This window comes from Pantherophis guttatus, chromosome 2 (genome assembly GCF_059756535.1).
Source record: "Pantherophis guttatus breed Tessera chromosome 2, ASM5975653v1, whole genome shotgun sequence".
Classification (NCBI taxonomy): domain Eukaryota; kingdom Metazoa; phylum Chordata; class Lepidosauria; order Squamata; family Colubridae; genus Pantherophis; species Pantherophis guttatus.
The window spans coordinates 10,667,173-10,792,971 of NC_142064.1; the positions used below are offsets into that span (position 1 = coordinate 10,667,173).

General features: G+C 44.1%; 3 protein-coding genes and 1 long non-coding RNA gene across 11 annotated transcripts; 2 read left to right on the forward strand and 2 right to left on the reverse strand.

The window, feature by feature from the left end:
• The first annotated feature begins 21,511 nt into the window (after positions 1 to 21,511).
• LOC117655976 (elongation factor 2-like) lies at positions 21,512 to 63,017 on the forward strand. The gene is made up of 15 exons (XM_060690761.2): positions 21,512 to 21,914; positions 31,967 to 32,181; positions 36,551 to 36,732; positions 40,762 to 40,973; positions 43,352 to 43,533; positions 44,652 to 44,757; positions 46,333 to 46,446; positions 46,747 to 46,885; positions 49,442 to 49,637; positions 51,345 to 51,603; positions 54,267 to 54,374; positions 57,881 to 58,234; positions 59,183 to 59,365; positions 60,749 to 60,881; positions 62,626 to 63,017. The coding sequence occupies exons 1-15, from the start codon at positions 21,912 to 21,914 to the stop codon at positions 62,817 to 62,819; spliced, it is 2,580 nt and encodes an 859-aa protein (XP_060546744.1). The 5' UTR covers positions 21,512 to 21,911; the 3' UTR covers positions 62,820 to 63,017.
• Positions 62,963 to 121,164, reverse strand: PIAS2 (protein inhibitor of activated STAT 2). 8 transcript variants are annotated; one of them, XM_087885516.1, is made up of 14 exons: positions 121,097 to 121,164; positions 109,833 to 110,307; positions 96,919 to 97,000; positions 94,198 to 94,248; positions 94,000 to 94,090; positions 92,313 to 92,447; positions 91,912 to 92,017; positions 88,691 to 88,764; positions 87,705 to 87,865; positions 82,786 to 82,919; positions 81,471 to 81,654; positions 74,071 to 74,210; positions 70,615 to 70,652; positions 62,963 to 66,257 (listed from the first exon to the last, which is right to left on the reverse strand). In XM_087885516.1, exons 2-14 carry the CDS (start codon positions 110,302 to 110,304, stop codon positions 66,051 to 66,053), a joined length of 1,875 nt encoding a protein of 624 aa, XP_087741642.1. In that variant the 5' UTR covers positions 110,305 to 110,307; positions 121,097 to 121,164; the 3' UTR covers positions 62,963 to 66,050. The 8 variants fall into 8 exon arrangements, with proteins under 8 accessions (XP_087741642.1, XP_087741640.1, XP_060546746.2 ...); XM_087885514.1 differs by having other exon boundaries at positions 62,963 to 66,260; positions 121,097 to 121,158; XM_060690763.2 differs by lacking the exon at positions 121,097 to 121,164 and adding an exon at positions 120,254 to 120,463.
• On the forward strand, positions 66,178 to 70,515 carry LOC148115027 (uncharacterized). The gene is made up of 2 exons (XR_015732041.1): positions 66,178 to 66,283; positions 70,318 to 70,515. It is a non-coding gene; the product is annotated as an uncharacterized LOC148115027 (long non-coding RNA).
• Positions 103,703 to 108,765, reverse strand: LOC148115028 (uncharacterized). Its single transcript, XM_087888193.1, has 3 exons — positions 108,700 to 108,765; positions 106,640 to 107,286; positions 103,703 to 103,739 (listed from the first exon to the last, which is right to left on the reverse strand). Exons 1-3 carry the CDS (start codon positions 108,763 to 108,765, stop codon positions 103,703 to 103,705), a joined length of 750 nt encoding a protein of 249 aa, XP_087744319.1.
• Positions 121,165 to 125,799: the final 4,635 nt, after the last annotated feature.

Genomic DNA, 125,799 nt, shown 5'->3' on the forward strand with positions numbered 1-125,799 from the left:
CAGAGTAGAGTCGATGTCGAGCCTCGGTTGGGTGCAGTGCAGTGCAGTTGGGTGGACTGGCCGAGAGACGAATTGAATCGAATCAGAAGAGAAGAGAAGAGAAGAGAAGAGAAGAGAAGAGAAGAGAAGAGAAGAGAAGAGAAGAGAAGAGAAGAGAATTGGAAGGGACCTTGGAGGTCTTCTAGTCCAACCCCCTGCTTAGGCAGAAAATCCTGCACCACTTCAGACAAATGGTTATCCAATCTCTTCTTAAAAACTTCCAGTGTTGGAGCATTCACAACTTCTGGAGGCAAGTTGTTCCACTGATTAATTGTTCTCACTGTCAGGAAATTTCTCCTTAGTTCTAAGTTGCTTCTCTCCTTGATGAGTTTCCACCCATTGCTTCTTGTCCTGCCCTCAGGTGCTTTGGAGAATAGTTTGATTCCTTCTTCTTTGTGGCAGCCCCTGAGATATAGGAAGACTGCTATCATGTCTCCCCTAGTCCTTCTTTTCATTAAACTAGACATACCCAGTTCCTGCAACCGTTCTTCATATGTTTTAGCCTCCAGTCCCCTCATCATCTTTGTTGCTCTTCTCTGCACTCTTTCCAGAGTCTCCACATCTTTTTTACAAAACTGGATGCAGTATTCCAAGTCTGGCCTTACCAAGGCATTATAAAGTGGTATTAGCACTTCACAGGAACTTGATTTTATCCCTCTGTTTATGCAGCCTAGAAAACGGAGAAATCAGCATGTTGCCTCCCAAAGCTGTGATGGGCACCTCAAATCTTTGATGGCTACCTAACAACCCAGGGGTGAAATCTTGCAGGTTCTGACACGTTCTGCAGAACCGGTAGCAGACATTTTGAGCAGTTCGGAGAACCGGCAAATACCACCTCTGGCTGATTCCAGAGTGGGGTGGGAATGGGGATTTTGCAGTATCCTTCCCCTGCAGTGGGGTGGGAATGGGGATTTTGCAGTATCCTTCCCCTGCCACGCCCACAAAGCCATGCCTACCAAGCCATGCCACGCTCACCAAGCCACGCCACGCCCACCAAGCCACGCCCATAGAACCGGTAGTAAAAAAAATTGGATTTCACCACTGCAACAACCGTAGACAAATTCATGGAAGAGATGACCAACGATGGCTGTAAGCAGAGGTGGCATTCAGCCGGTTCGGACCGGTTCAAGCGAACCAGTAGCGGAAATCGTGGGTGGGCCCGGCCACCTGCCCTGGCTCTATGCTGTCCTACTTAGGCACATTTTTGAGGCCAGGCGCATGCACGGAAGGCGTTCACGTGAGCAAGGTGCATGCGCGGAAGGCCGGGCGCATGCATGGAGGTGGCACGTATGAGCGAAGCGAGCGTGCGCTCTCATTTTCAGTGCTGGGCGAACCGGTAGGTAAATTATGTGAATCCCACTTCTGACTGTAAGCTACCTCCAAGCCACATAAAAATCATGTCTCCCGATCGAGCTTGATTCCTAAGGACCTCAAGGATGTGTTGGAACAATTCATTTTCAATGACGTTACAACAATTAATTTTCAATTAAGTTAGAACCATGAATCAGTGGAACGACTTGACTCCAGAGCAGTGGTGAAATCCAATTTTTTTTACAACCGGTTCTGTGGGCGTGGCTTGGTGGGCATGGCAGGGGAAGGATACTGCAAAATCTCCATTCCCTCCACTCCTGGGGGAAGGATACTGCAAAATCTCCATTCCCACCGCACTCTGGGGGGGAAGCCAGAGGTGGTATTTGCCGGTTCTCTGAACTGCTCAAAATTTCCGCTACCGGTTCGCCAGAACCTGTCAGAACCTGCTGGATTTCACCCCTGCTCCAGAGGTTGTGGGTGCTCGAACGCTGGAGGTTTTTAAGAAGAGACTGGACAACCATTTGTTGAAATGGGATAGGATCTCCTGCTTGAGCAGGGGGGTTGAAGACCTACAAGGGTCTCTCTAACTCTGTTATCCTGTCCATTTTAACTAAACGAATGGTTGTAAATTGAGGACTACCTGTAGTACGTTAAAGGGACATCATATTTGAGGAAGCAGTTTATATATTTTTACATATGCCTTTTCCTACTACAGTTCTTATGGAACTTGTATTATTGTTGCTGCATAAGAGACGGGGAAAAAATCCTTTCTGGGTGACATTAAACCTGGCAGCAGAAGCTGTTAAATAAATGTCAATTACACTCCTATGCTGAGCTGCTTCCAACATCATTTTAAGTATGCAAAGCTTCTAGCAATTTCCTCCATTTGCCATTAAGATGAGATTTCTATAACTCTACTCTGGGCAAGAGTTTAAACCAGAAGTGGGTTTCAACAGATTCTGACCAGTTCTGGAGAACCGGTAGCGGAAATTTTGAGCAGTTCAGAGAAACGGTAGTAAAAATTCTGACTGTTTCCGCCCCCATCTATTCTCTGCCTCCCGAATCCCAACTGATCGGGAAGAAATGGGGATTTTGCAGTATCCTTCCCCTGGAGTGGGGAGGGAATGGGGATTTTGCAGTATCCTTCCCCTGGAGTGGGGAGGGAATGGGGATTTTACAGTATCCTTCCCCTGCCACATCCACCAAGCCACGCCCACAGAACCGGTAGTAAAAAAATTTGAAACCCACCACTTGGTTTAAACACTATTCAGTTCTCCTTATGCTGGGCATATGTGTTGATGACTCTTGTCTCCGTGCCATTCTGCTTAATAGAAATCCAATAATACGTACTTAATAAACAGGAAGACATCAGATTCCAGTGCAATTCAGTTATGCATTTGTTTTCCTTGCAGACTTCAGTAAAGATACCCAATAAACATCAGGAAGATGATTTAGTGGCAATAAGATAATAATCACTGGATGAGTCTTCTCCGATGATCAGGGCCTTGGCGAGACAAAGGGGCTTGTGCGGGGAAATGAAATTGGGGGGGCTGAGTCAGAGTTCCCAAAAGTTCCCTTTCTGGGTTAGTGGCCCAGAGGGGCGGGAAGGAGGGGCAGCAGGGCCTTTAAGCACGCATGCGCTGTCAGGCATAAATGCTCTGCCCGTGCCAGGGATCAGCTATAGCGCAGTAGTGCAGGGGTTAACCCAGACTCCCACCTGGTCAGCTCCTCCCATAGACCCCTCCTTACCTGAATCCCCGCCCACAGGTATAAAAGGTGGGCACACTACTCCATGTTCCAGTTCCTGATGCATTCCAGTGATGATGTGATGAACCTACAAATAAAAGGAGATATATTTTACCTGATGACTCAAGTCTCTTTATTGGGCCTGATCCACCATTCCTTGTAACAAAATGGTAGCAGAGGATGGTTGGTAAGGCCCAAAGATCCCAAGCCACAAGACAAGGACCCATACCTACCTGCACAATGGCGACACCTCCGAAGCAACGGGAAAGCAACCCATCGGACTCGCCAGGGAAGGCAGGAACCTCGACCACCCTCAAAGCCACCGCGACGGAGGAAAGGGGGGAGATCGAAAAAGGAAAAAGGGCCCACCACCACGATCAAGAGGAAGAGAAGCTGCGACTCGACGTCCTACAGCTGCTGAAAGAATGAGCCGGCGACAAGAACCTCCTTGCCGACCTGCGGAGCTTCATAATCGACTGCGAGGTGGCAAGGAGCGAAGAGGGCTCGGACTCCGAACTCGAGGAGCTGGACTCGGTGAGTGGATCGCCCAAAAGGGCACCCCCAACGGCCACCGAGCCCCGAAGCCCCGCTCCAAATTTGAAACGGCGGCCATCTTTGTCCACATGGTCGGACAAGATGGCCGACCCCCAACCAATCAACATACAGAATTCAAAATGGCCGGCGCGCGAAAAATGCCGGACCATAAACAATGATGAAAGTGACCAGGGAGAGGGAACCGAATCCGACTCCGACCCCTGGTACACCCCCAGCGAGCGACAAGTGGATAGGGCCATGAAGACCCTCGCCGCCGCGTAGGGTACCAACCAGTCAGTCAGGCCTACAGACACGGGTCAGGCATTTAGAGGGGGATTTGTCAGGCATAAATGCTCTGCCCGTGCCAGGGATCAGCTATAGCGCAGTAGTGCAGGGGTTAACCCAGACTCCCACCTGGTCAGCTCCTCCCATAGACCCCTCCTTACCTGAATCCCCGCCCACAGGTATAAAAGGTGGGCACACTACTCCATGTTCCAGTTCCTGATGCATTCCAGTGATGATGTGATGAACCTACAAATAAAAGGAGATATATTTTACCTGATGACTCAAGTCTCTTTATTGGGCCTGATCCACCATTCCTTGTAACATGCGCATGTGCAAACGGGGCCCACGTGCACGACTGAGGCCATGAGCACTTATGCGATGCAAACGAGTAGCGTCTGCATGGTGCTTGCAGCAATAGTAGTGCCCGCGCGGCACTCGTGGCGATGGTAGCGCCCTCGCAGTGAATGGGGTGTGTGCACCAGTGGTGGGATCCAAACATTTTTACTACCAGTTCTGTGGGCGTGGCTTGGTGGGCGTGGCTTGGTGGGCATGGCAGGGGAAGGATACTGTAAAATCTCCATTCCCTCCCGACTCCAGGGAAAGGTTACTGCAAAATCCCGCAGCCCACAGGTTGGGGACCCCTGGGCTAAGACATTAGACATGTATATGTCCAGAAGGGTCTCCCAAGGTGAGTAGGCCAAGATGGATACACCAGATTAATACCAATCACATCTGCCAACCCGCATTGGACCAGCATGACAGATTATGGTCTATTCCTTCCCTATGCCAATACAGGTAGTCCTCGACTTACAACAGTTCGGTAACCATACAAAATTACAATGGCACGTATGACAGTTCTTCACACATATACCCCTTGCAGCATCCCCATGATTACATGATAAAAATTCAGATGCTTAGCAACTGGTTCATACTTATGACGGATGCAGTGTCCAGGGGTCATGGGATCCGCTTTCACGACCTTCTGACAAGCAAAGTCAGTGGGGAAGCCAACTTCACTTCACAACTGGGTTACTAGCTTATTAGCTGCAGTGATTCGCTTAACAGCTGTGGCAAGATAGGGCCGGGGCCAAGCACTTCCACGCAGCCACAGGTGGACAGTGATGAGAGTAATGAGTCTTGGCTGGATCCATGCCAGTGTCGCAGAGATAAGCGTGCGCAACAGAAGAAAAGGCGTGCCAGAGATTAGGCTGAGTCATTGGACCACACCCCACAGAGTATAAAAGGGAGCGTGGTGGCCAGTCAAGCCTTGTGACGAACAAAGCTGAAAGCTTCCACGCCATTCTGCATTGCCGGACTTTTGCTATAGGCTTTGCTGGATTATATTTGGACTTGATTTACTCTGTAATTATTGAACATTTTACTTTGATGTACCAGAAGCGGAGAGAAGTTATCTCTTCCCTTTGTGAGTAATAAACTCTTGGCAGGCAACCACTAGGTTGCTGCCAAGTTCCGTTATCATAAGGAAAAGGATTTTGTCAGCTGGTTTGGTTTTTAACTCTTGGACGTCTGTTGGTATGTGTGTGTGGGACGGGGACAGAACAATTCTTTGCAATTAGTTTCCATCCATTGTTTCTTGCCTTGCCTTCTGGTGCTTTGGAAAATAAGTTAACCTCCATTCTTCTTTCTGGCAGACCATCAAATATTGGAACACTACTGCCATATCTCTCCTAGCCCTTCTTTTCACTACCGTGTTTCCAGTGGTGAAATCTAAAATTTGTTACTACCGGTTCCCTGGGCGTGGCTTGTTGGTGGTGGTGCTGGTGGGTGTAATGTGACTGGGTGGGCGTGGCCGAAGAAGTTGTAAAAAAATGCTTTTAAAAGCCTCTGACGATCCCATCTGAGTTGCCTGAGGCTTTTTTAAAAACTCAGCTGGGATCGTCAGAGGCATTTAAAAGAAAAAAAGGTTTTTTTTCTTTTAAAAGCCTTTGACGATCTCAGCTGAGCCGCGCAATTATCAAAGGCTTTTTTTTTTTACTTTTAAAAGCATTTTTTCGGCCAAAGAGGTTGTAGAAAAAATGCTTTTAAAAGTAAAAAAAAAAAAAGCCTCTGATGATTGTGCGGCTCAGCTGGGCATGGTGGGGGGGCTCAGGGATTTTTGCTACCGGTTCTCCGAACCACCCGCCTCCATCGCTACCGGATCGGGAGATCCGGTCTGAACCGGGATCATTTCACCCCTGCGTGTTTCCCAGGGGTGGGTTCTACTTACCTTTACTACCAGTTCGCAACAGGAGCACGTGCTTTGCTCGTTTGTGCGTGTGCACTTCTGCACATACGCAGAAGCTTCTGCGCATCCGCAGATCATACCTTATGACGTCCGGGTGGGTGGGTGGAGCCTCCCATTGCTTTAACTACCAGTTCGCAAGAACCGGACAGAACCGGGAGCAACCCACCACTGGTGTTTCCCCAAAAATACGATCTATCCCAAAAATAAACCCTAGCTTGATTTTAGGGTGCATGTAATATAAGCCCTACCCCCACCCAAAATAAGCCATAGTTAAAACCACGTCCATTCCGTCCCACCGCTTGGTTGTTGAGGTGGAGTGAGGTGCATGTCAGCATTCCAGAACAACCCAACTCCAATCAAAAACTCCGAGACAAGCATCATCTCAAAACTTCCATTTATTAGTGTAGGCATACTGGCACATCTGGGAAAACCTAAATCTGAAAGTTCCAGGTTTCCCCTCAATAAATCAAAACCCCAAATCCATCCCTTGCACCCATCAGTCCATCGCATGGCCCAATCCAACTTGAGCCACCACTGCAACCACTCCTCCTCCAGATGCAGGAACACCATGGCCTTGACCGAAAAGAAGAATGCTATTATGTCTAACTACAATTTCTCTACTACATCCCCCCCCCTTACTTTCCCATGCGTGAGAAGGTGGCAGTGTGGAAGCTTTTGGTGTTAATATAGCTTCCGAAGCTGACCGGGCATGCTTAAAAATCAAGGTAGGACGAGAGGGTGGATGGAGATGCAAATGGCCACAGAAGAAGTCAGACAGCAGCGTGACAGGTGTCAGGGCATAAGAGGCCTGGTGTTCTGCCCCAGCTACGGATCCCAAAGAACCCAGCACACACAAAGTCTGTATAAAACTTAATTTACTAAAATAACTCAGTCTTTTTCAAACAAAGGCTGTTAATAAACTTTCTTCACAATCTACAAGAATCCCAAGATAAAGTAATCACAATCTTACTATGGTTGGCAGAAAGCCCAGAAGCAATTTTGCAGAGAATCCAGATGCGAAACTAAAGTTGTTCCCGACAAATTGCTTCAGTCGGCGTTCCTCCTTAAATAGGCTAAGGGAGTGGCCAATTAGCCCCAAGCCTTACTCTTGCGGAGACCTCCTCCCGAGGAGCCACTCCTGCCTTTGGGCAGTTCTGCTTGCCCGTGCATTGAGAAGAGGCTCCTCCTCTTCGTCCTCTTCACTTAAAGGAGCTTCTGGAAGTTCTGAAGGCCCTGGCTGAATCCCTGCCTCTGGCACCACATCTTCTCCAGCCTCCTCACTGTCCGACTCGAGCGCCAGCTGCACAGGCTGCTGGCGCAGCACCACACCAGCCTCCTCGCTGTTGGAATCAGCGACTAGCTGCACAGGCTGCCGATGAGCCACAACACCTGGCTGCAATGGTCCTAAGGTAAGCGGGTAAGACACCCCCCGAAAATAAGACTGGGTACTTATTTTGGGGCCCAAAAGAAAATAAAACCGGGTCTTATTTTTGGGGAAACATGGTAGACTAAGTTCTTCATATGTTTTCATCTCCAGCTTCCTAATTATGTAGGACCTGTATATCAAGGGGGTTGGACTAGAAGACCTCCAAGGTCCCTTCCAAACCTTGTTATTCTGTATTTGGGAAGTTGCCAGGAGACAAGACAGACTTGAAGGGCCCTGCAGCGTCTCACGATTTTGCTAGTCAGTTATTCTAGCCAGCTACCATATGTTCACTTCAGTTACCAAACTGCCCACCTGCTCCATCACTGTGAAAAGACCTCCATTGTAGCATTTCTGCAGTTGACATGGAAAATTAATCGCTCGGTTCAGAAGAAGTTGCCGTCAAGAACAAACAGACACCCACACTTGTACGCCATGCATTTTTAAAATATCATCAGTAATAAAACTGTAACCTCAAGCCAATCAACCCTTTGCGTCTTCCAGCAAGGCTGATTAACTTGATTCAGATTGAAAACCGAGTTCTGGCCTCAACAATAATGCTTGAATAAGAAACTGAAATGGGACAGGATGAAAAATTGCCATCCCGCATCTCCAGCTGAAAATGCTGTGAAGCAGTAAAACGCTCTTTGATTTATGGGCTCGCAAAACTTCCTCAGCGGAGTTCAAGGTAGCTCGTAAGAATAAAAGACATGAGTGACAATTCTAATTAAAATTTAAAAGCAGAAATAATGCCACAAATAGAATCAAAAGGATAAAAATGAGTGAATCAGTATAGATGGTCCTTGACTTGCCACCACAACTGAGCCCAAAATTTATGTTGCTAACTGAGACAGGTGTTAAATGAGTTCCTTTTTTGCCACAGTGGTGAAGTGAATCATGGCCATTGTTGAGTTAGTAACATGGTTGCAGTGGTGGGATTCAGCCGGATCAGGCCAGTTTGGGCAAACCAGTTGTTAAATTTCTGGCTGGCTCCTCCCCTCCCCTCCCCTCCCCTTCCAGGAGTCCCCTCGCGCCCCATTTTGGCTCCCAGGTAAGTGCAGGGAGGCCTACTAGGCCCAAAATGGGGTGCAGGGGATGTGGCACGGCTCTCCCGCAGCCCGTTTTTGTTCCCAGGAGGCTGCAGGGAGGCCTATTAAGCCCAAAACAGTGTATGGGTGGAGCGGTGTGCCCCCCGTGGCCCGTTGTTGCTACCAGGAGGCTGCAGGGAGGCCTACTAGACCCAAAACAGGGCACTGGGAAAGGCGCATCCCCCCCATGGCCCATTTTTGCTCCCAGGGGGGTGCAGGAAGCTGAGTGCTGCCTGTCACACCCCCTGGCCAAGCCCACCATGGCCACGCCCATCCGGCCGGTCATTAGGACAGAGAACCGGTTGTTAAATTATTTGAATCCCACCACTGCATGGCTTCCCCAATGACTTTGCTTGACCCTATCTAACCATCTCCTCTTCTCCTGTTCCCTTCTCCTTTTGCCTTCCATCTTCCGTAACATCAGGGTCTTCTCCAAGGAGTCCTCTCTTCTCATTAGGTGGCCAAAGTATTTGGGCTGCAGCTTCAGGATCTGTCCTGCCAAAGGACAGTCAGAGTTGATTTCCTTTAGGATCGACTGATTTGAAGTCCAAGGGACTCTCAAAAGTCTTCTCCAGCACCACAATTCGAAAGCATCAACGTTTCGACACTCGGCTTTCTTTATGGTCCAACTCTCACAGCCATACATTACTTTTGGGGAAACCATAGCTTTGACTATATCAAGGGTCGGCAACCTTAAACAGCAAAGAGCCACAAAGGTCCTAACCAGAACCCCCCGTTCAATTCTGAAGCTGACCGGAAGTCCTTTATTCCTCTGCCGACCAGAAGTACAGTTCCCTCCACCATAGAGTCTCCTCCTAGCACGGTGTCCTTTTTCCTCTACCTATCCTAACCGAAAGCCCTATCAATTGTGGAGCCGACTGGCAACAGGAAGCCTCAGTAGAGGGATGAAAGAGCCACATGCGGCTCCAGAGCTGCAGGTTGCTGACTCCTGGACTATATGGATCTTTGCTGGCAAAGTGATATTTCTGCTTTTAAATATGCTGTCTAGATTTGCCATAACTTTCCTCCCAAGGAGCAAGCTTCTTTTAATTTCATGGCTGCAATTGCCCTCTGCAAATGGATGGAAACTGAACAAGGAGAGAAGCAACTTAGAACTAAGGAGAAATTTCACGATAGGAAAATGTGGAGGAACCCCTGGTGCAGAAGCATGCATTTCTGAACCAAAAAGGAAAAAAAAAAAAAAGATTGAACAAGGAGAATATTTTACAAATAGATGCAGTTAAAAAGCTACAACCAGTGCTGGTTACCCTGATGCTTTGGATGTACAGCTGTTTACAGAAAATGAAGTATATTCTTGTGCTGAATGCTAATATAGAGGGGGGAAAAAAGAACAGGACTGCTATTATCTGCTATAAAGAATTCTTTGTGTTGCTTCAATATACAACTGAGCCACAGGAAGGCTAGGAGGAGAGGTAGTAATTAAAGTTCTTTTCTCTGTCTGCCTTGTTTTTTTTTTCCTTGAAGAATCCGCTATTGGAGAGAGGCTTAAAAATAGGCAAATCTGGCTTAAAAATTTGTTTTAAAAAGCTTTCCGTCTCCTGCTCTTATAAAGATATCGTCTTCCCTTCGAGACAGGGGTTCCCCAACCTCGGGGCCACAACCCAGTGGTGGGATTCAGCTGGTTCAGGCAAACCGATTGATAAATTGCTGGCTGGCCCCACCCTCCCCTTCCAGGAGTCCTCACGCGCCGCATTTTGGCTCCCAGGTAAGTGCAGGGAGGCCTACTAGGCCCAAAACAGGGCACAGGGTGCAGCACGGGCCCCCCATGGTCCATTTTTGTTCCCAGGAGGTTGCAGAGAGGCCTACTAGGCCCAAAACAGGGCACGGGGTACAGCACGGGCCCCCCATGGTCCATTTTTGCTCCCAGGAGGTTGCAGAGAGGCCTACTAGGCCCAAAACAGGGCACAGGGTGCAGCACGGGCCCCCCATGGTCCATTTTTGCTCCCAGGAGGCTGCAGAGAAGCCTACTAGGTCCAAAACAGGGCGCAGGGGGGTGGTAGCCCCCCACGGCCCATTTTTGGTCCCAGGGAGGTGCAGAAGGCAGAGTGCTGCCTGTCACAGCTCCTGCCCACGCCCACCATGGCCATGGCCATGCCCACGCCCACGCCCACCCAGGCGGTCATTAGGGCAGAAAACCGGTTGTTTAATTATTTGAATCCCACCACTGCCACAACACACTAGTGGACCATGAGGTGTTTGCAACTGGGCTGCGGAAATGGCGGACAAGCATGCATGTGCACCAGGCATCCCCACTTGCGCGAGCAGCGGGTCGAGCGCACGCACATGCACTCCATTTGCGTGAGTGGCAGCATCACATGCACGGCACTCACAGAAATAGAGTTGCGCGTATGCTTGCCGGCTACTCGCGTGGAAGCATCCCCTCTCATCCTCCCCCACCTGTCTGCAAAGCTGGAAAGGTTGGGGAACTCTGGTCTAAGACAGTGGGCCCCAATCTTTTGGGCACCAGGAACCAGTTCCTTGGAGAGAGGTTTTTCCGTGGACTGGAGGAGCGTGGTTTTGAATGCTGCCTGCATCCCACAGATGGGGTTTCGCTTGTTTGTGAGGACCAATTGCTGGCATGCCATGGACTGGTGCTAGGGGTTGGGGACCTCAGTCTAAGATATAGCCTGGGCAGGGGGAGAGCTGCTGTTTTGCATGTCATCTATATATATAAAAGCCAAATACCACTCAGTCATCAGGAAATCTCCAGAACAGTAAAGCCTACAAACTTGAAATTTGGCACGTATGTTCCTCTTGGCTTCTAGGTGGTCGCTAAGAAAGGATTTTTTGAAATGACAGTATTATATTCACATGCTCTGATGCTAAAGAATTAGACGTTCTACTCCCCCTCCTCACCTGAAAAGAACTCTGTTCCAACTGCCAGTTGCCTTATATTAACATGCTCTGATGCTACCCCCTTCGCTAAACCGGGCATGGGTGTGGCCAACACAATGACTCATCTGGCCTGCAGGCTGGGACATTCTACTCCCCTTCCCCCTCTGTTCCAACTGCCAGTTGCCTTATATTAACACGCTCTGATGCTATGGAGTTACACATTCTACATTAAGTTTCAGGTTGTGTCAATTTATCACGCCCAATCACATAGTTTCACAGCGAAGCACGGGCGTCCAGCTAGTTGAACTATATTTCCTAGGTTGGGCCTTGAATCTTCAATGAAAAATTACGGACATAGTTAGCAAATGGGGAAAGGATTACGGATAGTCCTTGATTTTTGACAATTGAGCCCAAAACTTCCATTGCTACCATAAATAAGACAGTTGTTAAATGAGCTTTGCCCTGTTTTACAACCTGTCTTGCCTCAGTTATTAAGCGAATCACCGCAGTTGTTAAGTTAGTAAGATAGTTGTTAAGCGAATTTGGCTTCCCCCATGACTTTGCTCATCGGAAGATCACAAGAAGTGATCTCCGGACCCCGGAACACCGCATCCGTCATAAACATGAGTCAGTTACCAAGCATCTGAATTTTGATCATGTGACCACAAGGGATGCTGCAATGGTCGTAAATGGGAAAAATGGTCATAAGTCACTGTTTACAATAGAAAAAGTGACTTACAATATATATATGCTGGTATACCAAAAGGAGTGGGAGAGCTGTCCAGAGTCAAAATAGAGTGTGTTTTGCACACCCTCTGCTGGTGTAAAGTTCCCATCTTCAAAAAGCTTTAAGATTTGAACAGTGAGAAAGCAGCAGTTTTAAAAAAGAAACAGGATCAGTGGTCGATTTCAAAAATGTTTACTACCGGTTCCGTGGGCGTGGCTTGGTGGGCATGGTAGGGGAAGGATAACTGTAAAATCTCCATTCCCTCCCCACTCCAGGCAAAATCCCCATTTCTTCCCGATCAGCTGGAACTTGGGAGGCAGAGAATAGATGGGGGCGGGGCTAGTCAAAGGTGGTATTTACCGGTTCTCCGGACTACTCAAAATGTCCGCTACCGGTTCTCCAGAACTGGTCAGAACCTGCTGAAACCCACTTCTGAACTGTATGGATACTGATTTTTATCTCACTGTTCAATGAGCAGTATTTGGCAAGTGATTCTATTTTAATCTTTTTCTGGTGGAAAATGGTTGCAACGTTGCTACAAATATAGAAAAAACTTGGTATTCTTATATCATCCTATATCAGGCAATTGAAAAGTACTGGTATCTGGAAAAAGGCGGTATTCTTCGAATTATCAACAGTAACTGAGTTCAAACTGAGTTTTATTTAAACATGCCTTCATCCCAGTAACTGGGATAATATCGATCATCTGAGAAACAATAAAATAATAACAATAACAATAATAATAAATTATTATTCCACTGGTCATTAGCCCTGTGGGGAGGGCCCAGGGGGAGGGCCTTCTCTGTGGGAGCCCCTGCCCTGTGGAATGAACTGCCCCCGGAAATGCGTAAGATCTCCGACCTCCGTGTATTTCGCTGTGCCCTCAAGACCCTGCTGTTCCGCCCGGCCGGGCTATCAACGTAATGATTTTTAAATTGGGTGTTTTAAATTTTTGGGGTTTTAAATCTGAGCCGAAATTATGTAATAATTTTAATTATTTTTAACTGATGTCTGTCTTTGTGCTTTTAATAGGCTGTACACCGCCCTGAGTCCTTCGGGAGAAGGGCGGTATAGAAATAAAATTATTTATTTGTTTATTTATTTATTATGTAAAAAATACGACTTTCCTGTATCCAAAAAGTCATGGGAACATAAAGTGGAAAAAGTTATAGAAAATGAGAAGGTGAAGATCTTGTGGGACTTTCGAATACAGATGGATCGTCACTTGGAACACAACACGCCAGATATCACAGTTGTCGAAAACTGAAACGTACAATTTATTGACATTGTGGTACCAGGAGATGCCAGAGTCAAAGAAAAAGAACTGGAAAAAAATCATGAAATCTCGCGACCTGGCCATCAAAACTACACGGCTATGGAAGAAACAGTGATACCCATTGTCATCAGGGCACTTGGTACCATGTCCAAGAATTTTATAAGATACATCAACAAATTGCAGCTTCCTGCAATAACACCAGTGGAACTGCAAAAAACTGCGCTACTTGGAACATCGCACATCTTAAGAAGGTACTTGGTTGATACCTAGGACGCTGGCAGCAACCCATATCAACCATTAACACCAGTCAATGGTATTTGTGATGCATTTTTGAATGTTTAGTTGACTGAGTTTCATGTTTAATGAATACAGTAAATAATAAATAAAATAAAATAATAAAAATAATAAGCAAAAAAATGAACAAATGAAAATTCAGAAGGCAAACTGAATAGACACTTGGGTCTTTTTCTGCCATTAGTTTTCGATGTTCCCACGATTATTATTTTTTTGTCATCCTTCAGCAATATTATTAGGGTGGTGTAACCAAAAAAAAAAAAGAAATTAGATCATAACAGGCATCATCGATATAAAACTACAATCAAAGCAGAAGAATATTGCTTGGGACAGGAGAGGGCAAACTTCCAGACGTTCAGAAGAGATAAATTTAAAAAAAGATGGATTTATTAATGTCCCTTTTTGAGCCAAAGATTTCAAAGTTGCCAGGTTAGAAATACGCAATCATATACTATATAATACAGTGGTCCAGTGGTGTGATTCAGGTAATTTAACAACCGGTTCTCTGCCATAATGATTTCTTCCAACAACCAGTGTGCCAAACCGCTCAGAAAGTTAACAACCGGTTCTCCCGAAGTGGTGCAAACTGGCTGAATCCCACGATTGCAGTGGTCCCCAACCTTTCCAGCTTGGTGGCCCGGCCCGAGGGTGTGTGTGTGTATGTGTGAGTGGCAGGTGCACATGCGTGCACAGCTCCCTTCGTGTGAGCGATGTGCATGCATGCCAGGACAGGTTCCAGAGAACCTGTAGCGGAAATTTTGACTAGTTTGGAGAACCGGCAAATACCACTTCTGGCTGGCCCCAGAGTGGGGTGGGAATGGAGATTTTGCAATATCCTTCCCCCAGGAGTAGGGAGGGAATGGAGATTTAGCAGTATCCTTCCCCTGCCATGCCCACCAAGCCACACCACGCCCACCAAGCCACGCCCACAGAACCGGTAGTAAAAAAATCTGGATTCCACCGATGCACGCTTCCACTCGCATTGAATGGGAGCTTTGCGCACGAGAGGAGGGTGCTTACATTCACACGGGAAGCTCCACTCGCACGAGAGGCAGGGCGCTTGCACATGAAACTCTATTCATGGAAGGGGGCTTTGTGTGCGAGCGCATGCACCTTCCGTTCACAAGTGGAGCGTCACGCATGCGTGCTTGACCATCTCTTCCAAGGCCCAGTTTCGAACGGGCTGTTGCTCAATAGTGGGCTGCAGCCTGCGAGTTGGGGACCCCTGATATTCATTGTATAAATGAATAACTAAGGAGTCTGGTGGCGCAGCAGACTAAACTACTGTTAAAAGTAGCACTTAGCTGCCAGCTGCCTGCAATTACTGTGAGTTCAAATCTCACCAGGCTCAAGGTTGACTCAGCCTTCCATCCTTTTGAGGTAGGTAAAATGAGGACCCAGTTTGTGGGGGCAATAAGCTGACTTTGTATAAAATAGAAAACCGTTTATGGGGGGCCAAAAAAGCCCTACTAAGCAGGTATATACAAAAGTATGAAGGCTATTGCTTAACACATTGTAAGCCACCCTGAGTCTCTGGAGAAGGGCGGCATATAAATCAAACTAATAAATAAATAAATAAATAAATAAATAATCAGAATAAGTAAAAAGTGAAATCACCAATGAGAAGAAACAGACAATTTGTGTGTATGTGTGTGTGTAGTCCTTGACTTACAACAATTCATGTAGTGACCGTTTGAACGTACAATGGCACTGAAAACAGTGACTTAGTTTTCCCACTTAACGACTGTTGCAGCATCCCCTTGGTCCTATTGTTAAAATTCAGACGCTAGGCAGCTGACTCGTATTTATGATGGTTGCATTGTCCCGGGGTCATGCGATCCCCTTTTGCGGTTTTCTGATTGAGTAAAAGTCAATGGGGAAGCTGGATTCACTTAACAATTGTCTTACTAAGTTAACAACTGCTGTGATTCACTTAAACAACTGTGGCTAGAAAGGTCGTTAAATGGGTCAAAACTCAACAAATGTCTCGCTTAGCAACAGAAGTTTTGGACTCAGTTGTGGTCATAAGTCGAGGATTACCTATATGTTACCTCTAGTAAAATGTTTTCTCAGTTGCAATGGATGGCTGTGAAAGTTGGACCATAAGGAAGGCTGAGCATCAAAGAATTGAGGCCTTTGAACTCTGGTGCTGGAGAAGACTCCTGCGAGTCCCTTGGACTGCAAGGCGATCCAACCGGTCGGTCCTAGAGGAGATCAATCCTGACTGCTCTTTAGAAGGCCAGATCCTGAAGAGGAAACTCAAATACTTTGGCCACCTAATGAGAAGGAAGGACTCACTGGAGATGAGAAGCCTAATGCTGGGAAAGACTGAGGGCAAAAGAAGAAGGGGACGGCAGAGAATGAGGTGGCTGGATGGAGTCACTGAAGCAGTCGGCGTGAGCTTAAATGGACTCCAGAAGATGGTAGAGGACAGGAAGGCCTGGAGGAACGTTGTCCATGGGGTCGCGATGGGTCAGACACGACTTCGCAACTAACAACAATAACAACAAAGTAAAATGTTTATCTTAAAATGGTTGAAAAACATTGCACTGTCAAAACTAAGGTCTTTTTTCCCCCCTAAATACACAAATATATTCTCTAGTTCACCACTTCAAAGGCTGCTACTCCTTAAATAATCTTGTGCACCATGTCAGAGGACCCACAAAAGTCTCTGGAACACATATAGAGCAGGGTGAACATAAAGCCCATTGTGCTGTGCCTAGAGATTACAGTGTCTGATTATATCCAATTTAAGCAGAACTAAAGAAACCATATTATGCTCAATTCAATCTGTGAACTCAGCTAACTACTGTTTGGTCACTGAAGCATTAAGCAATAACTTAGCCTCCGTATGAATTTAGTGACTCCTTTAGATATCTTTTTCTCTCTATCACACTGTTTATTTGTAAAAATTTATTGACTGTCCATCTTACCACAGGGTTACTCTGGGTGGCTTACACTGTCAAACTAGTTACTAAGTCTGCATTACTATTAATCTTCTCATCGTTCCTATCACCCATCTCCTCCCACTTATGACTGTATGACTGTAACTTTGTTGCTTGTATCCTTAAGATTTATATTGACTGTTTCCCTATGACTATCATTAAGTGTTGTACCTTATGATTCTTGACGAATGTATCTTTTCTTTTATCTACGTATGCACCAAGACAAATTCCTTGTGTGTCCAATCACACTTGGCCAATAAAGAATTCTATTCTATTCTATTCTACAATATTACAATATTAAACTTTGCACTTAAGACTTATATACTGCTTCATAGTGCTTTACAGCCCTCTCTAAGTGATTTACAGATTTATGTATTGCTGTCGCATTTGTGAAATTGCAAACAGGTGCAAATATGTCTACCTCGCTGTAAAATCATTTCTTAGCAAGGTGGCCCAAGAGAATCGAGGCATGGTGGTACCCAATCTTCCCTAGTTGGCTACTGCCCATCCTGACTTGAATATTCCTTCTAAAGTCATTTGTGGCATCTTTGCTTCTGCACATCTCCATATTCTTCTGCTTTGTCAATGTCTATGGAGATTCTCAGCCATCCAAGGTCATGGTTGTCCCAAAAGTGTTTTTTCAAGAGGCAAGTGGACTTTCGGGTTTTCCTTTGAAGATGTTTCGCTTCTCATCCAAGAAGCTTCTTCAGCTCTGACTGGATGGTGGGGAATGGAAGGATTTAATGCAAGGAGCATAACGCACATACTTTTTAAAAACACACTTTTATAAAACTTAACAATTTAACATGTATTCCTCTGCAGGAAGTTAGCACCCACCCCTTTCCTAGAAGAATGAAATATTTTAGGAAATATGAAAAAGGCAGAATATTATGTTTCCCTGGATGAGAAATGGAGAAGCATGTTTTAAAGACGAAGCAGCTCCCAACTTCCTGCCCCCTCCACCCTTTGTCAATGGGCCAGAGGCAGAAACTCAATTCCCTCCCATCTTTGTCAATGGACCATCATCTGCAACACAATAGGACCCATCTAGCAACAGAAACTCACCACATGGCACCTGGGAAGATTACATCAGCCAGCAAGGCCAGCTAAGACCCCCCACCCCCTGGGAGTCTGACAACCAATCAGGATACTCTTTCGGGGCCCCAGGAAGTTCAAAGCCAGAGAGGGCATAAAACCCAGGGACTCACTGCATCTCGGCCCCTTTTTCTGTACAGGAACTCAAACCATGTGATCCTGTCCACCATTAAACCATCTTTCCAAGCAGTCTCCATGTTTCCAGTGTCTTTTTCCCCACTTGGAGCTGAACCCAGAAGGATATTTCTTCAAACACCTCTAAGAACTAGTTTTAAAAAAATTATTTAGATTTTTTTTTTTTTGCTGTCCATCTCACTTTAAGGCAAACCAATCGAATACTGCAAATTAAATACATATAAATAATGTGTTCTTCTGAGAACTATTATTTATTAAGATTAGTTTGCCCCCCCATGTTGCTTTGAGGCAAACAAATCTAATATTGTAAAATAAATACATAAATAAACACAGATTCCTCTAAGAACTATGTATTTCCCCATCAAGCCACCTGCGTTTTGCCTAAACAGTGAGATGGATTTTAACACGAGTAAATTTTATCTTTTCCCCAAACGGGAAATTAACCATGGATCGCAGGTCTTGAGCCCATTTTCTGCCCATCCACATTTTGTGCCTTAGGTACCCAGTGAATTCTCAAAAGCTTGTTTATTACAGTGGTGGGTTCCTCCCGGTTCGGTCCGATTCGGCAGAGCCGGTAGCGGTGACGATATGATGTCACCGAACCGGTTCTCCCCACCCCGCCCTCCCACCCCCCCATCCATGTTATTCTTATCTTTTATTTGGTCCCACCCCCAAGCTATTGCTGCCTCCTGAGTCCCAGCTGATGACTAGAGGGGAAAAAACTGTTTAAACTCTTGCCGCGGGGCTTCAAAGCAAACAAATGAGTCGGGTCGTAAATGCGAGGACTGGTCGTAAGTGCGAGGACCTTCCAGAAATGACTCTGACCAGCTAGCCACGCCCACCTAGTCACATGACCTCCAAGCCACACCCACAGAATAAGCCACACCCACAGAACCGGTAGTAAAAAAATTTAGAACCCACCCCTGGTTTATTACTACGACGCTCGACGTGCCCCTTGATCTTGCAAATACTGATCGTGATCATATGGGTAGTTCTCGATTTACAACCACAATTGAGCCCAACATTTCTGTTGTTAAGTGAGACATTTGTTGCAAAGTTGTTGTTTTTCAAGAGGCAAGTGGATTTTTCTGGTTTTTCTTTTGAAGACGTTTTGCTTCTCATCCAAGAAGCTTCTTCAGCTCTGACTGGATGGTGGGGAATGGAAGGATTTATATTCCTTGCAGACAGCTGGCCATTTGCATCCTTTTAGCAGGGACAATGGTTTGAAAGAGGGGGTTAGAGGCCATCTATGTCAAAATTGAACAGCCCTCTCTCAACAAAGGGGGATGGATACAACATCATTTCTCTCCACTCTACAATACAGTTCTTTCAACAGTTCTAAAAAGGCTCCACACCAATTTGCACCACTCAGGTGACCCTGAGGACACAGATAAACCTCCAGGTGACCTTAATGATCCGCTAAAAGGATGCAAATGACCAGCTGTCTGCAAGGAGTATAAATCCTTCCATTCCCCACCATCCAGTCAGAGCTGAAGAAGCTTCTTGCATGAGAAGCAAAACGTCTTCAAAAGAAAAAAAAAATCAGAAATTCCAATTGCCTCTTGAAAAAAAAAACACCTTTGGGACAAGGTGGCCAGGGGAGCTTTCTATCAGGTTCGTCTGATTCGCCAGTTGCGACCCTTTCTAGATCGGGACTCCTTACGCACAGTCACTCATGCCCTTGTCACTTCTCGACTGGACTACTGTAATGCTCTCTACATGGGGTTCCCCTTGAGGTGCACGTGGAGGCTCCAACTGGTCCAGAATGCAGCTGCGCGGGTGATATTGGGAGCGACATGGCGTTCACATGTAACACCTCTCCTATGCGAGCTGCACTGGCTCCCGGTGGTCTTCCGAGTGCGCTTCAAGGTGTTGGTTCTTACCTTTAAAGTGCTCCATGGCTTAGGACCTGGGCACTTACGAGACCACCTTCTGCAACCAATAACCTCCCACCAACCAGTACGCTCCCACAGGGTGGGCCTCCTCAGGGTACCATCACTAAAGCAATGTCGACTGGTGGTTCCCAGAGAAAGAGCCTTTTCTGTGGGGGCATCTACCCTTTGGAACAGGTTACCCCCAGGGATACGAATGATCCCAGATCTTCGTACTTTCCGTCATGCACTTAAGACCTTCCTCTTTCACCAAGCCGGGCTGGCATAAATCTCTTCTAATTTTTCTAAATCTTTATGCTGAAAATTCTTAACCGATGAACCAAATTGGCTTAATCATCTCATATTCACATTTTATATGTATGTTATTTTAACTGTTCACCGCCCTGAGTCCTTCGGGAAAAGGGCGGTATAGAAATTGAATGAATGAATGAATGAATGAATGAATGAATGAATGAATGAATGAATGAATAAATAAATAAATAAATAAACAAACAAACAAACAAACAAACAAACAAACAAACAAACAAACAAACCATGACCTGGATGGATGACAGAATCTTCACAGACATTAAGCAAGATAAGAGAGATTTGTTCAGTGAGTTTTGCCCCCATTTTACGACTTTTCTTGCCACCGTTAAGGGAATCCCTGCCGTTGATAAATTAGGAACCTGGATGTAAAGCGAATCTGGCTTCCCCGTTGACGTTGCTCATCAGAAGGTCGCATAAAGGGGATTCACAATGATCTTGGGACACAGCCAAGGTCATCAATAGGAACCCGCTGCCAAGCATCTGAATTTTGATCATGTGACCATGGGGAAATCGCCGCAAATGGTCGTAACTGTGGAAAAAACGGTCCCAAGTCACATTTTTTTTTCAGTGCCATTGTAACTCTGAACAGTCACTAAAGGAAGTGTTGTAAGTGTAAATTGAAATGTATATTAGATAACAATTTTAAAAAAAGAGAGAATTAAGTGTAATTGCTAAAGTTTAAGACTTGTTGAAATGGGTCTAGATATTAAGGAATATAGATAAAATTTTTATTTATAAGTTGAAATAAAAATAAGAGTTTACATATGTGGGAATTAAGATTTGTGGTGATAAAATGTGAGGTAAATACTTTGATTAAGAGGTTAGAATATTTTTAAAACTTGTGTTTTTGATTTTTAGGTTAAAAGATGTACGGGAGGGAATTAATCTAGATAGAATTTTGATTGATAAATTGGATATAAAAAAACGAGTAGAGTTTATTTGGAAATTAAGGTTTTGGGTGATACAATAGACTGGTTTAGAATAAGATGTTAGAATTGGTGTTAAAAATTTTGAGTTTTGATTTTTAATTTTAAAAGATGTAAACGGGGAAATTGAGAATAGAGCTTGTTAAAGGGACCTAAGCGATTGGTACCTATCTATGGCTGGCTCAAGACTTCGTTCTTAAAAGATTTATTTTATGTTTATGTTTGGAAAAAAAACAATAAAAAATATTTTTCCCAAAAAAAAAAAAAAAAAAAGGAAGTGTTGTAAGTGGAGGACTGTCTGTACTGATCATTTGCAAAAATAAATAAATAAATAAATAAATAAATAAATAAATAAATAAATAAATGACGTGCGGGGCCGCTCCCTCCCTCCGAAACACCCAGCGCTGCGCCGTGAAGATAACGGCGGAGGGGAGGGGGGGGCTAAGAGGGAGCGTGGGAAAACCGGCGCCGGCGGCACCAACACGAACGCGCTTTCCGGAGGACCGCGCGCCGGCCCCCTCCCTCCCAGAGCCCGAGCTGCAGACCATAGATTGAAATCTGCATACCAGAGGGTCTCCTCCCCCACCACGACCTCCGCCTTTGTTGTGTCCGCTCTAGGATTCCCCGCACCCGTTGGTGGTCTTGGCGTTTTTTTTTTCTCTCTCTCCCCTCCTCCTCCTCCTCCTCTCTTCGGCTCTCTCCGACCTCCGCGGTCTGAGGCGGCGGCGGCGGCGGCGGTTTCTGAGGCGGCGGCGGAGCGGAGCAATCGAGAACCATCCGCCAAAATGGTGAGCGGTACCCCGGGCGAAAAGGCGCGATACCCCGAGGGGAGAAGGCCGGCGACCTCCTGGCAGCCCCATTTGGTGACGCGGGCGCCCTTGGGGTCCGTACCAGCCCTTCTTTCCTGGAGACCCCACCCTGGCCCCGGCCTCTCCGACAGCCATTTTCAGGGCAGTTGGTCGCTCTCTCTCTCTCTCTCTCTATTACCCCCCACCCTCCAGCCGCCGCCGCCGCCATTCCTATTGCAGGACCCATGTCAGGATGATGTCAGTGACATCCTCCCTAGAGGATGTGGGGTATTTGAGGGGGGGGGGCAGGGAGGAATTGCCTGATTAAAAAAGGGTTGCCCACTAAGGGTGGGCTGGATGCTGGAAGATTGTTGGGGGAGTGGGGGGTGGGTTTCCTCCTTGCGCTGCTTGCCAGGGACTACAAAGCCCATCATCCCTTGCGCTGAGGATGAGCCCAACACAGCTGATAAAAAGATCCACTTGGATGCCTCATTCCTTTAAAAAAGCTGGAAGTTAACTCGGGCATCATCATGGCAATATTTTATTATGGTTAAGGTTGGCTGCACAGCCAGCCAGATGTTCAGGGCTGGATTTGGCATTTTGGGCCACCTGTGGAGGTCCCTTCCCAACCACCCAGGATAGGCAGATGAATAATAATAATAATAATAATAACAATAATAATAATAATAATAACAATAATAATAATAACAATAATAATAATTGGAGCCCTTGGAGCAATACCCAAAGGGCTACCCCGCTATTTAGAAATTCTAAATTTACTGGACTTGAACATGTTGACTCTACAAAAAACCACCTTACTCGGAACAGCTTACATCCTCCGACGATACCTTAACAGTTCTTAGGTCCTTGGTTAGGACTCGAGCTGCTGAGCTATTAACCAGCCTCAAAGGCTGTGAATCTCACTAAAGATTAAATAATAATAATGATGATGATGATGGTATCCGTCGCAGGATGTAAATTGTTCCAAGGCGAGAGCGGTCTTTTTTGCAGTTGAGGATTTTTGTCAAAGCCAGTGGTGGTTCAAATAACGCTCCAGATGTTTTGGGATTGCACCTAAGGCACCTTATTGCTATTGATACTTACTATCTCTGCTTCCTTTTGCCACAGTTGCTCTCTACTTCTATTTGCGGCTCTTTGTATTTTGCGATTTTTTACCATTCTTTCTCTTCTAGGCTGCAATGTTCACTTTCCAGACTATTTATCATTATTATAATTATTTACTGAAGCATCTGAGCAGTGCAAGTCCTTTTCCCCCCCTCCAATGTCTCCTCTAATATTTTTTTAAAATCTCACTATGAGTTGGACACTGTTGTATATGATTGTGGCTTTTTTTTTCCTCCTTGATTCAAGGGGATTTTCCTTTGATTGCTAGCATTGTTTACAATATTGGCCTGTTAAAGGGCTATTCTGTAACATTGAAGAAATATTTGGAAGAATATGTCCTGTATGTATTGGCTATCCAGAACCCCAAAGATGATATATTTGCTTTAATTTCCCCCCCAAATCATTTATATTTTAGATATGGACTTCTTTCTTGATATTCTAAATAGCTTCATAAATGCCCTCCTTCCTCTATTATTCATATACTAAAAAATATCATCTGTTTATGCTCATCCTAGTACATGTTCATTGCAGTGACTTTTGTGGGTCCCTTGAAATACTGCACAAGGTTATTTAAGGCACAAACATTTGAGGTGGTGAACTAGAGAACACATTATGTATTTAAAATAAGTAAATTAATTGCTATCTTTTTCTATGTCAATTCTCTGAATTGTCCAGTAAAAAATTAGCTGTGTTTTCTTAGTATCTTTTATACTGCAGTAGGAACTGCAAGAATGTTGGGGGGGGGATAGTTTCCCCACCCCCATCTGCATAGCTTTAAATAGCTGCAGAATGTAGCAAGCGTATTTAAAGAAACACAATCAGAATGTTGCATTTTACCCAAAGACAGAATGAAGGTGGCTTTCAAGGATGAGAATTTATATTTAGAGTATTTAAAGTGTTAACTGTTACATGCTTTCTCAGTAATCCTTACCTATAAAGTAGACTCGTAACATTATCCTTGTTCTGAGAGTCTGTGTGGCTCTAATCTGGTTTATTTAGTATAATATTGGCATATTTTAAGAGAAAGCAGTAATTTCTTAAATTCACGTGTCCTAATCCTTGCTGGGTTTATTCTGAGATGTCTTGAACTGTCTAAAATAGAGCCTGTTTCCAAATAAATGTCTAGACTTTTGCCACAGATATTTGCACAAAATGGCTGAGTTTCAGGTAGCATTTCAATTTGTGTGGATAAACCACATTTGCTGGGTATATGTACTGTCCTATGCGCTCCCTCCCACAATAATCCATGTTATAACTTAAGGTAATGAACATATTCATACAACATATGACAATGGCTGCATTCTGAAAAAGATTCTGAACCACAAACTGTCCAACTCTCTTGTAGTCCAGCATAACATGTGCAAATGTGCATTAAGAATTGAGCCTTATATTATTAACAGAATTGCAAGGGACCTTGGAGGTCTTCTAGTCCAACCCCCTGCTCAAGCAGCAGACCCTATACCATTTCAGACAAATGGCTGTCCAATCTCTTCTTAAAAACCTCCAGTGATGGAGTACCCACAACATCTGGAGGCAAGCTGTTCCACTAAGTTAATTCTAGTAACTATGTGAAGAATTCTCCTTAGTTCTAGGTTGGTCCTCTTGTTGATTCCTTCCCATCCATTGCTTCTTGTCCTGCCCTCAGGTGCTTTGGAGAATGAGTTGAGCCCCTCTTCTTTGTGGCAGCCCCTAAAAAGTTGGAAGACTGCTATCATATCACTTGTAGTCCTCCTTTTCATTAAACTAGACATACCCAATTCCGGCAACCGTTCCTCGTATGTTTTAGCCTTCAGTCCCCTCATCATCTTTTTTGCTCTTCTCTGCACTCTTTCTATATTTCTATTCTATTCTATTCTATTCTATTCTATTCTATTCTATTCTATTCTATTCTATTCTATTCTATTCTATTCTATTCTATTCCACTCCACTCCACTCCACTCCACTCCACTCCACTCCACTCCACTCCAATTCCAATTCCAATTCCAATTCCAATTCTTTTCTATTTAATTTCCAATCCATTCCATTCCATCTCCCCAAATCAGCGTGTCATAAACTAAGAGTCCAAGACAGTCTGCATCAATTTGAAAGTGTGGGCTGGATGGCACCAAGAATGCCATACAAAAGAATCCTACCTGGATTCTTTTAAGGGCTCTACCTTGCTATGAAGAAAGAGTTTTAGGAAGGAGCCTGGTTGCCTCAGAAGAGAGTTTTGTGGCAGGGTTCGTCCACTGAGATACCAGGAAGCTGGAGGAGAAGAAAGAAAAGAGTTAAAAAACAAGGCCAAGGGGAAAAGGAAATATCTGCTGTGCAACTTTGAAAGGGCAGAGAAGCATTGGAGATAGCAGTGGCTCAGTGACAGGTAAGAGGGGTGGGACAAAGAAAGCAGCTGATGATGATGCTGCCAGCAGCAGGAGAGCCCAGAAGTCTCACAAGTTCATCTGATGCAGCTTCAGCATGGACCGATTCAGGAAGAGCTCACCCTAGGAAGTGCACCAGCCATGCTTCAGTGTGGTCATGATGCTGGCAGATCTCACCTGGACACCCAGAGCATTGATAGGAGTGCTTCAGGAATCAGAGTTGAGCACTGCCAGGCTACAGCAGAGAGAGGGAGGGAGGGAGAGGGAGGGAGGGAGGGAGGGAGGGAGGGAGGGAGAGAGAGAGAGAGAGAGAGAGAGAGAGAGAGAGAGAGAGAGAGAGAGAGAGAGAGAGAGAGAGAGAGAGAGAGAGAGACTGAGACTGAGACTTTGGGTCTGGCCTGGCTGGGATTATCGGGTAGAAGTGTACAAAAGGAGCATCAGGACAGATTTAGTTAAAAGTAGAGCTACATTAGCGCTTAGGTTTTGCTAAAAAGATAAGCAAGTATAAAGATGTAAGACCGAAGAGACTTGGAATCTTATTAAGTTAGTGGCTTACAATTATTATCATTATTTAGCATATACAAATAGTCCTCGTCTTACAACAGTTTAAATACTCGTGCGAGCAGTGGGCTGGCGTGTACGGCCATGCATGGGCAGCTCAGCTTGTGCATGTTGAGCTGCATGCACGCCGGCCTGCCGCTCATACGGTCCTGTTGAGAACAGAACAGAACACAACACAACAATACAACACAACAGAATAGAATAAAGAAAAAATGGAATGGAATGGGAAATAGAATTCTTTATTGGTCAAGTGTGGCTGAACACACAAGGAATTTGTCTTTGGTACATATGCTCTTAGTGTACATAAAGATATAAGTGATGAATCATGCTCGTGGTCATCATAAATACATTCATCATGAATCATAAGATACAACACTTAGTGATAGTCATAGGATATTATATAAGCAATCAACATAAATCACACTAGTAAACTAAATAAAACAATATATAAATCGTAAAGATACAAGCAACAAAGTTACAGTCATAAGTAGAAAAGGAAATACCGTAGGTAATAGGAAGGATGAGAGGAATAATAGTAATACTAGTAGTATAGTAAATAGTTTGACTGTTGTGGAAATTAGTTGTTTAACAGAGTGATGGCATGGGGGAAAAACTGTTCTTGTGTCTAGTTGTTCTGGTGTGCAGTGCTCTATAGCATCTTGAGGGTAGAAGTTGAAACAATTTATGTCCAGGATGCGAGGGGTCTGTAAATATTTTCACAGCCCTCTTTTTGACTCGCGCAGTATACAGGTCCTCCATGGAAGGCAGGTTGCTAGCAATTCTTCTGCAGTTCTAATTACCCTCTGAAGTCTGTGTCTGCCTTGTTGGGTTGCAAAGCCAAACCAGACAGTTATGGAGGTGCAGATGACAGAATCAATAGGACGCAGCCCAGTAGTGGGCTACGGCCCAGAGGTTGGGTGACCCCTGATCTAAGGGCTAAGTTAGATGGCTACTTTACCAGATGGTTTTATCTGCTTGGCATAAAACCTCCGTGTATATTTATTAATTTTTTTAAAAAAAGGATTTTGTTCATTGGACCTCCTACCTGACTTTGTTAATCACTGAGCCTGGTGGCGCAGTGGACTAAGTGCTGTTAAAGTAGCACTTAAGTTGCCAGCTGCCTGCAATTAGTGCAAGTTCAAATCTCACCAGGCTCAAGGTTGACTCAGCCTTCCGTTCTTCCGAGGTAGGTAAAATGAGGACCCGGATTGTGGGGGCAATAAGCTGACTTTGTATAAAAAAGAACACCGCTTGGGGGGCCCCGAAAGCCCTACTAAGCAGGTATATACATGAAGGCTATTGCTTAATGCATTGTAAGCTGCCCTGAGTCTCCAGAGAAGGGCGGCATATAAATCTAAATCTAAATAATAATAATAATAATAATAATAATAATAATAATAATAATAATAATAATAATAATAATAATAATAATAATATGAATCACAATCTGCCTATGACAACCATGTAATGAAAGGCACCCATATTTCTTCACTTCTCTCTTTTAGTGCATCTCTTGAGTGCCAAAAACAGCCATGAAGAGGACAAATTCTTTTCTGTGAGAAGACTTGTTTATTAGCTTTAAGCATTATTTTACAAAGTATTGCCTTTTTAGGGGTTACGGATTTTTGTAGCATGTTTGCAGCAAATTCTCATCAGGTGTAGATAAGAAATCTGCTTTTGTATAGATGATACTGGACTGCAACTCTCATAAATTCAATGAGCAGTGATCAGAGATAATGGGATAGCAATATCCAGAGTCTTGTGAAATCGTTGTCAGCTGCTTCCTTAGTCTGCATGAGGAAAAACCAAAAGTAGGAGCAAGTTGAACATCTTGTATGTTTCAATTTCATTGTTTGCATTCTGACCTTCACACTTTGCTTTTGTTTAAACAGGCCCTTAACAACCCCCCCTCCCCCCCAGGACTTTGTGTTTATTCTTCTCCAGACTTTTGTGGTTCTTTCGAATGGGTTTGAAGTATTGATATTATACCCAGCCCAGAGTCTTGATAAAGTTGTGCACCCTTCTAGATTTAATAAATAAGCAAATAACAAATAAGTGTCTCTTCTGTATATAGAAAACCAGGTTCATGCATTTGGCTAAGCCAAAATAATTGCTTTCCAATTCAGTAAACTGTCCCTCCCATTGTCCCAAAGGTGGCAACTGGACTTCCTATGGTTTTGCTTGAAGACGTTTTGCTTCTCATCCAAGAAGCTTCTTCAGTTCTTCAGAACTTCTGCAGCTTCTTCAGTTCTTCAGAACTTCTGCAGCTTCTTCAGAATTGAAGAAGCTTCTTGGATGAGAAGTGAAATGTCTTCAAGCAAAAACAACGAAAGTCCAGTTGCCTTTTGAAAAAGCACCTTTTTGGAACAACCATGACCTGGATGACTGAGAATCTGAATCGATATGTCTCTCCCATTGACAGAAATATCATCGTATTTATTTATTCTTTCTTTCCCCCTGTATAGCAGTAAATAAAAGTGGGAAAGAAACAGAATGGATCCTCAACAATGGCTTTCATTAATAGATCAAATATATAACTCTTAAAAAACTGATGTTTAACAATACTGACATTAAGAGGGTGGTAGAGATACTCTGGGTTATAGGAAGATTACTCTGCTCAGTTACCCAGAAATAAATCCTAGTGCGAGTTTTACACTGTAATGGGACTGAAAACTAATATTATAAAACGTTTTCACAGTAAGAGGTACAGTACAATAAACTTTTATTATCTAAGCTTATCCTGTAAGCTCTTTACACATACAGCTACTAAAAGCTGCGATCGAAAAATAGCTAAGGGCAATTCCTTTTATATACATACATATATACATACATACATAATTTTATTGAAACTCTTAAACAGATAAAGATAAAATCTAATGCAAACCAATTTAAAGTAAAAAAGAAATAAATCAAAGGAAAATTGAAAAAGAAAAAAGAAAAGAAAAAAAGATAAAAAAGTGGGTTCAGATCTGCTTTATAGCAGTTATAAATACAATTATAAATTTACCTCTTTTTCTAAAGTTATCATGATTTTCTTTCTGTAATCTATTCATCCTAATTATCAAAACCATAAATAAATAATTCTTCTGTTTTTAGTCTTTTTGATAGCTTCATCTGTATTGTTAAAGGTCCATTCAAAAATTATCTTTGATTGTCAGTAACCTTCAGTAATCTCTGCTAGCATTCATCCACTTTGTCCAAAGGTATTTCTTGACCTTTGTATCATAGGGAAGAAACACATTTTGCATATTTGCATTATCTGTACTTACAGTATTTCCTTTTTGTAACTTTTAACGTAACATTTCTTTTTTTTAAAATTTTATATGCCAACCATCTCTGGTTTATTTGCAGATTCAAAATGTCTTTGTCTTACAAGTTCATCTTTAATTCCCTCTCTCTCACTGCTAACATAGATAATTGCATCTGTAAAAGCTTAATTTGGTGAATAATAGTTGTCATCCCTGGAGAATTTTAAAGATTTTTTTTTTCAATCTCACTCAGAATCATTAGTATATTTTCTTCCTTTTTCTTTTTAAATCTGCTATTGTGTTGTATAAAATACCCTCTTACAAGAGCTTCACTTATACCCCAAATCTTCTTACTTTTATATTTTTTATTAAGATTGTTCTTTAAAAAATTCTCTATCTTCTTTTTATAATCCTCCACTACCATTTTGCTTTGTAATAAAATCTCATTCCATGCAAAAGATCCACAATTGGACGGCATACATGCTTAATATATCATCCTTAGTGCCATCATCTCCATGGCGACTTAGCAAGTAAAAAATTTGCAGTTACTTTAATCATAACTGACAACTCTTTGTAGAAATGGAGGGACTTCACAGACTTTGGCTGCCCTTGCTGGTTAACTCCACAATTGTAACTGTCAGCCGGTTGCCCTTCTCTCTCTGGCCCAGGGACATGCACACGCTGCTGAATCAAGGCATGGTGAGAGCTTTCACAAATGAACACTTAGGTTCCTGTGCCTTCTAGAGCAGGGCTGTCTAACCTTGGCAACTTTAAGACTTGTGGACTTCAACTCCCAGAACTCCCCAGCCAGCATGGCAACTTTAAGACTTGTGGACTTCAACTCTCAGAATTCCTCAACCAGCATGCAAAGTTGCATGCTGGCTGGGGAATGCTGGGAGTTGAAGTCCACAAGTCTTAAAGTTGCCAAGGTTGGACAGCCCTGCTCTAGAGAAATGGGATTGTCAGAGTGGGGAGTGTATGCTGGTTGAGTCTTATGCTTCAAGCCCCTTCCAGTTGCATTGTCAGTGCCAAGTATCACACATCTCAAGAAGCAGCTGGCTTGGTTTATTTTAGACCATGCTTTAGATGAGTTGGAAGGCCAAAGGCCCAAGAACTTTAGATATACTGTTCCCAGCTTTGGAATGCGGCTGAGGAACTCTGGGACTTGAAGTCCACAGATCTTAACTTTTCCAAGGTCGGATATCGCTGCTTTAACCATTCCTCTCATCAAAACAACAATATCATTAGCATCTCACTAGCATGGCAAGTAAAAAGTTTTCTGCCCAACTTTGAAAGTACAACAAAAACAGGCAAAAATTGTCCAAGTGAATGACTGCATAACAGTCCTAATGATTGAAGAAAAAATTTTACTTGTTCTGCTATAGCAAGATGCTAATGATATCATTGCTTTGATGAGAGGAATGGTTAAAGCAGGAGTATCTGACCTTGGAAAAGTTAAGATCTGTGGACTTTAACTCCCAGAATTCCCCAGCCAGCCACACTGGTTGGGGAATTCTAGAAGTTGAAGTCCACAAATCGTAACCTTTTCAAGGTTGGACGCCCCTGGGTTAAAGTCTGATTTTTAACTACAAAACCCAACAAATGCCAAAATAATTCAGCAGTGTGATGATAGTCAATTACAGAAGATACTATGGATTGATAATACGGTTGCTATAACTTGTTTTGGTTATTTAAAAGGTAGAATTTGAGATCACCATAGCGTGTTCTGCTCATATGGGAATAGTACACTAGATAATTAGCTATCTGTGAAATAATTATGATCCTGTATTCCACAAAGCAAGAATATTGATGGCTGACAGCTTAATTTGATAGTTTTATGATATCAGTTTTTTTTTTAATTGAAAAGCCAGGAGTGAGCCTAGCAGCACAGAAAGCTTCTGACACTGAATTAACTATGCATACCTGAGCAACAATTAACGTTAAAATTCATTGTTTTAATTCTGTTAAAAAGTAACAGTTTGCAATGCTAGGCTATGATTAGGATCCCAAGATAAAGTTGAAAAGGAAAATTGCAAAATTCATTTCAGCTGGACTACAGTACAATATTATTCCAGTAAAGGCATTTAAAAAAAACAAAACAAAAAAACACCTGATCGATATTACAGAGGCCTAATATTATATCTTAATGCAGGGGTCTGCAACCTTGGCAACTTTACGACTTGTGGACTTCAACTCACAGAATTCTGGGAGTTGAAGTCTATAAGTTGTAAAGTGGCCAAGGTTGGAGACCCCTGTCTTAATGCATTATGTGAAGACTTAGCTCTCTAGAGAAGGCTCTGATGATGGGAAAGATGGAATGAACGAGGAGGAGGAGATGAAGGCCAGCAGCAAGGATAGAGTCAGTTACAGCAGTCTGCAGCCTGGTAGCGGTCCGTAGCCCTTTAGGAACTGGGTCATGCAAGAATGTGTGTACGCACAAAGCTGCATTTGTGCAAGCGGCACACACACACACACAAAACCATCCCCTCTCCCATTGCTGCCACCGGTTCTCAGAGCCAGAAGGGTTAGGGACCACTGAGTCACAGCAAAGATAGGTACACCGTTGGAAGAACTGAAGAATCAGGTAAGAGATAGGGAGAAATTCTGTGTGGTTGCTTAGAGCCAGCATCACCTTTGAAAGCACATAAATAAATGCCACAAAAGCTTTCTGTTTTAGTTTCTATGAAATATTTATGGAATAAAACCTTCCCCAGTTATGTTCCCTGTCTCTTTATATTTACTTTCTGTTCTTCACTTTCAGGTGAATTTTACAGTAGACCAGATCCGAGCGATCATGGACAAAAAGTCCAACATCAGAAACATGTCGGTGATTGCCCATGTTGATCATGGCAAGTCCACGCTTACAGATTCCTTAGTGTGTAAAGCGGGTATCATCGCTTCTGCCAGGGCTGGTGAAACACGATTTACTGACACACGGAAAGACGAGCAGGAAAGGTGTATCACAATCAAATCTACGTGAGTGTTGTTCACTTTTATCTGCAGTCCTTTTTGACTATCAAAACAAAAATTAAACACCAGTTACAAATGGAGGGTTCTGAAGACAGCAGACTTCCAATTGATTTATGCTAGGTTTTTTTGAAAAATTCACTCTTGACTGATTTTATAGGTTAGAGCAGGTGTCTGCAACCTGCGGCTCCAGAGCCGCATGTGGCTCTTTGGGACCTCTGTTGTGGCTCTCTGTTGGATGATTCCACCACTGGCTGGCCCCACCCCTCGCCCTCCCCTCCCAGTCACTCCTCGCCTGGCCTGAGAAGATAAAGGCGATGGCAGGGGATGGAGAAGCAGCCGGGGCAGAGACAGAGAGATACAGAGAGGGGGGAAGAGAGAGAGAGATGTCAAAAGGGTTTTTTTTTTTTTTTTAACAACCGGTTCTCTGCCCTAATGACCAGCTGGGTAGGCATGGCTAGGAAGTCATGTGACTGGTGAAAGTGAGTGATGTCGAGTTGGCCACGCCCACCGAGGTTTTGTGACTCCCGGTGTTTTGTTTTCTGTGGGAAATGGGTCCAAATGGCTCTTTGAGTGTTTAAGGTTGCAGACCCCTGGGTTAGAGTATCTGACTCTTGTAACTTAGACTTGCCAAGTTGTTTCTTGTTCATAGTAGCACCCAGTAAAATGCTCTGCCAAGGATCCGACTAACAAACTCAAGCAAATCAGGACTCTGAGACTGAGCTCCTTCTCAAAGGTCGTCTTTAATGAGGACATCATATCAGCACAGCTTCAATGGAAAACCAAATCTAAACCTTTCCCGTGGTTTCAGTATAATTAAACTAGGAAATAACCCCATCTCCAAGTGTCACAGGTCACGTTGGCCAGTTGTGTTAATTGGCAGAACCTTATCTGTTACCAGACACTAGAGATTACTTTGGTTCTCAGGAGAAAGCTCTTTGTTGTGTCTAGAATGCATTCCAACCCCCTTCCCCCTCTGTGTGGCAACTGAGGAACAGAAGGATGGCTGCGGCCAGGTTCAGTTCGAAGTTGACATGCTCTTTAAAACAGGGGTCCTCAACCCCCAGGGCTGAGGCCCAGTACCAGGCCGTGGCCCAGGGATGAAATGCTCCTGGTTCGGACCGGATCGCCTGATCCAGTAGCGATGGCAACGGGTGATTCGGAGAACCGGTAGCAAAAATCTCTGTCACCCACCCACCCACCGATTTTTTCTTTGGCCGAAAAAATGCTTTTAAAAGTAAAAAAAAAAAAGCCTCTGATGATTGCACGGCTCAGCTGGGATCACTAGAGGCTTTTAAAAGCATTTTTTCTACAACCTCTTTGGCCCACCCAGTCACATTACCCCCCAAGCCACGCCCACAGAACCGGTAGTAACAAATTTTACATTTCACCACTGCCGTGGCCTGTTCAGAACTGGGCTACGCAAGAGGCGGGCAATGCGTGCGAAGGTCAATTTGTGTGAACATCAGGTGCTCGTGCTTGCGTGTGAAGCTCTATTTGTGCGAGTGGCGGGCATGCGTGCCCACCACTTGTTCAAATGGAGCTGTGTGCACTTGTGCACGCACCTGCCACTCACATGAAACCATCCGCTCTCCCCCACTCCTGCCAGTCTGCCAAGCTGGAGTTGTTGGAGACCGCTGCTTTAAAATATTGCAACTGTCATAACGATGAGTTAGTTGCCAAATGCCCGAATTTTGATCACGTGACCATGGGGGGTGCTGCAACGGTGGTAGGTGTGAAAACCGGTCATAAGTCACTTTTTTCAGTGTTGTTGTTACTTCAGTCACTAAACGAATGGTTGTAAGTCGAGCACTACCAGCATTAACATCACATGAAACAAACATGGCATCGGCTTATCAAACATGGTTAGGATGAAGGCCACACTATTTTTCCCAAGTAATTTTTCCCAAATAATTTCTGCATTATTTGTACGAGCAGCATACAAAATAAAGAAATGCCATGATATACTTTACATCAGTGTTTCTCAACCTTAGCAACATTAAGATGTGTGGACTTCAACTCCCAGAATCCCCCAGCCAGCCATGCTGGCTGGGGAATTCTGGGAATTGAAGTCCACACATCTTCATAATGACTAGACTAGACTAGACTAGACTAGACTAGACTAGAATAGAATAGAATAGAATAGAATAGAATAGAATAGAATAGAATAGAATAGAATAGAATAATAACTTGATTGTCACTTACCACTCTCTGTATGGACTTTCTGTCTGAGGCATTGCTGCCACCAAACCAAACAGGGATGCAATTTGTTAAAATGTTGCCAAGATTGAGAAACACGGCTTTACATCTTTACAAAAGACATTGAAGCAAATCAGATAAAGACTTGTGGATGAATGAATGTGTACAACACACTAAACTTAATTACTACTTTACCTCACCGAGAGTTTTTGTGATTTATTGAATTGGTTGATTTATGGTTCAGTATATCGTGAAAATGGCGAACATGAATGAATTCGGCAGCAAGTTAAATGTGCTGTATGGAGATGGTCAGCTTATTTCATTTAACTCAACAGTTTAATTCAAATTCAATCATCTAAAACATATGAAGAATAATTGCAGGAATTTATTTATTTATTTGTTTCCATTTCTATACTGCCCTTCTCCAAATAGGACTCAGGGCGGTGAACAGCCAAAGTAAAAAACAGAACATACAAAATTTAAAAAACAGTTTAAAATGATTAAATATTTTGTTCGTAAATTAAAACAACCCAATTTAAAATCAATTTAAAATTTAACTCAAGCCAGCCCAGCTAGTTGAAATAAATAGGTTTTCAGGGCCCGACGAAAAATCTGGAGGTCTGTTATTGTACGTAACTCTGGGGGGAGGTTGTTCCAGAGGGTGGGCGCCGCCACAGAGAAGGCTCTCCCCCTGGGGGTCGCCAGCTGACATTGTCTGGCGGACGGCACCCTGAGGAGGCCCACTCTGTGCGAGCGTACTGGCTGGTGGGAGGCTATTGGTGGCAGAAGGCGGTCTCGTAAGTACCCCGGCCCTAAGCCATGGAGCGCTTTAAAGGTGGTCACCAACACCTTGAAGCGCACCCGGAAGACCACCGGGAGCCAGTGCAGCTCGCGCAGGAGAGGTGTCACATGGGAGCGCCTCGTCGCCCCCATAATCCCCCGCGCGGCTGCGTTCTGGACCAGCTGGAGCCTCCGGGTGCACCCCAGGGGGAGCCCCATGTAGAAAGCGTTAGCGTAGTCCAGGCGGGAAGTGACGAGTGCCTGAGTGACTCTGCGTAGAGAGTCCCGATCTAGAAAGGGGCGCAACTGGCGTATCAGGCGAACCTGATAAAAAGCCCCCCTGGCCACGGCCGTCAAATGATCTTCTAAAGACAGCCGTGCGTCCAGGAGGACGCCCAAGTTACGAGCCCTCTCCGTGGGGGCGAGTGATTCGCCCCCAATAGCCAGCGATGGCGTCAGCTGGCTATATCGGGATGCTGGAAGCCACAGCCGCTCGGTCTTGGAGGGGTTGAGTCGGAGCCTGTTTCTCCCCATCCAGGCCCGCACGGCCTGCAGGCACTGGGACATCACTTCAAGGGCATCGTTGGGGTGGCCTAGGGTGGAGATGTACAAGGATGTCTAATTAATTGGGGATGTCTAATGAAAAGAAGGTTTAGGGGTGATAGGATAGCAGTGTTCCAATATTTGAGGAGCTGCCACAGAGGAGGGCATCAGTCGATTCTCCAAAGCACCTGAGGGCAGGACAAGAAGCAACGGATGGAAACTGAGCAAGGAGAGAACCTAGAACTAAGGAGAAATTTCCTGACAGAACAATCAGTGGAACAATTTGCTTCCAGAAGTTGTGAATTCTCCAACACTGGAAATTTTTAAGAAGAGATTGGACAACTCTTTGTCTCAAATGGTGCAGGGTTTTTTGCTAGAGCAAGGGGTTGGACTAAGAAGATCAACCATTTCATGTTATCACTCTTGTTATCCTGTTATTTCTGTATTCCTCATCAACATTTCTTGTTTAAATTGTCCTTTTTAATTTTAGTGTTTGTATATGTTAAAAAAAAAATCCATAAAGCTAAAATCTCAATGGCCATGCCAGCAAAACTTTCCTAAAATGCAGAGGCTTGTTTATACGTAGCTGGAAACTCAGAAGTTACGACTTTCTAGAGGGGAGTTGGGAATGACAGAGAAAGTGAGAACTCAATGTCTGGTTTCCAAGATTTGCACTTTGATAAACTAAAGAGTCTTACTCAGTGGTGCCTTAGTTTACTTTAGTGCCCACCCAGCCCTGGTGCCTGAGGATTATGGGAGTTGTGGTTCCAGCACACCCAGAGGGCACAGCATTATATGCAAATATTTTACGTGAATTTAAATGTGCTTTAGGAAAATCATTTGCCTTCTTTTCTAGGGCCATTTCTCTCTACTATGAGCTCTCAGAACACGATTTGGCCTTTATCAAGCAATCCAAAGATGGCTCCGGTTTCCTCATTAATTTAATCGACTCCCCTGGGCACGTGGATTTCTCCTCCGAAGTCACAGCAGCCCTTCGCGTCACTGATGGAGCTCTTGTTGTCGTTGACTGTGTTTCAGGTGAATGTACTTAAAATTAAGATGCTTTAATTGCGCAGGAACATTGTGCTTTCCAGAGAAAGCCAGTAAGAACTGGTTGACTCTGAAGGAGAATACAGGTAGTCCTCGACTTACGACCACGATTGGGCCCAGAATTTCTGTTGTTACACGACACGGTTGCGAAGTGAATTTGGCCTCATTTTACGACCTTTCTTGCCACGGTTGTGAAGTGAATCACTGCAGTAATTGAGTTAGGAGCACGGTTGTTAATGGCTTCCCCTCATTGACTTTGCTTGTCAGAAAGTCACAAAAGGTGAATTGCATGACATCACGGGATACTGCAGCCGTCACAAATATGAGTCAGTTGCCAAGTGTCTGAATTTTGATCATGTGACCAGGGAGGTGCTGTAACTGTCATAAGCGTGAAAAACAATCATGAGTCTTTTTTTCATTGCCGTCATAACTTCGAATGCTACTGTTGTAAGTCAAGGACTACCTGTATCTTAGCATCTGATTCTGAAGGAATCCACAATTTTCCTTCACTGTAATCTATATATATAGAAAAGTGAAAACTACTCACGCATTAATCATGAAATCTCCAGAACCGTAAAGCCTACAAACTTGAAATTTGCCACCTATGTTCCTCTTGGCTTCCAGGTGCTCACTAAGAAAGGATTTTTTGAAATGACCATCAGAGTGTTAGTATTTCCTATATTATTATAACACGCTCTGATGCTAATTAGTTAGACGTTCTACTCTCCCTCCCACCTTGAAAATAACTGGAGAGAATGGGATAGCATAGGACAGGCTTCTGTGGGGCAAGCCTCATGGAGAGAAGGGGCTAGAAAGTCTGAGGGAGAGAAGGGGAGAGGAGAGGATCTATGGGGCCAGCTTCAGGGAGAGAAGGGGAGAGGAGAGGATCTATGGGGCCAGCCTGAGAGAGAGAAGGGGATAGAGAGGAGAGGCTTCTGTGGGGCCAGCCTGAGGGAGAGAAGGAGAGAGGAGAGGATCTATGGGGCCAGCCTGAGGGAGAGAAGGGGATAGAGAGAAGCTTCTGTGGGGCTAGCCTGAGGGAGAGAAGGGGAGAAAAGACGCTTCTGTGGGGCCAGCCTGAGGAAGAGAAGGGGAGAGGAGAGGATCTATGGGGCCAGCCTGAGGGAGAGAAGGGGAGAGGATCTATGGGGCCAGCTTGAGGGAGAGAAGGGGAGAGGAGAGGATCTATGGGGCCAGCCTGAGAGAGAGGAGAGGCTTCTGTGGGGCCAGCCTGAGGGAGAGAAGGAGAGAGGAGAGGTTCTATGGGGCCAGCCTGAGGGAGAGAAGGGGATAGAGAGAAGCTTCTGTGGGGCTAGCCTGAGGGAGAGAAGGGGAGAAGAGAGGCTTCTGTGGGGCCAGCCTGAGGAAGAGAAGGGGAGAGGAGAGGATCTATGGGGCTAGCCTGAGGGAGAGAAGGGGAGAGGAGAGGATCTATGGGGCCAGCCTGAGGGAGAGAAGAGGGATAGAGAGGAGAGGCTTCTGTGGGGCCAGCCTGAGGGAGAGAAGGGGAGAGGAGAGGATCTATGGGGCCAGCCTGAGGGAGAGAAGGGGATAGAGAGGAGAGGCTTCTGTGGGGCCAGCCTGAGGGAGAGAAGGGGAGAGGAGAGGATCTATGGGGCCAGCCTGAGGGAGAGAAGGGGAGAGAAGAGGATCTATGGGGCCAGCCTGAGGGAGAGAAGAGGGATAGAGAGGAGAGGCTTCTGTGGGGCCAGCCTGAGGGAGAGAAGGGGAGAGGAGAGGATCTATGGGGCCAGCCTGAGAGAGAGAAGGGGATAGAGAGGAGAGGCTTCTGTGGGGCCAGCCTGAGGGAGAGAAGGGGAGAAGAGAGGCTTCTGTGGGGCCAGCCTGAGGAAGAGAAGGGGAGAGGAGAGGATCTATGGGGCCAGCCTGAGGGAGAGAAGGGGATAGAGAGAAGCTTCTGTGGGGCTAGCCTGAGGGAGAGAAGGGGAGAAGAGAGGCTTCTGTGGGGCCAGCCTGAGGAAGAGAAGGGGAGAGGAGAGGATCTATGGGGCTAGCCTGAGGGAGAGAAGGGGAGAGGAGAGGATCTATGGGGCCAGCTTGAGGGAGAGAAGGGGAGAGGAGAGGATCTATGGGGCCAGCCTGAGAGAGAGAAGGGGATAGAGAGGAGAGGCTTCTGTGGGGCCAGCCTGAGGGAGAGAAAGAGAGAGGAGAGGATCTATGGGGCCAGCCTGAGGGAGAGAATGGGATAGAGAGAAGCTTCTGTGGGGCTAGCCTGAGGGAGAGAAGGGGAGAAGAGAGGCTTCTGTGGGGCCAGCCTGAGGAAGAGAAGGGGAGAGGAGAGGATCTATGGGGCCAGCCTGAGGGAGAGAAGGGGATAGAGAGGAGAGGCTTCTGTGGGGCCAGCCTGAGGGAGAGAAGAGGGATAGAGAGGAGAGGCTTCTGTGGGGCCAGCCTGAGGGAGAGAAGGGGAGAGGAGAGGATCTATGGGGCCAGCTTCAGGGAGAGAAGGGGAGAGGAGAGGATCTATGGGGCTAGCCTGAGGGAGAGAAGGGGAGAGGAGAGGATCTATGGGGCCAGCTTGAGGGAGAGAAGGGGAGAGGAGAGGATCTATGGGGCCAGCCTGAGAGAGAGAAGGGGATAGAGAGGAGAGGCTTCTGTGGGGCCAGCCTGAGGGAGAGAAAGAGAGAGGAGAGGATCTATGGGGCCAGCCTGAGGGAGAGAATGGGATAGAGAGAAGCTTCTGTGGGGCTAGCCTGAGGGAGAGAAGGGGAGAAGAGAGGCTTCTGTGGGGCCAGCCTGAGGAAGAGAAGGGGAGAGGAGAGGATCTATGGGGCCAGCCTGAGGGAGAGAAGGGGATAGAGAGGAGAGGCTTCTGTGGGGCCAGCCTGAGGGAGAGAAGAGGGATAGAGAGGAGAGGCTTCTGTGGGGCCAGCCTGAGGGAGAGAAGGGGAGAGGAGAGGATCTATGGGGCCAGCTTCAGGGAGAGAAGGGGAGAGGAGAGGATCTATGGGGCCAGCCTGAGAGAGAGAAGGGGATAGAGAGGAGAGGCTTCTGTGGGGCCAGCCTGAGGGAGAGAAGGAGAGAGGAGAGGATCTATGGGGCCAGCCTGAGGGAGAGAAGGGGATAGAGAGAAGCTTCTGTGGGGCTAGCCTGAGGGAGAGAAGGGGATAGAGAGAAGCTTCTGTGGGGCTAGCCTGAGGGAGAGAAGGGGAGAAGAGAGGCTTCTGTGGGGCCAGCCTGAGGGAGAGAAGGGGAGAGGAGAGGATCTATGGGGCTAGCCTGAGGGAGAGAAGGGGAGAGGAGAGGCAAAGCTGACTGGGGAATTCTGGGAGTTGGAGTCCGCCAGGCTGAAAGATGCCAAGGTTGGAGACTTCTAGTCTAAATAGTGCATCAGAGTTTTCACCCAGGAAAACTTCAGAATACATAAGGTGAGATGGGCAACTCGGGGAGTATTTGATGTTTCTGTAGCATGCGAAATTTCAGCAACACAAACACCAGCCCGCCACAAGCCTTGAGGAAATAGAACACCATAGTCTTCTCCTCTTTTAAGTGCTGAGAAACGGGATATGTATCTTTTAAATTAAAACAATACAAGATTAGTTAGCTGCCCCTAATCTCTGGGCATTACTGGCAGGAAGCCAGTAATGTTTTTCTTCTTTCCACCAAAGCTGCCCAAAATTTTGACAGTTTTGGAATACTGGAACTTTTCAGCAACCAGTTCTTCTCTGGAATTAGCCTAGATCAGAGGTGTCAAACTCAATTTCATTGAGGACCACATCAGGGTTGTGGTTGACCTTGGTGTGGGACGGGATGGGACTAAGTGGGTGTGGCCAATTGGGTGGGTGTGGCCAGCTTGATGCTACTGGCATAATTGCTGGCATGTTTCCTCTTCGCACTGGGTAGACTGGACCGAAGAGATATGGGCTGGCTCCTTACATTTTCCAGGATGGCTCTGTGGGCCGGATTCGACCCACATCGCCAGTCGGATCTGGCCCGTGGGCCTTGTGTTTGACCTTCCTGGCCTAGATCATACTGGTGGTCAACTTTCCCTTCCAGGGGTTTGCGTGCAGACGGAGACTGTCCTTCGCCAGGCGATTGCTGAGCGCATCAAGCCCGTCCTGATGATGAACAAGATGGACCGCGCTCTGCTGGAACTGCAGTTAGAACCTGAGGAGCTTTACCAGACCTTCCAGCGCATTGTGGAGAACGTCAATGTGATCATTTCTACTTACGGAGAGGGTGAAACTGGACCCATGGGTAATATTATGGTAAAGAGAACTTACGTTGAGATTGGAGCAAGGAGGAAGCTAGTTCCGTAGGGTTGCGTTTGCATGGTGTTGCGCTAGACCAGTGTTTCCCAACGGCAGCCATTTTAAGATGCGTGGACTTCAACTCCCAGAATTCCCCAGGGAGTTGAAGTCCACGCATCTTAAAATGGCTGCCGTTGGGAAACACTCTGCTGGACACAATCCAATGCAAAGAATAGGACCTTTGCATAATCCAGATTGTACTACAAGCATTAATGTTTGGGGAGGGGTTGGATTACCACACAGGTAGTCCTCGCCTTAACAGCTGTTAAGCGAATGTTGTCCCATTTTTACCACCTTTCTTGCAACAGTTGTTAAGTTGAATCACTGCAGTTGTTAACACAGCTGTTAAGCGAATCTGGTTTCCCTGTTGATTTTGCATGTCAGAAGGTCGTAAAAGGGGATCCTATGACTCGGGGACCCTGCAGTTGTCACAAATACATGCCCATTTGCCAAGGATCTGAATTCTGATCACACAACCATGGAGATGCTGCAATGGTCATAAGTGTGGGGAAAGGTTGTAAGTCACTTTTTTTTCAGTACTGCTGTAACTTGGAATGGCCACTAAATGAATGGTTGCAAGTTGAGGACTACCTGTACATATGTGGTCCCAGAATCTGTCTTAAGCATCGCCGGGTAGGAAAAAAAAGTCAAACCCTGAGGAACAGGGTCCTTTTCTGTCTGATCTTAAAGCTAAATCTGGGTCAAAGACTAATCAAGGAGAGTAGAACTAAGGAGAAATTTTCTGAAGGTTAGAACAATTAATCAGTGGAACAACTTGCCTTCAGAAGCTGTGAATGCTCCAACACTGGAAGTTTTTAAAAAGAGATTGGACAACCATTTGTCTGAAATGATATGGTTTCTTGCCTGAGCAGGGGGTTGGACTAGAAGACCTCCAAGGTCCCTTCCAACTCTCTCCTCCCCTCCTCTCCTCCAGAGCTGGCTGGCTGAGGAATTCTGGGAGTTGGAAGTCCAGAAGTCTAAAAGGTGCCAACTTTGGAGAAGTCTGGATTTTTTTTAAAAAAAGTTTTGTTTTCTTCCTGATATTTTCCTGCAAGTGCACGGCCTGTTTTTTTCTAATCAGCCAAGTGTTTGATTATTGGTTGTGACAGGAATTGTTAAATTGTGACAGGAATTGTTAAAGTAGCACTTAGCTGCCAGCTGCCTGCAATTACTGCGAGTTCAATTCTCACCAGGCTCAAGGTTGACTCAGCCTTCCATCCTTTCGAGGTAGGTAAAATGAGGACCCAGTTTGTGGGGGCAATAAGCTGACTTTGTATAAAAAAGAACACCGCTTAGGGGGGGCAAAAAAGCCCTATTAAGCAGGTATATACAAAAGTATGAAGGCTATTGCTTAAAGCATTGTAAACCGCCCTGAGTCTCCGGAGAAGGGTGGCATATAAATCGAACTAATAAATAAATAAATTGACCGGTGGGCTTGTTGCCTGAGCTTGACGTCATGGGCTGAGAGAGAGTGACTGACTCAAGGTCACCCCAGCCGGTTGTCATGCCCAAAGCAGGAACAGAACTCAGTCTCCTGGTTTCTAGCCTGGTGCCTTAACCTCTAGATCAGGGACAGGCAACTATGGCAACCTTATGACCTGCAGACTTCGACTCCCAGAATTCCCCAGCCAGCATTATTGGCTGGCTCAGAAATTCTCTGGGAGTTGAATTCCACAGGTCGTAAAATTGCCCTGATTGCCCATCGCTACCCTTAACCAAATTGGCTGAATAAATAATATATTACAGGTAGTCCTCCACTTACGACCACAATCGAGCCTAAAATTTCTGTTGTTCAGTGAGACATTTGTTAAGTGAGTTTTGGCCCATTTTAACAACCTTTCTTGCCACATTGGTTAAGTGAATCACTGCAGTTGATAAGTTAGTAACCTGGTTGTTAAGTGAATCTGCCTTCTCCCATTGACTTCGCTTGTCAGAAGGTCGCAAAACTTGACCCCGGGACACTGCAACCGTCATAAATAGGAACCCATTGCCAAGTATCTGAATTTTGATCACATGATTGTGGGGATGCTGCAAGGGTCGTGTGAAAAACGGTCATTGGTCACATTTGTTAGTGCCATTGTAACTTTGAATGGTCATTAAATGAACTGTTGTAAGTCAAGGACTAACTGTATTTATATCCGTTGTGTGCTACATTTATAACACTCCTTTTTTGGGGTGGGGGGGGGAACCAATTGAGCGCTGCTGCAGGCTAGGTGCAATTGAATGGGTTGGTTTGGGGTTTCTGCTGCTTGCTTTTAATTGAGGGATTGGCTCTCCAAGTAGACTACCTTCTCCGTGTTCTTTTAAAACACCTGAATCCCTTTCTTTGCTTACAGATCGACCCCGTGATCGGTACTGTTGGCTTTGGCTCTGGCTTGCACGGTTGGGCGTTCACCTTGAAGCAGTTTGCCGAAATGTACGTGGCCAAATTTGCAGCCAGAGGAGAAAAGGCCCAGCTCTCCGCACCTGACAGGGCCAAGAAAGTGGAGGACATGATGAAGAAGCTGTGGGGAGACAAGTGAGTAAATAGCATCCCTGTCTTCGGTCTCAGGTGGATACACTTTAGGGAAGGAGGGCCTTGGATCCAGGTTTGCAGAATGATGCCTTCCGGTTGCACCTTTTGTTAAAGCAAGATAATACAGGGTGGGTCTAAGAAGAAATGGCATCTATCTGGCTGCAGTAAAGCACATTTTTTAATGTTGTTGTAAGCTATCTACAGCCCCATGGCGAGGTAATACACGTAGTCTTTAACTTACAATTACAAATTGAGCCCAAAATTTACGTTGCTAAGCGAAACGTTTGCTAAGTGAGTTTTGCCCCATTCTGCGACCTTGCCACAGTTGTTAAGTGAATCGTTGCCGTTGTTAAGTAAATCTGGCTTCCCCATTGTCTTTGCTTGTCGGAAGGTTGCAAAAGGGGAATCACATGAGCCTGGGGAACTGCAGCGGTCATAAACATGGGTCAGTTGCCAAGCATCGGAATTTAGATCGTGTGACCGCAGGGCGTAAGTGTAAAAACAGTCATGAGTCACTTTTTTCAGTGTTGTCGTAACTTCGAACGGTCACTAAATGAACTGCTGTCAGTCGAGGACTACCTGTATAGCAGAATAGAAGAGAAAGAACTGGAGAAGACAAAAATACAAAGAGCTGAAAATAGAAATAGAACGACGGTGGCAAAGGCAAGCAAGGGTAGTACCAATAGTAATAGGTGCCTTGGGTGCAACAACTGGAGCACCACCATTGATTGGCATTGACAAATTCGCCATCAGTCAATTGCAAAAGGTGGCTTTACTGGGGGACAAGCTTCCAACCTTCGATGATACTTTTAACACCATCAAACATCCACATCTGCCTATTCCAAGTCCTTGAAAAGGATTTGATAGGACGATAGGTAGGCAAAAATGCCAAATCCAGCCTGAACATTTGGCTGACTGTGAGACAAACAACAACAATAATATTTGGTTTCCTTTGTTTTGAACACGGAAGTAGAGTGGAATGATGTGTGGGATCCTCTGGTGCTGGGCTGATTGGTATTAATGATATATGAGCCATTTTGTCCAGAGGAGGTAGCATCAAGGCCTGTTTCTTTCTCTCTTCTTTAGCCCATGAATGTAAAACAGGTCCAATTTTCATTTAGGTATTTTGACCCAGCAACAGGGAAATTCAGCAAATCCGCAGCTGGCCCTGATGGGAAGAAGTTGCCACGGACTTTCTGCCAACTTATCCTGGATCCCATTTTTAAGGTAATGCTGGGACTCACCAAAACACTTTTATAACATTGAATGCTAAGTAATCTGCTTTTCAAACGTCACACTTTGACGTTCATACATTTCACCGACGACATTCATATTTTCAAGAACGTGTAATTGTCAAAAGACCTAAGAATGAAATACCTTCACACGAGTATTCATAAATTGGTGGCCGCATCTTTAGAAGCGTCTTTCTGGTGCAACTTGAAAGACTCTTATTCCCAATGGACAGACTTCTCCTGCCTTAATGCAGCAGTCCTGGAATAAATGTTTTTTAGTTCACAGTGAAGTAGCTTGATTTTATTCCTGTCCCTCCCACATAAATTAAGCCAAGGTACTTGGATTTAAATGAATGTTACAGCCTGTTTCAGAAAATGTGTGCTGGTCTGTTTTACATGTTATATTTATATGGTGCCTAGTTGTGTGTAGCTTTTAGTTGTTAATTAGGGTGTTGATGGCTGGCTATTAATAGTTTCCTTGTGCTGCTGAGCTCTCAACTCCTAAGTAACTAGTAGGTTGGTGGTAAATCAGCACACCTATTGATTGACAAGGGGCCTTCTCCCAAGCTTCAATAATTTATTTGGCTATTTTTGTCCCTGCTCGGCCAGCAAAAGTAGTAACTGCAAAATTGAATGCATGTCCTTGTTCATTGCAAAATGAGACTACCAATCCTGTATGGATTGTCCCTGTGACTGACTATGTAGGACAGATGGGGAGGAAGCTAACCACAGATATTGAGAACATGAATGAGCGGTTAGATGAGGACTCAATGGTAGCCTCACATTGCAGTGAACTCAGTTGAACTCAAAACTCGCAATGTGTTCAATTTCACAGCTATTATGATTGCTGGTCGAGCAGGGACAAAAACAGCTAGAGAAATGATGGAAGTCTGAAAAACAGGCTCTTGTCAGTCAATAGGAGTGCTGATTTACCATCAGCCTACCAGGTAGGATGGCATAGCAGCATGAGAAAACAATAGTTAACAACTTAATAGTTGGCCATTAATGCCTTAATTAACAACTAATAGCTACACACAACCAGTGGGTAGAACAACCCAGTACACCTATTCTGAAAAGAGAGAAGTTCCCTGAGGATGGGTTCCAGCATGAGCCTGGAAGTTTGAAAGAGTAAACCTCTGATCTCAGGGACCGGCTTGGATTGGATCCTGGGACACCTGTATTCTCCTTCCTTCACATGTTTCAGCAAAGAATGTAGAAGGAGCAGGTGGGCCACTTTACATAATGGCAGGGCCCAGTTTCATGAACCTGAGAATGCCAAGAGCCTTCAAAAGAACTTACTGAGAGAGCACAATCTGGTGGACTGCAACATTAGGAAGGAAACCTTTTGTAAATTGTCAGCACAACTGATATTTGATGAAACCTGACTTACTAAACTTATCAGCTTAGAAGTAAGACCGGTAAAAATCAGTAGACCTTACTTACTCCCAGATAAGAGGACGCTATATTGTAGGCCCAGAGGAAATTCTCAGATGGGCTTCTCTTTCAGATACCGGTTCTTAACTAGCAGAGTTGATGATTACATTTAATTTCTTTTTCCCTCCCCCCTCAGGTCTTCGATGCCATCATGAACTTCAAGAAAGAAGAAACATCCAAGCTGATAGAAAAACTGGACATCAAGCTAGACGCTGAAGATCGAGAGAAAGAAGGAAAGCCGCTTCTCAAGGTTTTTTGAAATGGCGTGTGTATGTGTGTCCTTTTAACACAACAGTGGTAAGCAAGCAGTGTGCCCTGAGAATTGCAGGTGCCGTCTTGAGGTAGCAAGGCTGGGCGTGATCTTGTCCAGATGGGTTGGCTCAAGGGACGCTGCAAAGCTTCACGCAAGCCTTAGGCAGAACTGCCCTGCGTTTTGGAAGAACGGGAGGTGCCCTGTTGTTTTTGTGACCTTTTTGAAGAGGGAAAGCTACGTTACTGATCCGTAGCTCAGGTAGCACTTCTTCAGGGCTTCTCCGTATGTGTTTTCCAGGCTGTTATGCGTCGCTGGTTACCTGCTGGAGAGGCTCTGCTTCAGATGATCACCATTCATCTGCCTTCCCCTGTCACTGCTCAGAAGTACCGCTGTGAGCTTCTGTACGAGGGGCCACCTGACGATGAAGCTGCCATGGGTAAGGCCTTGGAGGACCTTCAGCAGTCTGAGCCAAGCCTGTCTCGCCTTTGCGACTCTTCCCATGTCATGTCAAGCGTAGAGTCCAGGCAGGAAGTTCAAATGATTATATAGGTAGTCCTTGATTTACAGCAGTTCGTTTAGTGACAGTTCAAAGCTACAACGGCCCTGAAAAAAGTGACTTGTGACCGTTTTGCACACTTACAACCGTTGAGGCATCCCCAAACTTTGGATGCTTGGCCGCTGCTTCATATTTATGATGGTTGCAGTGTCCCGGGGTCGTGTGATCATCTTTTGCGACCTTCTGACGAGCAAAGTCAATGGGGAAGTCAGATTCACTGAAGAACTGTGCCGCTAACTTAACAGCTGCAGTAATTCACTTAACAAATGTGACAAGGATAGTCGTAAAATGGGGCAAAACTCACTTAACAAATTTCTCACTAAGCAACATAAATTCTGGGCTCAATCGTGGTCATAAGTCGAGGACTACCTGTATAGGTTTATGGTATTCTAAAGCTCTCTACAAGAATCTGAACTACTAACAGTCAAAGCAGATTGGCGGGAGATAAGAATCAAAGGAATTCAAGATGGGCTGGACTTAGATCTCTGATGGGCACGAAGGGACTCAAGCAGTGGTGAAATCCAAATTTTTTTACTACCGGTTCTGTGGGCGTGGCTTGGTGGGCATGGCAGGGGAAGGATACAGCAAAATCTCCATTCCCACGCCACTCCAGGGGAAGGATACTGCAAAATCCCCATTCCCTCCCCACTCCTAGGGGAAGGATATTGCAAAATCCCTATTCCCACCCCACTCTGGGACCAGCCAGAGGTGATATCTGCCGGTTCTCTGAACTACTCAAAATTTCCGCTACCGGTTCTCCAGAACCTGTCAGAACCTGCTGGATTTCACCCCTGGACTCAAGGCTGATGACACGTTTGACCCCTCCCTCGGGCTCAGGCTGGCCATCTCCTAAATGTCACATCTTTTTGCATTCTGCTTATTTGTGTTACACAGTGTGGAAGATTCCAGCTTGATGCTTAGGGAGATCTCCAACAAGTGGAATGTTGAGGGTAGCTTGGATTTGGCCCTCCCGGAGGTTCTTGGTTAAACCGTCATGGTTCTTTGTATCAGTAGATAGCTGTAGACTTACTCTTCGATTTAGGCATGTACATGGCTCCAAAAAAATTCCTTCTGCTTAACAGTGATCCCAGTAGAAGATAATATTTGTAACTCAGGGTTGAATTGTGGTGTCCTTGGCTTTGTCTGCGCTTGATTGTTTTCTTGCAGATGTTTTGTAACTACTGGTAGGTACTTGCATCAGTGCTAAAAAGTAGTGGGGGTTTTCCCTTCTAGCACTGATGATGTTACCTACTTGGATAATGAAAACGTCTGCAAGAAAACAATCACCACCAACGACCCCACCAAAAAATGTGAATTATATTCCTATCAATTTGTAGAGGAATATGCAGGTAATCTTGATGAAGGTGGATAAGAGGCCTGAAAGAAAATTGGAGAAACTCCTTGGACAAGGAGAAGGTGTGAAAAAGAAATTCAGAATAATGTCATCTCAATTCTGTGTTGATAAACAGGGCAGAGGGAAACGCTGATGATTCTGTTATTATAAGGTAAAGGTTCCCCTCGCACATATGTGGTAGTCGTTCCCGGCTCTAGGGGGGCGGTGCTCATCTCCGTTTCAAAGCCGAAGAGCCAGCGCTGTCCGAAGACGTCTCTGTGGTCATGTCGCCGGCATGACTAAACGCCAAAGGCGCCCGGAACGCTGTTACCTTCCTACCAAAGGAGGTCCCTATTTTTCTACTTGCATTTTTTTACGTGCTTTCGAACTGCTAGGTTGGCAGAAGCTGGGACAAGTAACGGGAGCTCACCCCATTAGGCAGCAGTAGGGATTCGAACCGTTGAACTGCCGATCTTTCGATCGACAAGCTCAGCATCTTAGCCACTTAGTCCCTCTTCTGTTATTACATACAACAATAAATTAGCATCCTGGAATCCTTATAAAGTTTCCTGATCTGGACTACTTTGAAGGCTTGACTCTTTTCCACCAAAAAAAATTGAGGCAGCCCATGACTTATGACCACAATTGAACTCCAGATTTTTATTGGTAAGCGAGACGGGGGTTAAATGAGCTTTGCTCCATTTTACAACCTTTCCACAATTCTTAAGCGCCTCCCTGCAGTTGTTAAGTTAGGAACACAGTTGTTAAGTGAATCTGGCTTCCCCGTTGACTTTGCTTGTCAGAAAGTCGTAAAAAGGGGATCACCTGACCCAGGGGCCACTGCAACCGTCATAAATATGAGTCGGTTGCCAAGCAGCCGAATTTTGATTTTGTGACCATGGGGATGCTGAAACAACTATGTGAAAAAGGGTCATAAGTCACTTTTTTCAGGGCTACTGTAAGTTTGATCACTAAATAAACTGTTGGAAGTCAAGGATTGTCAGTTGACAAATGTATGTCAGTTGGAAGGCCCAGCAGCCAATTTTGACTCAACTTAGGGAATTGCCTGGACCTCACAATTTGCTCTTTTTGTTTGGCTGCAGGTGTTAAGAACTGTGACCCAAAGGGCCCTCTGATGATGTACATCTCAAAAATGGTGCCCACATCGGACAAAGGCCGCTTCTATGCCTTCGGGAGGGTCTTTTCCGGCATAGTTTCCACTGGCCAGAAGGTGCGGATTATGGGACCCAACTATACTCCGGGAAAGAAGGAAGACCTCTACTTGAAGCCTATTCAAAGGTAGCTAAGCAGGGTTTCTCTCCTCTTCTAAATTGGGTGCATGCTAACGAAATCCCAGCGCCAGGACAAAAAGGGCTGCAAGTCACTCTCCAAGCAGTGGGGATGAGCTCTGCCCCTCCTGCCCCAGTCACAATAGATGCCATCCCTGCTTAATGCTTTCCGTGGCAACTCTGATAGGGCAGAATAATATCAATGGCAACGGCACTTATATACCGCTTTACAGTGCTTTCACAGCCCTCTCCAAGCAGTTTACAGAGTCAGCCTCTTGCCCCCCAACAATCTGGGTCCTCATTTTACCAACCTTGGAAGGATAGAAGGCTGAGTCAACCTTGAACTGGTCAGGATTGAACTCCTGGCAGTGGGCAGAGTCAGCCTGCAACACTCCATCCCAATTACTGTGCCGCCACAGCTGATTTGTGTTCAGGAGAACCCCTAGGAAGCTGGGACACTCTTAGATCACTGCAGGAAGACAGGAATGCGTTTGAGCATAGATATGTCACCAGTGTGACTTGGGAGGGCAACACTCTTTCTCCTGCTCGTGTGACTATTTTTAACTCATTGCACAAGCTCAATAAGTTTTGTATTTAGAGGGTGTAGGGAATGGAGAAGTGTCTATGGAGATTCTCAGTCATCCAGGTCATGGTTGTCCCAAAAGGCGCTTTTTCAAGAGGCAACTGGACTTCCTTGTTTTTCCTTGAAGACGTTTCCCTTCTCATCCAAGAAGCTTCTTCAGCTCCGACTGAATCCTTCCATTCTCCACCATCCAGTCAGAACTGAAGAAGCTTCTTGGATGAAAAGTGAATTATGAGCAGTCAAAGTCAAAGAGCCGAGGTGGTGCAGCTACTTCAGATGACTGCTAGTTCAGCAGATCAGCGGATCAAATCTCACCAGGCTCAAGGTTGACTCAGCCTTCCATCCTTCTGAGGTGGGTAAAATGAGGACCCAGATTTTGGGGGCAATATGCTATTTAGTATAATGTCGATTGTTGTAAGCCGCCCAGAGTCCTCGGAGAGTGGGCGGCATAGAAATATGATTGATTGATTGATTGGATTGATAGATAGATAATAGATAGATAGATAGATAAATAAATAAATACGTTCACCTATAGTGTTCCTCTTCGGTATTCAGGTTCAGTCCCAAGGGTCCTTTTTTTCAAGAGGCCACTGGACTTTCTGGTTTTTCTTTGAAGACATTTCACTTCTCATCCAAGAAGTTTCTCATCCAGAGCCAAAGAAGCTTCTTGGATGAGAAGCGAAACGTCTTCAAAGGAAAAACAGAAACCCCAGTTGCCTCTTGAAAAAAGCCCCTTTGAGATAACCATGACTTGGATGACTGAGAATCTCCATAGACATTCAAGGTTCCATTCCCCACCATCCTAGTCAGAGCTGAAGAAGCTTCTTGGATGAGAAGCAAAACGTCTTCAAAGAAAAAAGAAAGAACAATCCAGTTGCCTCTTGAAAATTCACCTCTGGGATAAGGAATGGAAGGTTGCTAGGAAGAAAATGCTATTTTGTTTTCCGGGAGACTTTTTCCCTGCGCCAATTTTCTTAGGCAGCTCCAGTTGAAATTTCATCATGTGATTTAAAAAAAAAAGAAAGAAAAAAGGCAGTGATAGGGAATACGTTCTTTGTAAAAGGTTTGGTTTTAAAAAAAGAAAATACTTCCGATGATCAAATAGATCTCATTACCCATCCCCTGTCTTTGTAGAACCATTTTGATGATGGGACGTTACGTTGAGCCCATTGAGGATGTCCCTTGTGGCAACATTGTTGGCCTGGTTGGTGTCGACCAGTTTTTGGTGAAGACGGGCACCATTACGACCTTCGAACACGCCCACAACATGAGAGTGATGAAATTTAGTGTTAGCCCAGTTGTGCGCGTTGCGGTTGAAGCCAAAAACCCTGCCGACCTACCAAAGCTAGTGGAGGGCCTAAAGCGTCTTGCCAAGTCTGACCCTATGGTGCAGGTGAGTGGTAGCTGTGCGGTGTGACTTGGAGTAACCGGTTCGCAGTGTAGGTTTATTAAACAAAAAAAGAGAGAGAAACAGAATTCGCCTCGAATGTTTTGCCTAATTGCATTTGCAAGCAGGCTGCTCAATGCAATCAGTCCTAGCTCAAAATCTCGCTCAAATTCTCTCCAAGCCTTAAAATATGTAGGCAAAAATAATAGAATTGTCTGAAAATAGAAAGCCTGTCTCAACCAAAATACAGCTGATTATTCACTGGATGGATAGATTATAATTAGTGATAGTAATAGGAAAGAAGGAAGGGAAAGGAAAGGAAAGAGAAAGAAAGAAATGAAAGAGAAAGAAAGGGAAGGAAGGAAAGGAAGGAAGAAAAATGAAAAAGTAAATAAGGAATGAAAAAGAAAAGGAAATGTTTTAACAGAAGAAAGTATCTACGATTAGAATACAGGAGTTGCTCAGATACTAAAGGAGGAGAATATTTCACAGCAAAGAAGTTAGAAAGGAGAGGAGGAGTGGGTAGGAAGAGGAGAGGGAGGAGAGGAATGGAAGAAGAGGAGGAAGGGAAGGGGACAGGAGTAGGAGTGAAGGCGAGAAGGGGGAAAAGGAGAGAGAAGTGGGGGAAAGGAAAAGGAAGTAGGATGAGGTAGGAGAGGAGGAAGGAGACAGTAGGAGAGAAGCGGGAGGGAAGGGAAAGAAAGGTGAAGAAGGTTTGTTGTGGAATGAGGGAAGAAAGAGAAGAAGAGCAACTCCGAATGCAATTAAAATGTCCTACTTTAATGCTTTCTTTAAGGGAAACATGCATTTATTATGTATAAGAAAATGTACACTTTCTATTATGTGGGGAGGGGGAAAGGGGGGGGAGAAAATTGTATTTCTTATAAAACTTTTCAATAAAAAAAGGAAGGAAGAAAGGAACGAAATGAAAGAGAGGAAGAGGAAGGAAGGAGAGAAAGAGAAAGGACAGAAGGAAAGAAATGAAAGAGAAATGAAGAGAAAGAAGAAAGGAAAGAGAAAGAGAAAGGAAAGAAAGAGGCAGGCAGGCAGGCAGGCAGGCAATCCATAAACTTGGAAGTACGGCTAATCCTTGACTTACACCCAATCACTTAGTGGTCCAGGTTTCAAAGGATTTCATGTCAGGTGCTTGGCAACCGGCTGCACTTATAGCCATTTGTAACATCCTACAGTCACATGAATGTGTTTCACAATAGTTTTGCCAAAAAAAAAACAAAAAAACAGCCTGCTTTTCAGCAAAAACTAGTCCATCGCAAACCATTGGTTCACCTAATGACTGCAGCATTTTTGCTTAAAGCTACTTTGCAAAAAATGGTAATAAAATTCGGTCAGTCACGATGGGCAAGCTCCATTGCAATCGTTAGGTGGAAGACTACCTATATACATAGCACTAGAACTAGCACTTAGACTTATATACCGCTTCACAGTGCTTTATAGCCCTCTCTAAGCGGTTTGCAGAGTCAGCCTATTGCCCCCAACAATCTGGGTCCTCGTTTTACGGACCTCGAAAGGATGGAAGGCTGAGTCAACCTTGAACCTGGTGAGATTCGATCTGCCAAACTGCTGGCAGCCGGTGATCGGCAGAAGTAGCCTGCAGTACTGCACTCTAACCACTGTGCCACCACGGCGCAGTAGCATTTGGATTTATATACTGCCCCATAGCCCTTTACAGCAGTCTCTTGAGTGGTTTACAGTGTCAAAGCATTATTTGCATATTGCCCCCAGCAATCTGGGTCCTCATTTTACCCACCTTGGAAGGATGGAAGGCTGAGTCAACTTGAGCTGATCAGGATCAAACTCCAGGATGTGGGCAGAGTTTGCCTGCAATACTGCATTCTAACCACTGTTTCACCAGAGCTCTTAATGTTCTGAAGCATTTAGGAAAAAAACTGGAAACAACATAGCAATGAATCTTCCTCTAACAGTTTTTAATCTTTCTCATTCACGTGGGATAGTGTTAGGAAGAAGGAGAACGGTATGGTGGTCTAGTGATGAAGACGCCTGCCTCCCACTTGGATGGTTAAGAGTTCAATCCTAGGTAGCAGCAGATGCTTCTCTCCTAGGGGACGAAGAAAAAATATACGCTGCGAACTCCATGTGGTGTCAGAAAGGGAATCCAGCCAGTAAATTCTGAGCTACATCCATTTACCCTGACTACCTCAAGTTAAGGGATTACGAGGTCATAAAAAGGAATTTTTTTATAGTGTTAGGAAGAAGGAACCTCAATAGCTGGACTTCCCCTTTATATCTAAAATGTGTTTTAAGAGAATCTAAAAAGGAAAGGCCCTCAATTGTAGAGAAGCAAGGGACAGAATTAAAACATTCCACCTGCCTAGAGAGATACACAGTAAAATTCACTTAACAACTGTCCCGTTTAGCAATGGAAATTTTGGGCTCAGTCGTGGTTGTAAGTCGAGGAATACCTGTGTTGTATGAATTCAAGGATGAAACATACGGAGCATTTCATCTTACGATAATTTCTGTACGCCCCATTTAGAATGACCTAACTTTGAAATCCTCTGAAACGTGATTTGCAAAAACATGCTATTGCATGCATTGGTGTGAACTACCAGATTTATAAACGCTTCCAGAATTTTCTTTTATCCTGAAACCAGAATGGATCCCTATCACAAGCCTTTCCTGTTCCCTAGTGCATTATTGAGGAATCTGGGGAACACATCATTGCTGGAGCTGGAGAGCTGCACTTGGAAATCTGCCTGAAAGATCTGGAGGAAGACCATGCCTGCATTCCAATTAAGGTATCCGATTCCACTGACTGAACGGAAACATTTGACGACGGGATAAATTGACATTAATTTTTTTAAAAAAGTTCGGAGGTTTTTTTTGTGTGTGTGTGTGCGCGCGCCCCAAAAGAATATAGAGCACGGGTGTCAAACTCAAGCCCTGCAGGCCGGATCTGGCCCATGGGGTGGTTAGAGCTGGCCCGCACGCTGCCCTGGAAACAGCAAAGGACCAGTTTGCGGTGGCTCTGCCAGTGAAAATGGAGCTCGGGAGGGCCATGCGCAGCTGTCCCAGGCTCCGTTTTTGGGCGGGATGGCCTCCTGCAGCCCTCTGCCAGTGAAAACGGAGCTTGGGGGGGCGGGGGGAGTGCTCTGTTTTTGTGGCAGAGCACTTGGGCCACCACAGGTGCCCCCGACATGAGTGATGTCATGCTGGCCATGCTGCCCCCCCCCCTTTGAGGTCAAACACAAACGTGATGTGGCCCTCAGTGAAATCAAGTTTGACACCCCTGATATAGAATAACAGACTTGGAAGGGAACTTCAAGGTCTTCTAGTCCAACTCCCTGCCCATGGGAGGAGATCCTATATCCTTCTTGACAAATGGCGGTCCACTCTCTTGAAAAAACCTCCAGATAAAATTGAAATTAAAAAAAAAATTAAAGTTAAAATTATATATGTGCGTGTGTGTGTCTGTGTGTCTGTGTTTCTCTTTAGCCAGGTTCTTCCTACGTAAACCAAGATTTTTATGCAGCCTTAGTTCAGTGAAATCCCAAACCACTAGTTTCTAGGCTTTTTTTCAGGCAACCAGCAAGCACCCTGCTGCCCATTGGGAGACTAAGGAGACTATAGTGGGCAGTAGGGTGCTTGCTGGCTGCCTGAAAAAAGCCTAGAAACTAGTGGATTGGGATTTCACTGAACTGGGCTGCATAAAAATCTTGGTTTACGTAGGAAGAACCTGGCTAAAGAAAAACACACATAAACCCTACGAAGAAGTAGGAAAATATACTATACCTTTACAGGGAGGATACATAAGATGTGGGTGTGGCGTACTGATGAAAGCAAACGAGCTAGAAATAGATCTATATAGATCTCCCACCTAGCAGGAAGAGCTTGCTGGCTGCTAGAAAGGAAAAAAGCCCAGAATCGAGTGGATGTGATTCTACTGAGCTGGGGCTGCAGAAAAACCTTATATATATATATACCCAGAGATAGTAAACAAAGTAAAGTGCAGAGCTCTCCATGAAGGTATTGATAGAATATGCAGAGTAGTGTTAATAGAAACATCTGTACAAGGTGCAAATGCCTCTTGTCTACTATTGCATTCTTGTGCAACTCCCAGGTATTTCTTTCTGGAAAGTATGAAGCAGGGTTGAAATCCAGCAGGTTCTGGAGAACCGGTAGCGGAAATTTTGAGTAGTTTGGAGAACCGGCAAATACCACCTCTGGCTGGCCCCAGAGTGGGGTGGGAATGGGGATTTTGCAGTATCCTTCCCCTGCCACGCCCACCAAGCCACCACGCCCACAGAACCGGTAGTAAAAAAAAAAAAAAAATTGAATTTCACCACTGGTATGAAGATTATTTTCATCGTCTATTTGCCCAGTCGCTCTGTGCCTGGAGAAACCTAAGAGTTCTCGGTCAGTGGGCTGAGCTCCTAAAGGGAAGTCAAGGACACTCCGCTGAGCACTGAAGACCAGCGGCCATTCTCCAGCTGACATTCTGGATGGGTCTCGGACAAGTCACCGCGGCCATCTTGCCACGGTCAACTCGCTGTGGACAATTCCACGCAGGATAACTCCACGCGATAAAACGTTTCCCCGCCACCGTTTCTTTCCCGTTCTTTCCATTGACAAAAATGGAAATAATGGCAGATAACTTTTTAATCGCATGGAGTTCTCCCACATGGAATTGTCTGCGGTTGAGATGGCCTTGGCGAATTGGCTGCAGTAAATTCTCCCATTCTGGTTCCGATAAGACAGTGTTTCTCAACCTTGGAAGCTTGAAGATGAGTGGACTTCAACTCCCAGTTGAAGTCCACCCATCTTCAAGCTACCAAGGTTGAGAAACACTGCGATAAGAGATTCAGCTCCCCTGAGGGGACTGCCCCTTTGATACAGACTTGTGGGGGGGAAGGAGAGAGATGCCTGTAGCCACAATAAATGTTGATCTCTGTTATTGAGGGAGTAGAGTGTTGAGTTTGGTGGTTTTCTTGCAGATATTTCATTTCCCAAACTAGGTAGCATCAGTGGTGCTAGTCCAGTTACCTAGTTTGGGTAATGAAACAACCAAGCTCAGAGAGAACCAAGGACCCCCTCATTTCAACCCTGAGTTACAAGTATTCTCCTTCATAGGTACCTCAGTTATTCATGTTTCATTTGATGCAAGGTTAGAAAAGGATGATTAGCCACAGACATTTGCTCAGATGAATTATCTGCTCGAGGTTTGCTTTGGCTCTGCATTTCTCAGAAGCACGTCTTGGTTTTATCTTAAGATACCAGAGTTTTATCTTAGATATTTAACCTGATGGGGTATCTTGCGATCCTGCAGTCTGCTGAACCATTTCCTTCCTGCTGAAGCTGCCTGCCTTCTCTGTATTTTACAAACATAATTTCTCGAAGCTGGATCATCTCTCTGCCCGTCTCTTTTAGATATTGCCTTCTAGAGAGCCTGGCTTTTTAATGAGAGGGGGAAACCTGGATATAACATTCTTCCGTTTTCTAAAAAGAACACTGTGTTTGGAAATTGGGGCATAGGTTGTAGGCAAGTTGAATTTGGGTCTTTGGTGCTCTCCGAGTTTCGTTCTTTTCTTTCAGACGTTTCATTGCCCAAACTAGGTAACATCATCAGTGCGAGGAGGAGTGTGGGGTTGGAGGTGCTATTTGAGGCTGGGTGGTTTTCTTGCAGATGTTACATGACTCAAACTTTAAGAGCCTTGGTGGTGCAGCAGACTAAAGTGCTGTTAAGTAACACCAGCTGCCTGCAATTACTGCAAGTTCAAATCTCACCAGGCTCAAGGTTGACTCAGCCTTCCATCCTTTCGAGGGAGGTAAAATGAGGACCCGGTTTGTGGGGGCAATAAGCTGACTTTGTATAAAAAAGAACACTGCTGGGGGGGGACGGGGGCCGAAAGCCCTACTAAGCAGGTATATACAAAAGTATGAAGGCTATTGCTTAACGCATTGTAAGCCGCCCTGAGTCTCCGGAGAAGGGCGGCATATAAATCGAACCAAATAAATAAATAAATAACTCCCATCAGTCCTAGAAGGGACTGGGATTTGCTGTCTGTTTATATACAAGTGACTTGCTAAGAGTGTTGCTTTCTCCTTGGTAGTTCCTTGATTAGGAATAGATTATTCTGTTATTGCTATATGTAGAAGACCGAGCAAACCCCATTCTCTTCTAGCACTGATGATGTTACCTAGTTTGGTAATGAAACGTCTGCCAGACAAGAGAGCACCCCTCATTTCAATCCTGAGCTACGAATATTCTCCTTTATCAATTGAACTGGATTTGTTTTACTTACAGAAATCCGACCCAGTAGTATCTTATCGGGAGACGGTCTGTGAAGAATCTAACCAGTTATGCTTATCCAAATCGCCTAACAAGCATAATAGGCTTTATATGAAAGCCCGCCCTTTCCCTGACGGATTGGCAGAAGATATAGACAAAGGAGACGTTAGTTCCCGCCAAGAGCTGAAGCAGCGAGCTCGCTATCTGGCCGAAAAGTACGAGTGGGATGTTTCCGAAGCGCGGAAGATCTGGTGCTTTGGTCCCGATGGGACGGGACCCAATATTTTGGTTGACATCACCAAGGGAGTCCAGTATCTCAATGAAATCAAAGACAGCGTCGTGGCTGGGTTCCAGTGGGCCACTAAGGAGGTAAGTCTGCTACATAATTTTATCTAAGACCATACAGGTGGTCGTCCACTTACAGCCATTCGTTTAGTGACCATTCAAAGAGAAAAAGGGGACTTGCGAATGTTTTTCACATGACCTTATAGCATCCCTGTGGTCATGTGATCGAAATTCAGATGACTGATTCAGGCAACTGATTCCTGTTTATGACGGTTGCAGTGTCCTGGGGTCATGTGATCCCCTTTTGCACACCTTCTGACAAGCAAAGTCAGTGGGGAAGCCAGATTTGCTTAACAACTGTGTTACTACCTTAAGTGTAGTGATTCATTTAACAACTGTGGCAAGAAAGGTCATAAAATGGGGCAAAAGCTACTTAACAACCGTCTCACTTAGCAATGGAAATTTTGAGCTTAATTGTGGTCGTAAGCCGAGGACTACCTTGTTTCCCCTAAAATAAGACATCCCCGGATAATAAGCCCAATTGGGCTTTTGAGCGCATGGCAATAAGGCCAAGCTCTTATTTCAGGGTTCAAAAAAAAAAAAATAAGACAGGGTCTTATTTTCAGGGAAACACGGTACCTGTATCTCGAATAATTAGTCTCACTGCATACGGTACTTAATTTCCCACAAATCGTGTTTGGAATACAGCTAATTTCCTACTGTATTTCCCCCAAAATAAGGCCGTTAAGATCATCAGCCAGAGGGAAGCATTTAGTTACTGTATTTCCCAGAAAATAAGACTTAACCAGAAAATAAGCCCTAATGCGTCTTTTGGAGCAAAATTTAATATAAGACCCGGTCTTATTTTCGTGGAAACAACGGGTATATATCTGGCATGAGCGGTTCAGTTTGATTACTGTGCTAGTTGCAATTGTTAATGATTGTTTAGAAGGCTGCGACAACCATCCTTGTAAAAGATCCTCCCGCTTCTGTTGGAAGGTAAATAACACCAGGTCTTTTCCCTCTACGCAGGGCGTTTTGTGCGAAGAGAACATGAGAGGGGTCCGTTTTGACATTCAAGACGTGACTCTCCATGCAGATGCGATCCATCGTGGGGGAGGACAAATCATCCCGACTGCCAGGAGGGTCTTGTATGCGTCTGCCTTGACTGCCCAGCCTCGTCTGATGGAGCCCATCTATCTTGTTGAGATTCAGGTACAACCCCAGGTCAACTTGGGATAAGGAGTGGATGATCCTTGTTGGCATTCAGGAGAGCCAGCCAAGGCTGGGATTTCCATGTTCTTGTGACAGATTTGACGTAGTTAAGAGTCATTCTGAGATGAGATATACAGGGTCAGCTAGCTCTTCTCCCTTCCAAACTCAGCCACGTGTCCCTCAAACTACTTGGGACTTGGCACACTTCACAGCAATGGCTATTTTTTGCTCATGTTGTGTTGAGTTCCTTGTCGAATTTTCTGGTGTCTTCCACAATATAGTTTAAACTACACTGCGTTTAGGGAGAGTGGGAAGAGAAGTATAGTAAAAACCCTATGTAAAATATGCAATAAACTGGCTACTATATAAATTGTGTTCTAAATTTTTCTCTCTGGACTCCCAAAATGTTCCTTGGATCTTGCCACCAGGTGCTGCTATGGGTAAAAATAACCTTAGAAGAACACTGTGATTTCTCAGTGTTGCAAAAGATTCTCACAGATCCCCTGAAAGACAATTTTTATCAGTTGCCTGATAAAATTCAGGGGCTGAATGATGCATTTAGAGGATTATCAGTCCCGTTTCCTGTTCTGCTAAAGCGTATTTCCACTAATCAACTATTTCTAGCCCATCATCAAGATACTGCCAATGGGTTTAAGTGAGGCTTTTTAGCAGGCTAAAAAAATTCTGCAACTGGTTTGAATGGGAAGATTTTAGAATTTGTGGGTCTAGTCTCAGCCCATCATTTTAAGAGAAACATCAGTGGTTCCTCAAATGCTTTGCTTTCGTAAATACGTGCAGAAATCTAGTTTATTCTAGTATTAATCTAGTAAAGGAAGGAGCTTATTAATATGGCAATACCTGTACTATGCAAAAACTTGTTTTATGAATTGCAGTAACAGATGAACATTGTAGTGTGAGAATTCATTGTTGCATGAATTATAATCAGGGTGGATAAAAATCAAAAAAATCAGATTTTTTTTATTTAAATCGGATTTTTTTTTTATTTTTATCGAATTTATTCTAATAAAAAACTTTGGGGGTAAAAATCTATAAGATAATTTTCTATTTAAGATACATAAATCATTTAGTTTATTCAGCATGAAATGGAGCTTAGTTATGTAGCATGAGGCTGTATATTCTGCAACACTGGGACTATCGGTGAGTCCACAGTGGGTCACAGGAGTAGCAGAGATGACAGTTGCTCTTTAAAAATTATGATTTAAATCGAGTTGATTTAAATTGTGATTTAAAACAACTCGATTTAAATCAAATCCACCCTGATTATAATCCTATTAAGAATTGTGAGAAGCTATGAACCGGTCCTACCAACCAGTAAGCAAGAAAAAAAAAATTCTTTAAAAATGTGTTTTTTTTCCCCCCTAGTGTCCGGAACAGGTGGTTGGGGGCATCTATGGTGTGCTGAACCGGAAACGTGGCCATGTTTTTGAGGAGTCTCAGGTAGCCGGGACCCCGATGTTTGTGGTCAAAGCCTATCTTCCAGTGAATGAGTCTTTTGGTAAGAGATCTTGATTAAACATATCACCCAGCTTGCTTCTGTGAGCCCAGCATCTCCCTGAAATCAGTGCAGCCAGTTCTTAAAGATAGTCCTTAGCTCATGACCATAAAACCACTCAAAAACTGCCATAAAGCACCGTGGAGCGATATATAAGGCTGAGGGCTATTGGTATAATTAGATGTCTATGGAGATTCTCAGTCATCCAGGTCATGGTTATCCCAAAGGTGCTTTTTCAAGAGGCAACTGGACTTTCTGGTTTTTTTCTTTGAAGATCGCTTCTCATCCTGCAGCCAAGAAGGCTCCATACCCATTTGCACCACTCAAGTGACCCTGAGGACAGATTAAACCCACAGGCGACCTTAACGACCCTCTAAAAGAATGCAAAATGTCCAGCTGTCTGCAAGGAGTATAAATCCTTCCCTTCCCCACCATCCAGTCAGATCTGAAGAAGCTTCTTGGATGAGAAGCAAAACGTCTTCAAAAAAACCAACTAGAAAGTCCATTTGCTTCTTGAAAAAGCACCTTTGGGACTATTGGTATAATTGAACCCAGAATTATGATCGCAAGTTGTGCCTGTTAAGCACATGACCTTGACTGATTTTACCTTTTTTTTTTGCAGTGGTCATTGAGTGAATTACTGTGGTCATTAAGTGAAGTCAGTTACGCACAATGGACATTTGTCAGAAACTAGATGTAAATGCCAGTTTCTGGCAAACCAACCCCCAACCCCCCCCTGGTAAATTGTCATGTGACTATCAGATCTTGCAAATAGTCATAAAGGGAGGCTGATTGCTAAGCGCCCAAAATGTGATCAGATGACCAGGCTGTGGGGGGGTGGGGGGTAGGGGGTGGGGTGGCCATTAAAACTCTGAATCCGAGTGGTGAGTAGCCCTGGAGAAAATCTGTTGTAACTCTGCACGGTTGCTAAGAGATCAGTTGAGGACTACCCGGGCAGTAGCCATATGGGGATCTGCTAATTATTACCTGTATTAGCATCTGTTTCCCAACAATCTAGATGCTCGTTCTATATTACATCTGACAAGAGCATTTACATGCAGGTGGGCTCTGTGTATACAGTTTAGTTGCATGTTTGAAAGAGCAGCTCAGTTCCTCCACCCCTCCAGTATCAAATAATAGGGAGGGCTGGCGCTGTACTGAAACCATGAATTGTCCAGATGCCAGACAGAGGTTCTCTCTTCAGAGGATGCAGAATAGTTCTGCATTTTGTGGAAAGGAAAAACAATATAATCTATGAAGAGATTGGCTCAATGGCTTTCTTCTCTCCTGCACAAATACTGTATCAGCGATTACACACGTAGTTCTTGACTTACAGCCATTCGTTTAGTGACCGTTACTTTTTGCACTTCAATGACCACTGCAGGATCCTTGGGGTCACGTGATCAAAATTCGGGCACTTGGCATACATTTATAAAGGTAGAAGTGTCCTGGGGTCACGGAATCTCCTTTTGTGACCTTTTGACTAGCAAAGTCAATGGGGAAGCCAGATTCACTTAACAACCGGGTTACTAACATTAACTACTGCAGTGATTCACTTGTAGCAAGAAAGGTTGCAAAAAGGGGGCAAAACTCAGCCCTGTCTCACTTAGCAACAGAATTTTTGGGCTGAGTAGTGGTCTTAAGTCGAGGATTTCTTGTAAAGCACCCCTAAGGTGCTTCCTTAGCAGGTGCTTCCTGCTGTGTGGGACGGTGGTACAAAGCCTTCTTCTCTCCCCCTCTTCGACAGGTTTCACTGCTGACCTGAGATCCAACACTGGGGGCCAGGCTTTCCCGCAGTGCGTCTTCGATCACTGGCAGATCTTACCCGGAGATCCTTACGATGCCAATTCACGCCCTTTCCAAGTTGTGGCCGAAACGCGTAAACGCAAAGGCTTGAAGGAAGGCATCCCACCCCTAGACAACTTCCTGGACAAATTGTAACAGCTTCCTCACGCGGGGCGAGGAGAGTCTTACGACCACACCTGACTTAACTCCACAACGGAATCGGGATTGCTTCACCACAAGCGAAAAGGAAGACACGAGAAACCGGAACAACCCCGAAATGAAGACACAAAACCAGCCTCTAGCAATTATGTCATGTTCACATAATGAGAAATAAAAGTGTGTTGTTGAATAGAACGATCTAGTTGGGTTTTTATTTTCCTCCGGAAACGAGACCGGTTCCGCTCGATGGGTTTTTTTTTTTAACGGCAAAGGATTTCTGAGACAGGGCGTTTATTACATATCAAGTTCAGTTTATGCAGATTCAGTGGCTTTTATGCCGACCCGGTACGTAGAGTCTCTTGCTTTGCACACGAGATGCTGCTTCTAAAGGCTGGAGAGAAGTTTGCAGAAACGATCCAGCGTGGCATTTAAAAAAAAAAAAAAAAACACCCCAAAAATCCATGTACTTAATTGCATTGCTTAATAAAAAGAGTATGGCTTAAACTTTTTTTTTTTTTGACTGAGTCAGAAGCCTGAAATTCAGCTCTGAAACAAAGAGGAATTTTTCAAGAGACGTCCCCTGAGTTTTAGTGAATCTCTCCGGGACCTTTAGAATTACACAGCACAGCAAGAGGAAAACTACGAGGAGGAAAAAAGTCCTGAAAAGAAAATCTCAAAAGTAAAAACAGCATTATTTTTCTTAAACCAAAGCTCCTAGAAGGATCAGATTACTTTTAATCGATACAAAAAACCAGCAGGCACGTGGAGATCGATGAAATGCAAGCGAAAAATTGATTTGGGTGGCCGTAACGACACAAAACAAGTGTTGTTTGGGGTAGAACATCCGAAGGGAAATCATTACCAGGTATGCATGGCCCAGATAACTCTATAAATATTAAGACTTGGTTAGGAGAGCAAAAGATGGACCTGGCAATGCCTTTGGCAGTTTAGGAACACCGTTGGATAAGAGAGAAACTTTTGCAAGGAAGTTAAAAGGGAGAGCAGGAAAGAGCCGCGCACGCATAATAGCGGGGAGGCTTTCATTGTCGCAACTTCCGAGACCTTTAAGCAAACAGTTGGGAGAAAAATAGGAAGCCTAGAGCTTTTCTAATCTCATCGACTCTGGCTAAAATGCTCCGGGGCCAACTATTAAAAAGATACGGGAGGTTTTATTTGGTTTGCAGGACCCCTAAAGCATGAATAGCCAAAGTGACTTCACTCCTACCTGCCCAGGTGACTTCTAGAATATCAACTAAAGCCGCCATTTTCTTTCTCAGGGTTTTTCGTTATTGATCTAGGACAGGGGTGTCCAAACTTTGGCCCGTTTTTAAAACCTGTGGACTTTTCCAAGTCCCAGAAAATGGGAGTTGAAAGTCCACAGGTTTTAAAAACGGCCAAGGTTTTGAGTGGCTAAGACACTGAGCTTGTCGATCAGAAAAGTCGGCAGTTCGAATCCCTAGTACAGGTCTCCTCTGTGAGCAGGGGGTTGGACTAGATGACTTCCAAGGCCCCTTCCAACTCTTGTTACCGTTAACTCCAATCTACGTAGTGGCTGCTTCTACTTCGGAGAGACCCTTTTTAACACCGCGCCCGATAAAACAAAGCTTGAACTCGAGGGGTTCTTGGGTACCAAATCTGACAGTGGGAAAGCACTTTACACAGGGGCACCTATTGGGAGATTCCCAGTATTACAGATTCTGTACTGGGGGGCGGAGAGAATAAGAACGATGTGAGTGAAGTTATGAAATACTTGGAAATTATCCTCCAAGGACCATACACTTGAGCAAGGCTCTTCCTGGGATAGTTTCAGCAACTTTGAGCCAAAAAAAATAAATAAAAAGCACACCTACTCATGATGCTTAAAGCAGAGTTCCCCAACCTTGTTGGGTTGGTGGCTGGGGGGGACGGGGGGGGGGGGAGAATCATTTTGTGGGAGGGGCAAGGGCATGTGTGCCCGTGACGTTCGCGAGGCATGAGCGGGACCACAAGCATCTGCGGCGACGCTCCCACAAGCGTGGCTGTGCACACTCACCGGTGGGCACCCAGGCTGGCCACTCATGTGGCCCAGTGGCAATTAGCCTGTGGTTAGTTAGTGGGCAGTGTCCCACAGGTTGGGGACCCCTGGCTTAAAGCATTCATTTGCTTCTTTCGCTAAGGTCCCCCCCCCCCAAAACTGATGGAAGATGTTAGCGTGACAATCGTTTCTTGTTAATTTAGCTACACTCATAAAACGATTCTTAAGACAACTGCGGGTCAATCTTCCTAGTAGCAATGACCGGGAGTGATACGAACTGTGAGCACTTCCATTTCATGATCCTTGTGCAGATAAAAAAAGGACGCCGAGGACCCATCCGGAGGCCTGAAGCACCGGCTATTTTGCAAGATCTGAAGCAGCAATCTCTGCCTCGCCCCTTTCCTTCCTCTCAAAGAGAACTGACGACCCATCCTAAAAATTAACCGCTGAACATCGTATTCACATTTTTACAAACACAGATTAGATGCAGGAAACGGACTTTGCATAGCATTCTTTTCCCCCCAGTTCTCATAAGGTTGGGTTTTTTTGTTGTTTTTTGCACATGTAACTGAGCAGTTTCAGGAGAGCACAAACTCCTAAATAGAAACACCAATTCAGATTTACAAGAGGGTATGTGAGGAAGAGGAAAGGAAGAGGCAAACAATTTATACAACCGTTAAGTTTGCAAAGTTGCATCCTCTCTGTTAAGGATTTCTTCCAGGTCCCAGCAAAAGGTCAAGAATTCCTCAAAATTCAAACTCCTTCCTCTTGTCCTTAAGATCCGGGATAAGGCAGGTTCTTGTCACCCGAGTAATTAAATGCATTTTAAAACACTGCTTTTGTTTTTGTTTTTTCTTACATTATTGCTAGATCTAAGCCAAAGTTATAATTAGCACATGGGATTCATCCTTCGAATCCACAAGAGTAGAAACTGTGTCAGTTTCACCACCATAAAGTTGAAAGGCTGGCTTGTTGGAAAATATGTCTCCCAAAACTGAGGGAGGGAGGGAGAGACAGAGAGACAGAGAGAGATCCAGGATGAAAAGAAAAAAAAAATCGTTCCAGTTAGTTTTCTTCCACTGTTAACCTGCAGGTAAACACTTGTGGAATCCAAAGCTTTTTGTTTGTTTGTCTTCTCCCAATAAATATTTCAAAAATAAAAGTTCCAAGCTGCAAAGAAGGCAGTCCCGCTTTTCATCAGCTTTTTTTTTTTTTTAGTCCAGGGAGATGATATCCGGAATGTTGCTCCCGCTGCTGCTGGTGAGCACGGCCGTCTCGTTCCGGCCCGAAGAGCTAACGCGAGTGCTGCTGCTGCTGCTGCTGCTGTCGAGGGGGCTGGCTGAGGTGAGGAGGAGGTTGCCAGAGGTGGTGTTTGCTGGCAAGGTCGAGGCGAGACTATCCAAAAACATAGGAGCACAGTACTGCTTGAAACAAACAATGATGGAAGGTAAGGAAGAGAGACTAGATGCAAGCGGGGAGAACAGCATGAGCCACAGAGGGCCAATTGCACCAAGCTTCTGCTAAGGGAGAGTGTTTTTTAACTATACGATGTGTGGACTTCGACTCCCAGAATTTTGGGAGTCTGGAAGTCCACACATCTTATAGTTGCCAAAGTTAACAAACACTGCTCTGGACTGTCTATGGCAGGGGGGTCAAACTCAAGGCCCGCGGGGCCGTCCTGGAAACAGCGAAGGACCGGCTCACGGTGCCTCGGACAGCGAAAACGGAGCACGCGGCCCTCCCGAGCGCCGTTTTCGCTGGCAGAGGGTTGCAGGAGGCCGTCGCAGCTGAAAACGGGAGCCCGGTTTTGCTGGCGGAGCACTCGGGCCACCAAAGGCGCCCCCAACATGAATGACATCGAGCTGGCCACGCCCACCCTGCCACGCCCATGCCAGCTTCCCGAGGTCAAACACAATCCTGACTCAGCCCTCAATGAAATCGAGTTTAACACCCCTGGGGCTATGGAGATTCTCAATCATCCAAGACGTGGTTATTATCCCAAGGATACTTTTCCAAAAGGTTTTCTTGGTGTTTTTTTTTCTTTGAAAACTTTTCACTTCTCAGCCAAGAACTGAAGAAGCTTCTTGGAGGAGAAGTGAAATGTTTTCCGGGGGACGGGGGATGGGATGACCCAAGAAACTCCAACTGCCTTTTGGGAAAGCACCTATGGGACTCTGGTTCTGGATTGACAAAAGGTATCCTCATTGAGTCCAAGAGAAGCAGTCCTAAAACTCCACATCTACACTGTTATCATGCTAACAGGCTTCTGTGTCTATAAACCTAAAGAGTCTCATTATCAGGGTGGATAAAAATCAATGATTTTTTTTAAAAAATCAAAAAAATTAATTTTTTTATTTAAATCGGATTTTTTTTTTATTTTTATTGAATTTATTTTAATAAAAAACTTTTGGAGTAAAAATCTATCGTAAGATAGTTTTCTATTTAAGATACATAAATAATTTACTTTATTCAGCATGAAATGGAGCTTAGTTATGTAGCAGGAGGCTGTATATTCTGCAACACTGGGACTATCGGTGAGTCAACAGCGGGTCAAAGGAGTAGCAGAGATGACAGTTGCTCTTTAAAAATTATGATTTAAATCAAGTTGATTTAAATCAAGTCTTTTTACTAGTGATTTAAATCATGATTTAAATGACTCGATTTAAATCAAATCCACCCTGCTCATTATGGACACTTTCCCCCTAATTTAGATAAAGCATTCCTGATTCCAGATAGCAAATGAAAACAAGAACTTGATGCAAACACAGGAAAACCCCGAGATGGCCAGAGAACAGACCTAGAAGTGCATAAAAACAGCCCAAAGCCTATCTAAGCCTAAAGACCGAGGAAAAGAGCCAGGGCTTAGAGCAGTGTTTCTCAACCTTGGTAGCTTGAAGATGGGTGGACTTCAACTCCCAGAATCCCACAGCCAGCAGCGCTGGCTGGGGGATTCTGGGAGTTGAAGTCCACCCATCTTCAAGCTTCCAAGGTTGAGAAACACTGGTTTAGAGCTTGGTTGAGATTAGACAGGCTTGGCTGGGGTGGAGTGGATGTTCAAATCTTCAGGGGGCTGCTGTTGCAGAGGGCCAGAAAAGGCACTCTGGACTCTGATAAGACAGCACTGCTTAATAGATGCCAACAATGTCACAACTTATAGGGTGACAAAAACGAACTGCCCTTCATAGGTGACGTTTAGCGCCTTGAATTGCATCCAGAGGTCTCCCGAGAGCCACCGCAGCTTGCCTAGAAGAAATACCACAGGGATGGGACAAGACACGTCCCATCACTGCTGCATTCTGGACCAGCTGCAGCTTCTGAGAGGTCTTCAAGAAGAGTCCCCTCTAAAAGCACATTGCGGTAGTCCAGATGACTTGAAAAATATTCTTACAAGAATGAAACAAAATTGGCATGGACGTCAATTATTGGCATCGCTTAGAAGTCAAGCGATTTTGGAGAAGACCAGGGTGGATAAAAATCAATGATTTTTTAAAAAAATAATAATAAAAAAAATTGGATTTTTTATTATTCAAACCAGATTTTTTTATTTAAATCGGATTTTTTAAAATATATATATATATATATATTATAAAATATAAAATATATTTTAATAAAATGTTTTTGGAATACAAATCTACCTACAGATAGTTTTCTATTTAAGATACATTAATATTTTAGTTTATTCAGCATGAAATGGAGCTTAGTTACGTAGCATGAGGCTGTGTATATTCTACAATATTTACATTTTTGGTAAACTCATTCAATGGGTTTACGGGACCGCCTACTACCACAAAGAGCCTCCCACCGGCCGGTACGTTCTCATAGAGAGGGGCTCCTCCTGGTGCCGTCAGCCAAACAATTTCGACTGGCGGCCCCCAGGGGGAGGGCCTTCTCTGTGGGGGCACCCACTATCTGGAACAAGTTCCCCCCGGAGATACGGAGGATCCCGGATCTGCGCACTTTCCGCCGTGCTCTTAAGACCCTCCTATTCCAGCAAGCCGGCCTGGCCTAATTTTCTCCCCTTTTTAAAAATTCTTTTAAATCGAAATTTTAATCTGTTTTAAATTATTGGGATTTTTAATTGTCTCGGGCTAAATTATTTAATCTGGTTTTAATTATGTTTCTAACTTTTGTATCTATGTATTTTGTTCTGTGCCTGTTCACCGCCCTGAGTCCTTCGGGAGTAGGGCGGTATATAAATTTAATAAAAAAACAAAGATAAAACAAAAACAATGAATCTAAGCTCTGCAAGCTAAATAGAAAACCTTCATTTTGTTTGCAAATAATATTAAAAATTCCAACTACCAAAAAGAGTAAGTCATTTAAAGAGCGCCTGTCATTTCAGATCCATCATGGCAGTGCCTGTTAGCGGGCATCCACTCACTTGCTGCCCGCCACGTCCCTCACCTTGTTGTCTCACTGCCACATCACCAGCCGTCCCATTCAAGTTAACGGGACGGTCGGTGAGTCAACAGCGGGTCAGAGGAGGAGCCGCTGCGGGACAGAGATGACAGTTGCTCTTTAAAAATTATGATTTAAATCAAGTTGATTTCAATCAAATCCACCCTGGAGAAGACACTGGATTTTAGGGAATTTATGGAAAGAGCTGAAATTTCCAATTAGGAGGAGGAACTCATCAAACATCCAGACAACCGAAGCAGTTTGTTCAAGAACACCAGAACGAAGTCTTAGTCAGAGCAATAGAAAATGCCCAATTGCAGTTATTGTCCCAAAACGGCTAGGATACAAACTGTCAGGTTTGAAGCTCCAATAATTATGTCCATGCCATTTTCATTTGCTTTCCTATTTACAAGAAAGTGTTCGGTCATATATTTCTTTTTGAAAAAAGTCTGCTGTGGGATCAAGAATGGCGGATGCCATTCATTTCTGTTGGTTTTAATTTTGTTTACGACAAATTGGAAGTCTTTGGGGGGTGTGGGGGGAAACAATTAAGAGGGACCCAATGCTTTGGGCCACATCTATGTACACTGAGAGCTTATGAACCGGAGACAAATACCTTGTGTGTCTAATCACACTTGGCCAATAAAGAATTCTAATTCTAATCTGTGCAGCAGAGGATCATTCACCCTGTGGCAATGGACATTCTCTCCTAGTGGCTTTCTGTACATCAGAGATGTTCAACCTTGGCCATTTTCAGACCTGTGGACTTCAACTCCCAGAATTCTCCAGCCAGCTTGAAGTCCACAAGTCTTAAAAGTGGCCACGGTTGGACACCTCTGGTGTAGATACGAGAGAAGAGGAAAGAGACCATCAGCAAGGGCCACTGGCATCCTTAACGCTTGATTTCTCCTCTTCTCTTCCATCAATATTAACCGGGACCGGCCATGACAGAAGAACCATCACAGTACCTCCCACGCTTAACCCAGAAGGATACCATGACTGATGCTATCAAAAGCTGAAAACTGGGAATCTACTCAATGGCCAGATTTTATTTATTCTGTATTGTTTTGTTTTTGTTCTCAGATGGGGATGCTGCCCAGAGATGCTGATGGAGATGGGCAGATAAAGGAATCAAATAAATTAAAACAGCTGCCCCAACCTCTACTCCTGTCTCCTTTCTCTGAGATATTCTACGTTTTAAATTAACACATCCGGATTATAACGAAATCGCGGGAGCTGTGTTGTTTAATTGCACAACTACAACAGTAGTTTTTAACTCTTCTCAGAGGCCTTCCGTTTTTTCAGTTTCAAAATTATTCCCGCTTCATTCAGGTTTCTGTGAACGTTAAAAAGCTGATCGGAAGCAGTTAAGAGCCTTACCTGTGGATCGACTGGGATTAAAGAGAGAAAATCCAAGCCTAGGGAGAAAAAGACATAAATACATTGTATGAAAGGATACATTAGATCAGGGGTCTCCAACCTTGGCAACTTTAAGCCTGGAGGACTTCAATTCCCAGAATTCCCCAGCCAACTTTGCTGGCTGGGGAATTCTGGGAATTGAAGTCCTCCAGGCTTAAAGTTGCCAAGGTTGGAGACGCCTGCATTAGATTACATGCTGTGATCATGGACCACAGTAGATGAAATACAGGTGGTCCTCGACTTACAACAGTTCGTTTAGTGACCGTTCAAAATTACAATGGCACTGAAGAATGTGACTTCTGGGCGTTTTTCACAGTTATAACCTTGTAGTATCAACATTCCGACGCTGAAAAACTGCTTCATATTTCTGACAAACCAAGTCAATAGGGAAGCCAGATTTACTTAACAACTGGATTACTAACTTAACAATTAGGGCAAGAAAGGTCGTAAAATGGGGCAAAACTCACTTAACAAACGTCTCACCGAACAACAATAATTGTGGGCTCAATTGTGGTCGTAAATTGAGGACTACCTGTACTGGGCTAGAAAAGTAAATTCAAAACCTCACTGAATCATGACACCCATTGAGCGACCTGGGACTGGCTAAACGAGAGGTCGTCCTCGATTTACAACCACGATTGATCCCAAAATTTCCACCGCTAAGCAAGATAGCTGTTAAGTGAGCTTTGCCCCATTTTACAACCTTTCTTGCCATAGTGGTTACGTGAATTGCTGCAGTTGTTAGTCACATAGTTGAGTGAATCTGTCTTCCCCATTGAGAGAAACAGAATTATTCCTGTAAAGAATATAGCCTTAGTGACTCCATGTTTACACTTCTCGTGACCTAAGCTAACTCTAAGATACTGTATTTTTCGGAGTATAAGACGCACCTACCTTTTTTGGTGAGGAAAAGAAGAAAAAGAAATCTGCCTCTGCCTCTGAACAATTTTGCCTCCTTGCAGCAAACAGCAAACAGCCTGCTTTACTTTCATTTTCGTTTTCAGCATAGCTTGATTAGCCCAAGGGAAAAAAAAAATCTGCTCCAGCAATTTACCTCTTTGAAGCAAGCAGCAGAGCCCTGCGCAAAACAGCTGAGAGTCGGCAGGCCCATCCAATCAACTTGTGCTAATTAGGCTGTGCTGAAGCTGAAAGAAGCTGTTTCTTGTTGCTGTTTGCTTGCAAGGAGGTAACTGCTGGGAGGCAGAGGCCAAAGTGTGGGGGACAGTGGGTGGGTGTATACATTTGGTGTATAAAACGCACCTAAATTTTCACCCCCTTTTAGGGAGGAAAAAGGTGCGTCTTAATACTCCAAAAAATACGGTAACCAGCTGTGTAAAACATTAAGATAGGGACTTATGTATGACGCCTTTTCTGACGAAAATAAAGCCATAAAACTTGGGTTAGTACATTCCAAGTCAGGTCAGGCTGACTGAGGTGACTTTGATAGAAGGAAGGAAGGAAGCTGTCATGTTCCAATTAATTGTATTGTTACAGGGACATGTATAGAATTCTATAGGTACAGAAATAAAATAAAATAAATAAATAAATAAATGTGTTGAGGGGATTTCCATAGGGGATTTCTGACTCGAGAAAATGTTGCAGAATAGCCAAAAACCTATGTAACATCCGATAAACAATGATAAGTTGGGTGTGTGTGTGTGTGTGTGTGTGTGTGTCATATAATTGTTTTGCTGATCGTTCAAAAATGTATTTAAACGATGTATTCAGACGTGTAAGATGTTCTCTCTCTTTCTTGGGAGAACCCTTTTGCAAAAGCTTATGATATTTTTCTCTATAATAAATCTGCTTTTTACTTGTTCATGGTCTCCTCATTTTTCTCCAAGAGGTTTGTTTTTTTTAAACTCTCACACCCACGGACATTGTCAGAAGATTCCAAAAGGGGATCATGTGACCCAGTGGTGGGTTTCAAAATTTTTTACTACTTGTTCTGTGGGCATGGCTTGGTGGGTGTGGCAGGGGAAGGATACTGCAAAATCCCCATTCCCTCCCGATCAGCTGGGACTTGGGAGGCAGAGAATAGATGGGAGGCGGGGCCAGTCAGAATTTTTACTACCAGTTCTCCGAACTACTCAAAATTTCCGCTACCGGTTCTCCCGAACTGGTCAGAACCTGCTGAAACCCACCTCTGATGTGACCCCGGGGACACTGCAACCGTCATAAATACAAACCAGTATTTATCCCATGTTCATGGGGATGCTGCAAAGGTCGTAACTGTGAAAAACGGCTATGTCACATTCTTCAGTGCCATTGTAACTTTGAACGATCCCTAAACAAACGGTCATAAGTCAAGGACTTCCTGTAGGTTTAATAATAAATGGCCAATACATCTCCGCAAAGAGCTTGGGAATTGAAGAAGTCTCTTATTTAGCATTTAGCATGCTAAAGGGAGCCAAAGCAGGCTAGGGGAAAATTCTCCATTAGACTCAAATACCAAATCAGCGTTTGTATTCTGGACTGTGGAAATCAGTAAGGAAATTAGTTGGACAGAATCTCATCAAGCCTGGCAGAAAATCTCTGCTTGATATACGTTCAACAAAGGGGGAGAAGAAAGACGTTTTGGTCGACATCTTACTTTTATAGGGTCTCGTGCTTGAGCTGGGGGTGAGGGTGGGGGTGGACTAGAACAGTGGTCACCAACTGGTGTTCCATGGACCACTGGTGGTCCTCAAGAAAATTTTGGTGGTCCGCAGAAAAATTATTTGCATTTTTTATATTGCACTGAATCAGGGGATGGAAACCCCTGATTCAGTGCAATATCAACTCAAACTACAGGCTCTGGGGGCAGATACGTGCAATGGACATTTATGTTGCTGCAGAGAGTCTCCACCTTCGGGGTCTTTTTGTGTGGGTCAGAGGGGGACAGAAATTCTGACTTGGGGTCTGCTTCAGCCTACCGGTGTGGGGCTTTGGGTGAAAGCTGGAGGGAAGCGTCGCTGGTGAGGAAGAGCCAGAGGGCCTTGTTCCAGTGGAACTGCATCATGGCCTGGAACTGGCTGACCATCTCAGTCCGCTGAGCCTCCAGGTGCCAGTACCTGGCCTTGCACTCCCTCAGGTCTTCCCTCTGCTTGGAAAGCCTATGCTCCTAGTCCTCAATGAGGTGCTTCTGCTGAGCCTCCTTCTCGGCCAGATCCAATTTGAACTGAGTGTTTTGCTAACTCTTTCTCGTGGTGACTGCTTAGCTCCGGCAACTGCTTGAACAGCTCCTTAGGGCGGAAAGGGAGGAGTGGCTGGGAGGGGAGGGGAGAGTAGAGGCGGCAAGGTGGCTCTCGACATGAGTGACATCAAGTTGGCCACGCCCACCCAGTCAAGGTCCAAGGTCCCTTCCAACTGTTAGTCATTCCAGCCACAATCTCAATTAGTTTGAAAAAAAACAACAACAACTAAAAATGCACTTACCAGGCAAGTCAGACGAAATGCTCGATATTGGTGGATGGTGGAAGGGCACAGAGTAGTCTGCTAATGATGGGGCGATGGCCGTAGAATCCACCGTGCTGACTCCTGGCACTCGTACGGCTGCCGGCTGATACACAAGAACGCTGGTTGGAGAAAAAAGCAGACGAAACGTTAAAATAAACCAGGAGTTACCAGAGAGAGATCTAATGAACCATGCAACACTGACCTATTGTCCGTAAATTCACTAGAATCCTTGGCTTACAAGAGTTTATTTAGTGACCTTTCAAAGACACAATGGCACTGATAAAAATGACTTATGACCATTTTTTTACACTTACCATATTTTTCGGAGTATAAGACACACCTTTTTCCCAAAAAAGAGGATGAAAAATCTGGGTGCGTCTTATATTCCGAATGTAGCCCCACCCAGCTTCTCAAACGGAGGTTTCAGAGGCTGAAAAAAGCATCAGAAACGAAGCTTCAGAAAAGAACCCCCCAAACAGAGCTTCAGAGGCTTTTTTTCTGAAGCTGTTTCGGAGGCTTTCAGAGGCAGGAAAAAGTTTAGTTTCAAAGGCAGCAAAAAAAAGCAAAAAAAAAAAAAAAAAAAAAAAAAAAAAGCAAGGCACAGAGCTCACAACCAAGGAACCTGTTGCTAAAATTCACCTCTGGGAACAGCTGATTGGGGGTATTCGTGAGGCTGATCCACCCGCCAATCAGCTTTTTTCTTATTTTCCTCCCCAAAAACTAAGGTGTGTCTTATACTCTGAAAAATACGGTAATAACCTTTGCAGCATCCCCAGGGTCACATGATCAAAATTGGCAATTGACTCATATTGATCCCCTTTGACGACCTTCTGACAAGCAAAGTCAATGGGGAAGCCAGATTCACATAACCACCGTGTTAGTAACTTAACAACGGCAGTGATTCACTTAACAACTGTGGCAAGTAAGGTAATGAACTGAAGCAAAACTCACTTAAGAAATCTCTCGCTTAGCAACAGAACTTTTGGCCTCAATTGTGGTTGTAAGTTGAGGACTATGTCAGGTTCCGATGTAAACTTGAGGGAAAAAACCTCCCCAAAACACTGTTCTGAATATTTTTTTATCTCCCTCACAAACACCGGCACAAACAGACATCCATCAACAGGAAATTCAAAGTCAGCACTAAACGTCCAGTAACTGTTCCACCGTTTTAAACTGTTCCCTAGCCCCACCCAGCCACCCAGGCGCTCGCCCCACCCTCTATTCTTCCCTAAGTCGAGTCAGTAGACACTGAGCAGGGAGGCCAGCAGAGTTCCATCGTCAGCCACACTCCGTGATGACCCGGGGCATGACACAAAGGCAACACAGCCAGAGAACCAATACGAGTCCCTTTATTATCACCAACTGTTGTGCCCCCCAATGCCCCTTTCAACTCTCCGGCCTGGAGAGAGCTCTTCCACCAACCTGTAATAGTCTTTGGCTGACAATACTTCAGTCCCAAACGTTGTAAGCTGTTCTGCCCCAGCTACGGATCCCAAAGAACACAGCACACACAAACTCTGAACGAAACTTAGTTTACTCAAATAATGCAGTTTTAGCAAATGCCGGCTGTTAATAAGCGCTCTTAACAGCCTGCCAGAATTCCACAGATAAGATAGTCAGAGTCTTATTGGAGTTGGCAGAAAGCCCAGAAGCAAGGTTGCAGAGACATCCCAACGCGATGATTAGCGAACTAAAGTTGTTTCCTGCAGTTTGTTGCAAGCAGCGTTCTTTCTTAAATAGGCTAAGGGAGTGGCCAATTAGCCCCCAGCTTTACTCTCGAGGAGACCTCCTCCTGAGGAACCACTCCTGCCTTTTGGCAGCTCTGCGTGCCCGTGCATCCTCTTCACTTAAAGGAACCTCTGGAGGTTCTGAAGGCCCTGACTGAATCCCTGCCTCTGGCACCACATCTTCTTCAGCCTCCTCGCTGTCCGACTCGAGCACCAGCTGCACAGTCTGCTGGCGCAGCACCACACCAGCCTCCTCGTCGTCGGGATCAGCAACAATTCGCGCAGGCCGCTGGCGGGCCACAACATAAGCAGAAAACTTAAAAACTATAAATCCAACAATGCAAGATAAGGTAATGAATCCAGCAGGGCAGCAAGATAAGGAGTTCCAGAAGTGAAGTAGCATGGCAGTACATCAAACCAGTTTGGAGGATGCCAGGAACTCAGATAAACACAAGATGAACTCAGCGTTTGTTCCCGACAACCACTCCTCCCATTTGCCTCTCCTTTTAAACTCCATCAGCAGGTGTGCCTTGTAAAGGGAATTGGGGCCCTTTCCTCCCTCGTAAACCACGCAACCTACATTGCTCTCTTCTCCGTTCCTCCCTGCGCTGCTTAGGATGGGAAGGAGGTGGGCCCTGGTCTTCATCTGAACTCCCTCTTCCTTGTTCTACCTCTCCCCTGCTCTGCCCAGCCTGACTTGCCCTTCCCCAGTTTCTTCCATAGCCAACGGAGCCACTCTCTCGCTCTCTGTCAGCTGTTCATCTTCCCCTTCAGATTCAGATTCCAACAGGGGCATGACACACTCAGTGTGCATGCACGCAAGCATCCATTTTGGTTTCAGCCCCGGGCCGATAGGCACACCAGGACTGACGGACCTGTACAATATCACACCAAAGCACTTATGTAGGTCACTGGAAGAGGTATAGATTTGTCACGTTTGAATTTATATCTGTTAAACAGGAGAGTCCCCAGTCATGATTTTATTAATCACTCTTATATACTGCCATAATTAAAATAATTAACAATTATGGTATTAATGCCATAATTAACTCAATATATTTTAAAAATGCAACGCTATAATTAAAAAATGATGCCTTTACTAAATGACTAATAAATAATGACTAGCACTGATAATGTTACTTTGCGTAATGAAACATCTGCAAGGAAACAACCAAGCTCAGAGAGCACCAAGGATTTCTCATTTCAATCCTGAGCTACAAATATTCCCCTTTATGAGTAATAAAAACCATGAAACCAACCCTGTTTCCTGGAAAACCAATGCCACAGGATCTTCTAACATCTCAGAGCCAGGAGGATTTCTTAAGAACGGCTAATTTTCAAGTAAAACCACTGCTGAGCTATGGAAAGAAATGCAGGTGTGGGGTAAAGCAGAGCACAAGGGCACCCTTGTGAAAGGCAGAAGGGCTCGCAATAAGTCAGGCAATGTAAGAAGAGCTCTGAGGATGGAAAGCTAACAGCGTCCTGTTTGTACAAGTTCAGCTAGGTCACCCTTTAGAACAGGGGTGTCAAACTCCGGCCCGCGGGGTGGTTAGATCCGGCCCATGCCACCGCCCTGGAAACAGCCAAAGGCCTGTTGTGACCCAGGCCCAAGTAGTATTAGACGCAAACAGTTCCAAAACAAACAGACTTTATTAGAACAGCTGAGAATTAACTCATTCTCAGCGTAGTCCAAACTAAATTAAAACAAACTCTTCGTAACACAAATTCTTCAGTCTTATCACCAACCTTGGTATAATTAGGCAAACTGCCAAAGGCTTCTCTTAGCAAAAGTTCAAAAGCAGAAGACGCCGACCAGAGATAATTGCAGCAAGACTATCAAGGTTGTTTTCCGACAAAGAGCCCAAGAGACATTGCTGGTCTTTTAAGCCTTATGGGAGGGGCCAATCATCTCTTGGCCCTACTCCCGAGTCGTCCTCTTTGCTTTAGCTGATCTTGCCTTCTGGCAGCTCTTCTCATACGTGCACTAGGAACAGGCTCCTCCTGTTCCTCTGCCTCTCTGCTGTCAGCCTCTAGAGGCTCCGAAGTCCATGCATCACTCCTCGATGGCCCTGGCCCCATCTCTGCCTGACACAGAGCCCTCATCTGGGCCTTCCCCAGCCTCCAGGACTGGCCCATGTTCTTCCTCAGCCTCATCGCTGTCCGACTCCGCTGCCAGCTCCGCAGGCTGCTGGCGAACCACAACAAGACCATCCTGCAGTGCCTCGGCCTGGCCCAGGCCGACTGAGTGATGATCTATAACCTGGTGGCGGCCGTTTCTACTGGCAGAGTGCTGTAGGAGGCCGTCGCAGCTGAAAACGGAGCTCGGAAGAAACACCCGCACCCCTCCTGAGCTCCGTTTTCACTGGCAGAGTACTAGCAAAACAAACTACTAGCAAAACTGGCATTTGATCACAAGGCAAGGAGGCATCGAGGAATGTTTTTCCTTTTGCATTTGAGCATCCAAGAAGGAACAGGAAAAGGCGCTGGACGGCATGTGCCAACGTCCAGGGGTCCTCCGTGTGGCCTGAGAGGGATGGTCCTCTGGAGGACAAGGGTTTGTCTCTCTCCCTGGTCTTGCCTTTCTCCACTGGAGACAATGGATCCCCCCAGCCGCGCCCAGGCCATCACAGGTGCCCCCGACACAAGGGACGTCGAGCTGGCCGTGCCCACCCCAGCCACGTCCACCCACCCCCCCAAGGTCAAACAAAACCCTGATGCAGCCCTCAATGAAATTGAGTTTGACACCCCTTCTTTAGAAGGTGTGAGAGCAATTGCTAATCTTCAGTTACTGGGCCAGACCTATACACATTCCCACACACACATACACACACACATAAACTAAATAAAGTGTCTCAGAATATAGCAGGCATTAAGACCCCGCTATAAAACTTAAGAAGCTGTGGGGTCTTTGGTGCTCTCTGAACTTGTTTGTTTTCTTGCAGACATTTCATTACCCAAGTAATGGGTAAAAAAAGGCCTGGTGGCTCAGCAGACTAAAAGCATTGTGATTAACACCAGCTGTCTGCAATTATTGCAGGTTCGAATCTCGCCAGGCTCAAGGTTGACTCAGCCTTCCATCCTTTCTAAGGTAGGTAAATTGAGGACCCAGTTTGTGGGGGCAATAAGCTGACTTTGTATAAATATACAAAAGTATGAAGGCTATTGCTTAACGCATTGTAAGCCGCCCTGAGTCATATAAATCAAATTAAAAAAAAAAAAAGAATAGAATAGAATATGCAATGGAATGAGAATAGAATATGGAGTGGAGTAGAGTAGAGTAGAGTAGAGTAGAATAGAATAGAATATGCAAAGGAAATAAGAATAGAATATGGATTAGAATAAAATAGAAAAGAATATGCAATGAAATAAGAATAGAATAGAATAGAATAGAATAGAATAGAATAGAATAGAATAGAATAGAATAGAATAGAATAGAATAGAATAGAATAGAAAACATGGAGTGGAATGAATAGGCTCAAGGTTGACTCAGCCTTCCATCCTTTCTAAGGTAGGTAAATTGAGGACCCAGTTTGTGGGGGCAATAAGCTGACTTTGTATAAATATACAAAAGTATGAAGGCTATTGCTTAATGCATTGTAAGCCGCCCTGAGTCTCCGGAGAAGGGCGGCATATAAATCAAAAAAAAAATTTTTTTTTTAAAGGTAGGTGGCATCATCAGGGATGATAAGGATTCACAGATGATGTTACTCTAGTCGGGTAATGAAACATCTGCAAGGAAACAACAAGGCTCAGAATGCACCAAGGAGTTTGCAGTTCAACCCCGAGCTACAAACACAGGTAGTTCTCGATTTACAAACGTTTGTTTAGTGACCATCTGAAGTTACGGCACAGAAAAAAAGTGACGTATGATCGTTTTTCACACTTATGACTGTTGCAGCATCTCCATGGTCACATTATCAAAATTAAGACACTTGGCAACTGACTCATATTTATGACGGTCGCAGTTTCCTGGGGACACACGATCACCTTTTGCGCCTTTCTGACAGGCAACGTTAATGGGGGAGCCACATTCACTTAACAACAGAGTGGCTAACTTAACCACTGCACCGATTCACTTAACAACTGTGCCAAGAAAAGTCGTAAAGTGGGGCAAAACTCACTGAACAAATGTCTCACTTAGCAACAGAAATGTTGGGCTCATTTGTGGTCTTAAGTCAAGGACCACCTGTATTTTCTTCTACTGGTAGATTAGGAAGCTTCATCCAACCTTACGGGACCGCCTGCTGCCACCAATAGCCTCCCACCAGCCAGTACGCTCTCATAGAGAGGGGCTCCTCCGGGTGCCATCGGCCAAACAATGTCGACTGGCGGCCCCCAGGGGGAGAGCCTTCTCTGTGGGGGCACCTACGATCTGGAACGAGCTCCCCCCGGAGATACGGAGGATCCCGGATCTGCGCACCTTCCGTCGCGCTCTCAAGACCTTTTTATTCCACCAGGCGGGCCTGGCCTAATCTTTTCCCCCTTTTTCTCTTTTAATACGTAAATTTTAATCTGTTTTTTAAATGATTGGGGTTTTTTAAATCTGTCTGGGCCAAATTTGTTTAATTCAGTTTTATTCTGTTTTTTAAATTTTGTATTTATGTATTTTATTGTTTGGCTGTTCACCACCCTGAGTCCTTCGGGAGTAGGGCGGTATATTTATTTATTTATTTTATTTATTTATTTTTCATATTTGTATACCGCCCTACTCCCGAAGGACTCAGGGCGGTGAACAGCCATAAATAAAATACAAAGACATACAAAAGTTAAAAACTATTAAAAAACAGATTAAATAATTTAGGCTCAAAGATTAAAACATCCAAATTTATCTAAAAGAGATTTAAAACCCAATTTAAAACCCAATTTAAAAGGGAGAGTTAGGCCAGACCAGCCTGTTGGAATAAAAACGTTTTTAGGGCGCGGCGGAAGATGCGTAAGTCTTGGATCCTCCGTATCTCCGGGGCGAGCTCGTTCCAGATGGCAGGTGCCCCCACAGAGAAGGCTCTCCCCCTGGGGGCCGCCAGTCGACATTGTTTGGCCGACGGCACCCTGAGGAGCCCCTCTCTATGGGAGCGAACTGGTCGGTGAGAGGCTACTGGTGGCAGGAGGCGGTCTCGTAAGTACTCTGGTCCTGAGCCATGGAGCGCTCTAAAGGTAGTAACCAAAACCTTGAAGCGCACCCGGAAGACCACTGGGAGCCAGTGTAGCTCGCGCAGGAGGGGGTTCACATGAGAGCGCCACATCGCTCCCGTCACCACCCGCGCGGCCGCATTCTGGACCAGTTGGAGCCTCCGGGTGCTCCTCAAGAGGAGCCCCATGTAGAGAGCATTACAATAATCCAGGCGTGAGGTGACAAGGGCGTGAGTGGCCGTGCGTAACGAGTCCCGATCCAGAAAGGGACGCAACTGGCGAATCAGGCGAACCTGATAAAAAGTATATAAATCAAATAAAGACTAAAGACTAAAGACAAACTGATCTACCAAGTTGTGATGAGGGCCCCTTAGACCCTCTTCTGGCTAAACTTGGTTTCTAAACTAAAAATTTAGAAAATGAAAAATATATATATATAATTTGATTCAACTATCCATCTATGATCCAACCCAAAGCATCCAACGCTGAGGGCGGCCCCTACAAAGAGGAAAATGAACCAACCCTTTTGTGGGACTTGCTTGTGTGTCGGACATGTATATGCATTTCCGTTTGGGCGGGGCATCCTCCTCTTCGTCAGAAGAACTTTCGACGGTGAGATCGATGACGTCCACTTTTTTCTTGTTGACCTCGCCAGCAGGGGTTGAGCCCTGCTTACTGATCATGGCAGAACCTGGAGAGTGCAGGACTAAAGGGGGGGGCAGGGGGGGGAGAGACAGCAGTTGTAATTCAACTGGGTTGACTCAGCCTTCCGTCCTTCCGAGTTCGCTCAAATGAGGATCCACCAGCACTAGCAGAACAAGCCACTGACTAGTATATAATCAGAGAGCAAACCCCATTCCCTTCTAATACTGATAATGTTACTTAGCTGGGCAATGAAATGTCTGCAAGAATAAAAACCAAGCTCGAAGAGCATCAAGGACCCCACAGTACTGGCAAAGGTTTCTTCTTGAGGTGCAAAAATTGTGATTGTTTTTACTTGGTCAAACTTTTGCTCGCCAAAATTAATCACACCCAGTTTCATCATGGGACACCGTTTATATTAAAGCCTTACAATTCTGTAGACATCCAGAAAATAAGTTTTCATCATCATAGTGTTATTTCAATCTTTGCTGTAGTGCAAAGTTTATTTTGTATAGATGTATTTTCCCTGTTCCTTGGTTTTTGTTTTTGCTTTTGCTTTCTTTAATTAATAAAAAAGATAGTGAAAGGAGAGTCCTTGGGAGTGTTTGTGCACTCTAGGACAGATGTCAGTAAAAAGAGTGAAAATAGCAGCCAGCTTGGTCTAGTAGTTAAGGTGCCAGACTAGAAAGCAGGAGATTGTGAGTTCTAGTCCCACCTTAGACATGAAAGCCAGCTGGGTGTCTTTGACCAATCACTAGGAGGATGTGAATTCTAGTCCCATATTAGCCATGAAAGCCAACTGGGAGACTTTGGGCCAATCACCAGGAGACTTGAGAGTTCTAGTCCTGCCTTAACCATGAAAGCTAGTTGGGTGACCTTGGACCAATCCCTCAGTCCAACCCATCTCACAGGGTTGTTGTGGAGAAAACAGGAGGAAGATGTGTTAAATATGGTCACCTTGGGATGTTTGTAAAGACAGGATACAAATAACTAAATACAATAAAAGTAAATAAACTGAAAGCAGCCCATTTCAAAGCTAAAGGCCCAATTGGGGCATTCCCTTTCACATCTCCAGGAAGGGTGTGTTAAGGTTTCTGTCCTTCAAAAAAACTGGAGGAATACCAAGTTCAACCCAGATCAGCAGGGATAACTTCCCAGCCCAACAGAAAAAAACAAATCACTACAAATTACTTACTTTCCATTTTGGGGCACTGTGGGCTAACGACTTTCAAAGGCTCCTTCTTGGGCCTCATAGGGCACCAGGAACCGTCCTCCTGGAACTTGATCTCATCAACATCTGAACATTCATTCAAAATTTCCATAAAGAGCCTGGAAAAGAGCATATTAAACATTACCAGCGTGTTTCCATTAATCGTGCAGATACTTTCCTTGGAAACACTCTGGAGCATCCTTCCCATATTCAGCAGTTATTATTCACATGAACTACTATCGTATTTTTCGGAGTATAAGATGCACCTTAGTTTTTGGGGAGGAAAATGGGGGTGGGAGGGAGGGGGAAATCTGCCTACCAGGTATTCATCTGGCTAGCTGGTCATTAGTTTGCTGGTTTTGAGTGCGCACACACTTTTTATCCCCTAAAACAGCTTCTAAAGCACAGCTGATCGTCGGAGGGAGCAGCAATGAGAAAAGCAGGCAAAGCGCGGAAGATCGCTTCACTCACTAGTGCCTCGTTAAGGCTGCAAAAAAGCTTTAAAAAAGCTACATTCGGAGTATAAGACGCACCCAAATTTTCAGCCTCTTTTTGGGGGGGGGAGGGGGAGAAGTGTGTCTTATACTCTGAAAAATATGGAGTATACCTACTAGTTACTACAGGTAGTCCTTGACTTGCGACCACATGAGCCCAAAATTTGTTTTGAAGAAAGACCGTTGTGAAGTGAATTTTGCCCCATTTACGACCTTTCTTGCCACAACTGTTAAGTGAATCACTGCAGTTGTTAAATTAGTAGCATGGCTGTTAAGCGAATCTGGTTTCCCTCTTTGACTTTGCTTCCCAGAAGGCCATAAAAAGCAATCACACGATCCCAGGACACTGCAGAGGTCATAAATATGAATCAGTTGCCAAGCATCCAACTTTTGATCACATGACCACAGGGATGCTGCAACTGTCATAAGTGTGAAAAATGGTCACAAGTCACTTTTTAAAATGATGTTGCAACTGAACCGTCACTAAATGAACCTTTGTTAAGTCGAGGACTATCTGTATGATTTTTAGGAGCTCTTTTGTAGCAATACATTTACCTGAACACAAAATGATTTTTCCCATTATCTTTCAATTGTTTGTGCACACAAGGGGAAGGGTGCCATCTTTATAGAGAAACAGATGCTGTTTAAAAAGGCAGATATTGAGGGTGGAAGTTCTTTCTCCGAGCTTGTGGGGTGGTTTCCGAACGTTTCGTTACTGTTGTGACCTAGGCTTCCTGAGTCATTAAAACACACGAGTAGCCCCAAAAACCTCTTTTATTGCAACAGCTGTGAATTACGTTCATTCATTAGCTGAGTCCCAATTAGTTGCAAAAAGTCCTTTGAGAGAATCACACACCTTTATCTCCCTTGACACGCTGGCAAAGGCCTATTTGGCAAAGCCATACGCAGTCCAGAATCAAACAGAGATGCCGACTGGGAACAGATTTAACAACGTTGCTTTCCTACAAAGGGCCCACGTGCCTTTGCTCCTCTTTTAAGCCTTATGGGAGGGACCAATCATCTTCAGGCCTTACTCCTGAGTTGTCCCTTTTGTTTTAGCTGTTCGTGCCTTCTGGAAGCTCTGCGTATGCGCAAACTAGGAACAGGCTCCTGTTCCTCTGCCTCTCTTTTTTTTTTTTTATTGAAAAAGTTTTCAAATACAAATTTTCCCCCCTTTTTTTCCCCTCTCCCTCCCCCTCCCTAACCCCCCCTCCCCACCCATCCCCCCTGTGACTTCTTCATAACAAAAAAAAACCCTAATTCATAACAGATTACTTACTCCCTCCTCTAGATATTGACCTTTACTTACTAAAAATATTATTAATATTATAACATCCCCCTTTATCCATACATATCAAAAAAGAGAAAAGAAAGGAAAAAAAAAAAGACATTATACTATGACATTGTAGAATAACTTCTCCACTTTAAAACTATACGATAAGCTCCTCCTGTTCCTCTGCCTCTCTGATGTCCAACTCTGGAAGCTCCGGAGTCCGCGCATAACTCCCAGATGGCCCTGGCTCCATCTCTGCCTCCGATGCAGAGCCCTCGTCCGAGCCTTCCCCAGACTCCAGGACTGGCCCATGTTCTTCCCCAGCCTCCTCATTGTCTGACTCTGCTGCCAGCTCTGCAGGCTGCTGGTGGACCACAACAATTACCACGCTGATACCGTTACCCTCAACTCCACTGAAGATGTTACCTAGCCTGGTAACGAAACTTCGGAAATCACCCACAAGCTCGGAGAACGAACCTTCACCCTCACTACAGATATTTATTTTTTATTTTTATTTTATTTTGAATTTGTATACCGCCCTTCTCCCTGAGGACTCAGGGCGGTGAACAGCCAAGTAAAAACATCAAATACAAATATTAAAATACAGTTAAAATATACATATATAAATTTGGCCCCATTAATTAAAAACAATAAACAAAACACTTAAAAACACTTAAAAAAATTAGGCCAGCCCGGCTTGCTGGAAAAGGAAAATTTTAAGGGCACGGCGGAAGGCACCGAGGTCTTGGATTCTCCTTATCTCTGGAGGCAATTGATTCCAGAGGGTAGGTGCCCCCACAGAGAAGGCCCTCCCCCTGGGGGTCACCAGCCTGCACTGTTTGGCTGATGGCACCCCAAGGAGGCCCTCTCTGTGGGAGCGCACGGGTCGATGGGAGATCGTCGGTGGCAGCAAGCGGTCTCGAAGATAGCTAGGCCCTATGCCATGGAGCGCTTTAAAGGTGATAACCAACACCTTGAAGCGCACCCGGAAGACCACTGGGAGCCAGTGCAGCTCGCGCAGGAGCGGTGTTACATGGGAGCGCCAGGCTGCTCCCGTCACTACCCGCGCTGCTGCATTCTGGACCAGTTGGAGCCTCCGGGTGCTCCTCAAGGGGAGCCCCATGTAGAGAGCGTTGCAGTAGTCAAGGCGAGAGGTGATGAGGGCACAGGGAATCCCGATCAAAAAAGGGCCGCAACTGGCGGATCAGGCGAACCTGACAAAAGGTCCCCCTGGTTACAGCCGTCAGATGTTCCTCCAAGGACAGCTGCCTATCCAGGAGGACTCCCAGATTGCGAGCCCTCTCTGTGGGGGCCAACGACTCGCCCCCAATAGTCAGTGATGGAGTCAACTGACTATATCGGGATGCCGGGAGCCACAGCCACTCAGTCTTGGAAGGGTTGAGCCTGAGCCTGTTCCTCCCCATCCAGATCCGCACAGCCTCCAGGCACTGGGACATCACTTCAAGGGCATCGTTGGGGTGGCCTGGGGTGGAGATGTACAGCTGGGTGTCATCAGCGTACTGGTGATATTCAGATATACAGATATAACCTTCTATCGCAAGGCACATATTGAGACACTACAGCAGGAGTGTCAAACTCAAGAGCTGGGGGCTGGATCCGGCCTGCGGGGTGCTTAGATCTGGTCCACGGGGCTGCCCTGGAAACAGCAAAGGATCAGCCCGCGGTGCCTCTGCCAGTGAAAACGGGCTCCTGAGCTCCATTTTTGGCTGTAATGGCCTCCTGCAATCCTCTGCCAGGGAAAACGGAGCTCGGGAGGGCTTATTATCAGGGGATGTCTTATTTTGGGGAAAACAGGGTATGTCTGGCTGGTTCACCAGTGTATAAGTGGGAGTATCTTATTTTATGGAAATTATTTTAATTAGCTGTTAATTCAATTATTTTTCTTTCTTTTACCGTTTTTTGAGTTGCAGTTTCTGCGCATATACTCAGACACATATATGAACATGCATATATGTTTGTTGCACCTGCAAAAGTTATTATTAAAGGGAATCAGGAATAGATAGGGAAGCTAGGATAAAAAAAAATACAACCCTGCCTTATATTTAAAACTGTCTTTCATTTAAGCATATGCGGGAAACTTTAGTACTGTGGTTCAACTGCTTTTTGTAATCTGAAGAAGAGAATTATTATTACATTATTATTACAATTACTGTATTTTTCAGAGTATAAGACGCACCAGAGTATAAGATGCAGCTTAGTTTTTGGGGAGGAAAATGGGGGGGGGGGGGAATCTTATACAGTGTGTGTGTGTGTGTGTGTGTGTGTGTGTGTGTGTGTGTGTGTGTGTGTGTGTATCTTTTCTTTTCATAGGCCTTTATACGAAAAGAAAACAAATACTGTACCTTTACAGGGAGGATACATGGGATGAGGGTGTGGCTAACTGATGAGGACTAATAAGTCCGAAATAGATCTATCTTAGTCTCCTAATGGGCAGCAGAGTGCTTGCTGGCTGCTTGAAAAACAGCCTAGAAACTAGTGGATTGAGATTTCACTGAACTAGGGCTGCATAAAAATCTTGGTTTATGTAGGAAGAACCTGGCTAAAGAGTATGTTCTAGCATAACTCTGGAACGCCTCGAGCAATTTCAACCAAATCTGGTACACAGATGACTTACTCTCTGGAAAAAAAATACTGCGGGGGTAAATATGTGTCTGTGTGTGTTTGTTCCAGCATAACATTGGAACGCCTGGGCCACTGAAATGAAAAGGAATGAATTATAGTTATAGTGTCAAATCACAGTACTTTTGACAGTGATGGTGTGCATTTTGGATTCAAGTTCTGTTAAGATACAGCCTGTTGTGCCTTAAAATGGCTTCTACTGTACAGCACAGTGGAGTTGCCATGGTAACAGCTTCATAGTACTCCACAAGGCGGCTCCCTCTGGTAAGGGGGATTGGTTCTTAAAAAAAAAACCACCCTAGGCCCTCAGCTTCAAGCAAAAAGGGCAAGTTGTCGAGGGAGGTGCCTGCTAATGCAGATAAATATCTCAAAGGCTGTTCCCTGTAGAATACAGGGATTGGGATAAATAAATACCTGGGCAACACTGGGTTATCAGTTATTACATATAAAACTCCACCCCGGCAAGCTTGGAAGGAAGCCCTTATCTGGGTTCTTACCCATCCAGGATGAGATTCTCATATGTTGCTTTCTTGTCGCACACAGGACAGATCCAGGTCGGCTTCTTCTCATTCATTTGAAGATAGAGAGCGGCATCAAAGCACTGCAGGTGAGTACAAGTGGCGGCACGGCAGGGGATTGTCAGCCTCATTTTCCCCAGCTGGAGACCCAGACGGGTAGAAAGAGAACAGGGAAGAAGAAGAAATTCCATTTTCAGGAAATGAAACGGAAGGCCCCCGTTTAGGATGTATGGTCAAATCCTTCCCAAATGCAAGGATCTAAATTAGTTAGCAATATAATTTTAAATTGGATGTTTTAAATTTTTGGGGTTTTAAATTAAGCCAAATTTATTTAATATTTTTAAATTATTTTAAATTGATGTTTATTCTGTTTTTAATTAGGCTGTACACCGCCCTGAGTCCTTCGGGAGAAGGGCGGTATAGAAATAAAATTATTATTATTATTATTAAATTAGAGCATCTCCCACAGACCGCGTTCACGTCTAATTACTGGAAAAATATTTTCCCCCCATCTTGGCAATTTTAAGGTGTGTGGACTTAAACTTCCAGAATTCCACACCCAGACAATATTTATTTCTGGTGATAATTAAGATTAAATGGGAAGCGAGCGGAGAAGAGCGACAAAGATTATTAGGGGACTGCAGGCTAAAAAATTCAATGGACGGTTGCCGGAATTGGGTGTATCTAGTTTAATGAAAATAAGGACAAGGGATGGCATGATAGCAGTCTTCCAATATTTGAGGAGCTGCCAGAAAGAAGAAGGGGTCAACCTATTCATTTCTTAATATTATAGGAAGCTTTGAATTCCAAGCAGAAAGTTCCAAGCAGAAAGTATGTATTCCATGTAATGTTCCCCATAAAATTGGAACCACAGCAAACCATACACATTATTAATGTGTTTTTATGATAGAAGCTTAATCAAAAAAAAAAAAAAGTCAAAAGGACTTTCTCCTAGTTTTACTTACAGGACACATCAGTGATACCCGGAGGCTGGTTGTAGCAATTTCACTATCTGGGTCAGCAGTGAGTTTTTCTTTAACTGAGAGGGGAAAAAAAGAGAGAGAAGTATTTAAAATGCAGAATGACTGTCATATTAAATACAGTGGCTAATACAAGTTCTGCTTTACCTTCTTATCATTCAAAAATCCAACGTATTATTAAAAAAAATGAAGCTCTGTGGTATAACTTTTGAAAAACCTTGCCATACAAATGCTTGCCTCCCAGTCATTGATGGAATTCAATTTTTTTTACTACCGGTTCTGTGGGCGAGGCTTGATGGGCATGGTGTGGCTTGATAGGCATGGCAGGGGAAGGATACTGCAAAATCTCCATTCCCTTCCCACTTCAGGGGAAGGCTACTACACAATCCCCATTCCCTACCCACTCCTAGGGGAAAGATACTGCAAAATCTCCATTCCCTTCCCACGCCAGGGGAAGGATACTGCAAAATCTCCATTCCCTCCCTACTCTGGGGCCAGCCAGAGGTGGTATTTGCTGGTTTCCGAACTACTCAAAATTTCCACTACCGGTTCTCCAGAACCTGCTGAATAGCACCCCTGCTTCCAGTGTACAATTACAGGTAGTCCTTGACTTACAACAGTTCGTTTAGTGACCAAAGTTACAATGGCACTGAAAAATGTGGCTTATGACCGTTTTTCACAGTTACGACCTTTGCAGCATCCCCATGATCATGTGATCAAAATTCAGATTCTTGGCAACTGGTTCATAGTTAGGACCGTTGCTGTGTCCCAAGGGCACATGATCATCTTTTGCAACCTTCTGACCAGCAAAGTCAATGGGGAATCCAGACTCACTTAACAACCAGGTTATTAACTTATCAGCCGCAGGGATTCACTTAACAACTTTGGCAAGAAAAGTCATCAAATCGGGCAAAACTCACTGAACAAATGTCTCAACGACAGAAATTTTGGGCTCAATTGTGGTCATAAGTAAAGGACTACCTGTAACATGCTGCCTCTATCTGGAGGAAAAATGCATCTGGAGGAGAAATAGGTTAGCAATGGGAATTTTGGGTTCAATTGTGATCGTAAGCTGAAAATTACCTGTATAAGCTTAATCTCTTTGCATTTTAAAGGTTGTCTGGAAATTTTTTAGTCTGTTTTATGTTTCATCTCTTTTCAGCTTTCTCTAAAACAAAAGTCATCATTTTATTCCAGCTACAATCTTGTTAAGACAATACGAGAAATATTCACATTCATGTGGAACTCCCAAGTATACTTTGGTGAGGAACTACCCAACTGCTTCCACCTGCGTACAGTTGCAAGAAAAAGTATCTGAACCCCTTGGGATTACGTGGAGTTTTGCATGAATTGGTCATAAAATGTGCTCTGAACTTCATCTAAGTCACAACAATAGAAAAACACAGTCTGCTTAAAATAATACTACACAAACATCAGATGTTGCCATGGTTTAGTGGAACATAACATGTAAACATTCACAGTGCAGGGAGGAAAAAGTATGTGAGCCCCTAGCCTAATGACTTCTCCAAGAGCTAATTGGAGCCAGGAATGAGCCAACCTTGACTCCAATCAGTGTGATGATATTGGATGTGTTGCTGACAGCTGTCCTGCCCTTTAAGAACACACACCTGTTTTGGGTTTACTGGTTTCAAGAAGCACTGTCTGATGTGAACCATGCCTCGCAGAAAAGAGCTCTCAGAAGACCTACGATCAAGAATTGTTGACTTGCATGAAGCTGGAAAGGGTTACAAAAGTATCTCCAAAAGCCTTGATGTTCATGTGTCCACGGTAAGACAGACTGTCTACAAATGGAGAAAGTTTAGCACTGTTGCTACTCTCCCTAGGCGTGATCATCCTGTAAAAATGACTGCAAGAGCACAGCGCAGAATGCTTCATGAGGTAAAGAAGAATCCTAGAGTGTCAGCTAAATGTTAATGTTAATGTTAATTGAATTTGTATACCGCCCTTCTCTTGAAGGACTCAGGGCGGTGAACAGCCAAGATTAAAATACATACAATATAAAATTTAAAATAAATTAAAACAGAATTAAATCGAATTGGCTTCCCAAAAATTTTAAAACCCTTTACCCGTAAAATAACCCATTAAAATTTTAGTTTTCCTGTAGCTAAAGACCTACAGAAATCTCCTGCACATGCTAACATTTTTGTTGACACATCTACAATAAGGAAAACATTAAACAAGAATGTAGTACATGGGAGGACCCCACGGAGGAAGCCATTGCTGTCCCAAAAAAAAAAAAAAAAAAAATGCAGCACGTTTGAAGTTTGCAAAAGAGCACCTGGATGTTCCACAGCATTACTGGCAAAATATACTGTGGACAGATGAAACCAAAATTGAGTTGTTTGGGAAGAACACACAACACTATGTGTGGAGAAAAAAAGGCACAGCACACCAACATCAAAACCTCATCCCCGCTGTAAAACATGGTGGAGGGAGCATCATGGTTTGGGGCTGCTTTGCTGCCTCAGGGCCTGGACGGATTGTTGTCATTGATGGGAAAATGAATTCCAGAGTTTATCAAGACATTTTGCAGGAAAACGTATGACCATCTGTCCGCCAACTGAAGCTCCACAGAGGATGGGTGATGCAACAGGACAATGACCCAAAGCATACAAGTAATTCAACAAAAAAATGGCTTCAACAGCACAGAATACGCCTTCTGGAGTGGCCCAGTCAGAGTCCTGACCTCAACCCGATTGAAATGCTGTGGCATGACCTTAAGAGAGCGATTTGCACCAGACATCCCAAGAATATTGCTACACTGAAACAGTTTTGTGAAGAGGAGTGGTCCAAAATTACTCCAGATCGTTGTGCAGGTCTGATCTGCAACTACAGGAAACGTTTGGTTGAGGTTATTGCTGCCAAAGGAGGGTCAACCAGTTATTAAGTCCAAAGGTTCACATACTTTTTCCTGCACAGTGAATGTTTACATGTTATGTTCAATTAAACCATGGCAACATCTAATGTTTGTGTAGTATTATTTTAAGCAGACTGTGTTTTTCTATTGTTGTGACTTAGATGAAGTTCAGAGCACATTTTATGACCAATTCATGCAAAACTCCACGTAATCCCAAGGGGTTCACATACTTTTTCTTGCAACTGTACATTTGCTGGAGAAAACTGGAGCCTAATAATAGATTTCTGAAATCAGAAAAAAATATATATGCAAGAACGGCTTTACTCACTTAGTGCCCGAGAATGATCAGGATTCCTAATACCCTTCAATTTTAATCTCTGTAGCAACATTGCTGAAGTCAGCTGGCGCACGAGATACACAGACATTGAGTAATTCTACAAGGGGAAAATCATAAAAGAATGAGTGAGTTCTACTATGTAGTGAAGAATTATGCTCAACTTTAATCTACAGCGGTGTTTCTCAACCTTGGCAATTTTAAGATGGTTGGACTTCAACTCCGAGAATTCCCCAACCAGCAAGGCTTTGCTGGCTGGGGAATTCTGGGAGTTGAAGTCCACTCATCTTAAAGTTGCCACGGCTGAGAAACACTGATCTATAGCAGATACAGAAAGGAGCATAGTAAAAGTAGTGGGTGGGTGGGTGGGTACTATCTTGTTGCGTACAGCTTACCTTTCCAATTTCAGATGTCCAGGATATAGAAATCTGGTTTGCCACCGCAGAGGAAAGTCTAATTAATGATGTAATATTCAAGGGACGTCCAGGCCTCTTCTGTTCAATTCCATTTTTAGGTGGAGGTGCGTATCCCTGAAAAACACAGCATTTTCCCAATCATATATTTTCCTTTATTTTTAGCTCACCTTTATTATTTTTATAAATAACTCAAGACAGCAAATGTTATCTAATGCTCTTTCATCCTTCTATTTCCCCCCACAACATATCTGGAATAGGGACCATAGTACATGCATCTAAAATTATGAACAGGTTCAACTGATGCCTGCAGAAGCATTAATCATGTGCTTAGTTCTTTTGAGGTATTTGGTACAAAGCTGAGTGAATGTATTCCCCTGGAGCTCATTCCCACATAAGTAAGGGCTGCGGTTCTTATGACTTGATGACATATTTCAGGGACAGTAAAAAGGCCATAATGCCTTAAGCATCTGGAGTTACAAGGTTATTTCAAACATTATTATCACAGGTTATAGGCAGCCCTGGAAATATCTCTTTCTAGCCTTTCTCGTGTAGAAAAGGAAAACTAGAACAAGAAATGCAAAGATAATCAGAGAAAAGGTGTTATTTTTTTTTTTTTTGCAAATACAGGTAGTCCTTGACTTATGACCATAATTGATCCCCAAATTTCTCTTGTGAGACAGATATTAAATGAATTTTGCCCCATTTTATGGCCTTTCTTCCCACCCTTGTTAAGTGCACCACTGCAGTTGTTAACAACACAGATGTTAAGTGAATCTGGCTTCCAAATTGACTTTGCTTGTCAGAAGGTCGCAAAAGGGGATCGTGTGACCCAAGGCACTGCAACCGTCATAAATATGAGTCAACTGCCAAGCATCTGAATTTTGATCATTTGACCCTGGTGATGCTGCAATGGTTGTAAGTGTGAACAATGGTGATAAGTCACTTTTTCCAGTGCTGTTGTAACTTCGAGCGGTCACTAAACAAACTGTTGTAAATCGAGGATTACCTTTGATCGCAGGATTCTTTTTTCTTTCTTTTGTTTGTTCCCAGAATTTCTCTTGTATTAACTGTCCTCAGAACAGACCATAACATTCCAGTGGACAATCTACATCAGGGTGTCCAACCTTGGCAACTTTAAGACCTGTGGAACTTCAACTCCCAGAATTCCCCAGCCAGTTGAAGTCCACAGTTAAAGATGCCAGTGTTGGACACCCCTGGGTCTATATGAGCAACGGTGGCACAGTGGTTAGAGTGCAGTACTGCAGGCTACTTCTGCTGACTGCCTGCAATTTGGCAATTCAAATCTCACCAGGTTCAAGGTTTGACTCAGCATTCCCTCCTTCCGAGGTGGGTAAAATGAGGACCCAAATTATTGGGGGCAATAGGCTGACTCTGTAAACCGCTTAGAGAGGGCTGTAAAGCACTGTGAAGCAGTGTATAAATCTAAGCACTACTGCTATTGCTATATGATGTTAAATCCAGGAGATTTAAGTACAAAGACTGAACAAAGTTCTGTTTCAGGCAGAAGAACTGCAAACATTTGATTTTTAAAAAATACTTTCATATTTTCTTTTTAACATGGTGAGTCACCCAGCATCATGAATTTGAGATGGGCATCCATATACATCAAAATAATAAATACATCAAAATAACTCAGTCACCATACCGGCAATGGAAAGAGCTTCCCGTTCACTTTTATGCATAAACTATTGGGGTAGTTATCCTCTTGAGGGCAGCTTGTTTCTGCTAGGCATAGTCTGTTTGCAAAAGAAAAAAATTGTTCAATCAATGAATTTAAGTTACCATTCATTCCAGTTAAAGGAAGGCATTATGGATATGTTATGATAAGAAAGATGGAAGTCACCTCAATTGAACCTGCACCGTGTAGTCTCTTCTGCCTCCGGGCAAAAAGTCCCTGTAGCAATGGAAATAGAAATGGTTTAGACAGAGCTGATTTTTCTGACCTTCACCTTTCAACGTGAACTTGCTTCGGCCAGTGTTCAGCCACCGGTTCAATAAAGATCAGAGGGGCAGATGCATTTGATAAAGACAGTTTCTCTCTCCACATTGCGAGTTCTTTTCAACATACAACCAGCTTTCCCAGTGGCAGAAATAAACGTTGAAGAAAGTTGACAGGCTTTTTCAGAGGTATGAAGTCTCAGCGGACAAATGACATTTGTTAACATTAGCCTGTTATATTTGAAGCCATGGGCAATTGCAACCTAAGGACTCCATGACTAACTGTGATGGACTGTTACTCATCATGGCCTTATCAGTTGCATACAGGACTGAAGATACAAGCTAAGTGCTATTGTCCAGACCTGTAGGATTCACTTTCAGGGGTCCTTGGTGTTCTCTGAGCTTGCTTGTTTTCTTGCAGATGTTTTATTATTCTAACTAGGTAACATCATCAGTGCTAGCACTAGCATGTCAACCCTGAGCTATACATCTTCTCCTTTCTTAGAATTCACTTTTTCATCAAACCTGTTGCCGAGTAAAAAATTCAGGAACCAAAAGATCTGATCGTCAGGATTAAAGTTTGGTAATGAAACGCCTGCAAGAAAACAAGCAAGCTCAGAGAGCACCAAGAATCCCACAGTTCAAACTTGAGCTACAAACATTCTCTTCTATTGGTTCTGTTTCAGCAATGGCTAAGTTGGCACAAAAACAACCAATCAAAACATTTAGTGACAATGACCATTATTTTTGCCTTCTTTTTTATGTTTATTGAAACTGGAGCAGAATGCTTCATCAATTTACTAGGATTGCTCGGCTTGGTATGAAATTACCTACAAGTTTGCATGTAAGTCCTTTCTTGTGGCCCAAACTGGATCTATACCTGTAGTGTAGGTACAAAAAGTCAGACCGCAGTATTGGAAGTAAATTAGATTTAAAAACTGCCCTGTAAAGTATATGGGGGCCTCTTATTCATTGTGGTCAGTGCAGTGTATGAGAAATCTTGGCACTGTCTCCTGTTTTGCATGCTTATTTCTGGAGATGTTCTCCAACGGATCATACAATTGCAAAAAAAAAAAAAAATTTAGGCCGGGGGCATATGAATCCTGCTTTTGTTGTCAAGCCTTAATAAGCAACATACCCCTTTCTGAATAGCTCAAAGAAAGAAGATGCCTATGTGTAGGATGAATTTATTGCCATGTGTTACAGATTTACAGGAACTCAAGGCCATACACATCATTGGGAGGGGTAAAAATGCCCACTGGCAAAAAGCAAGAAACACCAATGAGGATAAATAAAAATGTAAAATGAAAGAATAAACCAGAGTTGACAAACAGGAACAAATAAAATTAAAACAAGGAAAATATTAAATGGAAGTTTGAAAAATGTTGCTGAAGAGCCAACTGTTCCAGAGATTCTAAGGCAGTCAAAGTAGTGAGGAAAATGCCTTAAAACAGTTTAAATGAAATATTCTGAGCATAGAGGTTTTTAACAAAGTTATAAGCATTTCCATCAGCGTGAATCTCTGAAACCGTAAGGAAAAAACAGAAATTTTTTAGGTAAATAATTGTCCCTAGAGTTCAGCTTTGTTGTGTTGATGGCGTTCACTCTTTCTGATGTATTGGTCTGTTTTCTTGGACATGTTGTATGAGAAGTGGTATAAATTAACAGTTAATTTTGATTTTATTTCAACATATCACTTCTATAAGTATATGTCCCTAACAAACAGTGTACACAGGTAATGATATATACATTTTTTTTCTCTGACAGAAATAATGGAGTTTCAAGTATCCTACAGAACAACAAAATATTAAATGGCCTACTAATCCAATTACGGTTCAGTTTGCATTCATATAATAAATATTCTATAACTAAAGAATAGGCATTGTGTAAAAAAAGTCCACTACATTTCTGTATAAACAGGGGCTATTTTCTAGAAAGAAACATAGCATGCACAAATCAAATGGTTACTGCCATTGGATTCAAACAGGCAGGAATTCCTCAGTAACATTCAAACCAGAATTTCACCAAACCAATTAAGAAGCATTCTCAACAAATTTCAGCTATGGTGCACATGTCCAAAACCCAAAATAAAAAATATTAACTGTATCAATTATATGCTTTACTTCTAACAAATCTTATCACATTACTTTTAGGGCTGTGCACAATCTGAATATAATTCAGAAAAACAGCGGGGGCCAGACCTTATGTGGACCAACCCATTTCTGCTATTAAGTAAACCTGCATTTTCTTTAAAAATGGAATTAGATTTAATAAGCGAGTTTCTTAAAGGAGCTATATTTTTTAAGATCACTCAGACTATGAAAAACAACAGACTCTTTTTAATAAGTAGCAAAAATGTGCTACTTTGAATTATTTTCAAAGTGTATAAAGCAATAATCGTTTTCAAAGTTTTGTTGGCATAATAAAAAGTTTGAAATATATACTTGCAGGCACTGAGGAGGGCAACTAATACAAGATAATAAACACAAGGAAGTAATAATTTTGCTTTGAGAGAACTCACAAAATGCTCAATATCCAGCAAGTATTAGACATAAAATGTCTAAGGTAGTTTTTCATGATACGAAATTGTATACAAGGAAATTCGACTCAAGTTTTCTGTTATTACCTGGAAATGCAGATTTCTCTGACTTGTTGAGGTGTTAAAGCAAAAAGAAAGTACTCCTGGAATCTCTGAATACTGCTCTGTACTAAAGAGAAAGAGAGAGAGGTAAGATCTTTTGAGCTGAATACAGGAAATCTTCTCTTACTAATACAAAAACACATTGAACCTTACAAGGAATTATCAATGCAGAATAAAGCTTCAACACATAAATATCAACTGTGCATTGAAAAAGCTCTAAAACTGATATACCTCTATCCTTTCACAAAACCGTTGTATTGACATTCTTCAGGAACTTAGTAAGTTCACAACTTTAAAGTAATCATAACAGAGGAGTGATAAGTTGCAAACAGAATTAACCAAGAAAAAATGTTCTCTACTTACAGATGGCTAAGAAACTATATTGGTAATACTTAAAACAAGTCCACATACAGAATGCTATGTACCTACTTAAGTATGTAGGATAAGGACTTTGAATGACATATTTAACATACACTTGCTTTCCAACCACATAATCAGCATATTCAGAACTATCCTAATTTCAAAATTTATTTCTGGAGGGAGTATTGTGTTTCCTCAATTTCCCCGATCATTTATATTCCTTTAACTCTGGATTGAAGGCTTTGCTGGCTCCCCCATTTCCTCCCCAGGATCAGAAACAAGCAGCGGACAGCAGATCAAAGAAGTGGCAGGGAGCACACTAAGTGAAAGAAGAGATGTGGGAGAGATGAACCAAAGCTAAGGAAGAAAAAATAATAAGGTGGTAAGGAAAATCAGAGCTGGGGGCCAAAATGTAGGAAAGAAAAAGGCTGTATAGGTAGTTGTGCAAGATACAACCGTAACGGAGTCTGTCCATTATGGTCACATGTTGTGATAGCCATTAAGTGAGGCATCTCTCCTAAAGACCCACCATTCCTGCTCTCCCCAGTACAATCATTAAAGAAATATGTGGGTCATTAAGTGGAGGATCAGGTGCATCAAAAGTAGGGAAGGGCTTTGGAGACCTAAGGCAGGCCCAGGCTTGCCTCCCCCAGGCCTCCCCTACCTCCGAGGCACCCACTGCTCTACTCCCCATTCCTCAGGGTTCCCCAGGTCTTGGCCTACTCCCAAGATGACTATTCAGGCAGGCCCAGGAGCCCAAACCTGGTCAGAAGCAGCAACTGGCACATGGAGGATAGGTATTTGCCACCCAGCCATTCCAGGACCTTCCAAGGCCACCCTCTGTCCTTCAGGATTCCCAGACTAGCCGTACAGCCACGCAAGGGAGCCTAAAGAAGCTACCAACACCCGGAGAGGAGTTACAGCTTGTGGGCCTTGGATGGTAGCTTCTTTAGGCTCCTTTGCACGGCCGGGTGGCCAGTTTGCCAAGTATCTGAATTTTGATCACACGATCATGGGGATGCTGCAAAGGTGGTAACTGTAAAAAATGGCCATAAGTCACTTTTTCCAGTGCCGTTGCAACTTTGAACGGTCACTAAATGAACTGTTGTAAGTTGAGGACTACCTGTACTCTTTGGAGGGTCTGTCATAATTTCAAATGGTTGCTAAGCAACCAATCATAAGTGAAGGACTACCCTTAACAAAAAACACACACACAAAAAAAAGGGAGAAATCTGTTTACATTTGGATTTAGGGATACATGCAGAGCTTTCAAAAATGCTGAAGAGAAAAAGACCTTTATAACACATGGACAGATGAGAATGTAACAAAAGAATACATAGTGGTAGAAACTCTGTCAGAAAACTCAGAAATGAGCTGAGGCTTGTGAAAAATGCCACACACACACTCATACACACCAATAAATAAGGAAAAGCTAGGAAAGGTTGAGTCTGTTGTGAGGAAAAAATGGACATGGTAATAAAAAAGAACTTAATTTCTGGTTTGTCTGTCTTCTCTCAGAAATGAAACTGAAACTAAAGATGTGGAGACTCTAGAAAGAGTGCAGAGAAGAGCAACAAAGATGATTAGGGGACTGGAAGCTAAAACATATGAAGAACGGTTGCAGGAACTGGGTATGTCTAGTTTAATGAAAAGGAGGACTAGAGGAGACATGATATCGAATATCTCAGGGGCTGCCACAAAGAAGAAGGAGTCAAACTATTTTCCAAAGCACCTGAGGGAAGGATAAGAAGCAATGGGTGGAAACTAATCAAGGAGAGAAGCAATTTAGAACGAAGGAGAAATTTCCTGACAGTTAGAACAATTAAATCAGTGGAACAACTTGCCTCCAGAAGTTGTGAATGCTCCAACACTGGAAGTTTTTAAGAAGATGTTGGATAACCCTTTGTCTGAAGTGGTGTAGAGTTTCCTGCCTAAGCAGGGGGTTGGACTAGAAGACCTCTAAGGTCCCTTCCAACTCTGTTTTTCTATTCTATTCTAAACCTAGCTGATCATGGATAGGCCACTGGGGAATGCGGGAACAGTTGCTTAAAGCAGACAAAGAAAAATGAAGAGAGAGCTAATTAAATGAATTAACATCTTCGAACCTCGATGGCTTACATCCCTGAATATTGAAGAAACTGCCAGTAATGACTGAACCGGGTTTAGGACAAGTCGCTTTGAGTAACTCGCTGCAAGACAATTCAAGGTTGTATTAATCATTTCATTCAGGTATTTTATTATTAGTGACCACGTTTTTGTCAAAATTATTGTAACTCTTGTATTTCTGGATTGAATTTATTTTATTATAATTGGTCATGGTTCTGTCTAAGTTAATTCAATTTTTATATTTGTTGAATTGTCCCACCGTGAGTTGACAGGGCCAATTGGCCCATTCTGGACTGAACCACTAGTCTTATTATCAACTGGCTCTGAAAATGGATGGCAATGGAAGTCAAGTCCATACTTGGGCTACAAGGAGGTTGCTGCAGAAGGCACTAAAGCCTAGGTCAGGGAGAGCTGAGGGGCTGCAGATCTTGGAGGCGTAGGAGATATTCAAACAAGAACAAGAACAAGAGCCTTGGTAGTACAGTGGTCTAAGGCACCCTGTTATTAAGCTGGTTATTAAGACCAGCTGCCTGCAATTACTGCAGGTTCGAATCTTGCCAAGGCTCAAGGTTGACTCAGCCTTCCATCCTTTCTAAGGTAGGTTAAATGAGGACCCAGTTGTGGGGGCAATAAGTTGACTTTGTATAAATATACAAAAGGATGAAGGCTATTGCTTAGCGCATTGTAAGCCGCCCTGAGTCTCCGGAGAAGGGCGGCATATAAATAAATAAATTAAAAAAACAAAAACAAAAACCAAGAACAGCTGAAGGATGAAGCATCTCATGTGAGCAGCAGTTCCAAAAGGATGGCCAGTGGCTTCTGTTGTCCTTGGTGGATCAAAAGACTATCAGGTTCATGAGACTAGCAGAGGTGAATGCTTTCTGGAAAGTTGAGATATTGAGATGTTCCCAAGAGAATGTCTATGGAAATTCTCAGTCATCCAGGTCATGCTTGTCCCAAAGATGCTTTTTCAAGAGGCAACTTTCAAAACAAGCACTTCATAAATGCATGGCACAACATAGGAGAACAAACCCATCAGGACAAGATTCAGCAGTCCATCTGCATTTAAAAGACAGAGCCATTCTTTTGAAGAGAGCAAAATCCACATTTTGGACAGAGAGGACCGCTGGTTTCAAAGAGGGGTCAAAGAGGCCATCTCTCAACAGAGGGGGAGGGATACATCACCATCTATCTCCACTCTATAATACAGTCCTTTCAACAGTAGGCTCCACACCCATTTGCACCACTCAGGTGACCCTGAGGACACAATCTTCCAGGTGGCCTCAACGACTCTCTGAAACAATGCAAATGACCAGCTATCTGCAAGGAGTATAAATCCTTCCATTCCCCACCATCCAATCAGAGCTGAAGAAGCTTCTTGGATGAGAAGCGAAACATCTTCAAAGAAAAACCAGAAAGTCCAGTTGCCTCTTGTAAAAGCACCTTTGGATTCCCAAGAGAAGGTAGTTCTCTGGAAAGTTGTCTTTTTTTGTGCGAAGGGCAGGGTACCTTGAAATAGATTTTCCCTGAGAAAGAAGCTCATACCTTGGCCTCATGATGGTTCTGGAGGCATTTGCTAAGTTCTCATCAGTCCCTCAAAATTGTATGTGTTTATGCATATGTGTGTTGGCTGCGTGGGGTAAACCAGATGGGAATTGCAAGTAGGTGAGCTAATGCTACTTTATTGTAAACTTACACTGTCAGACCCTTGCAGGTCTGAAAGTACAATCTTCTCCCCTCCAACTCCCCCCGCCCCGAGAAACTAGAGAGGGTCTCTTCTGAACCTTTTGCTCAACTGCACTATCCTTAACAGGATTCTTTAACAGATTAACAACCCACCCCACCCCCCCGCTCAAGGAGACCCTACACCATTTCTGACAAATGGCAGTCCAATCTTTTCTTGAAAGTCTCAAGTGAGCTCTCAAGGCAAGCTGTTCCATTGGTTGACTGTTCTGTCAGAAAGTTCCTCATTTCTAGGCTGAATCTCTCCTTGGTCAGTTTCCATCCGTTATTCCTTGTCTGGCCTTCAGGTGCCTTGGAAAATAGCTTGACCCCCTCGTCTCTGTGACAGCCCCCCAAATATTGGAGCACTGCTGTCATGTCTCCCCGGGTCCTTCTCTTTACTAGATTAGCCATGCCCAGTTCCTGTAACCGTTCTTCATATGTTTTATCCTCCAGTCCCCTAATCATCCTGGTTGCTCTTCTCTGCACTTTTTCTAGAGTCTCAACATCTTTTTTATAGTGTGGTGACCAAAACTGGATGCAGTACTCTAGGTGTGGTCTTACTAGGGCTTTATAGAGTGGTATTAGTACCTCACTTGATCTTGACTATGCTGTCTCTTATCTGACCATTCCCTTAGCAGCATCCCTTTGCCCCAAGCAGCTCCCAAGATTTTTCACACATATCATACAGGTATAGGTAGTCCTTGACTTAGTGACTGTTCAAAGTTACAAAGGCACTGAAAAATGTAACTTATGACCGTTTTTCAAAGTTACAACCGTTGCAGCATCCCCATGGCCATGTGATCAAAATTTAGATGCTTGGCAACTGGCATGTATTTGTGACAGTTGCAGTATCTCAAAGTCATTGCCACCTTCTGACAAGCGAAGTCAGTAACTGCAGTGATTGACTTAACAAGTGGGACAAGGAAGATCAAAAAATTGGGCAACACTCAGCATGTCTTGCTTAGCAACAGGAATGTTGGGCTCAATTGTGGTTGTAAGTCAAAGACTCCCTTTATACGTAAGTATATATGTATCCTTCCCCCCCCCCCCCCAATGCTGGGTTATACTCTTATCTACTGCTGATCTCCAAGATGAATGCTATCTTGCATGTTACAAAAATGTACTGTAGGTAAAGAAAGTGGTAAACTGAATCCATTAACTTTGGTTAGATAATGGCTCTGAGGGGTGTTTTTTACAAAGAGTTTTGATTTTATGAAGCCTAGGGCAAAGCAAAAAGGATTATTTTACTTTCCTAAAAAAACTTAATTCTTCTGATTTTATGAAAAGGATCCCGTATATTGATTTGTAATTAATTTTTTAAAAGTTTCTTTGTTCTAAAAATGAGAAGATAACGCAATATGCCTCTGTATGGTCCAGATTTAATAAGTTTTAGCAATAAGTTTGGATTAATTTTGCATTATTATATGTAATTATTATATGGATCCCATTTTTCTGTTAATTAGCTTTGTCCCTTTTAATTTATTTTAATCATTATATTTTGGTTTTCTTTCTACAGCATATAATCACTACTTCTCTTTTGTTGGTGGTGCCGTTACTATTTGCATTTTGCTATTGAAAAAGAAAAATTAATTTTAAAAAGCTCACTCTTTTTAATCTCTGAGAATTCTTGGTGGATTGATGAGGTCTCAGAAGACTAGAAGAAAACACATGTTGTCTGCATATTCAAAAAGGTGGGGAGGTCCCATCAAGCTACAGACAGGCAACCTGATATCAATCCTGGGGTAGGTTCAGCATGTTTGTGAGAACTCGGATAGGCAGGCCACAATTAAAAACCAGCATGGGAATTGTAGCAAACAATCTTTGTTAGATTAACTACATCTCCTTCTTTGATAGAATAAGTGGCACGTTTTCAAATCTTCATTTTAGGAGAAAAACAAAGCTTGGTAGGCTGGGAGAATGCATATTGCCTTTGGCCCTCAACAAAGCCTTTGACAGATTGCTTAATGATATTCTTAATTAAAATATGGGGTAGATGATACTGCTAAATGGATTTAACAGTTGGCTAAATGACAATGCCCGAAATGTGTATTGTTAATGGCTTCATTTCATCTTGGAGAGACGTATTAAAATAAAAAGCAACAGAACTCTGTCAGGGATCTGTGCTGTTCCAAAATTTTTATTAATGAGATGAAGGTAGTGAGGAGACGCTTAGATATGGCTATCCTTGTCAAGCAGAAGTTAAACATAAGCCAGTAAAGGTAGTCCTCTACTTACAACAGTTCATTTAGTGACCATTCAAAGTTACAATGGCACTGAAAAGTGACTTATGACCATTTTTCACATAATCACCATCCTCATGGTCACATAATCAAAATTCAGCCCTTGGCAACTGGCTCATATTTATGAAGGTTGCAGTGTCCTGGGATCCTGGAATCTCTTTTGCCATCTTCTAATAAGCAAAGTCAAGGGGGAGGCCAGATTCACTTAACCACCGTGTTACTAATTTAACAGCTGCAGTGATTCACTTAATAACCATGGCAAGAAAGGCCATAAAATGGGACAAAATTCACATAACAAATGCTTTGCTTAGCAAAAGCAACGTTGGACTCAACTGTGGTCATAAGTCGAGGACTACTTGTATTGTGATGTAGTTGCTAAAAAGGCAAATGGCAAAAGAGAAGTTTATGGAGAATAACTGCTGCATTCCATCTATCAGGAGTGCTGTTTTTAGTTCTGTGCAACACTGTTCAAAGAGAATTGTGACAAATTCAAGGAAGGTGCCGCAGAGGTTAAAAGATCTGCGTATGCTTAGCCTTCAGAAGAGATACCTGTGAAGAGATTTGATAGGAATCTTTAAGTATCTGAAGGGCTGCCACAAAGACAGAGAATGGACTTTATTATCCAGTGTCCTTGAGGCCAGGATCTTAAAACTACAGAAAAGAAGGTCCAACTACAAAGTAGGAAGAACTTCGTGACATGGTAAGTTTTTCTTTGCTAAGAGAAAAGGCTGAAGGATCATACCTGGGCTGGCTTGAGTTAAATTTTAAATTGATTTTAAATTGGGTTGTTTTAATTTACGGCCAAAATATTTAATTATTTTAAACTGTTTTTAAATTTTGTATGTTCTGTTTTTTACTTTGGCTATTCACCGCCCTGAGTCCTGTTTGGAGAAGGGCGGTATAGAAATGGAAACAAATAAATAAATAAAAATAAATACCTCACAGATAGTTGGAATTATCTGTGAGTTAGGAGTTAGGAATTGGGTATCGCTAGAGAAATTTCTCTAGTCTAGAGAAAGGAAAGGCTAGGGGTGACATGATAGCAGTATTTGAGGGGCTGCCATAAAGAAGAGGGGCCCCACTTATTTTCCAAAGCACCAGAAGGCAAGACAAGAAACAATGGGTGGAAACTAATCAAGGAGAGAAGCAACCTGGAATTGAGGAGAAACTTCCTAACAGCTAGAACAACTAACCAGTGGAACAACTTGCCTTCAGAAGTTATAGGTGCTTCATCACTGGAGGTTTTTAAGACCTCCAAGGTCCCTTCCAGATCTTTCTGATTGATAATCTAATGAATCTAAGGAGAGGTGTTACATGTGAGCGTCATGTCGCTCCCAATATCATCTGTGTGGCCGCATTCTGGACCAGTTGGAGCCTCCGCGTGCACCTCAAGGGGAGCCCCATGTAGAGAGCATTACCGTAGTCCAGTCAAGAAATGACGAGGGCATGAGTGACTGTGCATAAGGAGTCCCGATCCAGAAAGGGTCGCAACTGGCGAATCAGGTGAACCTGATAGAAAGCTCTCCTGGCCACGGCCGCCATATGCTCTTCTAAAGACAGCTGCGTCTCCAGGAGGACACCCAAGTTGCGAGCCCTCTCCGTGGGGGCCAATGACTCGCCCCCAATAGTCAACAATGGTATCAGCTGGTTATATCGGAACGCCAGCAGCCACAGCCACTCGGTCTTGGAGGGATTGAGTCGGAGCCTGCTTCTCCCATCCAGATCCGCACGGCCTCGAGGCACTGGGACATCACTGCAAGGGCATCATTGGGGTGGTCTGGGGTGGAGATGTACAGCTGAGTATCATGAGCGTAAAGATGGCACTGCACCCCAAAACCACAGATGATCTCACCCAGCGGCTTCACATAAATGTTGAACAGAAGAGGTGAAAGGACCGACCCCTGCGGCAAGTAGGTGCCACAAGTAAGGTGTCTTGAAGTCGACCTCTGCCCTCCTGCCAACACAGACTGCGACCAGTCGGAGAGATAGGAGGAGAACCACTGTAGAACAGTGCCTCCCACTCCCAGCCCTTCCAGTCGGCGCAGCAAGATACCATGGTCAATAGTGTCAAAAGCCGCTGAGAGATCTAATAGAACCAGGATAGAGGAGCAGCCCCTATCTTGAGCTCTCCAGAGATCATCAACCAATGCGACCAATGACGTTTCAGTGCTGTAACCAGGCCTGAAGCCGGACTGGAACGGATCTAGATAGACAGTTTCGTACAGGTACTGTGGGAGTTGCTGTGCCACCACACTCTTAACAACCTTAGCCACAAAGCGAAGGTTGGAGACAGGACGATAGTTTGCTAGAACAGCTGTGTCCAGAGAGGGCTTCTTGAGGAGGGGCCTCACCACTGCCTCTTTCAAGGCGGAAGGCAAGAAACCCTCACTCAGAGAAGCGTTTATATCCTCTGGAGCCAGCCTCGTGTAACCTCTCGGGAAGCCAGTACCAACCAGGAGGGACACGGGTCCAATAAACATGTGGTCGCGTTCAACTTCCCCAGTAACCTGTCCACGTCTTCAGGGGTCACAGGGTCAAACTCATCCCAAATAATATCCTCAAGACCCGTCTCCATCACTCCATCTGAACCTACCCAGTCAGAATCCAAGCCTTCCCGAATTTGAGCGATTTTATCGTGCAGATATTGTGCAAAATCCTCAGCTCGACCTTGTAAGGGGTCTTCCCGTGCTCCCAGGTGAAGGAGGGAGCGAGTCACCCTAAACAAGGCGGCTGGGCGATTATCTGCCGATGCAATAATAGCAGAAAAATACTTATATTTTGCCGCTGCTATCGCCACTAAGTAGGTCTTAATATTAGACCTCACCAGTGTTCGGTCAGATTCGGAACGACTGGCTCTCCAACTACTCTCCAGGCGTCTTTTCCGGTGCTTCATTTCCCTCAGCTCCTTAGAAAACCAAGGAGCCGGGTCAGAGGCCGCAAAGCCACAACCCAATCCAAAGCACCAGCAGCCATCCTATCCCAGGTTGCCGCCACGTCTTCAATCGAGTTGTGAGCTAGAGTCTCAGGAAATGGCCCAAAGCTCCATTTGGAATCTATCAGGATCCATCAGGCGCCTGGGGCGGAACCACTTAATCGGTTCTGCCTCCCTGCAGTGGGGTGTAGCGGACAGAAAGTCAAGCCTAAGGAGAGAATGGTCTGACCATGACAAGGGTTTGATGACTATATCCCCTATATCTAGACCATTCAACCACTGGTCAGATACAAAAACCAAGTCCAGAGTGTGTCCCCACGTGTGAGTAGGGCCATGAACTAACTGGGTCAGGTCCATGGCCGTCATGGAAGCCAAGAACTCCCGAGCTGCCTCAGACTTTTCACAGATGGACGGCAGGTTGAAATCTCCCATGACCAGAAGCCTAGGAGTCTCAACCGCCACCCCGGCTATTACGTTGAGGAGCTCAGGCAGGGCTGCTGCTACGTGGCAGGGAGCCAGGTACGTAATCAGCAGGCCCATCTGTAACCCATGACCCCATTTCACAAGGAGGGACTCACATCCGGCTGTCTGAGGAACAGTGGTCTCCCTAGGATCAAGACTCTCCTTTATAATAACCGCCACCCCTCCACCCCTACCCTGTGCCCTTGGCTGATGGAATGCGCGGAAACCTGGTGGGCACATCTCTACGAGGGGGACCCCCCCTTCATGGCACAACCAGGTCTCTGTAATACCCGCCAGGTCCGCTTTCCCCTCCTGAATTAGTTCACAAATGAGGGGGGCTTTGTTAGCTGCGGACCTGACATTGCATAACATCAGTCTAAGGCTTGGGCCCTGAGATTCTGAGCAACCCAGGGAACGAGAAGAGCCTTGGGGGTCAGATCGTGCCACCGCTTGAAGACAGCGGGTGCGTACCCCCCTAACATGATGTGGCTCCCTGCTCCCACCATATCTGCCCCTCCCAACCACGACCTTTTTTTAATTTTATTTTATTTTATTTTATTTTTATTTTTTATTTTTTTAATTTGATTTATATGCCGCCCTTCTCCGGAGACTCAGGGCGGCTTACAGTGCGTTAAGCAATAGCCTTCATACTTTTGTATATTTATACAAAGTCAGCTTATTGCCCCCACAAACTGGGTCCTCATTTAACCTACCTTAGAAAGGATGGAAGGCTGAGTCAACCTTGAGCCTTGGAGAGATTCGAACCAGCAGTAAATTGCAGGCAGCTGTGTTAATAACAGGGTGCTTTAAACCACTGTAGTACCAAGGCTCTTGATGGAGCAACCCCTTTCCCTACAAGTATTTAGCCCCTCCATTCCCAGCTCCGCACATCCTATGGTATAACTCTGTGCCGGATCTGGCCTCCTTTAAAAAAATCCTCTTCTAACCCCTCCCTCTGTGGGTTGTCTCCCAAATCCACATGACTCACCCCGCTCCCACTTACCCCCCTTTTAGAAATTTTTTAAATTTTGGATAGGAAATTAGATAAAAAGACCCTCTTTGCAACATGCCACCTCTCGGGATTCCAAAATCCGTCATCAAGGTAGGCCCTCTATAGTGTGGAGGGCCAGGTCTGCGAGAGTGGGGAGTCTCGCAGAGCAAGAAGCTCAGCCGCTGAGTACATCCGGTGACCAGGGGGTGATCTTAGAATGGCCAAGAAGATGACATAAGTTCTGAGGTCCTGGAGAGAAGGAAGATGTAGATCAAGATGTTGGTAGAGTAAGTTCTATTGTCCTTTCATAACAGTAGGAGGAGTCTTATGTTATTTAAGAACACCAAGGAAATAATGTCCAAGGCCATCCTCTTACAAAGGCTGGCTAGAGTATAATTGGCCATGGAATCTGATGTGCTAATCTTTCTGGTGGTGAATAGAGCAATGTAACGACTCCTGCAATATCCCTATCCTAGCTGTTAACTCTCCGTCGGACTGAAAGAGTTGATAGAGTATAGGGCCAGTCTATAGGATCCTGCTGGTGGTGATGTTATGAGAAGATGAGATGGATTAGCAATGGAATACAAGGAAGATGTAATTTGCTGCAGGATAATCAGTTAGATGGTCAGTGATTAATGACTCTTCTAAGACCAGACTGGGGGTGTGTGTGTGTGATATGAGGCGGCCGGGATTACAATTCCACAATCGTCCGCTCGCCATTACAAGTTTTCAGGGTCGGGGTGTTTTTTTTTTTTTATTCCCCCCAACTTCAACTGGTCTTTATATGGATCACAGGTCGTTATGGGAACCGCCCCTTCAAGTAAAGCCAAGTATCCCGTGACAATCCGGGAGGTTCACTGATGGTAAATTATAGACAGATAGAAAGATATCCCAGCAGCATCTATCCAGGGCTGCCAAGGCTGCTACTGGATTTCAAAATGTTTCCCAACGGCCAGTGCAGGACTCCTCCATCTCCGCCACTGCTGCTGCTGCCCTGAGCGCCACAATCTCGCCATGGTGGCTCCAAATGTGCAAGGAGACCCCCAGCATCTCGAAAAGGACCGCCCTGCTGCTGACGCAGTCCCCGCCATCACCGCAGCACCGCTGGCAACCCAGCCATAGCCTACAGGAGAAAAGACAGCAGGCCGCCACAATCCGGGCGTCGCTGCTGCCCCGAATCTCACCGCCGTTGGCCTCCTCAACCTCGTGACACAGAAGAAATGCTGGTATAGAAAAAATGCCGGCTCCGGCCCAGCCATGGCACTGCGGAGAGCGGAAAAGCTCTCAGCTGGCTGGCGGGAAGCTTAGATAGCCGGGTTGGGGGCGAGGACGATCCATCCAGCCTCCGAAGACCTCAGATGGCCTGAAATTGCCCCCATCGGTATCGGGGCTCAGGGAGGCGGCGCCCTCTTGGTCACGTGCATCGCGAGGATAATAGGAACAATTCAAAATCCTATACAGATAGTTCTCGACTTACAACAGTTCATTTAGTGATCGTTCAAAGTTACAGCGGCACTGAAAAAAGTGACTTAAGATCTTTTTTCACCCTTACGACTGTTGGAGCATCCCCATGGTCACATGATCAAAATTCAGATGCTTGGCAAGTGATTTATATTCCTGACAGTTGGAGTGTCCTCTGTGTGTGTGTGTGTGTGTGTGTGTGTGTGTGTGTGTGTGTGACATGATCAGCTTTTGCGACCTTCTGACAAACAAAGTCAATGGAGAATCCAGATTCACTTAACAACTGTGTTACTAACTTAATGAATACAATGATTCACTTAACAACGGCAAGAAAAGTCGTAAATTGGGGCAAGCTCACTTAACAAATGTTTCACTTAGCAACATAAATTTTGGGCTTAAGTGGAGTCCTAACTCGAGGACTACTTGTATTTAAATATTTTTTTTGCAATATGCATAGCTGTTGGGCACACCATAGTATAGCTATAACTCTTCTTTTTAAAGGCTACATAAAACGGGATTGCTGATCAGATTGGAACATTAACAAGCAAACAATCCTAAGTTAGTTTTGGGATTGGAAACAATAAGCGTCCGTATCAAACGTGTTGTATTTTAGCACACTTACCTAAGCTGGTCGGTCTCATGAGAACATCAAGCACATCATAAAAAGGGAGATTCTTCAACTGAACATCAGGATGCACTGGAGGAACCGAAGGGGATGGCTGCTGCATCTCAAAACGAGGCTTGGTGTCCTGAAGTAACACTGAACCAAGAGGAGAGGAAGGTGATTGGGGAGCGGCCGAAGTTGAAGGTGCAGGATGCAATCCGGGCACGGTTAAGTCAGGTTCAACCGGAGAAGAGCTACTGTCCAGGTTGAAAACTGAAGATTTTAGAGCAGTCAAGTCAGAAAGGCCTTCAACTGTCCTGGGGTAGCGGCGCCTGTAGAGTTCCCGGATCTTGATCTGAACTGCTGGGCTACAGCCGCTCTTCAGCAAGTGCAGAGCCCTCATTAGGAGGTCATGTTTGCGCCCACTTTTATTACGTCCAGCAAAACCCAGCAACACTTGCAGTTCAGACACCCGAAAACTTGATACCATATTCTAGGAGTAACAACAGATCAAGAATAGGTGAAATGATGGGCAGTGGCAGGATGGACTGACAGCCCTAGATTAAAAAGTTACAATAAATATGATCAAGTTTTATGTACATCATAATATTGTGTCATGCCATATATGGGCAACAAAACCTTCATGATTTAAGGGTGTTTTTTTTTTAACCAATTCAGTCACTGAAATATTGATGGTACTGCAATTGGGATGTAGTTAAAAGCCCTACTCAAGCATAACTTTTCATAGAACAAGCAACATTAACCTCCACAATGGCAGCAATAAAGTAAAATATAAGTTCTAATGAAGTGACACATTTATAGCACAGAGTTAAAAGCCCAAACGCTCATTTTGGTTACTGTACTGTTTTTGTTTCACAATTTTTCAGATTTTTATAGCTACAGGGTGTCTCATACCCATCGTCTTGTTCTATGCAGGATATTTGTGATTACAGCGCAGCTCGAAGAAAGCTATAGAATCGGCTTAAATATATCACTTAATCTGCACTCGTTTCTTGGAACACTAAACTAGTGACTTGAAGTGGAATTCTATTTGATAAACACATAAATAAATGAAACAGAGCACAAGATTGCCTCCTTAAATTTTCTCATGGCTAAATATTCCTAATCTTCTGAATATTTATTTATCTTTCACAATTTGGCCTTCCTCTGAATATAGATACAGTAGAACCTCTGGTCACGAACACTTCTGACCATGACCAAATTGGGTTCCCACCAAAAAATTCACAATTTTTTTTCCCTGCAGCCAATTTCCCCTTCCACACCATTTTTTTGGTAAGAGCCAAATTTCCAAAATTAGATTCAGGTCACGACCAAATCGGTTTGCGACCAAAGTTATGAATCGAATTATAGTTGTGACCAGAGGTTCTACTGTAGTCCTTAAGTTACTACAACTGGAACCGGAACACATTTTGAAAAATGAGTCATGCACATGACTGCGTTAGATTTTGCTTGATTTTACGACCCCTTTTTTGACACTGTCTTTAAACAAATCCAATTTCCCCCTTTGGCTTTGCTTGCCGGAAGCTGGCTAATAAGGTCGCAAATAGCGATCACATGACCCTGGGACACGGCAACCACCGTTGGTTGCCAAGTACCTGAATCACAATCATGTGACCACAAGGATGCTGTAACGGTCCTAAGTATGAGGACCAGTTGTAAATCACTTATGTCAGTGAGGTTGTAACTTCAAATGGTCCTAATTAAGGACTACAGACCTGAAAATATAGCATTAGTTTTATAGAGAGTTGAGAAAAAGTCAACGCGTCAGTTTCCAACAGCAAAATCCAACCGCAGGGGCTATTACAATAGGCTTCTATTGTTCCACCCCCATTTTCAAAAGCCATCTTCTATTCCTCAAGGCATTACCAAAATACAACTTCCGGCATCCTTTATCACTGAGTCTGCTCATTTGTGCTAACAAGGCTTGTAGTTCGTCAACACCTGGGAGGGCTGTAGGACTCCAGTCCCAGGTCTAGAATATTCTTCCTATAAGCACTGCTCCAATAGCAAAAACAAATGAATGATAGGGCTTTGCGAAGCTACCCCAGAAGTCTGAAATCTCCCTTTCTTGGAGATTCATCAGAATCTGTCCTTAAATGCTTCCCGAGAATTGGCCTTAAGAGTCTCCAGAGACCTCGTAAAGAGATCTCATTTGACACACCCACACCCGAAGCTCTTATAAACAGAAGAACACGAACAATCCCCTAAACTCCGCTGAAGATGTTACCTAGCCTGGTAACAAAACATTCGGAAAACCAACCCACAAGCTTGGAGAAAGAACCCTCACCCTCATCTGGCACCTGAGCTCCAGATATTTGCCACTATTGCAAACCTCGTAAAGCGCTCCAGGTCCCTTCTATTAAACAGTGTCATCTTGAGTCGTGTCCTCTCGGTAGCAGCATCTGCTCTGTGGAACAGCATAGCCTCCTCCCTGGAGATTCAGAAGCCCCCGATCCTGTGAGCCTTCCATAAGGCACTGAAGACCTGGCTGTTCCCCAGGCACTTGAAACAGGGTGGAGATAAACTCTGTTACCATAGGTGATTAATTGTTCTTATTTATTTATTTATTTATTTATTTATTTGTTTGTTTGTTTATTTATTTATTTATTTATTTATTTATTTATTTATTTATATGCCGCCCTTCTCTGGAGACTCAGGGCGGCTTACAATGCGTTAAGCAATAGCCTTCATACTTTTGTATATTTTATACAAAGTCAGCTTATTGCCCCCACAATCTGGGTCCTCATTTTACCTAACTTAGAAAGGATGGAAGGCTGAGTCAATCTTGAGCCTGGTGAGATTTGAACTTGCAGTAATTGCAGGCAGCTGATGTTAATAACAGTGCTTTAGTCTGCTGCGCTACCAGGGTTCTTGTTTATCTTTGGGTGCCCCTGGAAGGCGAGGATCATATTTTTTTGAGGGAGGGGCGAGTTGTTTTTAATACTGTAAACTACCCAGAGTTACTTGTGAAAGGTGGGTGTTACTGTTTTATTTTTACATTTTTATTTATTTGCATCCCATCTTTATTATTTTTACAAACAACTCAAACATATCCAACACAATTTCCTCCTCCCATTTTCCCCATAACCACCACCCTGTGAGGTGAGGTGGGCTGGGCTGTAAATGATAGAAATAAATCCCCACCTAGAGAAAGATTTTACTCCAGGAGTAAAATTGGAGGTGGCAATTCTCCACCTCTCTACACTATCAAAACCTCTTCTAGAGAATTAGGGGATACTTCAAAGCATTATAATCCCATTCTATATTATGCTGCAAGGTACAAAATGATTATTTTTAAACATTTGATTAAATTTAGATGATAATGATAATAGCTTGACAGTATGTGGGCAGTCAAGGTAGAACTTCCTAAAGCAATTAGAAGAAATTGAAAATATACCAAACACATAAGTAATCTATTTATTTTTGATGCAGAAAATGTAAGTATTAGGGATATTAAGAAAAGATAGCTAGATGGCATTTCTTTTCCCTCTTCCTGGAATTATTTCAATTAAAGCTGATCTGGTTTTGGAAGTATGTTAAAAATCAAGAATCAAGCGTCCTTATTTTTCTGTTTGCATCCATATTAATTCTCTACTATCATTTCTCAGTTTCTTGCCTTTCATCCTGGCAAACTCCGGCTTAAAGAATGGCAAAATATGTTTAGGTCTTACACCAATTTCAGCAAGTTATCCTGATTTGCTGCCTTGGGTCCTATGTTTCTCTGTAGTTCTTCCTGTTTAACCAGGCAATTTGGACAGCTCCGTGCAGTTGAAATTATTTTTATATTTAATGATTTGTGGGGAGATGGTTAAAGAGGAAGTTGGGCTTCTTTGCATTATAAGTGGGGTCCACCAACAGCCTGCGGAGCTGGCAGCAGAGTCGGACAGTGAGGAGGCTGGGGATGAGCATGGGCCAGTCCTGGAGTCTGGGGAAGGCCCGGATGAGAGCTCTGCGTCGGAGGCAAAGATGGGGCCAGGGCCACCTGGGAGTGATGCGTGGACTCCGGAGCCTCCAGAGTCGGACAGCAGAGAGGCAGAGGAACAGGAGGAGCCTGTTCCTAGTGTGCGCATGCGCAGAGATGCCAGAAGGCACAAACAGTTAAAACAAAAGGGACGACTCGGGAGTAAGGCCTGGAGATGATTGACCCCTCCCATAGGCTTAAAAGAGGAGCAAAGGCAGGGCACTTTGCAGGAAAGCAACATTGTTAATTCTGTTCCCAGTCAGCATCTCTGTTTGATTCTGGAATCCATATGGCTTTGCCAAGTAGGTGTCAAGGGAGAGTGTCAAGGCAGAGTGTCAAGGGAGATAAAGGTTGGTGATTATCCCGAAGGACTTCTCCAGAAGGACTTTTTGAAACTAATTGGGACTCAGCTGTGAATGAATGTAATTCACAGCTGTTGCAATAAAAGAGGTTTTGGGGACTACTCCTGTGTTTTAATGACTCAGGAAGCCTCGGTCACAACATAGAATCAAAACTCTTTCTTCATGCAACATTCTTTCTACAATATTCTTTCATTTCTCTCACTTTTCCAGCATTCTCTTATATGCATTTTTTCTTCAATCGCAGGCCCACCAATCATCCTTTTTCATCATTCTCATTAGCATCACACATTCTTGTATAGCACTGGGTGATATCATTTTTCCATGCTGTTGAAAGCATCCCCCATATTCTTTTCTTATATACATTTTCCATTGTTTGTTGGGAGATTAATGTCATCTAATACATTTTAAGATAGAACTCATACTTTCCATTCCTGCAGTTGTTCGCTTTTTGCTTTCCTTTTGTTACATTTTTTTCCTTAGGTTATTTCTGGGTTTTTCCATTGTTAACATACAACTCTCACAAATCTATTTCTACCAGCATGTTCCCACAACAACTAAAGATATAAAGCAAATTTTGTTGTATACATTCACTCTTTAATTCATGATAAAACCTACAATTTCCTTCATGTGGAAAGGAACTTCATGGCACCATGTTCTAAGAATTAGCACATCCTTTCTTTTTTCTTGGTTTCACATGCACCTATTTTCATTCATTCCATTTGCCAACTTGTTCTCATTTACTCCTTTTTACATTGCCAGTTACAATCTTCCATATATCATGATTATCAAATCTACTCTCATTATTCTGACAATCAAAGCTTTTATATACAGATAGTCCTCGACTTACAACAGTTTGTTTAGCAACCGTTCAAAGGTATAATGCACCAAAAAAAAAAAAAAAAACTTATGGCCCTTTTTCCCCACTTACGATGGTTGCAGCATCTCTATGGGCATGTGGTCAAAATTCAAACGCTTGTTAACAAATGTTGTGATTATTAATATTGCCACTGGGTTACATCTGGTGGATCAGGGGTCCCCAACCCTTGGGCCGCAGCCCACTACTGGGCCTTTGCTCGTTTCGAACCAGGCTGCAGAAGCAAGGGGTGATTCCATGTGTGCAGTTCCATTTGTGCGAGTAGCGTGTACGTGTGCCTGCCACTCACACAAACGGGAATAGCATGCACGCTTGCCTACCATTCCCTCTCCCTCCCTCCCCTCCACTGGTCCACAAAGTCTGAAATGTTGGGGATTGCTATGGTAGATGATATTTGTCTCTTGACACAGAGTATGTTAAAAATACACCATCATCATCTATCAACTGGTAATAAGTCCCTGCTTCTGTTCATTTTTTTTCCTTATCATTCTCTTTTTCCCAATTTTTAAGCTTGGGTTTCCCCATAAATTAACATGGAAAAGAGCCTAATGCTTTTTATTAGACTATACTCCACAGTTTTCTAACTGATCTGTTTCCAGAGACACATGTTTTTTCTCATTTTTTAGTACCCCACCTTCCCACTCAGATATCAGTCACATGATGTCACAATTTACACCTATGGTGCTATGTGATGAAGTTTCCTATCCCTAATTTCGTTAAGTGAGTACTATCTGTATAATACATATTTATGCGACTTCTGAAGTTTATTCCTCTTGGAGTTTGGGGACATATTTTGCTATCTTCTTGTAAAATCCAACCTCATCTCCACTTTGACTTTATATTATTTGGATGGTGTCTAGTCTTTCAATTTTAAGAGAAATTGGTGTTTTCAGGTGTGCAGGAATACATGCAGCACCAATAAAGGAGAATATTGGTAGCTCAGGGTTGAAATGAGGGGTCCTTGGTGCTCTCTGAGCTTAGTTGTTTTCTTGCATAAATTTCATTACCCAAACTAGGTAACATCATAGGTGCTAGTCTTAACATCAGTACTAGGACTGATGTTACCTAGTTTGGGTGATGAAAAGTCTGCAAGAAAGCAACCAAGCTCAGAGAGTACCAAGGACCTCTCTCACACAGCACCTGTTAGCAGTTCCTTAAAGAAGCTGTGTGTTTTCCCAGGATTACACTTCCATAGCTACAATGCAATCCTGGGAAAAGTCTCACTTAATCTGAGTAGTTCTCAGCTGTTATCGGCGCACCTGCAATCACCCCAAAACAATTTTCTCTCCAAAACACAGCATGGCCATAATAGCACTGTGATAAATGACAAAAGAAATGATTAGAAATATACTTTTGCAATTTCAAGTACTTTACATTACAAAACTAAATAACCATCTCTTCATTTCAACATTATTATTTGGTTAATCAATACTGAACATCTCAGGTTGCCATTTAATGTTTCACGGGAGAAATTTTCCACAATGGAGGGAGAAACCAAATATGTAGAACATATTTTTTAAAAAATCAGGACAGAATTCTCAGTTAAAAGTATTGAATACACATGGTGGTATTGTTAAACTATAACATCTTAATTTCCCTTTTTTAACAGCTCTTAGGCCAACAAACTTTCCAAAGACTGTGCCATAAATTAAAATGTGAGCTTCATCTGAAACACTAAAATCAAATTAAATAGAAGATACTGGGGGAAAGGAAACAGCAGTTCAAGAGGATTCTTTCAAATCATACTTGTACTTTTATTCTTCTCTCTTTGGCCATTAATAAAAATATTTTGTGCACTAAAAAGTGTCAGAATAAAATCATAACTAAAAAAAGTTAGAACCTGTATATCCCCCCCCTCCCCAATACAATCAGCTTCAGGACATAAAAAACAAAACAAAATACAGAGAGTTTGAAGTCATAAGATATACAAAAGACAGTGGTATACAAATAGTCCTTGATTTATGACCAAAATGGAGCCCAGAATTTCTGTCATAAATCACGACAGTTGCAAATCAAGTCACCCTTACGACCAATCTGATTTTACAATCTTTTTTGGAACAGTTGTTAAACAAACGTGGCAATTGTTAAGCAAGTCAATGTATTCCTATGGGTGTTTATTCCTGGAAATTGACTGAAAAGGCCAATTTCTGGCTAAAACAGCCGTAAACAGCACCACATGACTGCAGAGGGCTCCAAATTTGAAGAGATAGCAGGTTAAGAAGTGTGAAAAATAAATATAAATATATAAACTGGCCTTAAGGCAAAGGCAGCTGCCAAGCTTGCCCTGTTATCACAAGGGTTGCCACCTTCAGAAACCTAGAATTGGATCTCAAGTACCTTTTGGGAGAGGGGCCCATCATAACTACAAACAGTTGCTAAGTGACTGGTCATTAAGTGAAAATTACCTATAGTTAAATCTACAAAGCATTTTTTTTTAATAATTTGATTTATATATAATTGCATTGTTAGATTTTGTTAACTGAAGTGACATAGTCCATGAGTATTATCTTCAGCTCAGTGATCTGTATCTAACAATAATGAATTCAAAAGCAGATTGCCTATAAAGGCTTTCAGACTTCTTCGGGAAAGTATCTTCGCATCAGGACTCCAGGAGTAAACCCAGAGATTAAAAGCCCAACCTTGCCTATTTTTTTAAACAGGTCTCAACAATAGATGGGACTGCCTCTCAAGTATGTAGAATATTATACTGGATCCTGACACTCAGAGACGGCCTGGTACTTTCTGTGGTTCAATTGAGGGAATGAAACCCAGCAGGGTAAAGCAGAAGCTTAAAAGAAAAGGGCCTTTCTGAGAATGGAGGGGAGAAGAAGGACGCAACAAAGGAAAAATAGAATTAGGATCCGAGGAGGAGTTAGGTGGATAATAAGCACAGGAAAAAAATAAATAGTCTCCAAAAATCCCTTTTTATGAAAGTGAGAAACGAAGCTGTTTTTCTTGTCTGACATGGAACGAACTCCAGTAGAAAGAGAGGCTGGGAAGGAGGCAAAGGAGAAACATGGACTGAGTAACTCCAGAGCTATAGGCTATGAAGGGACACAAAAGCTCATCGTTCTGGGCCACAGGTGAAGCCAAACTGAGTGGATTGCTGGTGGGAAAGGAAACGTCTGAGAAACACAAAAGGAGGTACTGCTTGGAGAAAGGCGTGGGCTAGGGATGAGTTAATAAAATAGGAAGGGGGTTGATAAGGCTTACTTAAGAAATAAGGGGAATTGTTAGGGGAAGCTTAGACAAAGGATAAGTCTGCTGTACCTTATGATTCTTGGTGAATGTATCTTTATTTTTATGTACACTGAGAACATATGCACAAAGACAAATTCCTTGTGTGTCCAATCACACTTGGCCAATAAAAACTTCTATTTTATTCTATTCTAAGGGGGACATAAGGGTGACCTAAGAAATAAGGGAGGGAGTTAAGGTGAGTTAAAAAACAAGGGGGGGGGGCTGCTAACTTAGGAAATAAGGGGGGCTGATAGGGGTGACTTGGGAAATTAGAGGGATTGATGGGATGACTTAAGAAATAAGGGAGGGGTTTAGGGGAGACAGAAAATAATGGGGGGGGGCTGATAAGGGTGTCCTAAGAAATAAGGGAGGGGTTTAGGGTGAGTTAAAAATAAGGGGGGGCTGATAAAGAGTAACTTAGGAAATAAGGGGGGGCTGATAGGGGTGACTTGGAAAATTAGAAGGATTGATGGGGTGACTTAAGAAATAAGGGAGGGGTTTAGGGGAGACAGAAAATAATGGGGGGGGCTGATAAGGGTGACCTAAGAAATAAGGGAGGGGTTTAGGGGAGACAGAAAATAATGGGGGGGGGCTGATAAGGGTGTCCTAAGAAATAAGGGAGGGGTTTAGAGTGAGTTAAAAAATAAGGGGGGGCTGATAAAGAGTAACTTAGGAAATAAAGTGGGGGGGCTGATAGGGGTGACTTGGAAAATTAGAAGGATTGATGGGGTGACTTAAGAAATAAGGGAGGGGTTTAGGGGAGACAGAAAATAATGGGGGGGCTGATAAGGGTGACCTAAGAAATAAGGGAGGGGTTTAGGATGAGTTAAAAAATAAGGGGGGGCTGATAAAGAGTAACTTAGGAAATAAAGTGGGGGGGCTGATAGGGGTGACTTGGAAAATTAGAAGGATTGATGGGGTGACTTAAGAAATAAGGGAGGGGTTTAGGGGAGACAGAAAATAATGGGGGGGCTGATAAGGGTGACCTAAGAAATAAGGGAGGGGTTTAGGATGAGTTAAAAAATAAGGGGGGGCTGATAAAGAGTAACTTAGGAAATAAAGTGGGGGGGCTGATAGGGGTGACTTGGAAAATTAGAAGGATTGATGGGGTGACTTAAGAAATAAGGGAGGGGTTTAGGGGAGACAGAAAATAATGGGGGGGCTGATAAGGGTGACCTAAGAAATAAGGGAGGGGTTTAGGATGAGTTAAAAAATAGGGGGGGCTGATAAAGAGTAACTTAGGAAATAAGGTGGGGGGGCTGATAGGGGTGACTTGGGAAGTAAAGAGAGGTCTGGTAGAGGTGATTTGGAAAATTAGAGGGATTGATAGGGGTGACTTAGGAAATTGGGGGGGGCAGGTGAGGCAGCCTTTGGGGGGGGGCAGGTGAGGCAGCCAAGTTCAGTCCAGGCTCCCCTCCTGTGGCGATTTAAATAATAATAATAATAAATAAATAATAAATAATAATAAATAAAAAAACCCACGGATTTCCTTCCCTCCCCCCCTCGCCCCCCCCCCCGCGAACGTGGGAAGAAGCCCTCCCTTTGTTTTCACCTGCTTTCCGAAGCGCCGAGAGGGACCTCTGGGAGCCCTCAGAAGCCTCCCGCCGGGACGAGAGTCCGGCAGGGCCAGGAAGATGGGCCTTGTAGTCCGAGGGCGACCGGAAGGAAACGAAGGTCGGGGAGGGGGGTGTTTATATATATATTTATATATACATATTTATATATATATATATATAAAGACCGAGAATGGGAGGGAGGAAAGGAGCCGCCAGGCTTGCCCCCCCCGACCCTGCGCGCGACTCCCAGGCGTCGGACTACAATTCCCATCAGCCTCGGGGAGTCCGTTGGGAGGGGAGGGAGGGAGAGAGGAAGAAAGGAAGAGCGTCCCCTCCCCCCCCCCAAAACCGGGGCTCACGGGAGGAGGGAGGATTCCCCGCGGGGGGGACGTGTGGGGGGGGGAGGCGGCCCCGCTCGCGCTCACCCTGAGCTCCTCGAAATCCGCCATTTTCTACCCGCCGCCTGGCTCAGCCTCCGCCGCCGGCACCGACGCCGCCGCGGCCGCCGCCACCATCCTGCAGGGTCGCCCGATGCCGCCGCCTCCTCCTCCTCCTCCGCGCTGACGCGAGGCGGGAGGGGGGGGCCCGGACCGCCCCGTGGCCCCGCCCACCCGACTGCGGCCGTTAAAAGGGGCGGGGCTCGAGCGCGAGCGCGCTTTTCCCGCTCTTTTCGTGCGAGGCGCGGAAAAATAAATAAATAATAATTTTTTTTAAAAAAGGGCTCCCGCTTCTGCCGTTGCCGGGCCCGCGACTGAGGCAGTCGGGCCGGTCGTGGCTGAGGGAAGCGCTACTTGCTCGTCGGAATTCTCCGGGTTGGGATTGAGAAATCTGAGGGAAATGGTCCTCCAGAGAGGCAAGGGAGGAAGATGACCCTGGTCCGGGGAGCCTTGTGGGGTTCCGTGCAAAAGGGCCTCTTTTTGAAAGGACGGGACGTTGATAAGCTAAAGAGGAATAAGACAAGGAAATCCTGCTTGATGAGGTTACATGGTGTGGTCACGAAACGTTCGGAAATAAATTGAAACGAGCTTGGAGAGCAAAAACTATTGCCAAAAAAAACCCCCGGATCCTTTGCCTGCCTTTTTAGGAGAGCAGTACAGGTGGTCCTCGACTTACGACCATAGTGGAGCCCAAAATTGCTGTTAATTACTGGCTTCCCCAGCAGCATAAAGACGACTCCTTAATCCCCTTTTATTTAATTTACAGTGAATTCCTCTCCCGCAAAGTCTTTCCTCTCCCACTGTCTTTCAAGATAGTTCACAATTACCGACCTTTTGTCAGCCTTGGAGAGTGGCCAGGCCGATATCTTTCAGACTCCGCAATGCTTGGCAAGAATGCAGTAATGAACTAATTGTCTCCTGCAAACTTCACTCCCCTTTCTCTCCTTTTTTATTCCATCTGGGAGGGGCCATTCATTGTCCACCTGTGGCCTTACTCCCAAGTCGACCCTTGTTCTTTAGCTGTTCCTTTCATCTGGCAACTCTGTGCATGCCCACACTGGGAACAGGCTCCAGCTGTTCTTCTGCCCCTCTGATGTCTGACTCTGAAGGCAGCTGATAACTGGCATCCGGGCCTGGCCCCCTCTCTGCCTCCGACATAGAGCCCTCATCAGAGCCTTCCCTAGACTCCAGGACTGGCCCGTGTTCCTCCCCAACCTCCTCACTGTCCAAATCTGCTGCCAGATCCGCTGGCGGGCCACAACAGAACTTGTATAATGCATGAGCCAGAAAGGGGGCTGTGAAAAGTTCTACAGACCCTTCACATCCTGGACATAAACTTTCAACTTCTTCCCTTAAGATGAGGCTACAGCAGTGACGGCTAACCTTTTTGCCGTCACGTGCCAAAAGCGGGAGGTGTGTGTGTGTGTGTTGGGGGGGGTCGTGCACGTGCATGCCCACACCCATAATTCAATGTGCCCTGCATGCACGTGTGACCTCCGCCATGCTCCCCCCGCTTTTGGCACATGATGGCATGGTGGGCCAGGTAGGCCCGCTTTTCGCCCTCCCCAGGCTCCAGGGGCTTTCTTGGAGCCTGGGGATGGAAAAAATGGCCTCCCCCCCCCCCAGAGGACAGAAATGTCCCGTTTCCTGACTTCTGGTGGGACTGGAAGGCCCGTTTTTCACCCTCCCCAAGCTCCAGAGGCTTTCTAGGATCCTGGGGAGGGTGAAAACTGCCTCCCCCCACCCCGGAGGCCCTCTGGATGCCGGAAGTAGCCCATTTCCCCACCTCCGGTGGGGCCAGAAGGCCTGTTTTTTGCCCTCCCCAGGCTCCAGAGGCTTTTTAGGAGCCTGGGAAAGGTAAAAATGGCCTTCCCTCCCCCCCCCAAGCCAGAAATGTTTCGTTTCTTGACTTCTGGTGGGACTGGAAGGCCCATTTTTCTCCCTCTCCAAGCTCCAGAGGCTTTCTAGGAGCCTGGGGAGGGCGAAAATGGCCTCTCCCACCCCGCCCCCTGGGAGGCTGGAAACAGACAGTTTCCCAACTTCCAGTGAGCCCGGTAGGCCAAAAATCAGTTGGCCCACGTGCACATGCGCATGGAGCTGAGCTAAGGCAACACTGAGCTAGGTGCCCACAGATATGGCTCAGCATACCATAGGTTAGCCGTAATGGTGCTATAGCATATTAAGTCTAATATTTTAATATAACATGAACATGTTTCAAGATGTACATCATTAACTACAATATAAATGCAGAGGATAGAGAAAATGGGCAAGGCAGGAAAAACAAATTGCATAGTTGCTGATTCTTATATGTTTTGAGAAATTAAGCTCAAAGAGAAATGGAATTATGATAAAATCTTTATCAACTTTGGTTTTACATGAACCGACACAGAGATAAGTGGACTGTTGAAAGTAAGAAAAATAGTTTGAATCCTGCAAAAGATCCAAAGATTGTAGGACAGTAGCATTATAGAGGGAAGGGCTCCTAAACTGCTATTTTGCTTTTGTCTTCCCCAGGGGAAACTTCAAATAAACCCTAAGCAGAGCAATTAAGATCGGAAAGTAGCAACCCAAGTTAGTTAATAATGATTACTAGCTGCCATGAATGAGTTTAACTCTCAGGAGCAGCTCAATTACAAACAAATCTTGACAGATTTATGGATGTTATTTCAGAGCTCTGACCTTTGAGAATTCATGAATGGGTTTAGCCCCAGAAGACTGGAGAAGGGTAATGTTCCTGACTTCAAAAAGAATAAAATAAAAGAGCTGGGTAAATTCAGACAATCAGCCTGGCATTATTATTGATCATAATTGTGTAACATTCAGCAGTTGGTTTTTAAGCATTTCTAGTAGGAGCCAGCATGGGTTTGTCAAGAATAAATTAAGCCAAACTAGGACAATTTCCTTTTTTGATAAGTGACCCCAGGAATTTTGTAGTTTAGCTGGAATTTAGCAAAGTATTTGACTAATTGGCCCATGAAATCTCTAGTAAAATTGACAGCATGTGAACTGGCTTATGTTAATAATCAGTCATATTCAACAAGTGTGTCATTGGTTCAGCTGTGAAATCCACTTACCTTAGCTAACGGTTTGGGAACGGGAGCGCGTGGGAGGGTGCACGGGCTATACACGCACCCGCCTCTTCTGCGCATGCGCAGAAGGTAAAAATACGGGGACATCATGACGCCCTGGTGGGTGGGCAGAGCCTCCCGCCGTTGGTGCTACTGGTTTGGCAAGCCGAATAGAACCGGGCGGATTTCACCACTGCATTGGTTCCATGTCAAGTTGGACAGTATTAAATGGTGTACCATTTAACTTTATTCTATTCTGTTCTTTATTCTGTACTTGCCAATATATTTGTTAGTGAACAATGGTCCAGCTGCAAAATAAGCAGGGGTCTTCCAACTGCTGCATAAACAGAAGGATAGTGTGATAATTAAGAAAGATCATAATTCTTTTCTACTTTGCATTGGTCAGATCTCACCTAAATGATTATATCCAGTTCTGGTTAACACAATTTAGGAATGGCATTGACAATCCAGAGAACAGATACCAAGAGGTCTGGAAGGAAAGGCTGGTAAACTTTAGCCTGGCAAAGAGAAGACTGCATGCAGACTTCATAGAAGACCAAGCAGAGTTATCAGGTTGTCCCAGAATAACAGAGTTGGAAGGGACCTTGGAGGTCTCGTAGTCCAGCTCCCTGCTCACTCAGGAGACTTTATACCATTTCAGACAAATAGCTGTCCAAGCCTTTTTTTTTAAACCTCCAATAATGGAGCACCCACAACCTCTGAAGGCAAGCCGGTCCAATGATCATCGTCACTTTCAGAAAATTACTTTTTATTTCTAGGTTGGATCTCCATTTGATAAGTTTCCATCCATTGTTTGTTGTCCTGCCTTCAGGTGCTTTGCAGAATAGGTTGACTTCCTCTTCTTTGGCAGCCCTTTAGATACTGGAAGATTGCTATCAGTCCTTCATTAGACTAGACATAGCTACCGTAGTTCCTGTTTATCACGTTTTAGCCTCCAGTCCCCTACTTATCTTTGTTGCTCTTCTCTGCACTCTTTTAGAGTCTCAGAAAATACAACAGAAACCCTTAAAATTATGGGCAAGTAAATTTTGGTCAGACGTCGTGAAAAATAGAATCTAATGAGAACTATTCAACAATGGAACAGATTGCCTTGGGAGGTGATATACTCTTCTTTGCTGGGAAGTTTCAATGGCCACCCTTCAAGGATAGTCTAGTAGGTGTTTTTTGTACTGGACAGGGGGTTGGAGTTGATGATCTCTCTGGTTTCTTCCAACTCTTACAATCTATGATTTTAGTGTAAACCCAATCCAAATACAGAAAGATAAGAAAGCTAGTAATTTATATTAGAATTAAAGAAACCCTATTACAACACCTGGGAAAGTTTTCATGTTATGTTACACAGGCAGTTATTCAAATTAAGAGGTATGAAGCCACAAAACTCCTCTCCACCTAAAATCAACTGCTTACAGTTCTACCACCAGCTTTATTAGGACACATTAATTTTGACTGATGCTGTATTTTCTTTATTTAAACCATATTTACTTTTTGCTGAGTTTGTATAATGCACTCATGATTTAATATACACTGTTGCCTGGGGTTGCAATACACAATGAATCATAAGCTTACCACACTGGCTAGATTCACACATCACAACAGTTTGAACTAAAATGACTTTGTAGGGAGTCATGTTAGGAAGCCAACGATTGTTTTGGCATGTATGAACAGGCCATCCAATTAAGCCACAACAAATATATCTGGGCATAGCCTGTTGTTTGAACATAGCAATTATACTTTATTAATTCAGGTTTAGCTGGTAAGGTAAAACCAAAGTTTTTTTTTTTTTTAAGTGATAATTTTATTATATAAAATTCTTACCCATGGTCAACTGAAGCAATTTCAGTTAGGCCCGTTTTCAGGATATGTATAACACACACTGAAAAGTAACTTCTTGAGCTGCTTCTGCATAACCTAATGGACTAAAATATAATCTGTAAATCTCCGGCTCAAGAGTACTGTGCAGGCATGCTTATTATTATTCTTTCAAAAGTTTTGTCCGTAATCAGCATGAAACATTAAAGTTTGTTTTTCTTGCATGTTACAAGAAACATCCCGGACCATAAATTTGCCGATCACATTTTAACCTAGTCGCAGGAATGGGCAATTGTGGTTCTTTTACAACCTGTGGACTTCAACTCCCAGAATTCCTGAGACAGCCAAGCTGTCTCAGGAATTCTGGGAGTTGAAGTCCACAGGTTGTAAAAGAGCCACAATTGCCAATTCGGACTACTAAATTTATTGTATGGCTTAATATATCATGTCCTTTCAAAATAACTGTTATAAGAAAGCATGAAATAAATGATGCAAGGATGTAGTTCAATTTGACTACCATGTTGCCCCTCAAATATTGGGAGACTGCTCTCATGTCTCCCCTGGTCCTTCTCTTCACTAGACTAGCCAGGCCCAGTTCCTGCAACTGTTCATGGTATATTTCAGCCTCCAGTCCAG

Excerpts from the sequence above, each read along its gene's own strand:
- LOC117655976 (XM_060690761.2), top strand. Across the intron at positions 49,638-51,344 it reads TACTTGAAGCCTATTCAAAG|AACCATTTTGATGATGGGAC; the intron begins GTAGCTAAGCAG and ends CTGTCTTTGTAG. Across the intron at positions 58,235-59,182 it reads TCCAGTGGGCCACTAAGGAG|GGCGTTTTGTGCGAAGAGAA; the intron begins GTAAGTCTGCTA and ends CCCTCTACGCAG.
- PIAS2 (XM_060690762.2), bottom strand. The coding sequence starts at position 120,277 with ATGGCGGATTTCGAGGAGCTCAGG. Across the intron at positions 82,920-87,704 it reads GAGAATCTCATCCTGGATGG|GCTCTTTATGGAAATTTTGA; the intron begins GTAAGAACCCAG and ends GCTCTTTTCCAG. Across the intron at positions 74,211-81,470 it reads CAAGCAAGTCCCACAAAAGG|CGTTCTTGTGTATCAGCCGG; the intron begins GTTGGTTCATTT and ends TTCTCCAACCAG.
- LOC148115028 (XM_087888193.1), bottom strand. The coding sequence starts at position 108,765 with ATGGCGAGATTGTGGCGCTCAGGGCAGCAGCAGCAGTGGCGGAGATGG. Across the intron at positions 107,287-108,699 it reads GGAGGAGTCCTGCACTGGCC|GTCGTGGTTGGGAGGGGCAG; the intron begins GTTGGGAAACAT and ends AATTAAAAAAAG. Across the intron at positions 103,740-106,639 it reads ACGGCCATGGACCTGACCCA|CAACTACATCACAATACAAG; the intron begins GTTAGTTCATGG and ends TTGCCTTTTTAG.